This window comes from Conger conger, chromosome 5 (genome assembly GCF_963514075.1).
Source record: "Conger conger chromosome 5, fConCon1.1, whole genome shotgun sequence".
Taxonomy (NCBI): domain Eukaryota; kingdom Metazoa; phylum Chordata; class Actinopteri; order Anguilliformes; family Congridae; genus Conger; species Conger conger.
In genome coordinates, this window is record NC_083764.1 from 52,101,026 (window position 1) to 52,206,720 (window position 105,695).

Here is a 105,695-nt window from a genome sequence, read left to right on the forward strand (position 1 = left end):
GACCTTGTGATGTTCAAAAAGGTCATATATGAGGTTTTGTACATAGCACTCCAAAAGCACTGCATTTAGGCAGGATTATGTTATACTTCTCCAAATATGAAGAAAAGGGGCAGGATTATGACCAAACTGCAGAGGCCGAATATAATAAAAAAACTTTAGCAAAACTTTTTTTTTTTTGAAATACCTGTGAAAACAGGACCAATGTTAGTTACGAACACAAAGTGCAAATAATACGATCCAAAAGTACTCAATAGAACCAAAAAGCATTCAAAAGTAGGCTTATCTACTGTAGTCATTGATCTTTTGGCACTACAGGGTCTTGCTATGCCCATCAACAATTGTACTGTAAGTTTTTTTCAGTTGTCCACATATGCAAATTTGGTCATATTGTATATTAAGTGTAATGTCATTAATAGAGCATTAATAAACATGAAATGATGCATTAATAGTACACTCTTTGAGATTAAGTATGCTTAATAGCATGCATTATTAGATGACCTCCTTGCACTGCTGCTTCACAGCAAGGAGGTCCTCGTCGGCCGGGGCCTCTCTGTGCGGAGTTTGCATGTTCTCCCCGTGTTTGCGTGGGTTTCCTCCGGGTACTCCTGTTTCCTCCCACAGTCCAAAGACATGCAGGTTAGGCTGATTGGAGAGTCTAAATTGCCTGCAGGTATGATTGTGTGAGTGAATAGTGGGTGTGCCCTGCGATGGACTGGCAACCTGTCCAGGGTGTATTCCTGCCTTTCGCCCAATGTATGCTGTCCAGGATAAGCGGGTTAAGATAATGAATGAAGGAATGGATGAATGAATGATATGAGAGGTAGAAATGTTATAATTCATAACACATTTTTATTAAATATTAAGAATTGATTAACACATTACAAAAATATAGAGGTTGAACTGTACATTACAATAATTGATCTATAGGTGGCGCTACAGGCTCCCACAATGCCTTGCCAAATTTTTGCTGCATCAGGTTATGTTAAACACATGAAAATGTGTAACTATACCAATTTTCAAGATTGTACTCAAAATATATCTACTGTACTGTTTACGTACTGTATATCAGTGTAACTGTTATGGGTTACCTATGGGTGGCACTACAGTTTCCCAACATATGGTACTGTATAAGGTTGTCTTTAGCGCTAAGTAAGTGTTCTAACTTTCTGTTCCCTTCAAATGTGGGATTGCCTCTCATTTCTTCCTCCTGTACTCTTAGATTACTGGTTTATTATAGTATACACCAAACAATGGACCTTGTGCAAGAGCATTTTGAATTCTTATCATACATTTCTCTTTAGATTTTCTTTGCTGTATCTCTTTGCTTGGCTAGCGGACCCCCGCTGGGATTATCGTTTACCAACTGTCTAATCTCTAGTACACCTGTTTGCCTATTATCAACCTTCCCCTGTTTGACCTGCGCCAAAGTTAAAAAATAACTTCTGTGGTTCCGCTATTGGGTTCTTTGTTCTGAAGCCTGACAATTGAGGAGGCTGCGGTTCCTTTGTTTTTGACAAAGCATAATAAATTGTCTTTTTTTTCTCCTAAAAAAAAAAAAATCTACTATGGGGGTTGTAATTCTCATTGCAAAGATTATTTCAGTGCATCTTTGAAGCCTGGATCTGTGTTTCTGTCTTGCACCTTGCTTTACGCCTTTAGACGATTCGACCCTCGATAAATGAGTGAACTTTAGTAAATTCAATGCAGTACAGTATACTGTTGGTCTCTGTGTCAGCCACACCAAATCTCTGTCCTTTATTTGCGTTAAATGCATATACATTAAGGACATAAATCACATTGAATCACCTAGATCACTGCGGTTCTAGCCCCATACGACACATATGGGAAGAATGCGTCATTTGGCTTAGTAAATCAGGCCCTTAGTTTAGTATTCTATACTCTCACTAAATATTTAAGATTGTGATGCTTTTGCACCTTTTTATCAGCACTGAGCTTGCTAACCTTCACAAGTACCAGAAATAAAGTCATAAAACACCATTGACATCACACACAACTGAACTGCCAAGCCCTGTCAGTGTTATAGCGTCAGTGTAAACTCATCAAAGACTGTGGCAATTGTCATACTGGCATGACAATGACAGCACTAATATGTTGGATAAGGTGGTGAAACCATTTTTGAATTGCTGTGCAAAGACAACTATTTGGGCTGTTCCTAAGATAAGGAACAGCCCAAATGAGGTAGCAGAGAAGATTAAATGAGGCACGACCCTTGTTAGAAAAAAATACGATGCAGGCTAATCTGATGCCCACAAAATCATGTTTCCCAACTGAAAATGCAACACATTATTGTACTTGTGAGCTAGTGTAGTGCCCCTTCCTCCTCTAAAACTCATTTTTTGCAAGAGGCCCACTGAAAATGTGGGCTAAAAGCCAGCAGCAATTTAATTCTCTAAGGTGCTAAAGTAGATTTATGCGAAGTTCATTCCTGAGTTGAACTGAAGACCATTTTTTTAGTCTTCCTTTTAAGATAATTTTACCTTTTCTTTATCTACCCCATTATACAGGTGTACAGTACTGGTATTCTGTGATTGAGTCTGAGCATGTTAGCATTGACCCATGCCACAGAAATCTCCAGTTTCTTTACTCTTTACATACAGTAAGTATGTGTGGTTTCCTTTCATAGCAGCCAGTTACATCCCTGGGAACAAAGTGTGTGAACTATTTAGCCAATCAATGACTGGATTAATCCCTGGAAATGAAACACACCGAAAGCCAGCAAACACTGCAGCCCTCCAGGACTGGAGTTTGGCACCAGTATTCTAATGTAACTCAGTACAAGAACATGCATTCGGTTAATATAAAATCTAATGACCATAATATCAGTCTCTGTGGGGTATGACAAGGCACAGGCACATCTTCTGCTAAGTAATTTGCATGAATTACAGTGATATAGACCTATGTTTTATAACTAATCTATATGAATACTTCTTGTGTCCAGTCATTTTTTTTATTCTTGGTTTTTTATGAGTTTAATCTTCGGTGAAAAGACTGTAAAATTACAGGAAAAAAAGCAAAGCAGAAAGCACGAGACAACAGACTCAATATGATAGATGCCCTATTAAATCAGGTCGCGATTTGTTGGCTGTTCCATTGAAAATAACAAAATGTGAACCTCATCTCACTTGCCATTTCGCAGGTCTAATGGCAATGGGTTGCCAACTACTGATTTTGGTATAACTAGCTTCTGTGGATACCCCTAAAAAGTCAGCATAAAAAAGCATATTTAAATCCAATGGATCCTGACACAAGACAACTCATTTGGTCGGTAATTCAGAAATATAGTGCCCATGCTTTTTTCTAATTTCATGACTATACATTTTTGGACATTTTATCACCTGTGTCTGCCACAGCTGAGCTTTTGTATCCCAGCAGCAAGGGATTTTTTAAAAATCGGAACACTTGGTGAGCTTATCCAGCTAACCGAGTAAGTTACCCTGCTGCATGATATACTGTAACGTGACACCCCAATGCAAAGTTAACTAGACACATTGCTAACTAGCCAGCCAGACAATTTCTTAAAAACTGCTGCTATAGCTTCATTCAATTGAGTGCATTGCTTTATAAACAAGGCTCATCATTGTCGAGTTTAACCGATTTCCCCTGAAAATTTTTACATTTTCTTATTGATGTTTTTCCGCCTTTGAAATGTTTTTTGAATTAAAATCTATTATGGATTTGGTTCACTGGATCATTTCCATTGTTGGTAAATGAGGTTAATGTAAGTTAAGTTAATGTAATTTTCTTCTGTGCAATAAAGGAAGCAAATGCCTAAGAACTCTTCATTTTTGCAGCAGAAACCAGCTAAGTCGTTAAGTTGGGTGTTATATAGGCTAATTTGTACCTTCTGATAGAGGTATGTGTGACCCAAAGCCTTGGTTGGAGTAGGTTTGTTGTTTTCTTTTCTTGCTGGAAGTTGTGTGTTGACCTATTGCTTGTGAATCCACCTTATAGTTTACTATGGCTACGTACTATATAATGTCAGTCAGGACCAGCCTGTATTTGTGCCATGAGACCAGAGCGCCAACTAGGAGGACGGTGTGCTGCTGCCATATACGACAAGTGGAAGTAAATTGGACTTAACCCTTCAACTAACCCTCTCAGTAACTATGTGAAATCATCACCTTGCCCACTGATAAATTTGAATCTGTCACAGCTTGGCAGGTGCAGGCTCTGCAGTTTCTGTAAAAATACACAGATTATATTTTTGTTTTTTACATTTTGTTTTTTTTCCAGCTGGCTTCATCATCTGCTGGCTCCATTTTGCTGGCAGATTGAAACAAGTGATTCACCCCACCCACCACACCAATTACTGCATAGAAAATTCTCTCTGTGCTTTGTGAAACGGGCAGCGAGAGCAGAGGTACTGGGATGTGCTGCTGGTAAGGCAGACTGTAATGAGCTGGGGAAACAAGGACTCCGGTGCAGAACGGGCCCGCGGGATGGCAGGTTTGACAACAGGGGTACTGGTGGATATGCCTGCTCCCAGAATTCACCATTCTGAAGGGGGTGGAGGCTGGGGGAACAGTTAAAATTATTCTGACATAAGCTTTGAGCTCCTCTCCATCCATATTTGTCAGCATGTGCACTATCATATTTTTAAAGGAAGAGAAATTGTCATTTTTACATTTAAATGTGACATTTAGCTGAGAGAGTTATACAGCATAGTTGAAAACAGAATACTGTCGATTTATATAGTAATATATAAATCCCCCCACCCCCCACATACACGATGTGCCCTCTCAGGCATGTTATACTGTATGTGACGTTGATTGGCGGGAGGTGTCAGGACAGGAATAATTAGACGATCAGAAAGGCTATTGTTCTTTTAGTGGGAGGGATTATGGGGGATTTAGGGAGGGAGACATCCATTCTTACAGTTGCCATTGAATAATTAGTAGAGAGTCACGTTCAGTTGACAAGCTATTTGTCAGAAGTTGGTTGTTTGTATTGTTTTTTGTAAAAGTTAGCATCACCTCCCACTACAAACTTCTAGGCTGTAACATTCTTGGAAATAAATGACCAATCATTTCTACAATTAATCGCTGTCTCCAAGCCAGTCCTTTCTTTTAAAAAAGTCACGATGCAAAGTGCTTTCCTGGCAAGGCATTCAATAAGTATACATTGCCTTGTACAGTATATAGAGCGTAAACAGAGGCTCTGGTGCAGAATGGGCCTATGGGATGGCAGTAGGGGTGCTGGTAGATATGACTGCTCCCAGAATTCACCATTCTAAAGGGGGTGGGGGCTGGGGGAAGAGTTAAAATGATTCTGACATGAGCTTTCAGCTGCAGTCTCTCCATATTTGTCAGCATGTGGCACTATATAATATTTTTAAAGCAAGAGAACTTAAATTGTAATTTTTACATTTCAATTTGACATTTAGTAGATGCTCTTATCCAGAGAGACAGTTTCCGGAATACTGCTTTTTTCTGTTTAACAGAATACTGTTGGTTTCTGTGTCAGATCTGTTGGTAAGCTCTACATCCTTGGTAGTATGCACCAGGCATGGGCGTTCTTGAGGACCCCTGACACCTGAAAAGTGTAAAAGAGGCAGCATGCCCCCTGAGGTCCTAGGGACAAATGACAAGGTCAGCTGGGTGGTTGTGCAAAGTCAGTCCTGCCTGCATCCAGACCTGTTATCCACACTGCAGGTCAGAACCAGGCAGAGAACCTCTGGCCAACAGGGCCACCCTTCCAACACAGAACACCGCTTTGGGGTCAGGACCTGGACCATGAGGAACATGCTCCTTCTACACCTCCAAGTCATTCCTTCTGTGATTAAGCAAATGCTGGGGGCTCCGGACTGGCTCTCCCTGGGTCCACTGGAACTCAATGGGGCCTAATTATTACTGACATCACAAGTGCCATGCAATTGTAACAGAATGGATTGATTCATGTTTCGTTTTTATCTAAAATCGGAGACAAAAGGCTAGAATGAGTAAAATAATGTGATCTCACATAATGCTGACTCACAGGGAGGGAAAAGAAGGGGCAGAATAAGTATTTTCTGGATAGGTTAAAAGTTAGACTTTGCTCTCGGAATAATATGTTATTCTGTCTTATCAGAATTATTGCTTTGGTGAGACTTCCAAAGATTGTATTTCAGAAAACAGGTTTTTGGTGCTTGAAATGTTCAAAAGCACTCTGTTGCTCAAGGGATCAACCATGGAATTTAATGGAGCCTATTTTTCCCCACACAGTCATATAAACTCACTGAGCACTTTATTAGGTAGACCTATACGCCAGATTGTTAATGCAAATATTTAATCAGCCAATCATTTGCCAAATCATGAGCCAATCAAATACATAAAAGCATGCAGATATGGTGAAGAGGTTCAGCTGTTTTTCAGACCAAATGTCAGAATGGGGAAGAAATGTGATCTAAGTGACTTTGACCGTGGAACGATTGTTGGTGGCAGGCAGGGTGGCTTGAGTATCTCAGAAACTGCTGATCTCCCGGGATTTACACACAACAGTCTCGGGAGTTTGCAGAGAATGGTGCGAAAAACAAATAAACATCCAGTGAGCAGCAGTTCTGTGGGCACAAACGCATTGCTAATGGGAGAGGTAATGGTAAATGGTCTGTATTTATAGAGCGCCTACAATTGATGCTTCTCATTCATCCATTCACACACACACAGGCACACACACACACGCACACACACATCAACAGTGATTGACTGCCATGCAAAGCAGCAACCAGCTCATCAGGAACAATCAGGGGTTAGGTGTCTTGCTCAGGGACACTTCAACACATCCAGGGTGGGATCAAACCGGCAACCCTCCGACTGCCAGGCATCAGATTTAACCTCCTGAGGCAATGTCGCCCCCTTCCAAGGAAGGTGACAATAACTGACAGGAAGGTGACAATAACTCAAATAACCACAACAGTGGTATGCAGAAGAGCATCTCTGAACACACAACGCGTCAAACCACTAAGTGGATAGGCTACAGCAGCAGAAGACAAATAAGTCTAATAAATACCTAATGAAGTGCTCAGTGAGTATATATAAATAATGAGGAACTGGGCTTGCAAATCAAAAGGTATAGATATTTTTCCAGATTGGGGTGGGGCTGCTGATTACTCTTAATGGACCTCAATGTTGAACCTGAATTGTTGAACCTGAATAGCATGGTGCATTTTAATTTTTACTTTCAATTACTTGAAAGTTGATTTGGGTGTTTCATAGCTTTTTCATTGAATAAACAAAATTGCAATTCCAGGTTTCCTTTGTCTGATTACATTTTGTCTGAATATCTGAAACCATTCATTGTGACAAATATGTAATAACAGAGCACTGTATAGTGGGGACTGCAGTGTGTATAAAATAATAATATTTTATCATGCCTGTCTGTTAGCTGAAAAAGGTGTCAGTGATGACCATGAGTAACAGACGAGGCCATTGCTTGTGCATGGTTCTGAGATGCAGTGTTTTGTTAAGAATTGAGCTCATGCGTCATGCAGTTGGCAATATTTGGACAGAATCACTTTTTATGTCATTGGAATAAAACTCATCTGACTGCATCATATGCATTGTGAGAACAGGAATGCCATTCATTGTCAGGCAGTTCTTGCAACATTACTGGATAAATGTTTGCATTTACTGTACATTTCAGGCATTCCTCAGACGCTCATCCAGAGTGACTTTCACAGCTTCTTTACATAAAATTTGTTTAAATAGCCAGACACATTTACAGAAGCAATTCAGGTTAACACTTTGCGCAAGACACAATGCCAATGCACCTCTTGGGAATCACACCTGCAAACTCAGAGACGCATGTCAAGAGAACTAAACCGTTATACAGTACTTCACTGAAGTGGGTGAGAGCGACACAGTGAGCAGAGGAATGGAGTGAGAGTTGGAGAAAGACAAAGAGAGGAAGGGAAGTGGCAGAATGAAAGAGGGGTATGAAATGAATGACTGGAGCCAATACGGTAGGTTTATCGGGAAGAAAAATATTTGGTTTTACCTCTTAATCAGTTCATGGGAGCAGTGTGGAGAGGGTCTGGGGCATTGAGAGAAATACACAAAAGAAAGAAAGGCATAAAAACATCCAACAGCTTTACAAAGCATTATACTTTACATTCTCCCTGGTGATTAAAACCAGGTGGTATCTAGCAACAGCGCAAACGTGCTTCTTTGCCAAGATCACTCAGAACACGTACGGCTCTGAAAATCCTCACCTCAGCTGGGGATAATAGAGATGTCACCCATGTCACATGGCTAATTCAACACCTCTAACAGAGCATTTCCTTCAAACATACTGTACCAAGCCTCAGATGTTATGCAGATGTGAAGCAAACTATTTTCACATAGTGCATTTCCACGCTGATGCTAGTATCATCATGAGGTAGTTGTGACCTGCTGTAAGTGTGACTAGCATGTGGGGTGGTGGGTTTCAATTGGAACATGAAGCTGATTCCAGGCTGCTTCATGATGGCTTCATTTTGTGAATATTAACCATTTTTTTTCCAATATATCCCACATCAGCAAATATTGTTCAAAGTTTTTCTCCTGTGCCCAGGAAAGTGAGCACTGTGCATAGATACAGGAACAATCACAGTTTGTCATTCAAGAGTTCAGAAATGCTTTTAAAAAACATTTGCAAACTTTTTGAGCTCCTGGTTCAGTGATTATATAATTCCCAGGGCTTTGGAATATAATAACTCAGATATGTAGGGGGGGGGGGGGGGGGGGGGGGGGGTTGGAAGGAGTGGTGCGCCTCCGCACATACCATCAGTCAGGATTACCCTCACAAATTTACTCTGTCCTGTCTAAGCAGAACAAATTGACTTTCTTTTGAAAAAAAACTGCTGGGGGAGGTTGAGAATGCTGTTTTGCTGGAGAATAAATTCATACTTCTACTGGCAAATGTTTTGGTCAATGACAGGGATGGCTGGTCAGATGATTTCCCCTGCCGCTGTCAACATCACTTTTATGCACACAGGGGGACAGCCCTGTAAGGACTCAAAAGGATTCTTACATTAAAAAAGAAAGGTGTAACAGATCATAGTAATTATAATGATAATTATTTCATGTTCAATTCACTCAATCTAAATGGCTGGCATTCAATCTACGACTAGAAATATGAATTTGAATCCTGCTTTTTTACTGTAGCAGTTTTCAGCCTTTCCCTTACATCCTGTGATACTTTTAATGAGTTAGAGACTGCCTCCAGCAGCAGCTGTGCTCCATTCAGTATTGTGTACAGGTGCAGAAGTCTCTGAGCTCCCAGCGAAGGTCTGAATCACGGATGTGCAGACACCCTTCTGCTCATCGCTAATTACCCAGCGCATCCCACCCTTCCTTCCTACAAGATCTTTGCAAATAATAGTACATCTTACTGCAATTTTTGTTAAAGTCATTTTTGTCATTTTACCAATTTATGCTTGGGAAGAAAATAATTATTGATGGCATTAATTTGATGGTCAAAGTTAATTATTTAGTCTCAGTTTTTGTCACCTACTTGCTTTCTTTGCTCCCCACTTGGAAGGCCCAGCTGTTTTAAGAATAGTTTCCACAAGGTCCTCCGAGCTCAGACAAGCACAAGATGTCTTCCAAGGCATGCTCTGCCAGTCACTGCTTCTTTCAGCTCCACAGCTCACCAGCTGAGACTCACAGTCAATGTGCCAGAGAAGTGCACCTTCAGCAGTGTTGCCGCAGGCAGACTGCAGGCACCTGTTCAAACAGGTGTCGCTATGAGAAGGGATAATCCCTTCAAATTAATCCATCCCACCCTCCCAAACCTTATAAGGCTATCAACCACAGATGCCACTGGCTTGGTCAAAATTTTATATCATTAGTGCCACTCTGGCCATAGCTGCCACTGAAAACTAGTGGTTTGTAGCAGGAAATCCAGGGCATCCAAGCTAAAGTGTGTCAAATGCTTAGGAAGCATCAAAGCCAATCAGCATTGTTTCCCAGTCTGTCATACTCAGTAAAAATAAAACAAAATAAAATCACTTCAAGCTTAGCAAGAACTACTTGAAGACAAAAGAAGAGCAAGGAGTGCTGCACAATCCACAGCCACCTGACCTAAACCCCATTGAACATTTATGGGGGCACTTGAAGACTGACCAAAGCAAAGCATTCAGTAACATCACAAGATGCTCTTTGGAACATTATCAAATAATGCTGGGATAACATGAATCATCAGGTTTTGCACAAATTTGTCCATGACAGCTTGAGTGCACATTGCCATTAAAGCAAAAGATGGACATACCAAATACTATGAAATTCAGAAATGAATGTAATTAATGCACTAAGATTAAACTTTTCACTCAAATTGTAATGCAGATAATATAATTAGTAATGAAAATGTTTATATTAAATTAGAAAAGAATGCAAAATAGAAGCATTTTCATCACTAGTGGTCTCAGACTTTTGGACTCCACTGTATAGAACTCATATTTACCCAAAATGCCCTCTTGTTTCAAGCCCTCATTATCTACTGTACATTTATTTTCCAGTAACATGAATTTCTGCATGGGATCTTGGCCCCTGGTGTTTAGTCAGTGTGTATTCAATCCATATTTAAAAGGAGAAACCCATGGGGGTAAAATGTTAAAAAGAGCTCTACTATCAGATATTAGGTGAGGACAGTTGACAGGGAGGCAGCAGGAGTTGGGCTCTGATAAGGGTAGAGCATGGCGTGGTTCCAAGAATGTTCTAGTGCTTCACCCTCTGCGCTCACTGCTCACTTCCGAGCCCCTGTCATCATGGCTGTGACATGTCTTCCCAATCAACATGCCCATCTTGCTCTCTTTCTGTCACTTTTCCACAAAGCAACGTGACAACTGATTTCATTCACCTCTGCCATTTTTCACTCAGTGGCGCTCACATCGCTGGGCTTGAAGGAGAAGAATGCCTCGGCCGGTGGAATCCTGGCGCATGCCAGAGAAATGGTTCAGCACAATGGCGCTGTCAGGAGGTGCTTATCTACAAGCTGACACTCATGGCAGCTGGCTCTTTCCCCTTTACGATAAAGAAAGCCGTCTTAGCCACGATGGCAGCCGGAACATTGTGGAACAAGGACATCTGCGCCCTATCATGGCTCAGGCTTTTTTAAAAACATTTTGCAGTTCTGTATAACAGGATCATGCAAAGATGTTCTAAAGTCAGGTGCCTCAGGACTCCACCATGAGGGCATTTTCCTCCTTATTTTCTTTGGCAGGTTTGTCAGATTTGTAAACTTCTGTACTTTTTTCCCTCTCTTGTTTCACATTCAGCAGGGGAGCGAGCTCAGCTCCAGAGCACCTCCTGCCTCTAGGAAGACTACATCCCACACAATCCAAACAAAAGACCCTTTAAAAGTAAACTTCTTGAAATTGGCCGCCAAGCTAAGACAGATAAGAATGAACAAATAAAAAGCAGTCCGACTTCAGATTAAGATCTAAGTTACCTCCTGTTTTTAGGCAAGTCGAATACAATGCATTTTGGTTGACGAATTCCCAGACAGAAGTTAGATTTTTACCAAATAAATGCATCCTGAAATGAGAAAGTTGAATGTACATTATCTGACAAAGCGGTCAGTCTCCTATGTGGAGCAGGAAGCTCAAACCATTGTTTGATAGAAAATTTGATCTGGTTCAGACACAATTACTGACGTACAGCACACAATCCTGATGAATCTGTTTCTTGGGAGCCCTCAGGGTTCCGTTGAGATATGGTGAATCACGCACAATACCCCCAGGGATGAGAGTGATTCACAAAACCAGGATGTAGGGTAACAACTAGACTCAAGGGAGTGAGCTAGGGGAGGCCAATGTTCCACTGAAGACAAGGAAGCACAGGGGAAAAGTCTCAGTGAAGAGGAGTGGATGTTGCCTGTGAGTGTTCTACATGGGAGGTTAGGATCATTACGAGGGGCATGATTAACAATCACGGTGTAGCAGTGGATGTGTAAACAAGTTTCCTACGCAGCTGCGGAGGGTCAGATCAAGCAAGGAAACAGTAGCATTTATCCTCATTATCACCCCACCCCCTAGATGAGTGAGGATATAATTTTGTAGAACTACAATTTTCTACGCATTCCTGAAACACTAAATAAACAGCCAGAGACATAGGCCAAACAATACGCTGACCATTACATTACATTACATTATTGGCATGTGGCAGACTATTTGGTGGTGTGTCCATTTTAAAGTGTACTGCATTTTGGCTGTAAACATTTGCTCCCTGGGTTCCAGACTCCCGAATCTCTGCAATCCCAACCGACACAATATGAGTCACACAGTTTGAGAGGTTGTGTTCATGCAGTGAGAGAAAGGAAAAAAACTCCCCCACTTCTCCATATCGTAAATTTATGCCGACCACCAAATCTGTTATTGAGTAAGTTCAAGTTGTGAGGGGACACTTTGAAAACAAGTTATCGTACCTACCACACCACCCCCCACCTCCCTCCCCAACACACGCTGATTTGGTTGTAATTTTGCATATTTCTCATTATAGTGGCGTTTGCTGACTCCATTAACTGCACTTATTTTAAGTTGATTTGGCTACAAGCATTTTCAAAATGATTACATTTGAACTAAATTGTAAACTTAATAACACTCCTCTGTGGGTCACTTGAACTGCTGTACCTCTGGAAGCAGTCAGTACTCTCTTGAGTATCCACAGCTAGCAGAGCTAGCAGAGAAGACGGGCCCACAAATAACTCCTTAAAACTGATCAGCAGTGCAAATGGGAACACTGAAACCTTCTGGAACGCACAAATGTCTTGGGAACATGCCTAGCGATGACTTCCAAAATGTGGCCAACCAATAACTTTCCCAAGGTTTTTCATTTAGAGCAGAACACGCCTCAGTGGCTTTTACCGAGATACTCCCTAAAGAAAATGGCCCAGGCACCTGGCTTGCAGCCATTTCGCCAAGCACCACTTATGTTTATAAAAGACAGGAATTGCTCTAAATTGGATCCTGTCATTACACACTCAACTGGCCTCGAATTTGAAGGTGATGATAGACTCTGCATGCCTCCTTTATTACTCCTGACTCCTCTGCAGTTAAAATGGTCCTTTCACTCTCCCTGTCACAGGTCGCTCTTCATGTGGAAATTTAAGACGAACAATCATGGAAATCTGTCCCTTATGAAAAGACGCTTAACCGTTGGGGGGGAATCTTATGAGGATACACATACATGTACATCAGCACAAAGATCAGTTCAGATCAGATCTATCACACAGGCTGAAGATGCTGTCTTAAAGAGCAGGCATCTTGCCAGAGATTAAAAAAATGTTAGAAAGGTCGAGCAACCCTATCATGCAAGGTTTAATCCAATTGATTTTTCCGACCAATTCACAAGTGTTTCGATCTTGATTCGACATAGTGCTGTATTGTTGAAAGGTATTTGATAGATAAGGAATTAAACATTAGAGCATGAAAAGCAGTAATAATGAACTCAAATTCGTTAGTCAGCAGCAGAGGACAATGCAGGTCCTTGAGAGACGCAGGGTCTGCTTGTTGTCGTCTGCTGGCACTTAATTGATTCATGAAAGCAGTCAATTACAGTTATCTCACCTCACCTAATTTCTTTGGTCTTAGTGGGTGTTGCATTTAAGGTCATGCAATCATCCCAAGGAACAGGACCACCCCTGTCATACAGCTACAAAACCATTCCATCAATATCTTGGTTCAGGGATGGACAACTGCAGTACTGGGGTGCTAGAGTGTATTCAGGATTTTGCTGTCACCAGTTACCCTGGCTCAATCAGCGAATTAGCCATATGCACCATGACCGATTCACTCGTAAATTAGACCACAATAATACTACAAAACAAGGACATTTATCATCTGCTGTTTATATCTTGGAATGTGGTCAAAAATGACAGAAAATTAACAGATGAGGTCCGGCCCTCTTTGCCCATCCCTGTCTTGGTTGGAATTAGTTAACTAAAAAGAAATTGACCCGGATTCAATAAGTCAGTATTATCTAACTCTGTTGCTTTCAATTACCAATCGTGATTGTTACATCAGCACTATAATCTTCAGTTAAAAACATTCTAATCACCTGGGATCTTACACATTAATTTCCTTGGCAAATTAAAGTGTTTGTGGAATATTAGCAAGTTGAGCCATCACCTCCTTTATTTGTGCAATGGTATGCATATATTGGTGAAAGTGTACCATCACATGTTCAATTTGTTATATGAGAAAATATTTTTTAAATGAATAAAAACACATAGATGAAAGTAGCAGAATTTTCCAGTGTATATCCTGACATAACTTAAAGATGTATTCTGTAAAATTACAGCCTAGACTGATTTAAGCTGTGTTTTCAACACTTTTCCAGCCCATATAGTCAGCTAGTCCATCAATTGACCATAGCTTACCACAGCTTTGACCAGCCACAGTCCAGCTATGGCCAGCAAGAAGTGTTGACAACACCATCTTAAACCAGCTTAGAATCCCAACTGGTCTTAGCTGGAGGGTAGTTTTGTAATTACACATTTAATTGCATGTTGCTTAACCCCTTAAATTGCATCCCAAGCTTGAAAATTACATACCCAAAATAAAATGGTTACGATTGTTGAACCCTGTTGACTACAAACAGTGGCTTGCTTTCCAACAAAGTAACAAAGTTACAAAAGCTCAAACACAGTGGAAGTTTAAAATATTCTATTTTTCAGTGCATACAGATTGTGTACATAAAACTGTATAAATCCCCTCTCAAATTTGCTGAGAAAATCACCAAACATTAGCATTCTGCATTGTTTTTCTAAGCTATGTCTAGGCAGTTTTCCAAAAAGGCCTTGTGTGCTTTGCTGGACCCTAGCTGTGAAAGGTACACTGACATTACCTTATTTTGTGTATATGGATTTCCAAGATGCAGAGAAGGCGAGGTCCCCTACAATTGCTTTGCCACCCACATGTTACAAAATAAGAAACTGCTGTTGCTAAAGCAATGGCATCTTAAAATAGGTTATGCAGATAGAACCGATGAGTTTTAACACTTTCAGTAACAGTATATCATGTTACCATAGTGATTGAAAATTGTACCCTGAAAAAAGGAATGAATGCTAAAGGGGCCAGTGAGATTTAAGGGGTTAACCCTTTTGGAATTTGGTATCTTGCATGGGTTTTTTTAGTGATGGCCATTTCTTTTATGGCTCTTTGTTCAGGAGCAGTTGTGTTTTTTTTTGGGGGGGGGGGGGTTCAATACGCCAAAATTAGCGAGCTAGTTAGTTAGTTAACAACATTGCCTAGGTAGCATATCTTGTTTTAGGAAAGTTAATGTTTGATTAAACATCCCTAAATGTTAATCCCTTAATCCACCGAATTGTAATAATAGCAATAATAGCAAGCTATCTAACTAGCTAGCTAGAAAAGTTTCGTTTTAACTGGCAGATAGCTAAATAGCTATTCATAGTTGGTTTGAAAAAAAATCTACTAATAAAATTGATAATGGGTATGTTAGATTTACAGGAGGTGTGCGAATGATCAAGCATTGACAAGTCAATAGTATTGTCAGCGCCGAGGCGGTGGGGGGCCCCCAAATCGAATTCTGTTTAGGGCCCCATAAAGGCTTGGGCCGGCCCTGGATTGAACAACTCTATCAAAAGATATCACACTCATAAAAGTACTGTAAACATACTTACATTATTGTGAGAAAACATAATATTGCATCATAACAAATACAAGTAAATAACAAGGTGCAAACCTACAGGATCCAACTCAGTGCAACCTTTTTTCTGTATTCAATTATTCCTGCTATGTTACAGATTTTGCTTAATTACAGATGGAACATAAATAAAAACTAAATAAAAAATGAATAAAAATTCTAAAAGACCAGAAACACACAACAACAAAAAAATGTAATATCATATAATATAATATCATTAAACATTTTTATGAGAGATTTGCATTGAGAAGGCGAGCTGCCTCACTTTTGAGGGGCTGATCCGGTTTCTTCTCTCAAAAATACTTTATCCTGTTTGGGAAAAGATCCTCTCCAAGGGGACTGAAGTTGACACAATGCAGATCCTCCCTGTCATAACATTAGTAAGCCATGGGTAGGCTGAGGCCTTGCTTTCCCACCAGCTCAGAGGGTCTGCCAATCTTTGAAGGAGGGGCTCCTCCAAATATGATCGGACCTCCAATGAGGCAACTGCAGAGGGATTCCTTCTTGCTTCATCTCCAGTCGGCCTCTCATCAAACAGTGTCCAAACACTGCTTGTGCCGATGCTCCCTCTGCTCCCTGTTAGCCTGGTGCCAGAGCCGGCTGGCTGCAGGGGCTGCCTCTTCCTGCTGGCATTGCAATTCTTTGCAGAGCCTCATCAACATCACTAAAGGCAAGCTTCTTCAACTGAACCTCAGGTCAACTGCTGTGGTTTCTGTGAGAACATGATTATATTCCATTCTGCGGAACTTTCTTTCCAGAGAGGCACACAAGGTATCCACAAACTCTCTCACTTGTCCTGTGGCTGCTGTAGCTTCTCTCAGGTGGCTGGCTGTGATTCTCTGCAGTCCCTTGCACAGGAGTATCATTTTCACATAGGTGATAGAAGAGAGAAAATCATTCATTAAATTATTTATTTTATAATCCAATTTATCAATTATGTTCAGTTTAATTTTTGTCTTTTGATATTACCATTCACCTCTACTGTGCAATTATTTAATAATCAATTAAAATTGTATGTCTACTGTACCTCCCTGTTGGGATCTCCAGAGTGACCTGCTCAAAAGCTTCCAGGACATTGCATACCACCAACGGGTGAATTGATGATGGCCAAGCTAGAGATACGTAATTGCATTCTTGGACTCAAGAAACCGCTTAAACATTTTTGAGTTTGACCTTGTTGCACAGTTCTGTGTGGGCCTCAGCTCAAGCATCCCCATCTGCTGTTGAGTGGACTTTTTCTGCAGCTACTGTGCTCTTGTGGAAGAATTCTATTGCCCCCTTCACTTTGTCCACAATTGATTTAGTCACCTTCAGGTCATCTCTTCATTGTATGAGCTAGACAAGGGTGGGTCCATTTTAAGGTTAATTGCTTTGGTTATGTTAGTTGCATTGTCACTCATGCAAAAAAAAACCTTTGTATTACACTTGCCATTCTGTTGCAACTCTCAGCAGTCTGCCAAGTTCTCTGAAGTGTGTGTGTCACTGAACTCAAAACAGTCCAGAAGACAGGATGACATTTTATAGTTTTCAATGTAGTGGCAGGAATTGACATGAACAAAGTGGTCGCTCTGGATTTCCAGCAGCCTCTTGTCAGACAAACTGCTATAGCATTTTTAACCCTTTCTCACAGTGAATCCTGCACAGACATACGTTGTGTGTTGGAGAGAGTTTTCCTGTTGGAATAACATAAATTGGATTGAGAGCATGGCTGTAGTTTCTAAATTGCTTTTCCTCTACAACTGAGATGGGTTGGAAATCACTGGCATTCATTTTAGCCAATTTCTCATCATTTTTGTTCTGTCTGACTGGATTAATGGCCTTTAGCATAAACTGGTTGCTGTAGGTTGTGCAGTAGTTCATGTTCCAGAATTGGATACAGCGGCAGTTGACACTGCAGAAGCACTAGTAGGCTAGTAGCAGTGATTTCAGAGGTGCTGGCTCTATCACCATGCCCAGTTGCTGGCCCACTATCTTGTCTTACCTCTGCTAACAGCACTGTTGGATGTACACTTCTAATGTGCTTGGGAAAGTTGTGAGTCAACCCTGCTCGATATTACATTTGAAGCAAATTCTACATTCTGCACTGACATTGCTTAGGTTACCGAAATGCATCCAAATGCGATTCTCACATCTTTTTTCTGCTGTCGTAGTCCTACGTTTCTCAATGTTCACTGTTGATCTGGCGACTCGTGGAGGACATGCAGATTTCAAGGGCCCATATGAACTTACATCATGGTCACCACAATTCTAGGCTTGGCTACTTTATAATCAATTTGATTCATAAAAATAATTTGGGCTACATAACATTTGTAATAATACATGAAATAAGTCAATGCAGTACATGCAGTCACATCTCTCCATTTCAGAATGAAAATGTGTGCACTGATTGGCTTATAAATAAATAAATTAATCCGTTGTCTTTGTGTTACCTGTTCTAGAGCAATCCATTGCTTTCAATTGTCAGCAGTGATTATTACCTCAGCATTAGATGGTGGCAACATTAGCTAACTGGCCATGATGACCTTAAAATTTGCTGTGGGTCTAATATTTTACAAAGTAACAAATTATGGCTGGAATATACGATCCAAATCTACTTCTTATATGAGCTAGCTATTGTTAGCTAGCTAGGTAGGTCAGTAATAGTTACTATCGGTAGCTACTATCCTGTATAATGTATGATCTGTTCCTAAGCTAAGGCTAGCTACCCCATAACTTTGCTGCATATTACGGCAAAGTGAGAAATGCCAGTTGTGCATTTTGGTCTGCTTGCGAGTGACTGCTTGACTGGTATGAATAAGCTATTGCTGTATTTCTTGCATTCTGCTCATATTACATTATTGGCATTTGGCAGACGCTCTTATCCAGAGCGACGTACAGTTGATTAGACTAAGCAGGAGACAATCCTCCCCTGGAGCAATGCAGGGTTAAGGGCCTTGCTCAAGGGCCCAACGGCTGTGCAGATCTTATTGTGGTTACACCGGGATTAGAACCACCGACCTTGTGTATCCCAGTCCTGTACCTTAACCACTATGCTACAGGCCGCCATATGAGATAGCTATCATTAGCTAGCTAGGTAAAAGATCTGCAGTAACTACTACAACACAGAATCTGAAAGGTCACAGTGAAATGCTCTATTACTTTTTGGTTAGGGTTAGGGTTAGTCGATACTGTGGGTTTTAATATTATTTCTGATAACTCTTCCATTTTTCTTCTCTCCCAGTGCTGAATGCCCGATTGTGAGTGGAGTCTTGTCTCCTGTGATTCTGACTGTCTCATTGCCACAGAGGTTTCTGTTGAATCAGTAGGCTGCGCATTAACACAGGCATTCTGGGGAACATATGCAGCCAGCTGTTACCATCCACCAGCCGCGCTGCAGTTACTGCACTGGAGGACGAAGCTAACACAGCTGTTTCAGGCAGATTGCTGTCGTACAATCAGGCAGGGAGTTCATTTTGTGTGATGAGGCAGGGAACACCCAGCTCACTGAAGCCCTTCTTCCCCAGGCAACAATATGGGCAATTATGTAACCATCCTGGGGTTCCACCACCACCATCAGTATTCAATTCAAGACCGTGTGTTTAATCACTACCCCAAAGGGATCTTGCTTTAACTGGATACACTATCAAGGAACTCATGCTGTAGGGCATTATGAGTTTTGAAGTAATGTGAATGCTGAAGGGTAATGTAAGTCCCCCCAGGATAGAACAGATGCTTCTAAGCTAAATGGAACATTTGTTGTTGGTAAACTATGGGCATATCGCAGGTAATTGGAGAAGGAATTCAAAATAATTATAACTTGAACACTTCTGACGAAGCCATTGTGTTATATGAGGTCCATCAGTTTTCAGACAGTGACACAAATTTTAAAGGCCTGTAATTCCTACACAGTGCACTCACTATGATTGTGCATACTCAGTTTTTTGTATCAGTTTTATCAATTTATCAGTTATTATTCAATTATGTTCATTCACATGTACCATATGACATACACATGCACACAAATACAGACACGTATTCCCTATCGGGTCAGTCACAAAGTTTTCTCTTTCATGAATATTCATTCCTCATTCAAATAATTTTGTTTGGAGTTTGATAACCAAATGAAGCTGGTCTGAAGAACATTTACTTCACGCCATTTATTACTGATACACAGTCAGAGGTTGTAATTTGGTTGTAAAACAGAATCACTTTAATTATTGTGGCTTTAAGTGGTTGTCATTTCTGCTGTTGCAAAGTGTCTTAAGTGCTGAGGAGTAATGTAGTTGGTGTCCAGTTGTATAATTGGACTATAATAACAATAAAAACACTAACTGTCAATGTCATTAAAAGCATATCCGACTGATGATGTGTGAATTGGAGATTCTCTCTTCTTACATTTGTTATGCAACCCTATCACCAGTATCCATTACAGGCAGAGGACAAGATCAGCCCAAAGGGATCATGTCATGCCCTGTTACTTACTGTATGATTCTCACATACATGTTCTAAAAGAACGGCACAATAGAGCAAAGCAGTTCGGAGCAAAGTGATCCTTTGACAATATTTTGCGAAACAATACTAAAAAGCCCATTTATGTTACACCACTCCTTCATATTGATGGCAGTAAATAAGTAAAAACATGCAACAACAAAAAAACATGCCAGATACTGCACTGAACCTACATACTAAACATACAGTAAACTGAACATGGCCAGGTGTCTATTATCCATGTGCCTTCATCCATGTCCATGTGTGATGAATGTAGACATTTCAAAGTCTTTTGATCTGCTGGAAAAAAGCTTCATGTTTTAAATTGCTAAATGCTCTCTGTTTCTCATCTCTGTTTGATCTTCCTGTTTGACCTTGATGCTACCTCTTCACTTAAATAAAAAGAGCCTTTGTTCTGTTGTTCCTGCCCTAATGTCATTGAGGATATTATGGGCAGGTTTGGGAGGGAGAGGTGGGGATAGCAAAGTGGCCCATAACCTTTATATGGAAATCCAAATTGAAAGCGGGCCCAGAAAGAATGCTTGGCTGGGGGCTTTCATCAGTCCAGAAGCCCAGGTCTTAACATATAGAGCATGGCCCACCGGTGACCCACCTGTGACCCAGGCCCTTCTCAATCCTAAACAGTCATCAGATAACCTTTTGAATGTAAGGTATGGGGTTGTAACTTGTTTCAATTACCTGATCCTCTAGACAGTGTCGACAGTCTTTTGTAAAATTCTCACCCCTTGCTTTTGGACCAGCCGGTGTCGGGGAATGGGTCAGCGACAGATGCGAAGGACCTGACCTCAGTGCAGATGCATGCTTTGGCTCTCTCCCTATTTCACTGAAGTAGACAGGGATAGCCACACTCAATAAAACATGAGTGTGCATGTGCTGAAAAGGCAAACATTGGAAAAAAAGGAGCTAAAAAATAAAATAAAAATAAGATATAAAAAATTGAGCCATTGAAATGAGGAAAGAGAGTAACATGCCTCTGTGTTCTAGTAGTTTTGTCTTTATGTTTGTAGAGGCTGGGCTATCTGAAGACCATGCCTACTGGATGTTAGAAATCAGTCCAGGAGTTAAAAGTGTGCTTCTTTTCACAGTAGGTGGCTGAGATTGTAAATATGTAGGAGAGGACAGTGAGACCAGAAACAAGTATGCTGAAAAGTTAAACAAGTCGCAAGCCAGCTGAAAAGCAATGCGAGTCAGGTTCTTTTCTTTGCATTTGTTATTTTAGTTCATTTATGTTATTTAGCCCAGACCCTGTGATGGTGAAGGGTGAAGACTTTTGTTTATTTTTCATTTAGGGTGTGTGCTCCGCTTCCCTGCCGCTTCAGCTGCATTCAAATAAAATGCTGGTGCAATCCGGAATTTCCCTATCTCCCTGTCCTCTGTGCTCTTCTGTCCTCCCAGGGCTGTGTCATGGTGTGCGATGATGTTCTACAGACCCTTTTTGAAATATTCAAATTTGGGTTTGTGAATTAAAGAGACTACTATCCTACTTATTTAAGAATAGGAAGGGGTGTGACCGTGTGTGTGTGTGTGCATCAATGTCTATATTATTGTGTCTGCATGGATGCATGCATGTGTTAAGTCAGTGAATGAGTCAGTTAAGAGTGAGAGTATAGGGAGTCATTGTAGACAGATATGTAAATAAGAGGAAAAAACATTCTCTTCTTCAAAGTCTGAGTTACATGAACAATGTGTTGAGGGTGACCTAGTTTAGGATTCTAAAATGGCAAGATGATAGCAGTTCGAAAAAGTTTTAATCACAGTTTCTCTGAACAGCTTATTACTTTGGCTTTATTTGCATAAGGTAATTTCGCAGATACACAGACCCAGGCAGCTTACAGCCTATAGCCTCAATATAAGTACACTATACTGAAGAAATATGCACATCAGAGATGAAGCAGGTTGAAATATTCACCAGTTTCAAATTTCATTTTAAATTGCCCTCAACCATGATAAACCTATATCTAGTTGTATCATAAAAATACTGAATCCCAAGGCAAATGAGAAAGAACAGTTGAGTGATGATGCACATTGCACAGAATTACCTGAGGCTCAGCTCCATATTCTCAACATTCTACATTCTTACATTAAAGTTCTGTCTCTGAAGCTGAAAATATCTAATTTGATGTATTGTAGGAATGTGAAAGGATGCCCAAAGCAATGGATATTCTGTCCTTGAGAACACCGTCATGAATATCCATGAATGATAACATAAAAACAGACACTCCTATTACCAATTAGAGCCTCCTAGAATAAGGAAGTAGAGATGATTGTTTCCAACCACCTGGTTTCTATTTGGAACTGCTGTGAAAAAATACCAAATTTAACAGTTAATTAGCATCCGACAAACAACCAAGCCTCTGAATTGCCCTCCAGAAATACACACAGTGAGCACTTTATAAGGTATTTCTTAGACTTATTTGTCTTCTGCTGTAGCCTATCCACCTAGAGGTGTGTTCAGAGATCTTCTGCATACCATTGTTGTAATGCATGGTTATTTGTATATGGTATTTCTCCTTTGACCTCTCTCATCAACAACACATTTCTGCCCGCAGAACTGCTGCACACTGGATGTTTTATTTTTTTGTCACACCATTCTCTGCAAACTCTCGAGACTGTTGTGAGCGAAAATCCCAAGAAATCAGCAGTTACAGAAATACTGAAACCAGCTCGTCTGGCACCAACAATCATGCCACAGTCAAAATTGCTGATATCACATTTTGTCCCCCATTCTGATGGTTAATGTGAATATTAAGTTCCTGGGCCATATCTGCATGATTTTATGCATAGCACTGCTTCGGCACGATTGGCTCATTAGATAATCGCATTAATAAGTAGGTGTTCCTATTAAAGTGCTCAGTGAGTGTATGTTTTGACATACAATAAGATTACAATTAGCAAAAAATAAAAAATAAACAATTAGTCTTAATTGTGTGTACTGCATGTATGATTCGTTAAGTAGTGTATTGGCTGTAGGTCAGTTCTCACAAGCAGAGCTAATGGAGGTAAAGAACATTGGCTGTCTGAAACAGCTGGCTTGCCTAATATTGACTATAAATTTAATACACTGGATAAGAACGTTAAGCAGGCAACATTTTCTGTAAATGTAGCGTACTTGTAATTTACGTAATGTAAATTCCCCAGAAGATATACATATTTCCAGGGTTTCACTCAGTGTAGCCATGTCTGTAACAACCTACTAACTACAATGGCTGTCTACGAAACATACTGCTGACTGTCCAATATACCCTATATAACTATTAATCGCTAATTTGCTTGTTATAGCGAACTGGTATTGTTTTCTAACTAGATAAGCAATAGTATACAGAGTTTCAGTGATCGCTTGTCTGGAGTGCAATTTGGGCAGCTACACGTTCCTTTTGTCTCTTTACGTGTTCAATCATCCGTAAACCTTTATTTCTCTCAAACTGAAAGCTGCAGTTGCATTGTTTGTGGTAAACTATCATATCTTGGTTATACAGTCAGCTAGTTATGCAGCCAAATCACTTGCTTGCTCACAATATAGTTGGTTAGCTAAAGTGAAAACTATGAATCGTGTTTATAAAGTCAAGATCTCATAAAGTCACCTGTTTGGCGAACATTTTCTTACTAGAACAGTACAAAAAGATGGCAGACTCTGTTGCGTTTGTCACTGTCACCTCTCCAAAACAGTGAACGAGAACACTGAACTGTATAATAACGATTTATATTACGCGTTATATTCAGAGTTCAATTAAGAATTCAAAAGTACAGTCGAAAATAGCTTAGGGTAACTCGCCAGTGTCTCATTCAACTAACTCAAATCCATAGTTTTGAATGGGAAATACACTTTGTGCCATCAGTGGCTCAATAATCGGCATTACCTGTGGCTACCACTGGAGTTTGCAAGCTCATTCATTCATTCATTATCCTAACCCGCTTATCCTGAAAAGGGTCGCAGGGGGGCTGGAGCCTATCCCAGCATACATTGGGCAAAAGGCAGGAATACATCCTGGACAGGTCACCAGTCCATCACAGGGCACACACACTCATACCTATGGGCAATTTAGACTCTCCAATCAGCCTAACCTGCATGTCTTTGGACTGTGGGAGGAAACCGGAGTACCTGGAGGGTACCCACACAAACACAGGGAGAACATGCAAACTCCGCACAGAGAGGCCCCATCCGACAGGGATTCGAACCCAGGACCTCCTTGCTGTGTGGCGGCAGTGCTACCCACTGCACCATCCGTGCCGCCAGTTTGCAAGCTTCTGGGGGAATTTCAACCCCTGGATTTGACTGAAAGGCGACTTTCTGTGGGACCTCCTAAAAAGCATGATTCACTTCCTGAAAAGTGTGCTCCCAAATAGACCCCGGAAATACGGATTTCACCCTGGGATTTAATTACACTACAGTCCCCATTCTGAAGGATGACATGTAAATGACACATTTTTGTGCCCCAGAGAGACAGCAAGCCATGGAAGGCCACAGAACAGTTTCCAAAGATTGAGAAGATATGTTATTAAAAAGGTGTTTTGGATTTTTCTGGATTGTATTTAAAAGTATTATTAGGGCTGTGAATAATTGTGTACATATTTTTTTAGACAATAAAAAGCTTTTCCCTGAGCAATTGCATTGGTATACAATAATATAATTTTTCTCTCAAATAGGATGGTGTATCGTATGTTTTAAACAGCCAAGTTCTCATCATTATCATTGGTGTGAATAATTTTGATGGCATTGTATTCATAACTTTGCTGGTTATGCAACCCTGTAGCCACTATTACATTACATTACATTTATGGCATTTGGCAAACGCTCTTATCCAGAGCAACATACAGTTGATTAGATTAAGCAGGAGACAATCCTCCCCTGGAGCAATGCAGGGTTAAGGGCCTTGCTCAAGGGCCCAATGGCTGTGCGGATCTTATTGTGGCTACACTGGGGATTGAACCCACGACCTTGCGTGTCCAGTCATGTCCCAGTCATGTACTTTAACCACTAAGTTACAGGTCGCCCTATCAGAAGCTCATGCAAATACATACATTGTAATATGCACAAGGAAAAGGTTTTCCAGGAAATTAAAGAGGTGCAAGGATAGTATTACAAAGTGTGTTTGCAGGTGTATCGAGGAGTATAGGCTTTTTAGCATAACATTTGTGATGGTTTTTTTTTCTGTAGCTACCTCAACTTCTCCCAATATAATTTGTTTGGTTATTGTTGTGTAACCTGCCTTTTACAGCCTGGCTTTACGCAAATCACATAACTGTACAATTGACTTACTGAAATCAGATGGCACAACTGAAAAAACTTGAATGAAAGGTGGCTCAAAGGAAGGAGGAAGGGGATGTGTGTGCTCAGGAACGAGAGACTTAATACTGTTACTGAGGCTGCTGTATCTTTTTTATACAATTAGGTTATTATTCATCAGAAAAACATGATATAAATAGATTATAAACATATTTTTTTCAAACATATTATGTATTTGTCAAAGATTGGTTGTTAAGAGTATCATGACAGTCCAGAAACTAGGGCATTGTCCTATATTGCCATCCATCTATATCATGAAAGTGAAGTTACTATACTCAAATATACCATTGATAAAAGCTATGCCACTGATCTCTCAGTGAAGAAATTCAATGACGTGATGGAAGCACAGTGGATTTGTGTATAATAATGTAAATTCCAAGGAATAAGTAACACTTTACTAGAATCATTCATTCATTCATTATCCTAACCCACTTATCCTGAACAGGGTCGCAGGGGGGCTGGAGCCTATCCCAGCATACATTGGGTGAAAGGCAGGAATACACCCTGGACAGGTCGCCAGTTCATCGCAGGGCACACACACCATTCATTCACACACTCATGCCTATGGGCAATTTAGACTGTCCAATCAGCCTAACCTGCATGTCTTTGGACTGTGGGAGGAAACCGGAGTACCCGGAGGAAACCCATGCAGACACGGGGAGAACATGCAAACTCCGCACAGAGAGGCCCCGGCCGACGGGGATTCGAACCCAGGACCTCCTTGCTGTGCTACCCACTTTACTAGAATGGTACTCCTAAATGCTACATCACCTCCATAAATATTATTATAACACAATAGTACACACATTCAGTCCCACAATACAGAAAGCAGGATACATCTCTGATGGTTTAACTGGTTTTGCACTTAATTTGTATCATTTTGCCATTTTGAAATACAGCCACATCATGGATCAGTTTGAACCAGTGCATCGTTACACCTAATCTTTGTGAGTGTACACATTAAATATAAAACATATGGATGTATATTTTAATGGATACTATTGAAAAGCTGAAAGTTATTGCAGAAAGGCCTCATGTAATAAAAACATAATGTTTGTGGGGTTCATAATCCAATATGTTTCACTTGTAAAACTATCCAAAGTCAAGAAAACAATATGATTTATTGAGGTAGATACTGGAGCTAGACCAGCACAAAGCCCAACATTTCTGAAATGGCTTCTCAAGGGAGACACTGTTATCTTTTGGCACTTTTTCATAACGTGCGGGGGGCACAACTGTGCAAGCACAGCAAGTCATGTTAAGTGCCATGCAACCTCAATGATACTCCTGGGATTTGAGCCTGGAACCTACTGGTTAGTGATGTTTCCCTCCGACTCACTCGATAAACATACCCCCAGCCCAGCACCAGCAGTTCAGATTGATCTGACCACATTTATATTGCAGGGCATCTCACTCTGTGCTGTAACCATGGCAACTGCTGCAAGCATGGATACACGAAATATTATTTTGCTATTAATAGTGTACAGATGGTAAAGCAGTACGCAATGGAAAAGGAGCTTTGGCTGTGTGGGTAAGAGTGTGTAGGGGGAGGGTTTGGGATGGGGGGGTAACTATTGTTATTTTTCAAGGCTGTTCACTTTTAACCATTGCTTTCCTACACATGCTTATTTTCATGTGCCAGAGCCCATGGGGTCTTTGTCATGCCAATGATTTGGTCAATAAATTGTATGCAAGTTTATATTAAAATATTTTCTATTGTATAGGTCTCTTTTTTTTTTTTTACAATGAAATGGCCCCATAGTACTAAATAAAGTGTTTGGGTTTTTGTTTTGTTTTTCTCACAAGAGGATAAAACTGTAAAATGATTCCCTTACTCTGGAACATTCCTGGGAATAAATGGCAAATACAACAATTAAATAGGAATATAGGAATACATGAATGCTTTTGGTGTGTGTAGTTGTGCGTGGCTGCTCAATTTGTTTTTGCCAATTTGAGATAACCATAGAAGCAAGGAGTTATCATAGAAAGTGGCCTTACCAGAAGCTCAGACTGAAGGGTCTTAGTGTTGTAAAGCTTGAGAAGTTATCGGCTGCATCCTGGCTGGGTGGCTCAAGGTCATAGATCACTTTCTGGGGGTTTTAGATATTATTGTATATCCAAGTGGCAGGACCTTTTCTTTTGATATGACAACAGTTTTACAGCTTGGTGAGTTGTTTAGGGTGAACTTTCTGGTGTTTTCCAAATAGTTCAGTTATGGTGTTTTTGTTTGGTCCAGACAGTTAATGTGTGCAATGAAAAACATCTCACATATTTTCTGACATTTCTGATAAACTTTGAACATCAGGCATTTGGTGTTGGTGGCAGCTTGTATTGTACGTTATCCACCCTCCCCCAGAAGGTTAACTACACTTTAAGCCTGGTTTATAGTGTGTGCTCAATGATACACAATTCAGCAATATCACAACAATACTCATTTTTGGTTCCCAGTTCCCAAAGAGTATGCTGGCCAGGGCTCCTTGGGTTACCATTGCATCAGCTCCTCTTAGTGGTGTACCAGTTAGAGACCTTCCCTGATTAGTAACAGGATGACTGCAGAGTGTAAATTGGTCACTGGCTCACAGCTGACTGCATGAGAGGCTTGCACTCAGTTTGACTGCAGTGCCTCTTGTTCAGATGCGGATAGCAGAGCAGTTAATCCAGAGGCACAATTGGCTATTCTAAAAAGATGAAGTCTTTCAAATGTAAATTACTTTTACCCACTTGATATATGATTTTGTGATTGTGTCTTCTGCCCTAGTTTTAGAGCCTTTAATGATGGCATGTATTTAAACTATTACCAATATAGATAACAGTATACAGTCATTAACCTTTATGCAATCAAGGATCCACAATGTTTAATGGGTCCATAGATAAGCTGCATCACACTGTCAGAGATAATGGAGAATTGTTCCTGGTATTTGTGGGGTTAAAATCTTCAAGTCATACCAAGATATGTATTCTAATGTACAATATCAAAATATATAGGTTTAAAAAAATGAGGGTTGTGGCTAGGATAAGGGGTCAGCTTGTCCTGGGTTGGTGTACATGAGCAGGAGCAGTACATCAAATTGGCACTCTCTGAACAAAACATGGAATCATAACTATATAGCTTAGCCAATAAGACAGACGGAACACTATAAGGCAACAGACAGTATGTCTGGAAAATATGGAAATCAATTTATTACCTAATAAATTGCTCAACTCAGTGATCAATTTATTAGGTAGACTTGTACGTCAGCTTGTTAATGCAAATACTTAAATCAGCCAATAATGTGGCAGCAACTAAATGCATAAAAGCACCCAGATGTGGTCAAGAGGCTCAGCTGTTGTCCAGACCAAGACCATGATTGTTGGTGCCAGATCAGGTTGTTTATCTCAGATGAGTTTATGAGTATCTCAGAAACTGCTGATCTCCTGTGATTTTCACACACATCAGTCTCTAAAAGAAACATCCAGTGAGCAGCAGTTCTGCGGGCAAAAACACATTGTTAATGAGAGGTCAGAGGAGATGGGCCAGACTGGTCGAAGCTGACAGGAAGCGACAGCAATGCAAATAACCACACATTACAACAGTGGTATGCAGAGAAGCATCTCTGAACACACATGCGTCAAACCTCTAGGTGGATAGGCTACAACTGCAGAAGACCAATATGTCTAAAAAAGAAGTCTAAAAAATACCGAATAAAGTTCTCACTGAGTGTACATATAGAATAAAAAAATGGAATCTACAATGCACACATATAATTGCATATATTGTGGCAAGTGCAAGGGGGTCCTGCTAAGTACTGTGATAAAGATGATTTCACCTCTAGCACAGCAGTTAGCCAACCCCACTAGCAGATCTCTACATTACTCCCATACTTCCCCAGAGTGCACCCAAACACCTGCATGTCTCTCTCAGGCTGCTGTCCCTCATGAGGACCCATCATGAGAGGTGCCCGTGCTAGCCACTGTGGATGAATGAATTCACCTCTAGCAGCGCAGTCCTCACTAGCGGATCACTACAATATGAACATGACACCAACTGTGAAATATGCCTATTCTGTAAGTATTTAGAAAGCATTTTTCCCCAATCAGATCTTGTATTCTACACTGTATACTGAGAGATACGGTCTTTTAATTATTTCAGCCAGCATACCCACAACTACACGCCAGTCTGTAGTGTGCAGACTCCCAGGCCAACTGCTGCGTTTGCGGTTTATTATTTGGTTGTTAAGGGTACTGCATTCCCACAGTAATTTGAAGATTCTAGATGGTGGAGGAGGCTCGCTTCATTGCTCTGCACCACTAATGCACTCCAGCCTCATTGGTTATACACACAGCGGTGAAGCAGTCACAGAAAATGGTGTTATTCACTCATTTTCAAACCATTTTCGGAATCCCAGCAGCCTCTAACCGCCCACAATTCTCTTGTCCGTTAAAGTAAATCCTATTAGCGTTTGGCACGGCTCCAACCATTTCATCGCTGCCCTTGCAGTGATATCGGGATACCAGCGGTCGGGGGTGGGGGTGGAGGAGTACAACATCCATATAAGATCATCATCTCTGTCCATACATGAAATTGTCTTGACAGCATCAGCTACCCAGGAATACAGAGAGAGGGTATATTTCCACATCCCTCCAGAGATTGCATTATCTAGATTATACCACTACTTTATTGTTATTTTTTTCCAAAGCAGACAATGCAAAAATGCCACATTTAGTCACCATATGTCCCAGTGACAGGCCAGGGTTTTAAAAATAATTTTCCTTCTGATTAGCTTTTTCTCTGAAAAGGTCTGTGTTTCAAGTGGAGATGAATGCGATGGAGTCTGTGCAGGATCCCTCTCTTTCACACTTGATACACAGACAGAATAAATACATACATGACTTTAGATGTCACCTAGCCTTGCCATTCACGTCAACTAATTTTAGCCCATATATGTTGGATGTTATACCGTCCATACTGAAGACTAGAAGTGGTATATTGTCACTTGTTCTTTTGTTTCACTTAACAGGAAGTGGGTCAGCCACCAACTCTGCATTATTTGTGTGGTGCAGTGTAGGATGAAGGAACAAGGTGGCCAAATAATACCACCTTTGACAACAATAGTAGATTGAGCAATAGCCATGGATAGTATCATGTCCAGGTTTTACTTCGGTCTGTGAGGCCTGCCCTTGACTTCAAACACGGTCCATCACTCTGCAAACCTCTGGGCATGTCAGCACAATAATGCATGTGAGCTGCCACCATTTTAATTATCACCATTTACAGAGATCTATCATAAACTTGCCCAAAAAAGGTCCACATCTAGCTAAACCGGTTCCATTTCACTTTCCTCACCTTTCAAATATTGGAGCTTTTCAATCAACAAGATTTGCATTTTGTCAACTAATAAGCAAGTAAATAGTGTAGGGTGGGACCTGAAATGTATGCAAATTCATATATTTGCTATCATTATGTTAATATTGCAAGCAAACATCAAAATGTAGAGATGTTTTATCTCCACATTCAAACATGGCAACAAAGGATACAAGCATTTGCATTTTGTTGCTGCAACAGTCCATTTCATTTCATGAATAATTTAACGAAGTGTGATACATCCGGAAATGGAAGTCTGAAGGCCACAGAATATTTTGGTTATGTTACAGTAAAATACAGCGATGAAGCAATGTGTACACTGGTGTATGTCCAGAAGGACAATTGACAACCCAGTAGACAAACAGTAGCACACTGGGTTGTGGAAGATCACATGTACTTCCTCATATCAAGTTTGCAATAAAGAAAGCATTTCCACAGTTCCGCTTGTCACCTTATTCTTGCACATTTTTTTTATCAGTTAACACCTCGAAATGTTCATTTTCAAAAAAGTGCTTTAATCATGACAGCCAGGACAGTCCATAATGCTGCTAATTTATGCCGTTTCTATTGGTGCATGGTGTATAATTCAATGTGACATTTAAAACAGAATGTCAGAATTGTAGAAAACCAAGACTATTCTTCCTGTCTGTGAATTGTATACGACAATTAGATTCTGAACTTCAAATTCAATATTTTAAGAAGCCATTTGCCATCCCCTCTGCTAATTCTCATCCAGCAACATAAGTTTTATTGTTGGAAAACATTTTCTACATAATGAATTACATTTTAAGATGCTGTGCTTGCTCAATTTTCTATACCATGGCTTTATTAACTTGCAGTTATTGTTTTGAAGATTTTTTGCTGTTGTGCTGCTTGTTTATTTCTTTTCAGTGTTTGTCAAGGAACTTCTCATGTCTCATGAGTGAGGCATTCCACTTGTCCATGCAGTCAACTGAATATATAGAAAAGCACAATCAACATCAAGTGTTTGCCTATTACAAATGTTGCAGAGATCCCTGTGGTTTCGATTTCTTGGCTTGCAGAGCAAAAACATCATGATTGATTTTTTTTATTCCAAATATTCCTTCGAGTGTTTTCCATTCATGATTTAAAATATGGGACCGTCACACAAAACCACACAACAGAGCTGACCTTCAGTATTCAAACAAACATTTCCTGCAAGGGAGAAAGTTGAAAAAAGAGTCGGAAGGTGGTGACTGCTCCTACACCCCCGGCTAATGGGCTAATGGGTAAATGTCCAGAAGGACATCCGACAACCCAATAGACTTAGCACACTGGGTGGTTGTGGAAGACCTCCTTATATCACCAGCTTTTTCACAGTTCAGCTTGTCACCTCATTCTTGCACATTTTTTAAATCAGTTATCACTTTGGAATGATCATTTTCCAAAAAAGGGCTTTAGAGAGGACAGCCAGGACAGTCTACAATCCTGTGAATTTATGCTGTAAAAATCTGAAAACGGTTGTTCTGAACACAGTGTGCTTTCCTTTCAAAACCTTTTTTTCAAGTGGATTTCATTTCGATGTTTTTACATTTTAACTTGTGTATGTGTTGTTAGTTACAAAGCTTTTCGTTCAAGTGGGTTTTTCAGAATGCCCTACAGTACCCTACAGTGTACATTAGAGCCTATAAGTAACATAAGCATGATCAGAAAGTTTGTATGCATATTGACTAACATCATCTTCCTTATTCTAACAAAATCACAAATATCAGAACTACCAAACTACAATCCTACTCTAATTCACACTTGGGGGTAGTTGCAACACAGGCATTTTCATTAGAGGAGATGCTAGGAGATTTAGTCCTTGTTGATTTGTCTCTTGCATTGTACACTATTATGCAAGGAAAAAAGACATAATACTAATGCTTACATAAAACAAATATTTTGTGAAAAATCTATTTTAGGGGAGACCGTTTGATGTGGTCTTGGTCCAAGCCCAAGTCTCCCTGTGCAATCACAAGTTTGAATCCTGGCTGTGGAATTTTCTCTACGGAGGTCCCATCTCTAGTTGTGGCCCTCTCAGTTTTCTCCCTTGTGTGAATAAAGAGAAAGACTATATATGGTTGTAATTATGGCTGAAAGAAGTACATATTAAAATTATTAGCCTAAGAATCAAATTCGGTAACAGTTTGTCCGATAATTCTTTGAGAGAACTTTTCCAGTGAAACAACCGTGTGGTTACACTGCAAAAGCAATTCCTCCCTACTCAGTGAACATGAGAGAATAAACAACTGTTGGCTTCAACAGCCCAGTGTCAGCAGATACAGTAAGCATTGAAAATGTTCAAAATGTTTGCTATGTCAGATTTGAGCTTTGAGCAGCAGGGCTACAGTATAGTATAGTTTCTTCCTGTCTCAGTGATCCTCAGTTACAGTGAAATATCAACATGCTAACATGTAGCAGGCTAAGTGGCTCCTACTCTTCCCTGTACTTACCCTCTGTTTTACATATAATGGTAGAATCTTCAATCAGCAAAGAATATGATTTCTCAAATTTAGCTATTTTCAATGAAAACAAATACGGATGTTTTGGTAACACTATTTACTATCAAAATTTAGTATCAAAATAATACTAAATTAAAACTCTTAAAATATATTATACAATGAGCACTGATTAACTGGGCTAATATTACCATTAGCAGTTTTTCAGTGTCTGTCCTTAAAGACACAATCCACATCATAGAACAACTTTGCTCATAAAAGCTCATGAAACATCAATTAATACTATAAATCAATAATTTACTTTGAAGTAATTTCTAATGGGCGAGTTATCAACTTTATAGCAGGCACTGCAATAAATGATACTTTATACACAATAGTAAACATGACTTAATTATGTGTTAATGGCTCCATAGTACTAGTGAAGTATTACCTTTGTACATATAAAGTACATATCATACTATATCCTTTCTGCGAGCCAAAATTCACTTCTACATTTTGGATGTACGAGTGAATTTGACACTCCCATGTACAACTTCTTTTTCTGTGTCAAAGCTAACACGTTTTAATGCACAGGCAGGCATCAACTCTTGTTTTTATGTAACACAGACAACCTGAGAAAGGCTGAGCTTCCTAGACTTTCTAGGCTCATGAGAATACAGCCTGATGAGACGATATGCCACTATACACAAAGGGGATCAGAAGGTTGCAGCTCCACTCCGTGCCTGACAAATTGTTACCAAGGTGAGGGTATATGTCCTTTCACATTTTACCCTTTTTTTAACAAATAAGAATGTTAATATCCATGAGAAGTAGGCTATAATTAGAAAATATTGAGAAATTCAATATACAAGCACTCTCTCCATTAGTTTGCAGCAGCATCTCTTTGGTCCAAATTCTAAGGATAACGGCTGTAAAAGTCAGTGGCTAGCATACAGTTGGAAAAATGCAAAACTGGTCATTAGGAAATTGAAACGTGTGGTTAAAGCTACGTGCATGAGACAACATTTTGGCTATATAGCCTACCACAACAAAATTATTCAAAAACTTTTTAATGATTGTCTCTGGTAAAGCTGACCAAGTACCATTATTCATACACATAATGTAACATTACCAGGTGCTGATTCTTTGAAAAATCTATTTGAACATCTTTTCCCACACTTTTCACTTTGACAAAAGTAGTAAGCTAGCTCGTTATTGTGTAGCCTAAGCAAATTTTAGTTTTTTTTTTCCCTTTCTTTTTTTTTTAGAAATTACCAGAAACATTCACTTTGAAGAAGTGCAACTATAACAGGATGCATTGTACACATTGCGGTTTCAAATGGTCCCAAGATTCAAGTTGTTTTACAGTCCTTGCATTGTCAGATATCCAGAGGTCCAATTATAAATCCAGTGGTCCCATCAAAACCGCTGTGCTGTATTTAAAACGAACAAAATACATTCCAATGTGGCTTATGAAACTTCCAAAGAACACTTACGTCGACATAAAGCTTAAACATACCTGCAAATTGCACAATGAACAGAACAGTAACCTGTTCGATGCTAAATTAATGTACAAGTCTTTATGTCTTTGGTGAAAATTACTGTTACACTTTAGGGACTGACAGCAGCGACTTACTCAAGTCTTTTGCATCCCCGGCAGTTCGTACGCGTTCATATCCGAGTAAAGACATCGCCTGGTGACAATAGTCTTCAACTTGTTTTATTTGTTGAAAACTTAGTACAGTTCTCCAGGCGTTGGCTGCTTGGGTCGCATTCCGGGACGACACGAGGAACGGTTTGGAGGATGAAGTTGTTCCACTGGTCATGTTCAACGCAAACAATTCGATATCGTGGTTCGCAGACAAATTAACAAAGCGATAAATGTTCCGTACAGTCTTGATTGGGTTGTCCACTAAATCCTCGTAGCGCACAGTCATGTACTTTCCCTTCAGCCAGTTCGGTGGGTTTAAAGCGGTTCTCAAGGTTCTGGATGTCCGGTCGCATATCACTTCCATAGCTCCAATTGAGTGATAGTCTGAGCCGTCCTTTTTGTTAACCTTATGAGCGGGGTCGGCGAAAGGTATTCGACGAAGTTTGGGGTCCCTGCTCCGAACCACTTGTAAGTTCTCGCGTATGAGCCCATGTCTTGACTTGATCCTGGAATTCGCCACGGCCCTCGGGTCTCGGACGAGGTGAATCACCTTCAGATCTAAAGAAGGATCCTCCATCAGCGGGGCGAGAACGTTGAGGTCCAAAATGCGCACCCCTTTTATGACTACGGTGTTATACTTGAGGCATTCCTCCTCCAGGAGCCGCAGACTTTGGGGTGGGCACTTTTTACACATCTTATCGTCCACCAAGCCCACAATATCTTTTCTGTACGCCGAGCAGAGGGGATAAGAGCATATTACCTTGTTAAGGGTAGCACCAAATACCCCCAGAGAGCTCACATTCTTGCCCCCCGGTGCATTGTACAGCTGGAAAACGGAGAGATCACATCGATACAATGAGCTTAGCATGTCTCTGGCAGCCCCTTGCAGCGACAGAGCATCTCCGGGGTACAGTTTCTGCCAGATGTGCCACATCGGCTCGTACAAAAAGAACACGTCTGGATTTTGGTTAAAAAGCTCACCGAAAAAGGAGGATCCAGACCGCCAAGTTGTCAAAACATACACGAGCTGCCTTTTCTTAGCCAGCGAGGGTCTGTAAAGGAAGCGAATGTCTGATCTACCCTGATAGGTAGTGCTTCTCATCTGGAGATTGCACTGCTGTGGCTCTTTAGTCCATTTGTAATTAGCCAGGTTCAGCATGGTTAAAACCAGTAGCAAAAAATAGGCCATTAACAATACAATCCTCTTCCTGCGAAGCACTTTCATTACGATTCCTGGATGAGCGATTATTTTTGTGTGACTTCTGTAGGTTTTGAGCTTTCTCCCGAAGCCTGCATCCTTCTCCCAGGGCGGTGTTAACTTCAGTTGATACTGTTTGCTTTTCATTTATGACACGATGGGGGCTAATACCGCGCCGATAATTGGTGTTACATTAAATTGTAGTGGGTGTCCAATTGGGCGGTATGGGGAGGGTGGAGAGACTTGCGCTTTCACGTACCGAATTTAAAATGAAATGGTTATGAATTAGATCACCCAAAGGATTGATATTAAATTCAAATTCAAAAGCTAACGCAGACACGTTTTACTGCAGTGCGCAAGCGTACTCATTCGGCACAAAATGCAGTGAAAATATAACACTTATATTGCAGATTTCGTTCAGCCCTATGAGAGATGCAAGATGAATACGAGTTTTTCAGGAAACATCTAGGTTACACTCTTTGCTACTAACACGCGGTGAAAGCATCTCTGCGCAGAAATCTGAGGTAGCGAGCTATAAGTATAGGCTACACTCGATAAAGAAGGAATCTCAAATCAATAAAATGCTAATAATTACGTGTAATGGCTTCCATTTGATTCCATGTTTTGTTGAAAGGAGAATCGGCAGCTTACTTCCAGTCTTGAATTGTTTTGTTTTCATCCACATCCGTTGCATGGACGTTCTATTGTGTCATATCTTAGTAACTAATTGGAACTGGGCTGATTCAATCAGAAACTGAGGAAAACGGTTCCTCCCACCCTGTGTCCCGATTGATAGAAATAGCATGAATCTGGATCAGTCTGCCTCTCTATTGGCTGTCTGCTACGTCTGTCAATTTCTATGCGCCCCTTGTAGCCTACAAAGCTGAGTTCTTATTGAAAACTGCTTGGTGCGTTTTAAATGACGGAGAAGGATGCAGCAGAGACACTGCAACATAGGTATATCTATTTCATTTTTTTACAAACCTTGTTCCCATTTACCTATTTAAAACACTCATACATACATGCATACTACTGTACGCTCACATATACCGAGATAAAACGCACATACATGTGAAACACTCCATACATACACATCATCACTTGCACATATAGTACATGCATACTCTTGTGTACTCACATACATATGAAATACACATTATGATGCCCGGAAAGGACTATGAGGTGCTGTCCACCAGGGGGCAGCATTGGCCCTACATAGAATACAGGCTGCCGGTCCACTGCCCTGTCCAGGGGAGGCAATATACTGTACAAGACACATTCGTTGAGAGTTGAGTTGAGAGGCATTCGTTTGTGGATAGTGAAACACGTGCGCCTCTTATTTCTGGATCATGATACACACATTCGTCAATAATATTGAGACTAATCTCTCTCCATGAAAGGACCAGCAGTTACTCAGGCTGATAGTGTCACAGTCTTTTCAAAAAGAATAGTTAAGATATTTAAGAGCGTAAAATTCAGTTAATCCAGGTGGATTCGATACACATGGGATACAAAATTGTGCATGTTTCATGAATCCCACTTTGGTTCCTTGTGAGAACAAAGTTAGAAGAATTTAAGAAACATTTTGCAAATAAGGCCCATTGTTATTCTGATTCCACACATCTTAGTGGACAAATTAGATGGAATAAGAGTACGTTTTTCAATTGTCTGCCATATTCTTCTATTTTTTGAAAATGTAGAGCCAAAACCTAGGATTCATGGCATCTAGCCAAGCAGGTACCTGCAGTGTTCTGTGGTAGACTTCGTCACTTGTTTGTATTGATCCCATAGAGGCATCTATCTGACAGAAACCACTTAAATTATTTACAGTGCCTAGAAAAGTATTTGCTCTATTATTGCATGATTTTCATGCTCAGTGGTTACAAATCTTTAGATAAAATGTAATATTAGAAAAAGGGAAACAAGTAAACACAAAACACACTTTTAAAATGATTTCATTTATTTAATGAAATAACTTATCAAACACCCATATCACTCATGAGAAAAAGTCATTCTCCCCTTAATTACTCAACGTATTAACCAAATGTATTTGATAATTAGATCCAGCTGATTGATCACTGGCAGGCTTGATTGCATTCTCATCATATTGAACCATCCCATCAGAGTGGTAGTTCTGTAGTGTTGCTGTTCAACTGAAAAAATGGCTCAAAGCAAATTAGCCATGCAACTATTAGTATTTTATCTGTCTGCCTGGTTACAGTAATGACATCAAATTGATTGTTGTGATTCTAAAGTTATTTAATGTATTATTGTTGTGATGGGCAGTACCATGTACAGGGCCATGAAAAAGTATTTCCCCCTTCCTGATGTCCTGTATTATATACCATTGAGACTTTTGACTTTATTGTCCACACTAGGTGGAAATTTGTGTTTTGGCATCACATTACAATATAAATACATTATATACATAAACACTAACATTTGAATCCTATTCATATTAAAACATTCAGACATTCAAATAACAAGGTGCAATTGCATAAGACTGTCTCATAGGTCCAGTATTCATCACTATAAGTAACACCGGTCCATATTGCATATCTCCTATATATATATACATATATTGTAAAAATATACTGTACCGTATACAGTATATCAGTTGATTCTGTTTTTTTGTTTTTTGTTTTTTTCAATGCAATTCCAGTTGGCTTGGTTCTATTTTTCACATCCAAGGTATCATACTAAGAAATCATATTATCAGTAAAACTCAAGCTACTGTCACACTGAATGGTTTCAGATCAAAATGTAAGATTAGACAAAGGGAAACTGAGTAAGCACAAAACATTTTATTATTTAATTTCTTAAATGAAAAAAAGTTGTAATTTCATATTTTATTCATATGGTAGCATTATGATGGTTTTATAAATGTGAATATGATGTTAGCAAGCTTGGTTATGTCTGGTAGGAAGCCCACATCAAGCTTTGGACAGCTATTGCTAGCTATGAATAGCGATGTGACTACAATAAATCATTTGGGACCAGGGAACAACAATTGTATGCCAATTGTTTTAAAAATCCCTGCGCACTTTGGTATTTAATACATTTTTGCGCACTATATGCAATTTTATGTTCCACGTCACAATACTAGTACCCAAGCACACTTAGCCAAGTGTGGAAAAACAGGACAGCCCATCTCTTTCATGCCTATTCTCTCTGTCAGCGCCTGGCAGCCTGTTCTCCTGTCTGTCCCAGTGGAGCTGTTTCCTCTGCTCAGACATTGCCCCCTTGGGTCACCCTGACAGTAAGACCGACAGTTAATCCAGGTGAGAGTATATTACCTGCCTCTGAGGTGACACCAAACCACCCCTACTTCCCTCCTTCCTTTCTCCAGCCCTGTTGGAAGAAAATAAGAAGAATAAAATGCATTTAGAAGATAGAAGAAGTTAGAAGAGTCTGGAAGGGACCCAGGACACTGGACCTGCTTGTGGAGGACTCGTGGCATGGTGCTGAGGGCTGCTCGGAAATGGTACGCTCGTTTTCAATGCCGGTGACTTGTTTCAATCCAAACAAAAATGGTGCTTCAATTAGCTCATCTTTTTAATTTCAGCCGGAATTGCGGTTTGCATACTGTCATAAACAAACCAAAATAATGGCTATAGAATTTTAAGTTGACACAGTGCAGAATTTTACGTGTACAGTAATTTGAATGATGCAATAATGATGTAGTAGACACAGCTGTTCAGAAGCATACACACAGTAGTATGGATTATCAGAGATTGCTTCATTTGAATAAATTGTTTCATTTAATTTTTGTTCTTCTTGTTATTAAAATACCTTTGATATTCTTGTCAGAACGTATGTGTGAATGACATCCTTACACAACAATGTTATGTTGTTGGTCAGAGATTACAGAGTACTTCTGTTGAGCAGTCTGGTCTACATGATTAAATATTGTATTATACTCAATTCAAATATACTCAGTCTAAGCCACTCTGAATATGTCATAACAGTACAGTGTCGTACTGCTGTGTTCACAAAAATGTTGTCTAGTTGTCTAGTCATCCACATTTTCCTTTTGTTGTCATGGTAGTTGTTTTTTGTGGTTTTTCAACTACTAAGCAAAGGTTACCAAAAAGCACCTCAACCATTGCTGGCTATGCCAGAGTGTGCAAAGATCTGACATTATCTGACCCGACTTGGTCAGGCAACAGATGATGGAGTGGATTTGGTGTGAGCGGTGGGATCACGCGTTGGCAGAGGGGAGGGATCCAACGGGGTTGAGCTGCGTCATACTTTCTACTGGGAGAAGGAGGCAGTAACTGAAACCCACCTCGGGCCGCTTAAATAATGCAGGTAGCTTGCAAGAATAGCGGGGAAGCGAGAGGAAGCCAAAACCACTGTGTTTCTTTTCAACAGGGGAACACGCTCTATGCCCCCTGGCCCACTTTGGTGTTGAGTATCACTACTGAGCATCCGTCCGGTGTTTGCGGGGCAGGAGCTGTTATCTCGGCGGCTTTTGCCGGGTTTGGGAGCAGATATTGTGGAGCCGTTGGTGGGGGGAGGGGGGCGTTGGTGGCCACTGGGCCAGTGTGGATTTCCCCACGGCTTGCTCCACAGGTCGCCGTTGCTAAGACTGGGCTCTTTGCAGGCAGAGAGGCGGCATACGACTCCGAAGCACCTAGAAACCTTTCTGCTCTTCTGGTAAGCAACATTAGGCCCTCAATGGAAGACTGTTCCTGCTTTGTTCGGGCCACTTTGGCTTAGTATTTGCACAATATGTTGGCTGTACTGGGATTTCTTTGACAGATTTCATAACAGTAAGACCAGTATTAAGTGCTTTAAGTATATTGTAAATATTGCAAAGTTCGAAGAATATATTCTGTAATTGCAATTTTGCTCCTGCAAGGCCAAAGATTAATACTTTGCTTTCAAGTATAGTTTTTTTCTTTTGTTTGCCTCTGTCCCAGCTATCCTCATGGGTTCATATCAGGTTGCTGTGTGAGAAACAGCTTTAGACCTTAACTTAATATGCTTGAATATGAGGAACCATTGAGCTGAAGTGATGGTGGCTTCTTCACTGTCTAATGCTCACTCATATGTTTGTACCGTCAGTGAGATTAGTAGCAGAATTAATGCTTTACTTGTGCTTAGTCAAATATTTTTGTTCTTTTAAAAAGTTTGCCTCTGATTACAGCCTATTATCTTCTATAAATATATTATGCATCATGCAACAGCCTGCATGTATTACATATGCTGGTTCCCACATCAGACATCTGTGTTGTAGAGCATGAGCTTCCATCATGTTCAGAGTGACACTATCCACTGTGCGCCTGTAATTATGTTCCCCTGGTGATGTGATAGTTCTAATTAGCGTTGCCCATCCTCTTCCTCTGCCAGGTGTTCTCTCTTGGCTTCTTTCCATTTTTCTCTCAAGCGTTGTAAAGTCCAACATTTTAGCACTTTATTAGGTATTTATTTTTTTTACTTCTACTGCTGTAGCCTATCCACTTAGAGGTATGATGCATTGTGTGTTCAGAAAGGCTCTTCTGCATACCACTGTTGTAATGTGTAGTTATTTGCGTTATTGTCACCTTCCTGTCAGCTTTGACCAGTCTTGCCATTCTCCTCTGACCTCTCTCATTAACAAAGCAGTTTGTGAGATACTCAACCCACAATAATTTCACGGTCAAAGTCACTTAGATCATATTTTTCCCCATTCTTATGGTTGATATGAACATTATCTGAAGCTCCTGACCTGTATCTGCATGATTTTATGCTTTGCACTGCTGCCACACGACTGGCTGATTAGATAATTGCAAGTGGGTGTACAGGTGTTCCTAATAAAGTGCTCAGTGAGTGTATGTTATGATTTGGGTTCTACTGGCTGATTCCAGTTTTTCCCCCCCACTCTCTCCTATGGATTAATGATGTTCCAGAGGGTGAAATACTTAGACACATCCTATATCCTGTTGTACACATGTGGCTGAATCTATAGAAAGACTATAAGAGATTGCTCTCTGCAAAGTATTGTATATTGCCAATGCCAAGCAATTGTATGCTGATCACTGTGATTATGGGTGTGAGAGAGTGAGCTCTCCATATGGTGTCGACCTCTGAATATGATTCTCTCTCATATGACCCATGAGAAGAATATTATGATTGGACCAAATCTGTAAGTCACTGTAGTTTAAGAGTTTATGGATCTATGATGCCTCACACTGCCATTGTTAAGAAAGAGTATCCCAGGATCTATGTGTGGGTTGTTCCTCTGCCTGACAAAGATGATTTAAATTGATAGAATGTTGTGGCTGTATGTCTGTAGACATCTTCTCAAAAGCATTTCATAACATAACATGCGCAGTCATTTTATTTTCATTCTCTTATTTTCCAGCATTTTCCGGGCACCATTCCCCTTATCTTTAAGTGTTCTAAATCAAACAAGCTCAAAATCAGAATCAAGTGGAATCAAAATCCATGATTTAATTTGCTGTTGAGATTGCGTGACAGTGTATTGATAGCATGCATATACAGCATCAGAATACTACGTCAGAAACTCTGAAAATGTGTTTCCCATTTTTTATAAAGCATCAGTGTCCGAGGAGAGCTCAGGGTACAGATAGACTCAATAAATGTTTAAAAACATTTTTTTTATGTAAAAGTCAGAGTGTCTTGCAAAGTAGATTTGTAAAGGCTTAGCCCTGCATGTCCAGCTAAGGACTTTCGATGGGTTGTGGTCTCTCACAAGCTGGCCATAGCCTTTATAATAGGCTATAACGGCGTGGGCGTCTCTGCTGACTAAGAGTTAAAAGTGCGACTCCGTAAGCTAAACTTGGCTGAACTCTGACTTAGACACGGTGAAGCACAGCCACTCCCAAGGCAGGGTTTGGCCAGGGCAAAGTTCCCCCTGTTGGCTTCGGCGTTAGCTCCTGCAGTTCCACCGCTAGTCTGGAGACTCCGGGCACCACTCCCTGGAGCTCTAGTGGATCAATCCCCCTTCTCAGCCCAGCAATCTGGATATTCCTGTTGTAACGCGATAGGGAGGCACAATCTGTCCCCCAGACAATCTACAGAAAGGTATTGATATCTCAGGAAGGGTCCTGATCTTTCTTCTGTCTTGCTCTGTCTTGATCTCTCAGGCAAGGGGCATGTACAAGGCACCTCAAAAATATTTATTGATTACCTATTTGCCTCATATCTTCTGTTTTTATTGCAGCAGTCAGGCTTCTAAGTGTTGCGAGTGTGAAAAGAAAACAGTGATATTTATATACTGTGTGTGTGTTGTGTGTTTGTTTGTTTTCATGTGGTGTGGTCAGCCAGCCAGCCAGTGGTCTTATCTCAGGATCAGGTTAACATGAAAGGCAAGTGCTGAAGATCAGAGAGGGTTACAGCCAGTGCTTATGCAGATTGCTTTGGTCAAATTTCTATCGTACAGCACTGTCTTTTCATTTCATGTCAGAGAGTTTGTTTCAGGCGGCACGGATGGTGCAGTGGGTAGCACTGCCACTTCACAGCAAGGAGGTCCTGGGTTCTTATCCCCGTCGGCCGGGGCCTCTCTGTGCGGAGTTTGCATGTTCTCCCCGTGTTTGCATGGGTTTCCTCCGGGTACTCCGGTTTCCTCCCACAGTCCAAAGATATGCAGGTTAGGCTGATTGGAGAGTCTAAATTACCCATAGGTATGAGTGTGTGAGTGAATGGTGTGTGTGCCCTGCAATGGACTGGCGACCTGTCCAGGGTATATTCCTGCCTTTCGCCCAATGTATGCTGGGATAGGCTCCAGCCCCCCTGCGACCCTGTTCAGGATAAGCGGGTTGGGATAATGAATGAATGAATGAATGAATTAGTTTGTTTTAGTAGCCATTGCTTCTAGAAACACGTAGTTCTGTGAGGCTGAGGAATTATCGAGCGCTGCTAGAATAGAGTCTGACTATCTGAGCAGGATTTGTTTCACCCAGCGAGTACAGCTGCCCCTTCTCCCCTGCTGGTCCCCAGGTGTGCTAAGTGGTGTGTGACGCAGCTCAGAGTCCGGCATGGAGAACAACACAACGCAAATTTCCAGGGAGGACCTGGAGGACCTGCGTGAAGCCTTCAATAAGATAGGTCAGCTTCTGCCTGCTTGTCATCTATCAGGGCTGTTCCTTTGCCAGCTTTACCGTGAGCTTGTGTGGAGTTAGCACTCGCAGTGTAGAAAGAGTATTGCAAGGCTCCTTCCTTGCGAGGTGACAATCTTTGAAGTCATATGATTTTACAAGTGGCTGTAAACACGTCAAACATTACCAGTTTTTGTGGGAATTGTAGATATTATGCTACGGCCTGTATTTTTATGACACTTAAGTTAATCATCATGCATGTATGAAAGGTACATATTTATGTTACGACATTTGCATTAAAAAGTCAAATTCCAAGACATTACTATCAACGGAAAAGTGATAATTCATTCATTTGCAGTAAGTAGTATATTCAGTACTTTGGATGCTCGTCACCAATAACGACAGTGCATTTTCTTTTTCAGATATTGACAACAGTGGCTATGTGAGTGACTTTGAACTGCAGGAACTCTTCAGGGAAGCAAGCTTCTCGTTACCAGGGTTCAAGGTTCGAGAGATCGTGGAAAAGTTCATTGCCGGAGACACAAACAAAGATGAAAGGATTAGTTTCGAGGAGTTTGTCTCGGTAATTCCCTGACCTGCCTTGCATCACATTGCACTCTGGTCCTTTGTATGTCTCTTGTATTTATGGTCCTTTAACATTTGGATTATGCATGATAAATGGTTGGCATTTATATAGCGCCTTTATCTAAAGTGCTGTATAATTGATGCTTCCCATTCATACACACACTCACATGCAAGGTGCCAACCAGCTCATCAGGAGCATTTGGGGGTTAGATGTCTTGCTCAGGGACACTTCGACACACCCAGGGCAGGATTGAACCGAAAGCTCTCTGACTGCCAGACAACTGCTCTTACCACCTCAGCCAATGCCGCCCCTAAATGTGCCTCCTTATGCGGCACGGGCAGACATGGAAGTTGTAGGGGTGGAAGTTGCAGGTTTGAATCTCCGGTGGGCCCTGTGTCTGTACCCTCGAGCAAAGCACTTTAATCTGAGAGACTTGGATCAATATCCAGATTCACTAATGGGAAATGTACAATGTAAGCTATGTAGATCTGAATAAGTGAATAAGACTCTCTGCCAGATAAACAACTTATGAATAAATAATGGAATGGAAAGTAGTACTGGTGACCCACATTTTGACCCTCCAGAGTAATGCTGTTTGATTGGCTTTAAAGATCAGGTGACCTTCTCTCCAGAAAGAACTACAGCCAGGCTTGTTAACCAAGGCCCTTTGGCAACATCCAAAAAAGATTTATCTCTGCTTGTGCACTTTGTGCCCATGGCAGATCTATCAGGAGCTGAAGAGCAAAGAGGTGAGAGAGTCATTCCGGAAGTCCATCACCAGGAGAGACGGCATCCGCTCTTTTGGGGGAACATCTGGGATTTCCAGTGAGGGGACGCAGCACTCTTACTCTGGTAACTACTTTGTTTAATTTTTTTCCGGAAGGTTCATTGGACTTCATCACCATGGCCCTTTTAAGGCCACTAAAACACAGTCCCAGAGTCTCCACTGATGCCACACACAGGAGCGGCAAGGGAGATGGAGATAATTGGCTGTTAATTACCTGTTAGCTCGGCTGGGTAAATGAGAAGGACGGGGAATCATCCTGCCTTTTCTAAATTAGACTGCTTCTGTTCTGCTCAAGAAGCTCCTTCGGTCTGTAATTTATGCTTTTTACTGATTGACCAGATTTAGCAATTATGTTGTGCTACCAATGTCTATATTTGGTCAGCCGTGTGTAGCATTATGCTGTGCAAACTAACAAAGGTGCAAACCCGTGTTCTTTTAATTTTGTCATCTACTGAATATATGGACAAAGCAGGCCTGTATGACTCCATTTCAGATAAAGCATAGTGATCCAAGGAAAGCCATGATTATTTTGGAGAATTGTGCTTTACCTAGGCGGCATGGATGGTGCAGTGGGTAGCACTGCCGCCTCACAGCAAGGAGGTCCTGGGTTCGAATCCCCGTCGGCCGGGGCCTCTCTGTGCGGAGTTTGCATGTTCTCCCCGTGTCTGCGTGGGTTTCCTCCGGGTACTCCGGTTTCCTCCCACAGTCCAAAGACATGCACGTTAGGCTGATTGGAGAGTCTAAATTGCCCGTAGGTATGAGTGTATGAGTGTATGAGTGTGTGAGTGAATGGTGTGTGTGCCCTGCGATAGACTGGCGACCTGTCCAGGGTGTATTCCTGCCTTTCGCCCAATGTATGCTGGGATAGGCTCCAGCCCCCCTGCGACCCTGATCAGGATAAGCGGGTTCAGATAATGGATGGATGGATGGATGGATGGTGCTTTACCTATCATTGACTGAACCTTCATTATTAAGCATGCAGCAAGGAATGGAAATTGCATTTGCAGCACAGAAAGACACATAAGAATGAATCCTACTGCACTTGCCCTGTACACTGAATTTTCCTAAGAGCTTAGGGTTTTTGTTGATTGACACTGTCCCTCAGATGAAGAGAAAGTGGCCTTTGTGAACTGGATCAACAAAGCCCTGAAAGATGATCCCGACTGCAGTCACCTTGTTCCCATGGACCCGGAGAACGACAGTCTCTTCAAGTCCGTCAGGGATGGAATTCTGGTCTGGTAAGACTGACAGCTGCGTGTCGTCCCTTTTGTCTTTCCATCAACAAATCAATCAATTAGGACTGATTAGACATCATTTTTTGTAGAACTCCAAATAACGGAATTGTCTCAGGTTACTTCACGGATAAATTGAAGAAACAATGCAAGTTATTGTGGAAATTACATTGAAGGAAGAGCAAAGAAGTTTTGGTAACAGAATAGAAATTTCATGCAGCTATAGTATTTAAGAAGTACAGTAAATCATTAGCCACACAGAGATGTCCTAATGGAATGCTTTAAAGTTGTATAAATTAAGACATAGATAGTATAATATTTGCCTTTTACTCAATGAAAAACTATTTATGCATCTAGTGAATCTGTGCAACCTTTGTTCCTTCATGTACTTTATGGCAAAGCGGCTTGCTGTAGAAGTTTCACTTTCATGGTTTTGCGTGTGAAAAAACCATGATAAGAATTTATGATAGGCTAACTCAGTTTTTGCTTTTGATTTTCACCAGTTAGTTGCTCACAATTCAGTTAAAAACTGATAAGAATTAGTTTATCTTCGACTATGTTGTGTGTATTAGTATTTGTATACTTTTCATAAAGCATTCTCTTGGTATTTTGGTATAAATATTTGATGAACCCATGGTAAGTTTGAAATTACGTTGGGTTGCATGGAAACATCAGAACCTGAAACCCTCAAAGATACAGTTGTAGGGACTACAACTTCCACATTCCCACAGGAAAATTCTGCGACGTCCACCACGAATGACGTCTAACTTGGTTCAGCCAATCCCGTAATGGCGGGAGCAATAAACGGTCCCGTATAAGAGCAAGACACGTTCTTGGGATCTCTCTTCTGGCTCTTCTGCTTCTTCTGCCTCTTCTGCTTCTTCTGTTCTTCTGCTTCTTCTCTTCGACGCACCCCTTTTGGCCAGTCGCTTCAGCTCATCTGCTCCGAGACTCGGACAGAGGCTGAATGCTGCACAGCGCACTACCAGGCCTACGGACACACCCAGTTACCTCGCGGTAACTACGTGGCCTATAGTGAGTGGAAATTGTTGTACGCGGAACGCTACATCAGTTTACCCCAATAAAGCCCAACAACGAAACAGCAACGAACTTTTACACCTGGAAAAGGACCAGCGGATCAGACGACAACGCGCTCGGACACCATTCACAGCACCATCGCCGCTTCTACAAGGACAGCATGTCTTTTGGATCCAGCAATGCGTATGGACTCAGTAAGAAAACAAACATTCAGGCATAGCCAGTGTTTAGTTTAGTCTTAACTGTTTTTGTGAATCTGTGTTTCAATATTTACCATCCAACCATTGTAATGTGTTTGGTTAGCTACATATATATGTACGTGAATTGATTCGCCGTCTTTTGCGCATATATAGAGTAAAACTACGCAAGTAGTCCCTTCTCACAGCTAACTCTAACTCATTACCACACCCAGAACTCTAGCGACACGCGCGCTTGCGCGCGGCACACACACGCACACACACATACCAAACTAAATTTCCTTACTAACTTCCCGTTAGTTTATCTGTTATGTGTTTGTATGTTTGTTTAATAAATATATTTTATTAAACCCCGGTGTCCGTTTTGGAATCGCATAGACATGAGAGCCGAGTTAAAGCAGTCTTTCGAAGAACTTCCAACCTTCAGGTTATCGGTATGTTCAATCATTAATATTGGTTATTTTAATTAATTGAAATACTATATTTGTGGTTGGATATTTCTGATAACAGTAATTTTATGAGACTGATTACTTTTCGCAGTTATACTGCAACACAACGTTTAACTGGCGCCCCGGTTTCGTAGAGAGTAAAATCCCTGCGTTATTTGGCGGCCCGTGCAAGGACCCTACATAATTTGGAGTCCCGTGCGAGGACCCCTACATATTTTGGCGCCCCGTGTGAGGAAGACTAGCTTTGGCTCAAATTTCATGTCTTGTGACTTCATAACGAATTCCCCATCCTAATTTGGAGCTCTGCGTGAGAAAGACGAGCTTTGGCTCATGTCACGTGCCTCCAGAACGAATTCTCGGCATTCTTTCTCAGCTAAATTGCCACCAGTGCAATTTTTTGAAAATACCGCTAGATGTCACCCTTGTACCATTTTTGAAAGCCTGCATGAGCTGCTTTCTCAATATACTGCCCCCTCGTGTAACATTGTGGCATTACATTCGTAATCTTACACGGTAGTTTGTTGATTGGCATTTACCTTCCGGTATAATACGTATTATCAATAATAGTATTATTAGCCGCACTGTATTATTAATTATAATTACTTGGTCAAAGTAATTTTAATAATTAATTGAATTTTACATTTAAATCCAAATTTAATTGTAATTTCAACCAATCACATTCTGGTATTTAGGATTAATGTGATCAGCATCACAGTTCCTATTTTACGGTCTGAATATCCGCCATATGTTCGGTCATTTTGCTGTTGTTGCATTGCAGTACCGCTAGTGCAACTCGAGTCCCTGTGTGATGCTATAGCTACCTTGTACTATAGTTAGAGAATATTCAAAGAGCGTTTTAAATTCTTTATCCTTCATCACAACTTGTATGTTGGATTGTGATTTTGGTGAACAATTCATTGCCAACTGTTAGGAGCTCAGGGCCCTTGTCAAATTGTTAACTTCAAGAGTACCCTCTTAAGTTACTGATTTTAGCTTTTTGCTTTATTTGGCTTGAGATATGGAACCCATATCTATTGATGAGTACCTTTCCTTTTTAGCCCAAGGTTTAGCACCTGGCTACATAGCTTTCCTGAATCAGATGAACCTCACTGATTGTAGGAAAGAAATGTTCTCATTAATCAACGAGAAAGGTCACTCCCCCAACCATTCAAAAGACCCAATTCTAAGTTGTCTGGTCTTGAATTTTGCCAGACAGATTAGTCTTGCTCTTCAGAGCAACAAAAACTTAGACTCAGAGATGGCATACCTCAGAGGACAACACACCAGTGTTTTACTTGAGCTTCAAACTGTTGGCAAGAAAGCAGTACAATACTTGCGTGATCTGCATTCAGCCGAATCAGATCTTTGTTCCTACAGAGAGGAATTATTTCAGTTGAAGAGTGGATGCCACAAGCTACCACATCCACTCTCTTCTGTAAGCCTGCTTTCTCAGGCTTGCCCAACTCCAACTTCTCCTGCTTCCTCCTTACACCACAAGGCAGGGGAAGGGGGGTCACAAATTGATTCGGGTTTGTCAGATCCCGGTTCCACAGCTTGCTCTGATGGAGACTCGTCAGTCTCCTCAGATTGCAGTGCTGTTGACCACCCATGCAATGGTTTGCCCACCTCTTCCCTGGAGAGGGAAAGGGGGGACTCCATCCCAACGGTGGTCCATCTCCGCAAGGGAGAAACAGTCAGGCAAGTACAGGACTGCACCTTCCATGCCCACCCCTCTCATGAGGAGGTCAGGGAACCCTCCCGTGGACACGGTAGAGGAGATCTAACGTTATTAATTGGGCACACAAAAAGCAACGCTAATCCCGCTAGCTTTCCCTTTATAACTGAGAGGATAGGTGACAGCTCTGTACAGTACACTGACAGCGACAATTCATCTTCTGCCAACCATTGTGAGAATGACTGTTTTGTAGCTCCGCCCCCTAAACCAAACCGAGGACGTCGAGCTCCGCATGAAACGCATTCACATTCAAATGTGATTTCAGTCTCTCCTTCTCCAAACAGGCAAACTAGTGCAACTTCACATGGTCTTCGCTTTGAGGAGCTAGAGGCCATGGCGAAGTATGTCCACACATTTGACCCCAAGGACTCCGAATTTAACATTCAGAGTTACTTGAGAGAAGTTGACTACTGTCTCTCGGATCTGCCCAGGGCAACCGATCGAGAAAAGGTACGACTTGTATGGAAAACCTCTACCAGAGAGATCCATACATTTATGGAACAACTTCCACCACAGGTTCGTTCCAGCTATCCCAAGGTTTGTGAAGCGTTGGTAGCTGAGTACCTGCCACGGTTTGATCAGGCCACAGCCATGATCAAATCTGTGGAGGTTAAACATAGCCGTACAGAACGACCAAAAGACTTTTACCAACGACTTAAACATGCTTTTTTCCAGGGCAGAAACGGACCAGGCTTAGATGAAGATCAAGCCTTCAAATCCCTTTTTGTGCACAACCTGCACCCCTGTGTCCGAACTCATGTTTCACTGTTTTCAAGGGGCCAACACTCAGCCCTTGAATTAAGAAATGAAGCCCAAATGGTCTGGGACACTTTAAGGATTGTGCCCAGGAACGAGGTATTGGAAACAGCTAAGCACGTTGTTCCAACCAAGCCCGCCGGCACTTCCCAAGTTGCCCCATTAAAATCTAATGGCTCAAAACAACGGCATGTGAGTAAGTTCCCGGTTAAGAGCCACCGTGGTTGCTTCTCACACTCTGATTCCAGCCGGAATTGGAGAGAAGACCGACCCGGTAGGCCCAAGCCTCAGAGTCACCAGCATGACTCTGATAGGGAAGATACCTTGTCTGAAGAGAGCTTCTTCAGTTCCTCGGAGGACAACTAAAGCCTCTAACCTTTGTTCAGTAGTGTGTATGCCTTGAGTAACCACTCCAAAGAGCTATCTGGTCTTGTTCAACCTCCATCAAAAGACTGAATAAGACTGATCTATAGCCGTGGTCTCCTCACAGGCAGACTCCCAGCTGAAGCTTTGACCACTTTCTTTTGCACACCTTTCCTACCAAAGGGGGGTGGCAAAATAAACAGGTAGTTTATAGCAGCCACTTAGATTTGCATGTAGCAGCAGCAAACGCAGATCGTAAGTAGGTACTGTAGAGTTAAATCCGACACCTGTTATAACTCGTAAACGTTCATTGCTTCTTTCTACACCTACTGAACCATCATAAAGTATTGCATGTAGAAACTACAGTGTAATCTTTACAAGTATATTGCCACACCCCAGTGTGCCTTACTCCACCTCTTCCCCAAGCAAGACAAGACCACTTGTGAGCTTACCACATCATTTAGAAATGAGACCACCTCTCCATTTCCTTCCTGATGACACAGCCATAAGGTTAAGCTTGGATACAGAAAGCTGCCCTAATTTGAAAATGCCCCCACATATTTCAGATGACAACCCTCGTCAGCAACCTGACTGTAGGGACTAGAACAATTGGTCAGTCTGAACAAGACTTCCAAAAAGGCTACAGCCTCTCCATCCTAGACCCCTACATCATCTGAACATTTTCATGGCTGGGTCATTCCTGTTGGTGCTCCACCTTCTGGACACCATCCAATAACTAACAAAACACCTGAACTAACAAAACGACTAACCCTTTCACCAAGGTTGCTCATGTTTTGTGACAATGTATTCACTGTTCGACCTTAGTGTTTCACATTGTTTGTATCATGTGTTTTAGACCAGTTTAGTTAATTGTTGATAAATGCCTGGATGTTTGTCAGTCAATTGTGAACTGTGTTACCGACCCAATGTACTTGACCTGTGGACTGTGAACTGACTTTTGTGCTCTCGAGGAACACTGGCTTCAGCCGCATCCTGAGACCACAGGGGGGATGTAGGGACTACAACTTCCACATTCCCACAGGAAAATTCTGCGACGTCCACCACGAATGACGTCTAACTTGGTTCAGCCAATCCCGTAATGGCGGGAGCAATAAACGGTCCCGTATAAGAGCAAGACACGTTCTTGGGATCTCTCTTCTGGCTCTTCTGCTTCTTCTGCCTCTTCTGCTTCTTCTGTTCTTCTGCTTCTTCTCTTCGACGCACCCCTTTTGGCCAGTCGCTTCAGCTCATCTGCTCCGAGACTCGGACAGAGGCTGAATGCTGCACAGCGCACTACCAGGCCTACGGACACACCCAGTTACCTCGCGGTAACTACGTGGCCTATAGTGAGTGGAAATTGTTGTACGCGGAACGCTACATCAGTTTACCCCAATAAAGCCCAACAACGAAACAGCAACGAACTTTTACACCTGGAAAAGGACCAGCGGATCAGACGACAACGCGCTCGGACACCATTCACAGCACCATCGCCGCTTCTACAAGGACAGCATGTCTTTTGGATCCAGCAATGCGTATGGACTCAGTAAGAAAACAAACATTCAGGCATAGCCAGTGTTTAGTTTAGTCTTAACTGTTTTTGTGAATCTGTGTTTCAATATTTACCATCCAACCATTGTAATGTGTTTGGTTAGCTACATATATATGTACGTGAATTGATTCGCCGTCTTTTGCGCATATATAGAGTAAAACTACGCAAGTAGTCCCTTCTCACAGCTAACTCTAACTCATTACCACACCCAGAACTCTAGCGACACGCGCGCTTGCGCGCGGCACACACACGCACACACACATACCAAACTAAATTTCCTTACTAACTTCCCGTTAGTTTATCTGTTATGTGTTTGTATGTTTGTTTAATAAATATATTTTATTAAACCCCGGTGTCCGTTTTGGAATCGCATAGACATGAGAGCCGAGTTAAAGCAGTCTTTCGAAGAACTTCCAACCTTCAGGTTATCGGTATGTTCAATCATTAATATTGGTTATTTTAATTAATTGAAATACTATATTTGTGGTTGGATATTTCTGATAACAGTAATTTTATGAGACTGATTACTTTTCGCAGTTATACTGCAACACAACGTTTAACTGGCGCCCCGGTTTCGTAGAGAGTAAAATCCCTGCGTTATTTGGCGGCCCGTGCAAGGACCCTACATAATTTGGAGTCCCGTGCGAGGACCCCTACACAGTGGTGACCTCAAATCAGTTTGTAAATACAGAGAATGCATTTCATGTGCTGGATGTGTGTATGATGAACATAAGGCAAAGCCATATCCTTGTTTTCTGAACTTCACCATTTGTGCTATCAAGGAATCTGAGCAAAGGAGTACACTCAGTGAGAACTTTATTGGGTATTTATTAGAATAGATTTATTTGACTTATTAAGTATTCTGCTGCTGTAGCATATCCACTTAGAGGTTTAACACATTGTGTGTTCAGAGATGCTCTTCTGCATACCATTCCTGTAATGCATGGTTATTTGCGTTACTTTCGCCTTCTTGTCAGCTTCAACCCGTCTGGCCCTTCTCTGACCTTTCTCAAAATGTTTTTTGTCATTCGCACCATTCTCTACAAACTATAGAGACTATTGTGTGTGAAATTCCCAGGACATCAGCAGTTTCTGAGATTCTCAATCCACCCAGTCTAGCATCAACAATCATTCCACGGTCAAAGTCACACGTTTCTTCCCAATTCTGACATTTGGTCTGAAAAACAGCTGAACCTATTGACCATGTCTGTGTGCTTTTATGCATTTAGTTGCTGCTACATGATTGGCTGATTAAATATTTGCTTTAGCAAGCTGTTGTACAGGTCTACCTAATAAAGTGATCGCTGATCATATGTGTCAGGTCCTTCTTTTTAAAAGATTTTTCCCATGCCATTAGTTTTCTTATCGATGCATTCATACAATATCTTCTTTTTTTCCAGCAAAATGATAAATTTATCCCAGCCAGACACTATTGACGAGAGAGTGATAAACACAAAGAAACTAACAACTTTCACCATGACAGTGAGTACTTTGTTCTCCGGTCAATACTAATACACTGTCTTCACTAAAACGTATTGATATTTTATTTCTGTACAGCCCACTTAACATTTGTTCGAAGTCATTCTGAAAAAAAAAGATAGAAATCTCTGATATGTAAAAGTAGTTGTCATGACTGGAGAGTATTTATTAGTGTAAATTAAGACTTTCTGTTGTTCTAATGTGTTGACTAATTTTGCTCCTGAGACATATGTGATGTAGCCTTTTTGACACTTTGACTAAATGAACATAGAACCTGAAGTTAAACATTTAACTATACAGCTGCAATTACACATGCATCTGAAATAGTAACTCTCAGTAAGATCAGTGACTGTCAGTGCAATATATATAGTCTCTGGTGCGTTTTAATGAAGCGGCGCATTAAGTGCCATACCGAATACGGTGCAGCAGTTCTGGAAGTTTCCAATTGATGGGGGGGGGAGTGGTGGACAGGGACTGAGCATTTTGCTGCTTGTCACAGGAGAACCTGGTGCTGGCCTTGAACTCGGCCTCCGCCATCGGCTGCACGGTAGTCAACATCGACGCGCAGGACCTGAAGGCCGGGAAGCCCCACCTGGTGCTGGGCTTGCTGTGGCAGGTCATCAAGATCGGCCTTTTTGCCGATATCGAGATCTCCAGAAACGAGGGTGAGGAGGGCGTTTCGGTTCGGGAGGCGGGCTGAGGGGGTTTTCGAGGGGGTTTGTGGGATTGTCGGCTGGTGTTTGAAATATTTACGGAGGCGGCCTTGGTTATGAAAGGAAAAATGGCATTAGCAGAGAAAAATATGCATGACACGGGGAAAGCTAGAAGTGCATTCAGGCTCATAATCTTTTGATGGAAGTCTGTAATTGGAGCCCAGCTTGGCATTCATTCACTCACATGGGGTGAGCTGAATCAGACACAGGAGTTGAACAGGGGCTGGTGTGATAATTGTGGTAATGGGGGAATAAGCTTCAGTGTAGGAAACTGCATGGGTGGATTCATTTTAATTTGTGTATGTGTGTGTGTGTGTGCTTGCAGCACTCATTGCTCTGCTGGGAGAAGGAGAGGAGCTGGACCACCTGTTGTCCAGGTCTCCGGAAGAACTACTGCTGCGCTGGGTGAACTACCACCTGGACCAGGCGGGCTGGCAGCCAATCAGCAACTTCAGCGATGACATCAAGGTGCCACCCCCGCACTGGCTCGCCTTCTCCAGCACGTATCGCTTCGCTCGAATACACATCATTATTCGCTGAATGAACTGTTCTTTATCTGTTTCCAGGACTCCAAAGCCTATTTCCACTTGCTCGATCAAATTTCCCCCAAAGGAGAAAGTGCCGATGAGATGACAATCATAATCGATATGTCAGGAATTCATGTAAGTGGGAGTAACGAGCCGCAGACTGAATTTGCACACAAGAGCAGTGGCATTTTAGCTTCTGGAATGTGAATTAATCATGGGTGAACAGCACAGCAATACAGAGGGACCCAACACTATTGATAGACAGGTATAGTGGTAGAGGATATTGGTTGAGACATGGAGTTGAGATTATATGCAGCTGTATGAATATACAGATACAGACAGTTCAGTGGTAGGGCAATGTAATTATAAAAATATTGGTAAATAGAGTGTTCCAAGGTTATTCAATACATTAATATAAAGGCAGGTTAATAGGCACTTTAGATCGGTGTATGTATGCGTTTATACAATACTGACGTCAATACAATACTAACAGTTTAGCAAGCAATCGGTTGGGGAGTTAGGTGAGTGTGCATGTGAGAGGTTGCTAAATGAATTCACACTTTGAAAGATGGATGAGGAGAGAAGGAATAACAGAAATATGTATAGACAAACAGAGACAGCTATCACCCCTTGAGAATGGTCACACCAGCTGAAAGGTGCCAACTGAAATGCTTAATGTGATAACCAGGAGTATGGCGTTACCTGCTGAGGGATTAAAAAATGGACAGCCCCTTTAAATATTTGATAAAGATAGACAAGCACCAATCTATAAAAAGAACAGCATAACAGAATCCATGATCCTGAAAGAGACTAAGTTGAAGGCAGCAGGACTAGGAATTGACAGGTGACTATTGTAGAAGTGTGTTCATAGACGTCATATCAATACGGCCAAAGACATGGTGGGCATATGGGCTGGACGGACAGACAGACAGACTTTGCGCACATGCTCACTAGCTGTCCCTCTGTCCTCTAGGAGCAGGATGAGGAGCAGCGGGCAGAACTCATGCTGAGGCAGGCGGCCCGGCTGGACGGCAGACAGTTTGTCACGCCCCAGGATGTGGTGGCAGGGAACCACAAGCTGAACATGGCTTTTGTGGCCAACCTGTTCAACATGTACCCGTCGCTGAACAAACCCAAGGACAACGGCATCGACCTGGCTTTGCTGGAAGGTGCATTTTCCCCCGTCAGGCAGAACGTTTGTGTAATACTTATAATGGCCACTAGGGGTCACACAACTACAAACAAAGTTATACGTGGCAAAGTCACGGCAATTAGAGCTTTTACTATTTTAAGGAATTGTGTAGGAGTTTTAAAAAGGCTCCAGTCAGGTAAGAGGTTAGTATCCAGTCAAAGAGAACTGGCGCATTTGCAAGCGCCCATGCCCGGAATTCCACAGGGGGAGTTCTCTTAAAATCAGTACCGTAGGTTTATGTGTGCCTCATCTGAAGGAGAATATTTAATTATATACGTATTTATATTTGACAATATAAAATGGTACTTATTTTGTATAATATGAAATAATTTGTAGTAATTATTAGTAATAACTACTAGTAATAACTAAAGTACTCCTTCTATCAATTTTGTAGTGGTGGAACTGGTCTTCTCAGAGCTTTGTTTATGATAGGCTAACTCAGTTTTTGCTTTTGATTTTCACCAGTCAGTTGCTCACAATTCAGTTAAAACTATAACTTCTGTTCAGACCAGAAGGTACCATTAGTGGTAAGACATTTGAGATTCTTTGTTCTCATAAATGTTAACTTTATACTAAAAGCATACTGCTAACCGAGTGTTTCAGCTTTAGCAGTTTCCTATTGCCTTCCATTTGACCTATAGCACATGAGCCTCAAAGGGCTAATTGGGTCTTTATTTGTCTGTTCCATTATTTTTTCCCCACTCCAGACCTGACCCCTCCCATTGTAGGTACTGTGTAGTCACCATTCTTCCCATGTGAAAAATAGTGTACCATGCATACTTGATATACATTTATGATACTTAAGAGTATTCGTAAGTACAAAATAGTGTTCAGGTATACTTCAGCATACTATTTTTTCACATGGGTTTCCAGCTTTTACATTTCCTGTCTCTCCCTCCTGCAAGTGAGCAGGCAGGCTGGACTGATTCATTCCCCTTGGTGATGCTACAGTGTCAGATTGGTGACTTTTGGCCTGTGGCCAGTTTTCTGACTCATGTTCTGGAAAATAAAATAAATGTTTGGGTTTTTCACACTTGGATGCAGTGGATGCAGCGCTCTGTAGCATCACCAGAATTCCATTTCCTTTTCCAGATGGTCTTGATTTTCACTCGCTGACCTTCATTGTAACATTGTTGTTTTGTTTTTTCTGCTGTTGTTTCTGTCTGGTTTTATTTGATTCTGTTGGCAGTATTACATACCCTAGAGTTGTCTGATGGATGCGTCAGAATACTTGGCAGAAATACTATGTATGTGTAATATACACTCTGTGACCACTTTATTAGGTAGAGCTGTACACCAGCTATGCAAATATTTAATCAACTAATGTGGCATGTGGCAGCTACTAAATGCATAAAAGCATGCAGACGTGGTCAAGAAGGTTCAGTTGTTTTTCAGACCAAATGTCAGAATTGGGAAGAAATGTGATCTAAGTGACTTTGGAATGATCGTTGGTGCCAGACAGGGTGGTTTGATTATCTCAGAAATGGCTGATCTCCTGGGATTTTCACTACAGTCTGTAGAGTTTTGCAGAGAGAGTTTGCTGCAGTGAGCAGCAGTTCTCCAGGCAGAAATGTGTTGGTAATGAGAGAGGTCAGAGGAGAAGGGCCAGACTGGTCGAAGCCGACAGGAAAGTGACAGTAACACAAATAACCACACATTACAACAGTGGTATGCAGAGCATCTCTGAACACACAATGTGTCAAACCTGAAAGTGGATAGGCTACAGTAGCAGAAGGCTTATAAGTCTAAAAAATATTGCATTATTGGCATTTGGCAGACGCTCTTATCCAGAGCGACGTACAGTTGATTAGACTAAGCAGGAGACAATCCTCCCCTGGAGCAATGCAGCCTTTGGGCCTTGCTCAAGGGCCCAACGGCTGTGCAGATCTTATTGTGGCTACACTACCACCACCAACCTTGCCGGTCCCAGTCATTTACCTTAACCACTACGCTACAGGCCGCCCTGTATATTAAATAAGTCTAATAAATACCTAATAAAGTGCTCACTGGGTGTCAATACATATACTTTATATATATGTATACATACATGGAAGAAAAGGAGGAGAGGTTGCACAGTGTAATATCACAAGTTCCTGGTCCGAAAAAAGACAAATACAAATAATATAAAGGCCAGCAATAGCTGGTAATGAACCACACACTCAAAAAATAAAAAAACAAGACTTTAAGAGTTTGTGTTATATGTACATACATATTTGTTTGTATGCGCACATGCATATTTATATGTATATACTGTATCCTTTGACTTGATTTAATCAGGACTGATGAATTTTCTTCCACAGTAATGTGATTTCACACTCCCTGTTTTGCCGTTTTCTGTGTTGCAGCACGTTCTCTCTACCATTTGCTGTAACTGTCATCTGGTTTATAATGGAATTCTAAATTGAGAAAAGAATATGTATAGTTGGTGTAGGCAGATATACCATTTGTACATACAATGTACATCTAAATGTAATTATTGTGAATGTTATGTATGAGTATGTTAATGAGTATTGAAAACACACAGGCTGATCTCATGTGTAAACAGAACCAACACTTCATAAAGGCATGTTTATCTTGGTACTTGTGTCACTGTCATCCCCACAGGGGAGTCCAGAGAGGAGAGAACTTTCCGGAATTGGATGAACTCTTTGGGCGTCGCCCCATACGTCAATCACTTATATTGGTATTTTTTGCTACTTTCACATCAGTAATAAATGAATATTTATAGCCTTTCTTTCATTCATTCATTTGGCAGAGTGCCTCACAAAGTTTTCCTGGCAAGAGACTGCACAATAAATATCTATTAGGGCAGAAAATAAGCCTAGTACTGAAAAGGTAGCACTTTACAGCTCTGGCACCATTTCATTTTAGAGTAATTGTTACTTTGCTGTTTGTCTCTGTAACAATTCAGATACTCTTGAGGAAGTTAACAGGTTAACGGTACAATGTTTCTGCATTCAGACCCTGCCATTACTCCCTTTATCCAGGACAACTGAAGAAAAACAGCACTCGGATAGACACATGCACCAGCAATTGGCTTACAATGCATGTAGGGCACTGCCTAACAATTATCCATAAGAACAACACTTGTTCATGTAAATGTATGTGACACTTTGCTTTAATACTGCAACAAGAACCAGGCGTGTCTTGTTTTTGACTGATTTTTGGTTACCACTCTTTGCTTGTTTTTGTGGGGATTCATTTGCCATTTTTAACACAGTCTGGCTGTGTCTAACACTGGAATGACCCTGCTTTTGTTCCAGCGACCTGATGGATGCCCTGGTCATCTTTCAACTGTATGAGAGTATCCAGGTTGCTGTGGACTACAAGAAGGTCAACCGCCCCCCCTATTCAGCCCTGGGTGCCAACATGAAACAGGTCAGTCTTGTGAGCTGTGTACATAACCACTCACACCAGGGTGACATAATTCCAGGGCTGGAAAATCCAGGTTCAGAAAGTAAGTCCTCCCCAGTATTTTGTTCCAGTCACCTGGATTTGCTGATTAGCAGAATTCTTCCAATAGGAGGTATAAATAATTTGTGAAATCAGCTGGCTGTGTCCATGGGTGGAAGAAACACATGACAGGACTTTTACTTTCTGACCCCTGGTCTTTCCGCCTCTGCATAGTTAATACTACTTCTTTAGTTGCAAAAACATAAAAGATGGAGAAAAATGTAGTGATTGCAGGACAATTTTAATGTGTCTGGCGCATTAAAGTTCTTATTTCATTTATGTAGCACTTTGGGCCTCCTGTTTAAGGCATGGCAGCATTCTTCTGTGATTTGGCCGACCATATTTTTTTCACTGCTTAAAACCTAGCAAAATAAAAGTGCAAAATATTTAACTAAACAAACACCAGATATTGGTATTTTTCAAAACCCATGAGGCTAAGCCCCAAAGACATCAGAGAATTATATCTGTTGAATCTGTCAACAGATTTAACATCACAAAATTGTTATTTACAACCAAGAATGATAAAATAATTAACATTGTATTGAAAGATACTGCCAGCTGTTGGTATTATTACATTATTACATTAATGGCATTTGGCAGACGCTCTTACCCAGAGCAACTTACAGTTGATTTTAGACTAAGCAGGAGATAATCCTCCCCTGGAGGAATGCAGGGTTAAGGCCCTTGCTCAAGGGCCCAAAGGTTGTGCGGATCTTATTGTGGCAACACCAGGGATCGAACCAGCGACCTTGTCATGTCTTGTCTTGTCATGTTATCGTGACGAACACACTGAAGCAAACACTGCTGTAATCAATTAGCCAAACATGGTAAAATCTTTTACACAAAAAACTTAAAGTATCAAAATATAGCATGGCTCAGTGATAAAGAGGCTTCAGTAAAAAGCCAGAATGATAGGATCTTATTGAGCAGCGACCCCTACTGGTAAATCAGCCACCAACATGCCTGCCTGTTTTAAGCCATGCATGAAGTCTCTTCCTGTCACCTGGTGTACACTGAAATGTCATTGCTTCAGAGCAGAGCCTGTGGCTTGTTTGCGCTCAGCAATGAGTGCTAATACATATTTTCCGGTGTGTTTGTCTTAGCTTGAAAACTGTAATTATGCTGTGGCCTTGGGAAAAAAGGAGGCAAAGTTTTCCCTGGTGGGAATTGGTGGGGAGAATATTAACGAGGGCAGCCAGATGCACACCCTTGCTTTGGTATGGCAACTAATGAGGAGGTACAGCATTCCCATTTTAACAGCTTCTGTGAAAATACAATACAAATATACAAATAAATACAAATAAAAATTGTTTCAAATATTGTATATTATTTTGTATTATTCAATATTTGTATGAATTAGTTTCATTCCTGAGACAGTACTGCAATGCCCTTTCATGCCTTTTTATGCAATACTACATAATTCCTTGTATTTCCTACGTATTTCCTTGTCATATTGTGCCTTTTATTTATTTGCTTGTTTATAGAGATTTGAACACTCAGCAATATATAAATAAAGGCTTCGTTATTGTGTCACTATTACATATATACACTATTGACTCGGTTGATTACATTTATTCACTGATATTCTTCATTTTAACATTTAGATACACGCTGAATGTTCTGTCTGATCTTGGGGACGGCGAGAAAGTAAACGATCAAGTAATGATCAGTTGGATAAATGCCACTTTGAAACAAGGAAAAAAGGACACTTTCATCAACAGCTTCAAGGTAGCTTTTACTCTCATCACTGTCAATATCATGCCATCAGTTTATTCAGCAGACATTGCTGTCCAAGGCAGTTTATTACAGTAGGTGTACTGCTAAATATACATTCTATCATATGTGCTCTCTTGCCTACAGTTCAATGTTTATGAAATAACTAAAGTACTGTACCTTGTACAAGCTGAAAAATATCACATCATGTATTTCACATGAATGCCAAAATCCAGTGTATGTTGGTGTCCTGCTTGCTTCACAATACAGCACAACATTTAGTTTGTTTGCAGGCACCCCTATTGAAGGGGAGATGGCTTACATGTAATAAGGAATCTCCCTGTACTTTTAGGTAATTGAGGTAAAAGGTGTTTGAAGGTGCGGTTGAAGGTTGAAAGTGCTTCACCTGGGATGTTAGCCTGTACCCTTCTGGTAACGAGGCCAAAGCACAAGGGCCTAACCCTGGTGTGATGTAATTTGCATCACGTAACAGGGATTGGTTATTTTTTCAGGACAAACTGATCAGCACGAGCCTTCCGGTCATTGATCTGATTGACACCATAGCTCCCAACGCCATCCGAGAGGAGATGGTGAAAAGAGGGGATATGACGGAGAACGAGAAGCTGAACAACGCAAAGTAAGGCTTGAACCCCTCAATAACTTGTCTTCAATAATATTCTTTCAGAATACTTATGCAATGTATTTTTGCACTTATACAACAGTTTTACCAACAGGTTTATAAATGTATAACAATGAATCAACCGAACGTAAACATAGCCATTTTTGTTTTGCCAAGTTAGGAGTGACTCATTGGGTGATAACATAACTCCTTCAAACACATTACATTACATTACATTATTGGCATTTGGCAGACGCTCTTATCCAGAGCGACGTACAGTTGATTAGACTAAGCAGGAGACAATCCTCCCCTAAACACCTCTCAGCCAGTCACAATGCGAGATTGGAACTGACTGTTGTATAATTAGAATAAACTTAGACCGTAGGAGTAAACACACTAATCATGAATCCGTACAAGGGAATGTAAAGCCAGTTGTTCCATTCTGTAGAAAACAGAATGAAAATACACTCACTCATCTCAGGCCTTCAGTTTTGACATGATGTTTTACACGCAGGTACGCCATTTCCGTTTCTCGTAAAATCGGAGCGAAGGTGTACGCGCTGCCTGAAGACTTGGTAGAGGTGAAGCCAAAGATGGTCATGACGGTGTTTGCCTGCTTGATGGGCAGAGGATTGAATAAAGTTAATCGCTGAGCCTCCTCAAGTGCCCCCCTCCCCCCACATCCCTCTCTCTCCCCGCACAGTCCTGTCACCTGAAACATTACAGTAATGGATCCTTTCTATGTGCCCTAAATGTGACTTTTTTCTCTCACAACGAGTTATTCATTCCTAAAATTTCTCAAATAAATGTTAAAAATCATGTTCTTCTTTCAATTGTATTTTAATGTCTGTTCTGTGAAATGTGAATGCCTGTAAGCATCAGAGACTTCTCAGTACTCATTAAAATGAACTGAATGCTATCTGTTGAAGCCAATTTGAATGTAGCCTGTATTTTCCACTTAAGGCGTCTCGACAAATGTAATAACCAATTATTGTGTAATCAGAAGCTTCATTATCTTTCTAGATGAGGTTGATTTTTGGTTTGACCACTTACAGTAAGTGCCTTTGACAAGATTCAAACAGGGAGGAGAAAGATGGAATTGTGCTACATGTCATCAATAGAGAGAAGTCCTTATATAAATCCTTTGATTATCCTCGGGAAACACGAAGATTTAGCTCTGGCAGCTGACATGAAGGTCAGTGTTTTTCATGTGTCTGTCACATTCGATCTGTATTCACACTTTGGGTGAGATATCAATGCCTCGGGGTGATCTAAACGATTGTTACGATCGTGCATAAGCAATATGATAGTTCAGACTTTGGAGGACATTACTTGTTTTGAAGCTTCATTGTGTGGCGGCATGAATTAAAATAGCGTGCCCTCGAGTCAAAGAAGTAGCTCAATGCACATGCGCGCAACCCCATCAGTACCACAGTGCTGACAGACACTGGACTTATATGAGCGATCTTTAAAAGCATGGTGGTTTCACATTATGTATAATCGGAACGGGTGAACAAAGAAGGCTTGTAAGACAAAGTCCAAGAAAGGAAACTATTGAAAATAATAATAATAATATTTAAAATAAATAAATAAATAAACTGGGGATCAGCAAATCACTGCATCACATAATTGAATCGTAGACGGGCATCCAGAGCAAGAAGGCGGGCAACTTGAGAAACTGCCAGAAACCTAGACTGGCGAAAGTGTCACTGAAGGCTACCCAGGGAAGAGTATTGTCGTTTTTCAAATTGAAGACTTAAAAAGGTGCTTCTAGTAAGCGTGATGGGCGTGGATGTGTTCGTTTAAATCATCTGTTGAGTTTGCGTCTTTCCATCCGTGGACCCTTCCTTGAATTCAGCAATGAATTATATGACCCTCAAAGACGCGAGGGATATAAAGACGGAGACGACCCTTGACGAGAAATTCTTCTTACTGGCTTGTGAGAAAGGTGAGAAAATGCGCCTTGTGAAATAATAAATATCAATATAAATTTGTTTGGTTAATACCCAACGTTTGTTTAAAAGTAGTTTTTCACGGCATGCTCATTCATTAGCCTTTCGCGCCTTCCCGTGCACTGCCTGTCAATAAATTGTAATTTGCCGTTAGAAACTGTGAATCTTTGGGGAGCTTTGATAATGGGTTATCACTTTACTCAATTAAGTTGTGAAAATTCTCAAATAATGGTTGAATTAACAGATTGTTAGTGTTTCCATATAAAGTGCTCTGCTAACTCACTCTGCAGTGGGTCTTGCCCTTTGGGGGAAATTTTGTCGTTGGAAGTATCCCTGCTCCTTGTAAAAGAGCTGTTATAAGGATAGTGGGCTCTAGTGGCAGTAAGTTTTTCTGGCGAAAAGGCGACTGCCAGATGGTGAGCAGGTTGCTGGAGAAGAGGCGGGGTGGCGGGCTGAACATCGACTGCGTAGATATTCTTGGCCGCAACGCCGTTACTGTCGCCATTGAAAACAACAACCTGGACGTTCTGAAACTGCTGCTGGAGCATGGCTGTGAGGTAATACACAGGAACACAAATATAAGACAGACATACACACACAGACACACATATGCATATATGCAGTGCACATGTACATATGCCACTGGAGCCTAGGTGTCCACACATACTGTAACAGATAATGGACTAAATGGATTTCTCTTAAGGTCTCTATCCACCAGCGTAATTAAAGAAATATGTTAAGTACAATTTTGTCCCAATTGTTTTCTCTGGACCACCAAACAGTTAACATCTTGATGTTTGTCAACATAAGTTAGGGCTATTAAAACAGAAAATGGCATTTGGACTGATTGCTTAAGACAGAAACTGCAGAATCAGTGCATCAGTAACATTAAAATATCTATGCTAACCCCACTCTATATCTAGTACCTGGGTTGCATTGGCTCAACTGTTTCCACCCTGCATAATGTGTTTGCCCAGAGCACAGATGCAATCCTGGTGGCCATCGAGTTGGGAACGGTGGGTGCTGTGGACATGCTCCTCAACCACCGACCACGGAGGTTCTTCAAACTCTCCATTGCGGTTAGCGTCCTACCAGTCTCTTCACCAAGGAACCCAGAGTGGTTGCACAACCAAGTAAAACCGACTCACCTTCACAGCATAATAATCTTGTGCACAGGTTATTTTCATCCTGCATTGCACTAGCTGAGCTGCTTGCACTGGGAAGTGCAATGCATTAGCTGAACATGCAACTGATAGCCTCTGCTGGACTATTTTATGGTATTGTTTTCTCTAAAGCACATTACTTTGTTAAGGTCTGAAAGCAAAACTATACCAATGAAGGGCTGTTTAAATTGTGTGAGGATGGGGCCCTGTACCCCATTAGCTAAAATGTGCACACACTAGTCTGTTATAGAATGCATTTAAAAGGGGCCCTTGCTTCCTTTCATAACTCCCCAGTAGCAGCCAGTCAAGGCTCAGCACAAGACATCTGGTCTGAATTTAACATTAACATGGCTCTTATCAGATCTTCAGACATTTAGCTCCATGTGTGTTTATTTTTTTTCTGCCTTGGTAATTGGATCAAACAATGGAGTCTTTCAGACCAGAAGTGTAAACCATTAGACCAAAGTGTTTCAGGTCAAATCCAGACCAAGGTTCTCTACTTTGTAATAATAAATGCCAAAACAAAGTTGTAGCATGACGTATGAAATGGAAACTATGTTTTTTTTCTGGAAAGTGCTCGTGGGGGTTTCATGCGGTTTCTCTCGGTTGCCTTAGAAACTCATGCGCCGCATTCAGAACCCGGAGGACTCATCCGCAATGGACGTCACTCCGGTCATCCTGGCCGCCCAGCTGAACCGCTATGAGATCCTGGCCATGCTGCTGAAGAAAGACGTCTCCCTGCCACGACCACACGCAGCCGGCTGCGAATGCGCTCACTGCGGCACCAAGAGCAAGAACGACAGCCTCTGCCACTCCAGGCATGTGACCTGTGACATCACCCTGCACATCAATCCCACTTCCTGGTTTTAGTGGGGGGGCCCAAAGAGTCAAAAGAGTTTCTAGGAATAGGTAATTTAGTTTAGGTTCTGCAAGGGAAAAATGTACTGGGTATTCAATCCCATGGTACTGTTAATGACCACCACATGGCCTGTAAATCAGCTGCAGGAAAAGTGATTCAACCACACAGCTATGCTAACACTTTATAAAGATGCAAGTCATGTAGGCTTGTATTGAGCTCTCTTCAGATCTGTGGAATAGAACAGTAGAACGTATTGGGCTGGTCTCACAGAGACAGATTAATCTTAGTCCCGGACTACATTTGGTATTGAGAATCTCCATTCAAAATATAAATTAGTTCAGAACTAGGGTTAATCTGTGTCTGTGAAACTGTTCCATAGACTTTTTAGGTTTTGAATCCACAGCATGAATTTGTCTGCTTTTAAATGCCTTCTTTATGCTATTTATAAACAGACATGGGACAGTTCAGTGAACGAGCACAAAACACAGACGCTAATGGAGAATGCAGAGTCATCTCCTCAGGGTATGAGTTCAACAAAGCCCTGACCTCCATACTACATTCAACAGCCTCCCACAGGAGCCCAGCACGTTCCTCAGACAAACACTGGTGGTGTCCATTATGACAAGTGCCTTTCGATTTTCCACAAAATTCCCCTCAAATTCCCCTTTACTTTATTCTGCACACTAGAACATCTCTGTTTATTTCTCATCTTTCTTTCTCCCTGTCCCTCTATTTCTTACCTTCTGTCCTATTCTCACACTTTTTTCTGACTCTTGTTTCCTGTTGTTTGCTCTCTTTTTCTCGTCCCTCCCTCTTCCTCCCTTTGCCCTGTCACCCTCAGGTTTCGTCTAGATATCTACCGTTGCCTGTCAAGCCCTTCCTTGATTATGCTGACAGAAGAGGACCCCATTCTGAGAGCGTTTGAGCTGAGCAGTGACCTGACAGAGCTAAGTCTGGTAGAGGTGGAGTTTAGGTAAGGACAGCAGGGACAGCCAGGTAAATACATGTTTGAAGCAGAGTTCAGATGGTAAGACACAGGCTGAAGTATCAAGAACATAATAATCATAATCATCAACATGGGGGGGATAGCCCTTGCTAGTCTTGTCTGCAAGGATGTAAAAGGTAACAGGCAGTGTACGGACTCCAAAGCTCTGGCGAGACTTGATACTGTGTTATTAATTTAACACAGTATCAAGTCTCTCCATCATTCTCAATCATTCAATGTTTATTTGTTATAATGCTTTCAAAGTAAGGCTTTACACAGAGCACTTCACAGATCACATTCCATATAAATAATTATTGTGATTAATAATTATTTTGATTGCTTTGGTGTGCAGTTAGGGCATGCTAGTGACATGCTGTGTGACCAATACCTTTCATTATAACATGCAGATATAACAAACACAGACATATCTCTTCCAATCAGTGCTAGCTCTTCTGTAGCACTGTGTGGCATGTAGTGTAGTAAACAATCACTGGGTTATGGGCACATGCTTTAAAGAAGTACACACATATCAGCTTTTCATGTATATATGACAATGCCTTTAGCCCCAAAATGTATTCTAATCAGAGCAGCTGATTGACATGTTTCTGGAGCAGGAACTACTATGAGGAATTGGCCAATCAGTGCCAGACATTTGCCAAGGACCTCCTGGCCCAGGCGCAGAACTCCCGAGAGCTGGATGTCATCCTGAACCACCGGTCGGGCGAGGGCCAGAGGGACCCGGAGGGAGGAACGCCAGAGGAGCACAGCAACCTCAGCCACCTCAAACTGGCCATCAAGTACAACCAGAAAGAGGTGACTGACACTACCCCATGGGGGGGCGGACAGGCTGTTGCCATGACAACAAAGTGACCTTCTTTCTGAGAAGCCGATGAGCTGATGCACACAGGAATAGGAAATATAAATAATGAAAAGTGGGATCTCGCCACTGTAAGGAAATATAATATTCAAAAAATGAGAATAATCAATGTACATCATGGTCAGCATGTAGCCTAGTGGCTAAGATGCCTGACTGAGACCCGGAAGGTTGGTTGTTCAATCTCCGATGTTAGCCACAATGAGATCAGTGCAGCTGAGCAAGGCCCTGAACTTCACATTGCTCCAGGGGGGATTGTCCCCTGCTTAATCTAATCAACTGTACGTCGCTTTGAATAAAAGCGTCAGCTAACTAACTAATGTAATGGTCACAATATCTTGTATATGAGCAGTCTGTTTTGAATTTCAAAACTATATTTTAAAATATAATACCACAGTATCACTCACATTCCTGTATGTCTCCCTATCTCACCAGTTCGTGGCTCAGTCCAGCTGCCAGCAGTACCTGAACACGCTGTGGTTCGGGAAGAGGGCCGGGCACCGGCACCGGCCGGCGTTTCTGCGGCTCCTGACGGTGCTGGCTGTGGCCGCTCTGTGGCCGGTGCTCTCCGGCTGCTACCTGCTGGCGCCCCACTCCCAGCCGGGCCAGCTCGTCCGCACGCCCTTCATCAAGTTCGTCATCCACGCCGCCTCTTACTTCACCTTCCTCCTCCTGCTGAACGTCTACTCGCTGCTCTACAACAGCAGCAGAACCCAAAGCGTGAGCCCCAACCTGGGGGCCATCGACTACCTGCTCATCCTGTGGATCTGTGGTGAGGAAACCCGCCCTCCCTGACACACTGCTTACATTTATAATCATAATAATATGTTATTTTGCTGATATTTTTATCCAGAGTGACTTACAGTTGATGAGACTGAAGCAGGAGACAATCACCCCTGGAGCAATGTGGGGTTAAGGGCCTTGCTGAAGGGCCAACAGATGCATGGATCTTATCATGGCTACGCTAGGGCTTGGACCACCAAGCTTCCATGTTCCCGTCCTACCTTAGCCACTAGGCTACTGGCTGCAGGGCAGCATTTCTACACGGCTGTAGGCTCCACAAAGAAAGCCCAACCCCAGATTTCATCTTGTGAATATTCATCAAAGGTTTGACCAGGGACAGTACTGGCAGCAGTGGATATTCTGTCCATGAGCGAGCCTCTTTTTGAATATTCATAAACTATGAATTATTACATTACATTTTTTACATTATTGGCATTTGGCAGACGCTCTTATCCAGAGCGACGTACAGTTGGTTAGACTAAGCAGGAGACAATCCTCCCATGGAGCAGGGTTAAGGGCCTTGCTCAGGGGCCCAACGGCTGTGCGGATCTTATTGTGGCTACACCAGGATTAGAACCACTGACCTTGTGTGTCCCAGTCATTTACCTTAACCACTACGCTACAGGCTGCCCCCTGTAGCGTATAACTATAAACTATGGCCAATAGCACTGCAACCTTCTAGAATAAGGGAGAAGAGAGGGTGAAAGTAATGTTTTAGTTGACCATCTGCTTAGTATGTAGAAACTGTAGTCAGACTGCCAGGGGACTGGATCTCACAGGCAACAGCACTACTGCTGTTATGAAATAGTTATGGGTCTTTTGGGGTATAGATCTTCCAGGATTAAGCAATCTTTTGATATTTTTCCCCATATGCTTTATTGCTTTTACTGGATGGTGCCATGGAAGTAAATGTGTTTGGATTGTAGGCACCAAGCATTTATTACTCTGTCAGTGTCCAGATGTGTTCTTGAAAAGCTCAACATACATTACCTGCATACATTTTCAAATATGCAGCTGACATGCATGCTGACTTAATGTCAGAATATATTTATATTTTTAGGTAAGTTACAGCTACTTTTGGGATAGCGGCCCCAAGCGCACAATTCAAAGAAAAATTGATTGTGGTTGTTTGTTGTTTTTCACTGCTGTTACTGTTATGTGTTTAGGTCCGTGTCATGTAATATGTGCACGTCAATCAGGCTTGTCGCCACTCATCTAATCGAGATGAGATCCATTTCACTGACAAAAACTAGTTTACTAATGCTGTGCTTCAGCTGTTAAGAAACAGAAGGGGCTGAGAAGCAGAAAATACAATTCATCTTCACTCTGACAGGAGGCTTTCCCAGATACAAGGCCACACATTGAACAAGGAGCAGCCTCTGGAGTTTCAATTTCTCTGTTTCGACCATACATAGTCTACCCATGTAGCCAGATGCCTCTTTAGTGTAGAAATCTGATTCTGGTTTCAAATCACAATAAAAGTAACAGGAACAACAGATACAGCCAAACGAACAGGTTCCAGTCCAAAATGCAAGCATTTTGTGAGACATATTTTATGATCAATATTTAGATATTGAAATGTGCATGTATTTTAAATAGTCCTTAGATCTTAGATCTAACCTGCAGATTCCTGAGAATTTAACAAGCCATTTAAAAATATACAGTAAAATGACCAGCGTTAATTGAACTCTTAACAAAGTAGATATGAGTCCAATAGGGACTGTATGTATTCTGTAGAGTTGAGTTAACACTGAACATTTTACTGTGTGCACTCATATTTAAGCAGAATTTTGTTCCATTTTGAATAGACATTTTAAAAATTGTATGTGATCTGCTGGAATTGTACCTGCGTCTCAGGCAGTGACAGCTTGTTAAAATTCCTGGATTGCAGTTGTGGTTGGAATGAAAACACAGGGGTACTCCAGGATCGAGTTGGGGAACCACTGGTCTCAGGCAGTAAAGCATTTCAAAGAACTATTTGACCAAGTTCTGATTATAATGTACTTCATATTATGTGGACCAAATTATATCCATTAGGAAAGCCAATCATTTAAATGTTATATAATGACATGTTTTGAATATATTCTGAAATCCATATTTCTCCACACCGAGCTGTACAGTATTAGTACATCCGGGATGTCTTGTGTTAAATGCATTCTGAAAATGGACAGCAGGACATGTCTGTAAAGTGAGCCCAGAGCTCTCAAACAGCAGAGTGCTATTAAGCACTTCCCCCAGTCTGCATATGAGCACTCTGTACTGTAGGCTATAGCCAGAACGTCACAGTGCTGTTTTTAAAATGGAAGTAGATGGTCCAGCACTTTCGAAAAAGTAATTTATGTAGGTATGTTGCACGGAAGAACCAGGGGACGGCACCAAAGTACCAAGTGGTGTGCAATAAAAGTATACGCCCAAGGAAAGAAAAGCAGAAATGGAAGAAAAGAAATCTCAGAAGTAAAGGGGGAAGAAAAAGAAAGGAGTCCAACTTCACTTGTGGTCTTTGGCCCTCTCTAGCAGGCTTGGTCAGCTATTTCCCTGGTTTGCAGAGGAACAGCTGTGCCAAATCAACGCACCACACAATCCTTAGAACAATAGAGTCCAAAATTAGGTCTGGATAGTCCACTGAAAATGGATAAATACCAAGTGATATGTTGTGAGTTCTTCAATTGCACGCAATTCCCTCTGTGCCTTCCCCCACATTAGTATTTGAAACCACAGGTTAAGCTTTTATCCAGCCTTAATGCATGGTTGATTGTTTTCTGGTTTTACTGCCTTGCCTTGGACAATCTGACTTGGCCTTTCTAGTCTGGTTCCTTTTGTCTAATACTCTTTGTCTTTTCTTGCCAAGCTTGTCAAATGTGAAATGACACTGACAAAGGATTGTATCAAAAACGTATGTCAGTTACTCAATTAAAGGTTGTTTTGCAAGATACAGTGTGCGGGAGTCCAATTTCTTTTTGAATTTCTTTTTCTCCCAGCACCTGTTATCTAAGCAAGTGTGCAAACCTTTTTTCCCATTTACACTTGTAAAATATAAACTCTTTATCCTTTCTGAAAACATGGTGCTCCCTCTAACAAAAATATATGAAATACCCAAAATAAATGGGCCTACATTTAAATATATATATTTCCTTTTAGTGTTTGCATGGCCATTTCTTTACAAAGTTGTCCTTGTTGAAACTAGACAGGGTATCAGACAATACAAGTTTAATATACCATACCCAACTGTGCCATGGTTTTCATGATTAATGACTATGCCATATGAATTTAAGTCATACTGTAGTTTCAATTCTGCCACATTTGGATGCAGTGGGAAACTTGTGTGGATAGTCATGGAGCAAGATTAATGTACATTCCCCCCATGCTTAGTGCCTGAGCCAGATGAAGGAGCCTGGGTGATTATTAAGACTGAATATCCCAGCACGTCAAAGGGGGGTAATAATTCTGTTACATCTCGGCCTGTTTTAAAGATCAGGGGAAGGAAGCGTGGGATTTTTCCTGAGGGATTATGGGTTGAGCGGATCAGGCTGAGATTGTGTAAAAACTCTTGGCAGGGCAGGGAGAATATGGCCACAACTCAGCAACATAATTTCTGGTGGTGGTGGACTCTTGGAGATATTGCGTCAGATGATGTCAGATTCAAAGTTCCTGTGGCTGATGGAAGCAGAAACACAAGGTTCCTTGGATCTTTGTTTCAGATTAAAACCCAGCAGCGAACGTAAACCCAAAAGACCAGCTGAGGTGAGATGTGTGTGCTCAACTGAATTAATTGATCACACAAGATAGGGGGGGTCCCTGTTCCAGATAGCATCAGGGTTCTGTTTAATATTACTTTGCGGCAGTTATAAAAATTGTATTAATCATCACCACAGTGGATGCTCACAGCAGTCACTCAGCATCCAAATCCATTTGCAGGCCTGCCTGCCCATGGATATTGGCAGAGGCAGGAACTTTAGCAGGAAATTTAGCAGGAACAGGAAGTAATGCAGTGTGGCATCCTGCTGATGATAAATTATCTCTTGCTCCCCAGGGATGTTATGGGCAGATGTGAAACGGTTGTGGCACGAGGGCCTAGGCAACTTTTTTTCCGAGTCCAGAAACCAGCTCAGTTTCATCATGACCTCCCTCTACCTGTCCACCTTCACCCTCAAGCTCGTGGCCCACAGCAAGGTACAGAGGTGCGAGCAAGCTCATACCAATACGGCTGTTTCATTATGCTGCCATTACATTACAGACCAATAGAGCCCATTACGATTACTGAAGCTATACAGTAGTGAGAGAGAGAGAAAGTCTTTGGTACACAAGATATTTTTCATATAATTTTGTTCTGAGATATTTGTGTTTATTTTCTTTGTTTTTTGCATTAGTAAAAATAGCACATTTGAGATCTCCAAACATTCATTTTCCAAAAAGTTAAGAATTACAAAAATATTATTATTAACATATATTTTATTAAATATTATAAAAAAGTTAATATTACTTTTTAATAATAATATTACAGGGTTGTTGTGCATTTTGTTAAATAAAAGCATTATGCAGACACATTGTCACATTCACAATACTGTTAACAGTGAAAGCATTGAAGCAGTGTCATCTTCTGCCAGTTATGGAGAAGCAGCAGCAATGTAGTTTATGTTTAAGTGGGTTGACTTCAATTCAATTTTGCTCCATTTTAGTTTGAATACAAGGAGAACGTGGTGGACCGGAAGAACTGGGATGCTTACCACCCCCTTCTGGTGGCTGAGGGTCTGTTTGCGTTCGCCAATGTGCTCAGTTATCTGCGGCTCTTCTTCATGTACACCACCAGCTCCATCCTGGGCCCTTTACAGGTAGAGCTAGCAGGACATCCAACTCCGTGGAGGAGCATTGATGTTATGAACTCAACTGTGCATGAAGAACCCTACCTGCCTGGCAATGCCATTAGCTGAGCAGAAGCCACAGCCTTCTAGACTCCAGCCCTCTCATTGTCTACTTATTTCTCTTTTCTCTCTGTTTTGCTTGCTCTGCCAATAACCTGTTTTTAATAGTCTGTGTTTTGTATAATGAACCATCTGCAAGCAGCTCTCCATTCCTCCTCTTGTTCCAGATTCATTTTACTGTGTAGCGCCAAAGGCCCGAAGCAATCAACAAAATATTTAGATATCTGTCATTTCCATTTCCATATACTGGCTCGCTAATGGTATCTCTCATTTTCACAAATAACACCATCTCACCATTCTAACATCAACATGGTTTATTGGTGGTAATTGAAAATATAAAAATACCCAGAAATAACCATGAAATTTTACTTATCCCCTTGGTGGTGAGGTCTTTTTTCCATGGCCGATAATATGTTTACACACAATATAGTCTTCCATCACATGCTCTCTTGGGCGTTACCCAGACACCCTGTCTTTTTGCACAATTTTTGAATTAGAACGGTTTACTTTACCAGTGCTGCCTACCAACTCATAGAGACAGGGGGAACTCAGGGGAACACCCAGGTACATGCAGACACACTGTACTCACTTTGTGTGTACTCACACACAAATGCGCACAGAGAGGTGCACAAATCCACTCACACACACACACACACACACACAGAACATGCCCATTCTCTATCTCATTCCCTCATACACACACCCACAAATGGTCGCAAACTACTACAGACTTAGAGTCCTGGAGCCCAGTTGTGGAAAGAGAAAAGATAATTTCCTGGAATTATCCATGACCCCCCACATACACCCCCCTCCCCCACCCTCTGCCAGTGGTTCAGCTACCTCCCCCCACTTCTTCAGAAACAAGCTGCCCAGTTCTAGTCCTTCCTTACTCCTACCCCACTACCCTGCCCCCAGATGAGAATCACAGCTATGTAAAGAGGAAGTGAGTCTGGGGCTTTGGCCCACCCTGTAAGAAATGAGTCAGTTTTGGGGTGTGTGGTTTAAACTGAAACGGCAGCCCCGCTGGAAAAGTTTCCTATTCAATCAAAGACGTAACGCTCTTTTAGAAAAATCCAAGAAATGGGGAATGGTATGTCTGAGAATTGTTGTCCCTGGGCTGAGGGGGGAGATTTTAATACCTTTGCAAGGAATTGGTTTTCCCTTCTCATAATTTCCGAATCCTCACTGTTTTACTACAATTAATAAAAGGTTATCTAAAAAAAAAGTGTCTAAATAACTTCCCATTGTTGCCTTTAACAGTTTGGGAATATGGTATCATGTTGTTGTTTTTGTGAGCAGATATCGATGGGCCAGATGCTGCAGGAGTTTGGGAAGTTCCTGAGCCTGTTCCTGCTGGTGCTGGTGTCCTTCACCATGGGCCTGACCCAGCTGTACGGCGGGGATGAGGGAGGTTCGCCCGAGGACCTGCCAGCCGAGTGCAAGGACTCGCCAGAGTCCTGCGAGCAGAATAACGATGCCTTCAACTCGTAAGCCAGTCCACGCTAACCTCACAACACCGACCCTTGTGTCGTGGAAACCTTCTGCATGAAAGGAGAAATGACACCAAACTTTCCAGAATTTGAAAATTAAAATTGGTGGAAAGGTTGCAGTGCGAGTGAAAAGAAAACTTAATAGAAAGCGGTCTTTGTAATGAGGTAACGGATGGCACTTTTCATACTCGGCACTGGGACCACTGGTCATTTACTTTGGATTAATATTAAAATGCTTGTGATGCTTTCTCATCAATATTCATGTAAGAGCTCTGCATGAATCCAGAAGACTCATTGAATTGTTTTCCTGAGGGATGTGGCAGGATGTAGATCTGTTTTTGGTGAGTCACTGTTTACATGGAAAGAACTGGAGAATCACAAAGTGCCTCGAGGAGAAGAAATACTTGGTTATTCAAACATTACATCTTGAGGGCCGCTAAATATTGAAACATCAAATTTGTCAAGATAACCAATTACCACTGTCCCCAACCGAGCAGTCTCCCCTCCTCTGCCGTAGGTTTCTGGGCACCTGCTATGCCCTGTTCTGGTACATCTTCTCCCTGGCCCACGTGGCTCTGTTCGTGACTCGGGTGAGCTACACAGAAACATTGCGCTCCCTGGTGGGGGCGCTCATCGTAGGGACGTACAACGTGGTGGTCGTCCTCGTCCTCACCAAGCTCCTGGTGGCCATGTTGCACAAGAGCTTCCAGCAGATCGCCGTGAGTAATGGACTGAGCCACGTCATGGGCCGGTTAGAGGGGAAATGTTTATTGAGCTCGTTGGGAGGGGTGCCTTTTTTCCCTTCTCATAAAATATGAGTTCCCTTACACCCACTTGGGATGGCTTGTAGGAGATCTTAGTTAAATAACCGTTATTTTCTTACCCTAGCTATTTACCTTGGATTCAATCAACATTTGTCCTGAACTTTTAACTCACAGTACCAGTTGGAAGCATGGCTGTTGAGATCTGGGATGCTGTTAAAAGCTATTTCTTTCTAAATGGGGGACATCACATCTGATCTGATTGATTTTATCATATTTATCACTTATTTTTCTCTCTGAGCTTCACTGTTACCAATCAAAAATGTCTTCTCTTCCTGTTTCTGCCTCTATGGTAATGTGTAATGGTGTATAATGGAAGGAAAGATGAGATAGCACAAGGGCAAGATGTGAACAGGACTTTCAGAAGGATGATGTAGTATTACATTACATTACATTAATGGCATTTGGCAGATGCTCTTATCCAGAGCAACATACAGTTGATTAGACTAAGCAGGAGACAATCCTTCCCTGGAGCAATGCTGGGTTAAGGGCCTTGCTCAAGGGCCCAACAGCTGTACGGATCTTATTGTGGCTACACCGGGGATCGAGCCGCCAACCTTGCGGGTCCCAGTCACGTACCTTAACCACCACGCTACAGGCCGCCTAGTATAAATTGTGATGCAATCTGTTCCTGATTCCTGATGCAATCAGGGAAACTACCTGATTTTTTATTTCTTTAGTATTGGTTTAAAATGTAAATTGTTGTTTCATATTCCAAGGTCTATTGGTATGACTTTACTAAATGAAAAAAAATAATTTCTTTTCTTGCTCTGTTCTCTCTTAGAACCATGAGGACAAGGAGTGGAAGTTTGCCCGGGCAAAGTTGTGGCTGAGCTACTCCGATGACAAGTGCACCCTCCCTCCCCCCTTCAACCTGCTCCCCTCCCCCAAGACTGTGGCAACCTGTCTGGGGGAGTGGGCCTGCTCCTGCACCCCCTCTGGAAAGATACGGAGACAGAACACCCTGAGGGTGAGTGCTACAAGTCATGTTCTCCTTTTAAAGACAAGCTGACATGGAGCCGATATGATGTATACACTAGTGAAACGGGTCTTTCAGGGGGTGTTTTTGAACGGTGGGGAGTCAGTTGAGGATGTCATTGGTATATGAAACTGGAAATAAGGATGGGCGCCACTGTGCGAAAAGGATATTGCTTGGAGGGGAATGGAAAGTTGACAGACATTTGAACGGCAGACAATGACATTAAATCGTGTTTGTCCTTTTCCCCTTTACCTTCTCTTACAAGTTTCTTCAAGAAAGGCTTACTTACAGTCCCAGTTTGCCATTGTTGAGATTGAGCTCAGTAAAAAGTAATTCTGTTGGCATTATTTTAGTCTAAATATTATCCTATTGAAAAATCTACAGAGGGTTACATATTTACCACCACAACTATCTGAAGCCTAGTTTTTTACTTGTTGTCATGCAATATTTGTGTTACAAAATATAGAACTCATTTCAAAATCCCCTCTGCACATTACTAGCCTCCCCACAGGAATTACACTGTTCCTTGCAATAATGCATTCCTCTAAAAGGTGAACAGAAGCCTTTCTTCTGTTTATCCAGGAGAGCAGGTCCCAGAGGAAGAAGCTGGACGAGAGCTATCAGAAGACCATGTGCTGCCTGGTCCACCGCTACCTGACCTCCACCCGAAGGGAGATGCAGAGCGTAGGCAGAGCCACCATGGAGAGCCTGCAGGACCTGCGGCAGGAGCTCTCCAAGTTCCGCAAAGAGATGAGGGAACTGATGGGCACCAGTACCTCCAAGCAGGCCACAGGCTACCCCGAAAACTGAGACGTCCGTTAAAATTCAAACGTACTGGAATCCAAAATGCATACAAGTCATGGATTTCATAACACATCCCTCCTTACCTGTTATTTCATCTGGAAGAAAATCCCAAGGTACCCCTCGCACGCAGTGAGCAAATAAGTACCACATTGACCACTAGGGGCAGTATAAGGTAAAAAATGCCAAGGACCTTGTTTATCTTGAATATATTTCACACACACCCGAGTTTGGAATGGAGAATGGTATATCAATTTTCAATTGTAAGACATATTTAAATGCACTTTGAACATGAAAGTGGCACTATTAGGCAGAAACAATGGCATTTATCTTTGAGGAAATGTATCTACTTTGAGACTGTATAGTTTGTGGGAAAAAGGAGTCAGTCAAAAGGAAAAGAAACATGTAGGCCAAAATAAGAGATAATTTTATCTGAAGTACACAAGGAAAAGGGGGATTGTACAGGCAAGAATACTGTTTCAATCCAGGGAAAACAACAGCTGCCTTGCCAAACCTGACTAATGTGTTTCAGACACTTCTGAATTATAAACCCAAGATGATAACTGTATTTTTTGGTAAAATGCCCTCTTGATCTGATAATAATTTCACTCCAGTATCTACTGAGTCCTTATGCACCAAATTCACATTTAAGAATCATATTTTCTGTATGTGGGGGTGAGATGGTTCGTCTTCAAGCTATCTTAAAAAATGACAAATGCAGTATACTATCTGAAATCTGTGTGAAGGAGCAAAACCTTGTTTTCATTAAATCACACACTAGCTGGTTCAAGATGGAATTTTTGCATATGCACCAAAAAAGTACCCCTAGAGAGGAATTGCAGCCAGTAGGAATTTGTGCTGGTTCAGGTCTAGTTTCTGCAAAAGCAGTATTTGTTCTTTGTTCCATTTCTATTTTTCCACTACATGAAATGCATTCCTGAAAACATATTAATAATAATAACGCAAGTAATTGTTTCAAATTTAGCAGTTACACCTATTTAGCACTGGAATGTTTCCCTCCTATCCCAGCACCTGGTTTTAATGTAAATGTATTTGCGAATAAGATAAATATAAGGACTTTTCCTTTTCAAAATAGGTTCTCTTCATGTTATGTTAAAAGGAAAGCTACAATAAATAAATGTACAGTGTATGTATAAAGATGTGTTTTCATGTACAATAAAAAGTATGTACTGCAACTAAATGCTATACCAAGAAACAAAATAATCATTTGATTACAAAAATATATGAACTTTTTTTTATTATTGCAAATTGTATAATGAAAATACTGTACAACAATGCCCCATTTTGTATGCCTCTAACAGAGTATATAGCTCTCTTATAAGAATTTGATTTTTTGTTGCGCTTCAGTTCTTATTAAGGACTTATTCTACTATGCAGAACATACTTTATAAGATTACAAATATTTTGGGCAAAGAAATACAACAGAATTTCAAATGTTTTGCATACTAGAATAAATCCATAATATAATAAATCCTGACACGGCGTCTTCTCCCTAATCCTCATGCATATTTCAGTGCATTCTGTTTATTGGAATGCACTGTAGGTTCACAGTGATGGGAGAAAATTATATGTATAATTGTATTTCTGTACAAATACAATTACATATATAGACTATGCACAATTTCATGTATTTCTCACATTTTTGATTCTGGCATCATATTTCAGCTATGAATTTCAGCTTCATAAGAGCAGAGTCTTTGTGGCAAATTATGTGGTTTCATGAGGAAGGATACAGGTCCCTTTCCCCCAAAGCACCAGCCATGGGCCAGCTTCCACTTTTTAACACATTGTGCCTGGGGTTGCCTGGGCTGATCCAGGATCTGTTATTTGGCACTCATATGCTCAGCAGCGCTGATTCTTCAAGGCAGTGAGGATCCTCTGGTTCTTAGCCTTGAAGGCCAACATAAAGTTCTGAGGACCCACGATGCCCCGTCCGTCCTCGTCCGTTAGGCCCATGATAATGTAATTCAAACCTGGAGAGAACAGACAAAAAAGTCACAACTCTGCAGCTGAAAATATTTATGTGGGCTACAAGGCGGACATTAGTTAGGAGACTTGCAATCACAGATTCATGTTTGAATTCCTTAAAATTGACATTGCTGTTTGTTCATGCAAAACTCTTAACCTGAAAGCTCAGTAAACATTGATCTGTACAAAATGTATTACACTTTACACACGCACAGGCATATGCAGACATTTTAATACTTTTATCCATGTCCACATACCATAAGTGACAATAAAGGACATAAACAATATAGACACACAGTACAAAATAATGACATGGACACTTGCAGGATTTTTAGGGGTACAGGTAGCAGTGCCGCCTCCAAATATGGCGGCTACCTATTATTGCTGACAGGGAGCAATATCTTGCGATTTTGGCATTGATACCACTTGCACACCCCTTACCACTAGTCTCTGGACATTGCCAAGGCCGCCAAATACAAAACCTAAAAGGTTACACTTGTAGCCGAGTTGTTCAGCTGACACCAAGGACTGATACTTGAGTGAGGAAGGCCTCTTCTAGGCTGACACACACACACACGCACAAACGTAAGCAACTGCATTGCTTTGGTCAAAGCAGCTTTCCAAAAGTAACATTAATCAGAGGGAGCAAAGAGAAGCAGCTTGAAAAAAATATTAAAAATTCTGAATTTTAATTTGCATCACTACTGACTGTCCCCCGACCCATTTATTTATATAAGCAGTATTCAAGTATTCAAACTCACACAGCACGAATGTAAACCAACCCAGGTCTAGCCAAAACAGTTTTGACTACTAAGTGTGAGCCTTGCAATGTTGATTATATTCATTATCAATAACCTGTGGCTGACCTTTTACTTAACAGCTGGCTACATTTTTGCTTAGATATAGCAATAGACAGACAAAACATAGCACTGTCCATGGGGCCAAGCTAGCCAAGCATTACTATTGTTCCCCCGAACATATCATGCACACTCTGCATCCAGCTGTCCAAACAAATCCTTTAATTTGTGTTTTTCATTCAGTGTTGTTCTGGGTGGAAAGACTCATTTGCTTTGCTTCCTCTCATTTATAAGTTGCATAAGGTTTATTTTTAAAAAGGACACAGTTTATGCTCATCTGTACAAGTGAAATTGAGCAAGTTTTAGTGAAAACCTACAGATACATTTCTGGTCTTTTTTTTTTTTTTTTTAAGTTAAGTCCCTTTTTTTAGACCACTGACATCTTGAAAAAAATAAAAAAATCCTGATCTACAGGGATTGAACAGCATTCCAATTGACGAGAAAGTGACTGAACAGCTACAGACACCAAGCAATAATGTGATGGTCGGTGCACAAACCTACCTCTTCTGATGAAAGGACACTTTTTGCACAGGATAACAATCTTGGTGCTCATGTTCTTGCCTGCTTGCTGGACGGTAAGCTCTCCTTCCTTGTACATGTTGATGATGGAGACAGTGATATATGCGCTCCCTCCTTTGGCCACAGCTGTGATGACTGTACCCGTTATCACTGGGAAATGCAAGGAAGTGTAAGGGCAAAGGTGTCAGGTGTCAGAAACTAACATTACTATTCTACTTTACCTTTAACCCTTGTGTAGTCTTAAGGGTAAAACATTACTACTCCTTCACTAAACCCCTAAAATAGAGCAGCTTAATTGAATTTTAAACCCCAAGTCTATTTTGCATGAAGAAACAACCTCACTCATCACAAACTTTGTCAAATTGCAAGTTTAAAAAAGATCATTTAGGGGGTTTTCTCTGCTGTTAAACATAGTGGCAGGTCATTTTTGACCCTTAAGACAACACAAAGGTTAAATGAAATTGCTTTGCAGAAACAAAAACCCACCGAAAAAGTATTTATTGAAGGTATTTTGTGTATGTACAATATGAAATACAGTGTATCTTCTTTTCCATCTCCCAACAGAACACTTTCCCTTGCTTACAGAGATTTAAAAATAGAAAAAAAGGAATTTCAATAAAAGGTCTAATATTGAAAATGACAGTTGCTACGCCCATTTCAGGAGGTTGTGAAGGCCTAAGAGCAGTCTTCCGTGCTCAATGCACCCAAGCCTGTGAAAAGTACTTACCAAAGTTACTTATGCAGTAGTGGCTCTCAAGAGTGCCGCTCCGCTTGCATTTTTGCTGGCACAGAGCTGCTGAATAATTAAGTACTGGAGGGAGAAATGCAGACACATTCATTTTGATATGCTTTTTTTACTAATGCTTTCACATACACTTTGAGGCTGTGCTGCTGTTACATCCTTCTGGAAGGCAGTAATTACCTGAATTACTGAATATCCGGCTACTTACTGTATATAAACGGATAATCTGAATGTTACATGAGCAGTCATAAAAAAAGCAATTCATTTGCAATGACAAGATTGATGCTAGAATTAATTTTATACATGAAAATATTCTGTAATTGATTTGTACTGCCAGCACACGAGGAAGAATTTGTATCTTTACAAAGTTCCAGGGTTTAAATTCTCAAGTTCTTGAGCACATTCAGCCAACATCTGGTTTTTAAAGTTATATCTTTCATTTCAACACGTGTTGCAAAGCAGACAAGTAAAATAAATCCACTGCTCTCATGCTATTCTTCCTGAGGGAGAAAATGAAGTAAATATATAAGCCTAAATGAATGACAGTTCACACATTGTGACGTTGCTTCAGGGGTTACCAAAGGCATAATATTAATCTGACGGTTATTTTAATGTGGCTTCTTTTTGGCCGTGACTGCAGGAAGCAGAGCTTGAAATAGTCATCTCCTTATGGCTGTAGTGAACAACTTACCATCTGCCTTTCAAGACGGAATACACATGAATCCAGTATGCCCATAATTGCTAGCACTGCTAGCAATAGCAAATATGTCCACTTAACGATGGTACTGATATTACCAACAAATACAGTCAAGACAAATACAGCATTTGCTCTGATGCTCCACAAAGATGACATAAAGAAATGTTGATGTCACCTGCAGAAGTCCCTTGCAAGTGATTCAAATCATATTGTGCCTTTCGCAAGGCAAATAACAGGTTGCTACAGATGACCTTTTGCAACCATCATCACAGGAGCTTTGAGAGACTTTGATGGCCCATGTGCTAATTTGTTCTGATACCAACCCTGACTTTTCTCTTATAACTATTTAATTATATATCTGATAACTGATTCTCTCACTGGCTAGCCAACACTTTTATTGTTGTCAGTTCTCGTTTCGCTAAAGATAAGCAAAAGTGGATGACATGTTCCCTTGTTTGTCCTCATATTAGCACCTAGCAGACACATCAAGTGTGTGCTGGTCAGAAACTTTTCCCAGTCTTGGAACTGGAACCAGGGATAAGCTCCACACAGCAAATACTCTGACACTCCACACCAAGTTTGGGAACAGAACCAGTTGAACACCCTGTGGACAATCATGAAGGTGAGCAGCCATTTTCCATACTTCTATATTTTGTTCATATTTATATCTTCATTTTTTTCTTTACTTCGAGCCCATGATTTTTTCCACTCACTAACAAGGCGGAAGTGACAGGACAGTAAAGGTAACTAAATTCAGCTGAAATGTAAAGATGAAAATGAGGGGTTTGAAGCAGAGTGGTAGTAAGAACACCTGGTTTAGGAGCGTCACTAATGGAGACAATTGCTCAGTTGCAGGTGTGATGGCGGACGCCAGAAAAAAGGATCACCTACCTGTGGCTCTGGTTGTGACCACTGGAGCAGAAATAGTCAGGGGTGCGACCGTGGTTCTGAATCTCTTTGGCCTGAACTTGTAGTGACCAATGAATCCGTCTGCAGTCAGACTCAGGTCAGAGAGGAACTGAATCAGGAGCTGGTTCCCGTCAGAGAGGATTGGGCTGAGAGGAGAAATAATGGCTATTGGTCAGGACTCAATCTAGCAAAGAAAGTCAAAGACCATGACAGATTGTGCTTCCCATGATGACTTGCAGACAAAGTGCTGGCTACCTTATCTCTGAAGACAATTTATTTCAGAGAGCTGGGACTGAAATAAATGTGTCTGTCAGTCCCCATCCAAACTATATGCGGACCCATTCAATGTACCCATAAAGAAATGTGCTCATTACAAATAATGCACAATAAATGTTGTTTATATGCCAAATAAGGTTGACTCATATGTAATTCTCCACAGAAGTTGTGATTTTGACATTTAAATATGTGTATCTCTCCATAAAGCTTGAAGTTAAGTGTTATATGGAGGAATTTGTACTTGATTTCCCTAAGGAATACCTTCAGTTTGACCTACAAAGCATGGAATGGGTAAAATTGTCCTTGCATGATAGCTTAATAAAATCTTGTTTGACAACTTAAAAGTTTATGATGTTCCCTGACATCTTGTTATCTTAGATAGCCATGCACTACAGTACATGGCAGGAGTATGGGAGTGTTCACCTCCATCCAGCAGCACTTACGCTGGGGGGCTGTCTCCACAGAACCTTCCGATTCTTCTGGCGTCGTCAATCTCTCGCCCATTGAAAATCAGCACATGGTCATAGCGGCAGTAATTATCTCTCTCCAAGTCAAATTTCTCAAACTTTACCTCAATGATCTAAACAAACAGATGGTCATTGAAAAACAAAATTAGTTCATAAACAAAGCTGTACCCTGAGGTGGAAGATAAAATGTACTCTTCTGGTACATGAAACACACAACTGACCTGAGAAAAAAATTCACCTTTTGATGCCTCATTTGAATGGCTTATGTAAAGTCGCACACTGCTCAGTGAGACCTCTTGATGTCAGTGCATTTCTCATACATTGGTCTGGTTCACCACTGGCAGGTCATCACTCTGAATCCAAGCAAGACTTATGTATATCCGCTACCTTTCCTCACCTGGTTTCTAGGTGCCACAATGTGCCAGGAGCAGGTGACCCCCGCAGGATAGTCTTTCTCAGGCCAGTTAGGGGTCTTGAAGGAGCCTGAGGGTTTGTCCAGACGTCCCCCACAGTACCTTTCCCCTATAGGATGCAAGCATGATTACTCTAGAATTAGAATAATCTTTTAGAGAGCTGCTCATAAGAGCTTTTGCTCACGGAAGCCACTGCAGCTATTAATATTTCTCAAAATGTTCAGTGGCAGACTGAGAAAGATTGCAATGCATTGCAATGTTACTAAACGTGCACATGAAATGACAACCATTCACTGAAGTGGCCGAGAGAGAGGCTCAGTCACAGCTGGTGAGCCTCACCCTGACTCCTGTCCAGATGAGCGCCAAACCGTCTGCTAGCCACCTAAACACAAGGTTATACCCTGACATTAAAATTCCAGATTAAGTGCATGTCCCAGAGGAAACATGACTCCGCTGGTTTTGGGCAAATCAGAGGCGGCTTGGCTCTGCCGAGCCCCCCTAACACTTTGGAAATAGAGCTGTGCTGTGAAATGGTGTAGCCGTTCTCTCACCCACCTCTGTGCCGTAAGTCAACAGCTCAGGGCAGGCCCCAAAGAGCTGCCCTTTAAATAATCTGTTACACAGTCGATCCTCTGCTGAGAGCGTGCGTTCAAAGGGCATGTGTGGCAGAACCATATTGTGAAGCAGTAAATGCTTATATAAAAGTAGAATAAAGCATTCATTCATTCATGCAACCCGCAAACGCTTCTCCACTTATCCACTAGGGCAGGTTCTGGTTCTCAAACTTGGCCCTGGGGACCCCTGTTCATTTCAACCACAATTGCAATTCCAGAATTTGAACAAGCTTAATTATTATCTTAATATCTTTTCATGTTTTATGGGATTATTTACCCACTCAAACTATGCATGCCATGAAGAATATAAGTCCCATATTCACATTGTTCACATTGTGCCTCTAGTGCTATTTTACATATAAAACATTTTTAACAGATCAATTTAAAGACTGAATCAATAGGTGATCCTAACTGGTGAATGTGTGGACACAATTTGCTTTTACATTGAAGGAAAAAATGAAGAACAATGCATATGTTCAATAACCTTAATTGAGCAAGTGTGGCTGTAACACCAGCATACACATACATAGTTCCCAGGACCAAGTATGAGAACTACTCTAGAGATATATTACACAATGACCATAAAGTGCAGTTCAATACGTAGGCCTAATGGATTTAAAGTGAAGACGGAAGATCACTCTGTTTCCACTGTCTAGCCTGGTGTACTTCTGTGACTGAGCTGCATTTGCTGCCCTGCACTCTAAAACATGCACTCTTACCTGTCAGTCACACCCCCTTCTGCTGAGTGCCCCAAAGCTGGTCATAAAAAATCTTGGCGCTTCACGTGTTTCTCCTGAATACTTACTGACTTGCTTAAAAATACTGTCAACAGATGTTAATTTTCAATTGAATTACAGTAATAATGCTTAGCTCCATGGTCAGTTAAATCACTAATCTAGGGTCTGCAAGAATGGCAGGACGACAAAATGATATTCCGCGAAATGTGATGGAACGTTGATCCTTTTATATTTTGCCTGAACAAAGACTCCTGACACATTTTCAGGTTTCATCTGATTTGGGTAATTGTTCAAAAGAATGCATCAATAAAACAGCAGTCAGTGGAAAATCCAGTCACACTGAAAGCCACGAAACATAGAAGCACCCTGGAGTGAGGGTTGGACAACACTGCTTTACACTGCTTGTCACATTCCAGGACAGTATTTTCATACAACCCCATCACAAATAGGAGGCTGAACCCCGCTGTAAAATCCAGCTATGCCAGCTTGACCAGCTCGAAAATTAAGCTGGTCATAAGCTGGTCTAGCTGGGTAGGAACTGGTACTGCTGGTAGCTTGACTGAGCGGGAGCTGTTTCAAAACACAGCTTGAGCTGGTCAAACCATGTCAAGCTGGGAGCTGGCCTGAGCTGGTTAACCAACCACCAACTGTTAAACAAAACCTAGCTTGAGCTGCTGTTTTGATGATAACGATAACTGGGGCATGAATTAAAGGCCATTTTGAGTGTGTGACTGAGAGCCCGCCGCGTCATGCGTTCCCCACCTTGTTCGTTGGGCAGCACGGCGGAAAACGCGGCCAGGAAGCCGCTCCCTGCCGTGTTGGCGTCGGACACCATCTGCACCAGCATCTTGTTGCCACTGGAGACCAGGGCGCCAGGCCGGAAGGTTCCGCAGAAGCGGCCGAGCCGCTGCCCGCTGACCTGCCCGCTGTACACGTCCACATAGTCGTACCTGCACAGGTTGTCACTCTCCAGGTCGATAAACTGGAAGGACAGGGAGACGACCTTTCCCTCTGGGACCTGCGGGTGGTGTGACCAAAGACCAAAGCATACAGGCAAAGAGTTGCACTGAAATTACACATTTGTCTCCGATTAGCACCATGCTACAGTACGTTTGCCGTTTCTGTGTTTTTCCACACATGATAAATGTGTAATTTTTCTACCTATAAAGGACTTTCTTACACATATACCAGGGTTCTCACACTCCAGTCATATACTAGGACCATAGTAATTGCTAGGCTCTGTTGTTTTGGCACAATGCTTCATTCAAGCATTTCCTTATACATAAAAGCAATTCATGAAAATCTGCAGATGTCATGCTTGAGATGCCAGCCTTACACAAAAAGTAAGAATATACAGAATATCTAATAATTATAAAGGTGGTATTCCCTATACTATTGCTTTAAAGTAAATGGTAAATGTATGCATTTATATAATCTGTATTACTTCAAAACCATGTTTTCATTGCATATGATCTTTTCAAATTTCGTGGTCAATTCTGTTTATTGGAGCCTGTTAAACAAGGTTGACAGTCCAGGAGAGCCACATGGTCTGCTAGTTTTTCTTTTTATCTTAAAATCAGTAACACATTTTGATCCAATAACCATGAGGGTTAACTGACCAAATCAAGCAGCTGGTTGCAGTTGTAAAAATGAGTATCTAGTAACAATGAATACCAGCAGATCCTGTAGCTTTTCAGGACTATGGATGGGGACACCTGAGCTGGGGCTCTGAAATCGAAACAGCTGGATTTTACTGCAGTGGCCCCAGCCCTATCATTCAAAGACTATAACAAAAACTTTCATTCAAAGTTAGCTCCTGCTGCTATTACAGTACATGACAACTATGTCCCTGGACAGCGGTGGCAACCCTTGTCCTATGAGTGCCAGAGATGTTTGTTTTTTGTTCCATCCAAGCTTGATGATTGCACAATTTTATCAATAATTAAGAGTCTGAGCTTCTGATCTGGCAATATATAACTTGTATAACTTCTAGAATGCTCACACATTATAGATTTTTTAAAAGGACAGATTACAGTTACTGATGTTCTTGAAGTTGAAGAGTAAACCTATGTGAGAGTGGTTGAAAAGCTTTGGAAATTAAACACCCTTAAACTGAGTTTGAACATTGTATCTAAATAAATAGACACACGAGAGAAATGTCAGACAGACCAACAACAGTGAATAACTAGCAATGTTGCTTACCGTAATTTTCCACACACATTTCGTATTTGGGGGATACACTCCCGGGTATCCTTCGCTACCGATGAACCCAGATTCCGCAGAAAAGTTTCCTCCGCACGTAAAGATGGGCCTGAAATGTGGTAAGAAAAGTAAACGAAAAGTTCAATAATTAACGCGCAGCGGTGTTTTCTGAAATGTCTCGGTCACAACGAACACTCTCTAAATGAATAACTTGGGTGGAATGAGTCTGGAGAACGCGTCGTGAGTGCAAGTTTACTATAGACTTATTTTAACGTAAAAGAAAGCGGCAACTACGTTTTGTCACTGGCTGAACGTCAGCATGAGCACTCGTGTTCTGTCATGAAAAAGCCAAAGAGGCTCTTTGGACACGCCGCTGCGATTAAAACACAAGATTCAATTTATATGGAAAAACTGTACCTCCTCTGATACTGAGCATGGACCCACGTGGACAGCAGCAGTAGGCACAAAACACAACACATTATCCTCCTCATTGTGCGAAAGTGTATCCGTTTTTACGTGGTTACCCTGACACACAGTAGTCTGTTGCTTCTTGTGAAAAGAAAATAGTAGTAGTCAGATGTTCCTCGGGGATTTCGCAGGCTGCAAACTGCTGGTATGAATATAGCGTCTGTTCTGAGCAGTAGGAGGGAGCAGCTGTCTGCAGCTTCATCTCTCCAAAATCTGAGATCAAGGACGGACAGATTGAAAGTGAAGAAGGGGTAATTTTGCATATTTCGGATGGACACCTATTTTTATTTATGTATTTTTTGACTGTGTGGCTTGCTGTGTTTACGGTAATGATAGGTTTCACAATAACATCCTGATTAGAAAAAATTAATGCACTGCTCCAAGGTTACCTACAGCCTTAAATTGTAGATTATTTGTGTCCTAATACGTGGTATTATTATAAACTGTGCATAATTTTAAACTTTTAAGTGGGGGTAGAAAATTGTATACCTTACATCTATCAAAGCGTGAATAACGTTGTAACTGGTAAAAGCCAGATCTGCTTTTTCTCTTGGCAATTTGCAGTAATACATTGGCAGGCCTACAGATATCCAGATTACGCAGAAATACATCACACTTTAATTCCACAACCCAATAAAGCTTTAATGTGTCACAATATTTTAAGACTGGCCAGTGTTGGAAAATAAACGCATTCCTGAAATAATATTTTAAAAGCTATGAAATGTTTATGGGCCTGAAGAAGTATGAACTATTTTCATTTAAACAATGTCAAAGATTAAGAAGTAAAGGGCGCCATCTTGTGGCATAATACCAAAATTGCTCACAAAAGATATCTTCAATATACTAGCATGATAAAATGATCCTACATTTAATTGTGTCAGGTTGAAAATGTAATCTTTTAACGTCTCAAAGTATCTAACAGAAAATCTAACTTATGCAGTAACACTCTTTCCCCACCCAGACATACAGTATATTTTATTTGTATTGGGCTATAATAACATTGCTGGTATTTGATGTCATACTACACACTACCTTTCCATAGAGGCCACTGACCATAGGATATTTCAGCTTATATGACCTGCTTAATTGTTCGCTTTTTATTAAGAATGGTGTGGAGTGAGAATCATGATTACAATACAACCATACTGTACATTCCCGACACATAGACCTAGATATTTAATGTGTATGGGACATTGTGGTTAGATGCATTGTTAGGAGAAAGTGCAGTTCCAAAGTGCCACACAGCTAAAGCAGGGGCAGTAGAGACAGAACTAAACACAGTGATGCACTGCGGCTGAGCTGTAACAGACGCTGAACTGTGCCAGTTGGAAGGACATGTGAACACCAGTTGATGCCTGTAGACGATCTGGGGCAGTGAGGCACTGAATAGCACAATCCCACAACCATGGTGGCAGACACTGCCACAGCAAGGCAAGCAGAGCATAACATGGAACACTCATAACATCCAAAGGCAAGAAGCCAAGGGTGAAACTTGAGCAAATAATGCGGAGAACCAAATGGTATTCAGTACCAGAAACATGAACATTATGACACCCATGAGGGAAGGGGACTGTAAGAAGCGGCTGCCACAGAATTCCACGACTCCAAAGCTAACACAGTTACACTTCATTAGTTATTCAGCCGAAACTTTTATCCAAAGTGACTTACAGTTGATTAGACTAAGCACGGGACAATCCCCTCAGGATCAATGTGGGGTAAAGGGCCTTGCACAAGGGCCCGATAGCTGCCCAGATCTTATCGTGGCTACACCGGGGCTTAAACCACCAACCTCCCAGGTCCCAGTCATGCACTTTATCCACGAGGTTACATGCTGTTAAGCAAGATAAGCAAGTTATGGAGCAAACAATAAACTAAATAAACTGTTACCAGTGGCAGGAACTGATGGTAAACAAGGAGCACATGTGATCCCCTGCAAGGGGAGATTCTGAATTTCGTGATTCCACTGCCATAGCACAAGATGCTACCACAAAAAGAATCTGAGCAAAGCTTGGAATTTATAACTCTGTGTCTAAGAGTATATAAACATACTATTTCAGGCATGAATTCTATGCAAGCCTTTCATATGCATGAAGTAAAAAAAATATATACAGTTGTGATTGAGAAGGGTAGTTATAAGCTTGAACCAAGTTAAATATTCTGTGGTTCTCCGCTTTCAAGGAACTCAACAAGGCCTGGTTGAAATATTGTACCCTCAAGAATTGTTTGAGTCACTCAGGATAAGGGTATCTGTTAAATGCCAACTAGAGTACAGTGTGGTCCTGCCCTTGACCACATGGTTACACAGTTCATGAATCAACAAAGACTAAAAATAGGGACCTTTGTCAGAATGGAAGCCTGCATTGCACGAGCCAAAAAATTGTTTGCATGTGCCCATAGCACATTTAGTTGGCTGACCTATTGTGGAGACAGAATAACTAACAGCATGCAGACTAAGCAGGGTAAGTCATTAAAGGGTAGTAGATACGCCTTGGTGACACATTTTACCATTGCTGAATCTGATACACTAAATGATTGCTTTCTTAAGCCTTCACTCCCATTCAGGCTGAGACCGAAGACACGCCTCCACGTCGAACAGTGCAAAAAAACTCGAGAATTCGAGAACGAAAGGGGAAACGAGAGGCATCCTAGGAGTAACTTTATATCCGTCGTATATCCGCCAATATCAATTGATGCATTCAGATGTATATTTTTGGTTGTTTCTTCCTATATGCTGTGTTCATTTTAAATAAATAATTGACGATATAAAATCCTATTGACAACAGTAGTCACGAACCACCGAAATGGTAGCCTACATAAACAAGACGGGTCATGGTTAAATTTGACCGACGATATAGGCTAGCACTGCAGTCTTATGCTGTGGAGGGGCGCAACTGGTTTATTAGGCTAGCAAAGCTAATGTACAGCAGGCCTATTAAGATCATAACGAGCAGAATAGTAGCCGACTTTGGTTCGGTGGTGCAACACAGAACTAGACTAGTTTTTGGATCACTGGCGAAAACAGGGGAATTTTGTAGACGGTAAAAACGAGAGAGGCTGCAATGGGGCGGGCCAGGACGTTATTATGCGGACCGTAGCAAGTGCCTCTGCATGGTTACTACTGGCTCTGGGGGAACTCTATTTTGCTGTGGCTGTTTGATCCTGGATCAGCCATTAGAGGGACTGGGTTAATTAATCAATTTAACGGAACTGTCTGCAGCCTGTAGCTATAAAAGATCAGAGCAGTTCTGTCAAGTAACGTTGACGCTGTTATTTAGCTGGCAAGTAACGCCTGATTATTTAAGATAATATACGCTTAAATTACGACAGCCACAAAATGTCGGCACCTCCACTGAGAAGAGTAGCACTTTTTATTTTATTTTCACTGTGTTTAACATTAACTCTAGGTTTCGGTCTCCCTGTTTTATTAAATTATTTCGCCATGTTATGTGGACTTCCTGAAGCTAGCGTGGCGGAATGCATTGTGGGGGTGTATTTATTTTTTGTTGTTTATATCGCTATGCCACCAATTCCCAGGGGATCTGTGAAGGTAAGTTTAATCACAAGGTGGGTGTCGACAGGCTTGTGATCGCTAGCCGTTTCTGTTACTGACTGTTCCTGTAACAGTCTAACTTGTTAGCCAGGTCCCTTGCACAACTGTGACTTTGCTGGCTAATATGTGACGTGATGCAAAAGTGATACTTCTATCTTATTTTAATGCTGAAACACGTCATTTTTGTGCCTTTGTTATGTTCTGGTTTTCTAAATTCTTAACTCGGATACATTGTGTCAGCTATCGAGGTGCAGCAGCTTAGACTAAGTAATGTCACTTGATAGTACATTCACTGAATTGGAGGCGGAGAAAGCTAGCAAGTGATTCGGGAATTATTTTAGGTGCAAAAGCATGAACTACGTCTGAAACTGTGTATCAACTAGGCCATGGAGAAACTCCGATATTATTGTTTTACCAATATAGAAGCAACATAACTTTACCATTACTGTTGTTATCCCCCTCCAAAACAAAACCTGCAGCTTTAGTTTCCCAGCGTAGTGTCATGAAGACTAATTGTGTTTTGAGCAGAAAAGCCTAAAGTAGGTAGCCTAATGTGACGTGTATAATGTTATAGGCAGTTCTGGTTCAATATGATACATAATTGCGGTCATTTGCAGGATTATAAAGGCATTTTCTCAACTTGTCAGCCTTTTGGTTATAGTTGCACGGCGTGCATAGGCTACTCATCTCATTAAAGAAGGAAAGAAAAAACTTAGCTTACATTCCAGAAGGTGGAATCCAGGAAATGAAATCAGATTGGTAGTTGTTAGCTAGTTGTTTAATGAATGAAACATTTTCATTTTTTAAAACACTCTCCTTGTAGCAAAACCTTCATGTAGGCCTACATTGGAAAATGCAGTAGTTATTCATGCAGAAAACCCTGGAAACCACAGTCCTAGCCTACACCCAACCACAAAGCCATGATTTCTCAGTATTATTTCTCAGCCATTTCTCCATTCTTCTCAGCTGCCTCAGAAATTGTAAACTCTTTGAGATCTTGCTCTTCTACCCCTCCTAGTCAGTCAATCAATAAAACCAGTGTTGCTACCACAGTGTCATGCCTACTCACACTGTGATTAATTGGTCAGACAGTCAAAAGTCTGCATTGTTGTCAGATATGGGGAAAAAAGTTTCTTCACAAATGCCACTATATGAAAATATATTGAATTTGTAAAAATATTTGATTGGTTGTTGATCATTTACGCTCCTGTTGCAGCCCGAGGGAAAGGCAGTGTTCATTTCAGGCTGCGACACCGGATTTGGATTTGCGCTTGCAAAGTACCTCCATAAACTGGGCTTCACAGTCTTTGCGGGATGCTTTCTGAAGGTAATGAGTGCATTGATTTGCATTCACTCAACCCCCAAATGCTGGCTGTTGTTTGTTTGCACTCTCTGAAGTATAAACTCCAAAATGTTTTCACACTGTCCAATGTCTTGTCTGCAAACTGTGATCCTGTGTGCCAGTTGGTGTACATGGGGAGAAAAGTATGGCAAAGTGTTTCACAGTCTCTCGAAATCATGGCTGATGGGCATGCATGTGCATGTTTACTCTGGTTCATACAGTTTTGCGAATTCCTGCTTTCCTGGTTGAGCCCTGTGGTTCCACAGAAGAACCCTAATCCAGTGATATGGTTCTTTGCCTGGGAGCTGTCGCACTTCACACCTATGACAGAGGGTTCTGGAAATAACTAAAAAGGGCTCCTCCTTGGAGACGAGCCAAATACCTTTTTTCTGAGAGTGAAGTCTCTGAAAATGTATTTGTGGGATTGGATTTACCTGCATGGTTTGTTTGCAACGGATGCCAATGGAAATGCTAGGCTTTTGGATTTTATTTTAGATGCAGATGAATTAATAATGTGGAAATGGGTTGTTCCTATTTGAGTACAGGTGATGCCTATGTCTTGCGAGCACTACCAGTTCACCTTGCAGCGGCAGTATTTAGCCTGGGGGCGTATAAAGCATAATACAGGCCTGAGGACATAGTATATATTGGTTGGTATATGTAAATATTTTTATTATTATTTGTTTGGTCATTTAAAAAAAGTATTTTCAAGTCTGCTAGCACTAGGGCATTACCGTCTCTTCACAACAAGCAAAATAATGGGCACTGCATCGCTCTGATAGTAATTTTGAGTTTAGTGGATGTATTGCACACTAACCCACAAGAAACACATTTAGCCACTCACTGATTCCTTTCACTCTACAGTCCAACAGAGGATTCCTTTTGCAGGAGATTTTAACACCATTACTGCCTGCCGCAGGTGTAGCAGGGCTAGCTTGGCTAGTTCACACGTAATAGCATAGTGAAGTGCAGGAAAGCAGAAGCTCCAAGCAGGTTACTATGACAACGCTCCCTGATGTCATAACACTCAAATTCAAAATAACATTGTTGCCCTTGGCTAGGGGCGATTTGGCCTTTAACTGACTGGCAACACATTTGTCTAGGAAATCTTTGGATGAGTGAGAGGGTTCAAATCTCTAATTTGTTACACAGGAACCCAATTACCCACAGGGCTCAGCCTGCCCTGGGACTGTCAAGATATGTTTTTGGATGAAAATCTTTGCGTATTCTATGGATCATTTTCTGTCAGACAGCATTTAAATACTGGTTCAAGGAATCATTCGGTGAGCTTGTGGCTGACAATACACACAGATTTGTTGTCTCACCTTCACTTATAGTGTGGTGGTTAAGTGTGTGAGTAGATGTGTCTGCCCTGTACTCTCAGGAGAAAGGTGGAGACGGGGCCAAGGAGCTGGAGGAGCTGCACTCGGACAGGATGAAGGTGGTGCAGTTGGACGTGTGCAGTGACGATCAGGTCGCCCAGGCAGCCGAGTTTGTCAGGAGCAACCTGGAGTACCCTGAGAGAGGTAGACGCCCCCTCAATAAGTCACTGCCGCATAGCCACTAACTGCACAACCACAGGCATAACTGTCCACCAAAGCAAGGCCTTAATACTAGCAACAGCAGACCTTTTCACTGTTGCATTTGTGAAGCTTTGCTTAGCATTACCTTTATATTTATTTAGCAGATGGTCTTTCCCCATTCAAGCGGGGCAGTAAGAGCAGCGCTACTACAGGAAAGTGTTACTGGGCCTCTCTGCGCGTGTACTGACGCCTGTGTAATGACTTCTGTGCGCGTTCCCGTGTCACGAACAGGTCTGTGGGCCGTGGTGAACAATGCAGGAGTGTCGACTTTTGGAGACGTGGAGTTCACCAGCATGGAAACCTACAAGCAGGTTTCAGAGGTGAATCTCTGGGGCACCATCAGGGTGACTAAGGCCCTGCTGCCCCTTGTTCGTAAGGCCAAAGGTAAGTGCCTCCTCCCGTTGGTCTCCCCGATAATTTATTTTGTAATGGTGGGATGTCTGCATAATTTATTAAAAGCAAGCTTTTCTCCCAGTTGAAAAATAAATATTTAACTTGCAATTCAATGAAAATATAATGTGTATTGTGATTTTTTACATCAGTTTGTCTTGCCTAAGTAGTTGGCTCTTGTAAGAGGTAGGTCCTTTGTGGGTGTTTGTCCTCATAGTTTTTCCTTGCTGTGTGGGATTGACTTTTCTTTTTTTTAGCAGTGCAGCAGTAGCTGCAGAACTGCAACCACCACTTAGTGAAAAACACGATTATGACTAAGCACACAGAAAAATTGCAACTGCATTCGCAGTGCAAACAGAAGAAAACCGCAAGTCCGACGAAAGTGCAAACCTAATTGAATAGAAGTCCATCATGCTAGTTATGAACCGCAAGTTTTTTGGTTTCAAATTACTGGTTGCGTTTGTTTTTATGAGAGAAAAAAAACAAAAAAACGCCGGGTTGTGTCTCGCAGGTCGAGTGGTGAACGTGGCGAGCATGTACGGCCGGATGGGTAACGCCATGCGTTCATCATACTGCGTCTCCAAATACGGTGTGGAAGCCTTCTCCGACTGCCTCCGCTACGAAATGAAGCCATGGGAGGTAAAGGTGATCTTGATCGAGCCGGGGAACTTCGTCTCCGCCACGGGGATCATGAACCGGGACAGCGTGGCCGCCACGGCCGACAAGCTGTGGAGCGAGGCGACCCCCGGGGTCCAGGAGGACTACGGAAAGGTGAACTTCGAGCAGCGTGTGGCCGTGCTGCGGTCCTACTGCACCTGCGGCCCGAAGGACATGTCGCCCGTCATCAACGACATCGCGGACGCCGTCCAGTCCCGTCGCCCCTTCGCCCGCTACAACCCCGCGGATATGCACTGGTGGATAAGGGTGCAGGTTATGACCCACCTGCCAGCCGCCATTTCTGATTGGCTGTACTTCTAAATGTTCCATTTCAATTCTGCCAATTCAGGAAGTGCACCGAAATGAGATTTCAAATTGAAAAGTACGCGTACAAGCATTTGGCAGACGCTCTTATCCAGAGCGACGTACAACAAAGTGAATGAGTATAACTAGGGACAATGTGCTCGAACATTGTAGCCATTTTTCAAATTCATAAATTGAATTTGAGTTCACTTCCTGAATTTAAATTCCATTAACACCAACCATCTAAAAAAACTCGTTGTTTTATTTATACGTAATCCGGTATTTTGATTTGATAAAACATTGAAAACAAATCCTACATCATGCCACTAGTTGTCAACACATTCTGTTTAAAATATTGTATAATTGAAAATGGTTTAGTAATTTCCTTTGTTGTTTTCGGTGGTAAATGGACACTTGTTTTTTCAAAAACTCATCGACTGATTTTGCAATGCATAGAAGTTGTGGTCGGTTGGCACAGTTACTGTAAACCACAGCAACACTATGCTTTTCTCCTCTGTGCCTTTATCAGGGTCTTTTAAGGGACCAACATACTTGGCACATGATGGTTTTAAATCAGTTTGATGGCATTGAGATAAAAAGAGAAGTAAATGGTTTCACACTGTTTAATTCTGAAAATAGTCTATGCTGTCATTTTAACATGCTGTGAAGAGAATTTAGCTGGCGCTGCTTTAAAATTGGTATTGTGCATTTTCTTATCAAAGGCAACTGAAATGTGCACAGAAAAGGCTGAATATACTCAGGAGAATGTTGAGAGTTTATATTTTTGTAGAAATATACAAGTTGTTGATTTGAAAAACCTCCTTAAATTAGATTGTACTGACTCGGCTTTACTTGGATTGTAGCCAGGATTTGTCCATTGTGGACTGTGTTTTGTTGGCTATTTAGAAATTATTTGTGAAGAATGACTTGACCGTTCATATATATTTTAAGGGAGAGGAATAAATCCTCCTTTACAGTTTAGTATTATATTTCTAAACATTTAAAACCTACAGTCTTGATTAAATGTGTGCTTGACTACTGTACTATTCATTAGATTAAATGGAAAAAAAGAAGCTTTTTGTGTATCTAAAATCAGCCACCGGAGGGCAGTATTTAACAACCATGTGTTTTTCATGTACGTTGTAACCACTCATCAAATATTTTGTTCAAGGATTTGTCTGACCTTCACACTGCAAATTAATGAATTTCAACAGGGGTTGATTGTTGGTGCTATGGTACCTTTTAATTACCCCTATCATACTTATCTGGTCTATATATTTTTTGTGGAATGTTTTGTCGAATATTTGATGGTTTCCCCTAAGATTCTCATTTATAAGTACATGCTTAGTACTCATCTGTGGAAACATTTCAGAATCTATGAAAATCTTTGTTTGATTTTAAAATATTACACACCAGCATTAACCATACATGAACAACAACTAAAATTAAACTGTATGTCTAACAGCTATAGAATATGTATTATTTGTTCATGACAAGCATACTGAATTATGTTCTGTAGTGATTGCAGAAATAACGAGGGATAATGGCTCAAACACTACATACAGGAAAGAAATGGGTATTGATGGATGGTCTGTAGGCAATAATAGTAGACGTAGTATTATCAATAGTAGATGTCAATAATTCAAGGCCACACCCCAGCTCTTTAAATGGTGGTGTGCATCTATAATTTGCTTTCCAATCTACCACAAAACCCATTGGAAAAATCAACATACTACTGTATGGCTATACAACCGGGGTAAAATTATAAAATACCATAACATCACATGTACGCAGTGTGTGCAAGTGGAATGAGCTGACACTATATTTGATGGTACTTGTTTCTATGTATACCTAAGTCATGTCTAAAAGGCATGACTATGGGGTTTGCCCTCAATGAATTAATAATTTTATGTGATTGAAAGCACAGGCTCAGAACGGCAAAGGATTAAGATATACAGACTGCATATTCTTTTACTGGTTGTGAGGGTTTGGGGTGTGTTGAGTCACAAAAGCGTGTTCTCTTTTGGAGAGTTATATCTCTGCTGAGGAAATGCGGTAGTGCTCTCTGACTCATCTTTTCCTGACAAACAGGAACGTTCGCGCGTGGCACCTCAGCTCCAGGGAGGTCGTTGGGATGTGAGATGGCCCTGCTGTTTTTAGCATCATGGAGGCCTCTGTGCAGTCAGCACACAAGTGATCGAGCTCAGCTTTTTCTTTCTTAAAGCCTGACACAAAGAAGACTCGCACTTCCAAAGCACTGAAATCAGCCTTCATGACAGTTAGCATGCCGAATTAGCACGGAAATAGCTTGTGCCCAGTGTGTTTGGACTAACAATGTAAAGTCACTTCTATGACCAATTCTGGTGATTTTAGCTGGACTTTATTTGGAGTTGAATCCCCTTTGGTCATTTGAGTTTCTATGCAGAATGAAACTGGGGGTTCCTCCAAGCGCTGATCCTGGGTAAGGTTCCACCTTCTACATAAAATGCGTGGGGCCTGTATCGGAGGACAGTAAGTTCATCTCAGAGTTGGTCTGGCCAGCCGGGAGGACTACACATCTTTGTAAGACTATGTCGAATGATTCAGAATTAGATTTTTATCACTATAAGCAAAAACAACATCTGTCAGTGTAACATCGGCCACCATGTGATCTGTCCATCCATGATGTCTCACAGAGGGAAGCTTAGTCCTGGAGTACATTTATGAGGACCACTTTATTATTAGGCAGACCTGCACACCAGCACATTAATGCAAATGTCTAATCAGCCAATCGTGGCAGCAACACAATGCATAACAGCATGCAGATATGATCAAGACGTTCAGTTGTTGTTAAGACCAAACATCAGAATGAGGAAGAAGCGCAATCTAAGTGACTTTGATCGTGGAATGATTATCAGTACCAGACTGAGTCAGAAACTGCTGATCTCATGGGATTTTTACACACAACTTAAAAGTTTACAGATAATGGTGTGAAAAACAAAACAAAAAACACAGCGAGTAACAGTTCTGTGGGCGAAAATGCCTTGTTAATGAGAGAGGTCAGAGACATGTTCAAGCTGACAGGAAAGCGACAGCAATTCAAATAACCATGTTACAACAAGTCAAACCTTGAAGTGGATGGGCTACAGCAGCAGAAGACCAATAAGTGAAACAAAAAGCAAAAATCTAATAAATAACAGTCACTGAGTACATGCATGTAAAATCCCCAAATAAGACTGAATCTTGGGTAGCACTGACTCAACAGGGTTTAGCTCACTACAACTTCCTCATTCAACCACAAGGAGTCCCTGAAGTCAACTGTATTGCTTGTGCTTTGCTACAAGCTTTGAATAAGGCATTAGGCATCACACATGGGAAATTTGATTCAGAGTGGCCATACTGTGCTGGCATTTGTTCTGCCTCAGCTCTTTATTAAATTAAAGTCATTAGTTTTCGAGGAAGTGATTTCACCTGCTGTTCCAGGTTTAAGTCCATTGCTAATTCTGCAGAGCTCAACCCAGAGAGGACCCTGGCCCTCCCATGCACTGTTGGAAAGGGAATGGTTCTCCCCAAGGCATTTACTGACATTTTCCTCCCTTAGAAAATGTAGTCATGTGTAAAATTGCTAGATGGGATTCATGAACTGCTCCCCCTCCACCGTCACCATTGTGCTTCCAACTCTTCCTGCTGTTTTTCCGCACATCTTGTGAACCCCTCCCTTGTTTTCGGTTTAGTTGCACGGAATTTGGCAATTCACTGCTGACTATCTATTAAGCAAATACGGGTTTTTTTTTTTTTTGCTCCTGCTAACAGGAACATTTTCATCCACAAACCCACTGACAAATTAACTGCTCTATATTGCCCACGGTTTCCTTGTAGACTATTAAAATGAAATTGAGAAAAAGAAACAGAGCAAGAAGTGTACACACATCTGCCGCTTTGTTAGGTGCATCCATCTAGTAATGTGTAAGACCGCAGAATTTTTCACATTGGATTGAAGATGCTGGAAATATTCCTTAGGGATTTCTGTCCATGCTGACTCGAAAGATTTTTATATAGTTTTCATATAGTTCCTGCAGACATTCAGGCCTTTCAACCTCCCATTCCATTCTAATCCCAAAAGTGTTCTATTGGATTGAGATCTGGGGACTGTGTAGGCTACTGGAGTAAACAGAAGTCAAAGTCATGTTCATAGAACCAGCTTGAGATGGGGTGTGCTTTGTGACATGGCACTGGAAGCAGCCATTTGAAAAAGGGTAGACTGTGGTCATAAAGGAATACACGTGGTCAGCAACAATGCTTAGGTATGCTTTCACTATGGCATTCAAACAATGCTCACTTGGTATTAAGAGGCCTAATGCGTGCCAAGAAAAACAGTCCCCACACTATTACACTACCACCACCAAACTGCACTGTTGACAAGGCTGCATGGATCCATGGATTCATGCTGTTTATGTCAAACTTTGACCCTACCATCTGCATGTCGTAGCAGAAATTGAGAATAGTCAGCCAGACAACATTTTTCGAATCTTCAATCGTCCAGGTTTGGGGATCACATACTCACTGTAGCCTCATTTTCTTGTTTTTAGCTAATAGGAGTGGAACCCAGTGTGGCCTTCTGCTGTAGTAGCCTATCCATTTCAAGGGTTGACATATTGTGCGTTCAGAGACTCCTTCTGCAAAACCACTGTTGTAAAAAGCTTTTCTCAGCATTTGTGGCCTTTTTTGTTAGCTTGAATACCCATTGTTCTCTGACCCCTCTCATCAACAAGGCATTTTTACCCACAGAACTGCCAGTTACTGGGTGTTTTTTGCTTATCGCACCATTCTTTGCAAACTCCAGTGACTGTAGTGTGTGAAATCCCAGGAGGGTAGCGGTTTGCTGGAACCAACATGTCTGCCACCAACAATCATACCATGGTCAAAGAAGTTTAGATCACGCTTAGATGACCCATTTTAACATTTGGTTGAACAACAACATCTTCACTATGTTAATGCTTTGAATATAGAGTTGCAGCTGCATGATTCACTGTTTGGAATCTGCATTAAATAGCAGAGGTACCTAATGAAGTGGCCACTGAGTATATGTAGCCACATTAATACATTAAAACCATTTTGCTGCAGTGATGTTTGTGTCACATTTAGACCTGTGTCCCATAGCAAAAGCAACACTCATTTGAAAAAATATGATCCAGTCATGCGGATATAGGAAAAATGAAGTGCAGATATTAGGCATTTCTTTATTTTTTGACTTATTGGTCTTCTGCTGCTTTAGCCTATCTACTTAAGTTTCTACGATGTGTTGTGTGTTCAGAGATGCTCTTCTGCAGGCCTTCTGATGTAATGTGTGGTTATTTGCATTACTGTCACCTTCCTGTCAGCTTTGACAAGTCTGGCCCTTCTCCACTGACCGCTCATTAACAAGGCGTTTTTGCCCACAGAACTACTGCTCACTGGACGTTTTTGTTTCTTGCATCATTCTCTACAAACTCCAGAGACTGTTGTGTGTGAAAATCCCAGGAGATCAGTAGTTTCTGAGATATTCCAACCATCCAGTCACTTAGATCACATTTCTTCCCAATTCTGACATTTGGTCTGAAAAACAACTTCTTGACCACGTCTGCATGCTTCTATGCATTTACTTTAAATTTTAAAATATTTGCATTAATAAGCTACATAGTACAGCTCTACCCAGTAAAGTGCTCAGTGAGCGTACATTGTATATATTTTTTTAATGTTCACAGTACAGGCAATACTGAACTAACTTCATGAATAGGGGGGCCCCACAATCCCCTAAGGTCCATCTCCACACCATGGCCAACAAAAACAAGCAACAGAGGTTGAGTAGTTAACCATTTTATTACTTCCTTTTACCAGTCTAATAAACTCTTCTAGAAATATTACAAGTGAAGCTGATATCCCCTCCATGAAACAACAGCAAAGAGGACAACACATTAATTTTCACAGTATGGTCTACTCCTTTTCACGGCTTATAGAGTGCTCTGCATTCAAGTGACAACTTCTGAGAGGTCCAGCTGGTCTACAATATTTGATGGCTGTTTTACACTCAAGGATCTGGCCCTGGGGAGTGTCTTTAATTGTATTTTCTGAAGGGTAGTGGCAGTTTATGGCGCAAAAAAGTGTTCCTTCACAAGCAAAGCTTCGCTGAACAAGACACGTTTTGTTTCAAACCCAAATCCTCATTCTACTATACGTAAAATTACGAGTCACGAGATTCGCTTCTTGTGTAATATTTTAAATTATCCTTAGAAATATCTCAATTTCAATTTCAATTGTTAAACAAGAAGCTATAAATGTAACACTTGCCTAAAATGTTCCTATTCCTTGGAGCAAAAGCCGAAGAAATCTTGTAGATACGCAGACAAGAAGCCTCAGGATATTAGCTGAGACTGTTGTGGTGCTCTGTAAAGACATATTTCGAAATAGTACATTACATGCAACAGGGCTTTCACTGGACAAATAATTAGGCCTATTTGAAATCACATTGTATCATTATCCAAGCACACATCGATTAATGAAAATGAACTACAATAAGTTAAGGTCACTTGATCTTATACACATCTAAGACTTAAAAATACAAAATGGAGCCTTACTCCTCTAACACTAGGTTAAAATAAAAACAGAACCTGCCTTTAAAACAAGGGTGGTCTTCTGAGGGAACTGTTCAGATGCGTAAAAAATGAAGACACGCATGCACTCATTTCCGTTATCAATAAAGCAGTGACAAACATCAAATCAGAATTGGGAGGCGGGAGGGGGCGAAAGACAGACGGCTCCACCGCGCCCGTCTAACACACTTCAGCTAAGGCACGCGAGTGACAGACTTTCCGAATATCTGGTCGCCACTTCCCCTCATAATGGCGTCCCCCAACGGTTTCATTTCTCTATTCTGATTACATCCATAACAACTGATTAACATCAGATGTAGTCTATCTCTCGGCACAATCACCAACTACATTTCCGATCTCCATCGCTATTCTTTTCTCTTCGATCGAACAACATTTACCTTCCTTATCCTTATCATTAGTCCTGAAGCTGACAATGTATTTTATGACTCACTGGGGAATAAAATATATACTTTTGACCTCCGTTTACATTCAAACACCGCTAAGATGTGAGGAAATGTCGATATAATACTGCCCGTTTCATTTTTCATACGCAAGCATTCCAATCTACTTCCTTACACTGCATATATTTTTATTTTTATTCCATTGTTGGCTATCCACCACAGTATTGTAAATTAGTGATTCTGGGCTCTCAATTTTAATCCCACCAACAAAGCTCACATATGGCACGTATTAAGGTCTTTTCAAGCATTCGTCATAGTTTTTCAGTGGGAGTGGAAAAAAACGAATAAACCCGAGAACGAAAAACAAAATGTCGTCGGAAGAAGCGCATAGGACCGCATATGTCCCACGTAAAATAAACGAAAACTCACAAGTTTCTCCCTTCATAAAGCAAGCGAACAGTGAGACACGCAAGCGCAGCACAATTAAAAACAAAATCACAACCAACGAATGAAAGTACACACAGCACATATCGCAGCCAACAAGACAAAGCAAATCTGAGACGTCAGGCGAAACGTGAGCCATGGACTGTGGGGTGGCAGATCAGAATGGAAACTCTTCTAGCCAGGCGAGAAAGCAATCATCACACACTCACACTCACTCTCTCACACACAGCTTGGTGACAACTGCAGCACTCACATCTATCACAATAAGCTTATCATATACACTCAATTATGAGCCTGCCGGCTAAGGTCAGCAGTTGCCGACTTGTTTACAGGCAAATAATTTAATAGCACTGTCTGTCCCTAGGTACCCTCACAGTCAAAATGAAAGGACACCCTGTTCTCCAGTCCTTGAATTCTTCAGCAGAACAGGGAGGGGGCCCTCACTCACCAGAGCCATATTGAAATTAAGACCACAGACAGAACAGTCCATCACCCTGGCAAGCACCAGCATAAAGGTAAAGGGCTCCTAGGACTAGTAGAGTTCACGTTATGAAAACATGTAGGCAGTTTTCCCCTTAATCATTAATCTATATTGGACTGTATTTTGTAATGCGATATTTCCACAGAAAGTGTTTGAAAATGGACCCCAGAGTTCAATTTGATGGACCAAGGAAATGGCTTTTAAAAGGCTGGACGACATACAAATACTAGGTATGTCTGACCAAAAGCTTTACCAAGGTCCACCCCCCAAAATTGAAACCACCTTAAAATCTTATTCAGGCCCATATTACTTCAGCAAGTACAGAACAGGTAAAGATGACCAATGAGGTCCCTCAGGAAACTCGCAGCAAGTGCTTGTGATTTTTCAGTCAGCGTACCCTGTATGAGTTATACTGTATGTGGGTTGGGGGTATACATGACCTAACAAAGTCAAAAAACACCCTTGTTCCTCTCCACCGAGGCAGTCCCACTGCTCTGAGACCAGTCAGGCGAATAATGGCAGATTGTTTTAGATCAGGTACAGAATGTGGCACAGTTCTGCCGGAAACACAAATCGAGATGTCTGCTGTGCCCTGGAGCACAAGTTCATTCAGCAGCCTGGCTGAAGCTCTCGTTGCGACAGGATTGTTCACTCCCTGCCAGGACAACCGCTGGTCATGCTATTTTCCCCCCACCTTCATTGGTTCAGCTCATAGTGACATCATCCGGGACCCTAAAATACCATTCGCTAACTGAAAACAGACTTGGGAATACTAGGCTGCAAGTAAGCCACGCTTGATGTGTACATTTGGTCTTACGAGTGTAATGATACATTGTTTTAATTTCCTGCTCATTCTTAATTCAGAGCTGGCTCACTTATTTGTTACATACTGTGGAATGTGAACCCCAATGCAAGTCACTCAAACTTCTGAACATACGACAGG

At 41.3% G+C, this 105,695-nt stretch overlaps 5 protein-coding genes across 7 annotated transcripts; 3 read left to right on the plus strand and 2 right to left on the minus strand.

Annotated features, from left to right (window-relative positions):
• Window positions 1-34,249: 34,249 nt before the first annotated feature.
• LOC133129148 (carbohydrate sulfotransferase 2-like) lies at window positions 34,250-36,748 on the minus strand. Its single transcript, XM_061243013.1, has one exon. It carries the CDS (start codon window positions 36,189-36,191, stop codon window positions 34,800-34,802), a length of 1,392 nt encoding a protein of 463 aa, XP_061098997.1. The 5' UTR covers window positions 36,192-36,748; the 3' UTR covers window positions 34,250-34,799.
• Window positions 36,749-40,565: 3,817 nt separating this feature from the next.
• Window positions 40,566-63,260, plus strand: pls1 (plastin 1 (I isoform)). 2 transcript variants are annotated; one of them, XM_061242828.1, is made up of 16 exons: window positions 40,566-40,703; window positions 43,992-44,099; window positions 44,512-44,672; window positions 45,398-45,527; window positions 46,568-46,700; window positions 54,182-54,263; window positions 54,760-54,925; window positions 55,299-55,441; window positions 55,540-55,635; window positions 56,474-56,669; window positions 59,297-59,375; window positions 59,956-60,070; window positions 61,249-61,382; window positions 61,750-61,873; window positions 62,371-62,495; window positions 62,992-63,260. In XM_061242828.1, exons 2-16 carry the CDS (start codon window positions 44,030-44,032, stop codon window positions 63,128-63,130), a joined length of 1,893 nt encoding a protein of 630 aa, XP_061098812.1. In that variant the 5' UTR covers window positions 40,566-40,703; window positions 43,992-44,029; the 3' UTR covers window positions 63,131-63,260. The 2 variants fall into 2 exon arrangements, 1 of the variants encoding a protein (XP_061098812.1); XR_009708790.1 differs by lacking the exon at window positions 62,992-63,260 and having other exon boundaries at window positions 61,249-61,362.
• A 1,606-nt stretch (window positions 63,261-64,866) lies between these two features.
• Window positions 64,867-78,893, plus strand: LOC133128179 (short transient receptor potential channel 1-like). 2 transcript variants are annotated; one of them, XM_061241507.1, is made up of 10 exons: window positions 64,867-64,986; window positions 65,407-65,508; window positions 66,208-66,410; window positions 68,051-68,249; window positions 68,746-69,082; window positions 73,124-73,263; window positions 75,312-75,499; window positions 76,020-76,221; window positions 77,108-77,293; window positions 77,885-78,893. In XM_061241507.1, exons 2-10 carry the CDS (start codon window positions 65,461-65,463, stop codon window positions 78,110-78,112), a joined length of 1,731 nt encoding a protein of 576 aa, XP_061097491.1. In that variant the 5' UTR covers window positions 64,867-64,986; window positions 65,407-65,460; the 3' UTR covers window positions 78,113-78,893. The 2 variants fall into 2 exon arrangements, with proteins under 2 accessions (XP_061097491.1, XP_061097492.1); XM_061241508.1 differs by lacking the exons at window positions 64,867-64,986; window positions 65,407-65,508; window positions 66,208-66,410; window positions 68,051-68,249 and adding an exon at window positions 73,770-73,922 and having other exon boundaries at window positions 68,973-69,082; window positions 73,124-73,271.
• A 451-nt stretch (window positions 78,894-79,344) lies between these two features.
• On the minus strand, window positions 79,345-89,145 carry LOC133128180 (procollagen C-endopeptidase enhancer 2-like). The gene is made up of 9 exons (XM_061241510.1): window positions 88,943-89,145; window positions 88,526-88,634; window positions 87,086-87,341; window positions 84,957-85,081; window positions 84,536-84,672; window positions 83,799-83,962; window positions 82,196-82,279; window positions 81,451-81,618; window positions 79,345-80,097 (listed from the first exon to the last, which is right to left on the minus strand). Exons 1-9 carry the CDS (start codon window positions 89,014-89,016, stop codon window positions 79,967-79,969), a joined length of 1,248 nt encoding a protein of 415 aa, XP_061097494.1. The 5' UTR covers window positions 89,017-89,145; the 3' UTR covers window positions 79,345-79,966.
• A 2,449-nt stretch (window positions 89,146-91,594) lies between these two features.
• On the plus strand, window positions 91,595-98,282 carry bdh1 (3-hydroxybutyrate dehydrogenase, type 1). The gene is made up of 5 exons (XM_061241511.1): window positions 91,595-92,540; window positions 93,760-93,870; window positions 95,270-95,411; window positions 95,700-95,852; window positions 96,370-98,282. Exons 1-5 carry the CDS (start codon window positions 92,328-92,330, stop codon window positions 96,834-96,836), a joined length of 1,086 nt encoding a protein of 361 aa, XP_061097495.1. The 5' UTR covers window positions 91,595-92,327; the 3' UTR covers window positions 96,837-98,282.
• Window positions 98,283-105,695: the final 7,413 nt, after the last annotated feature.

Excerpts from the sequence above, each read along its gene's own strand:
- bdh1 (XM_061241511.1), top strand. The coding sequence starts at position 92,328 with ATGTCGGCACCTCCACTGAGAAGAGTAGCACTTTTTATTTTATTTTCA. Across the intron at positions 93,871-95,269 it reads TTGCGGGATGCTTTCTGAAG|GAGAAAGGTGGAGACGGGGC; the intron begins GTAATGAGTGCA and ends CTGTACTCTCAG. Across the intron at positions 95,853-96,369 it reads CCTTGTTCGTAAGGCCAAAG|GTCGAGTGGTGAACGTGGCG; the intron begins GTAAGTGCCTCC and ends TGTGTCTCGCAG.
- LOC133128179 (XM_061241507.1), top strand. The coding sequence starts at position 65,461 with ATGCTCCTCAACCACCGACCACGGAGGTTCTTCAAACTCTCCATTGCG. Across the intron at positions 69,083-73,123 it reads GCTCATCCTGTGGATCTGTG|GGATGTTATGGGCAGATGTG; the intron begins GTGAGGAAACCC and ends CTTGCTCCCCAG. Across the intron at positions 76,222-77,107 it reads AGAGCTTCCAGCAGATCGCC|AACCATGAGGACAAGGAGTG; the intron begins GTGAGTAATGGA and ends GTTCTCTCTTAG.
- LOC133129148 (XM_061243013.1), bottom strand. The coding sequence starts at position 36,191 with ATGAAAAGCAAACAGTATCAACTGAAGTTAACACCGCCCTGGGAGAAG.
- LOC133128180 (XM_061241510.1), bottom strand. The coding sequence starts at position 89,016 with ATGAGGAGGATAATGTGTTGTGTTTTGTGCCTACTGCTGCTGTCCACG. Across the intron at positions 87,342-88,525 it reads AATGTGTGTGGAAAATTACG|GTCCCAGAGGGAAAGGTCGT; the intron begins GTAAGCAACATT and ends CACCACCCGCAG. Across the intron at positions 83,963-84,535 it reads TGTGGAGACAGCCCCCCAGC|CCCAATCCTCTCTGACGGGA; the intron begins GTAAGTGCTGCT and ends TTCTCCTCTCAG.
- pls1 (XM_061242828.1), top strand. The coding sequence starts at position 44,030 with ATGGAGAACAACACAACGCAAATTTCCAGGGAGGACCTGGAGGACCTG. Across the intron at positions 46,701-54,181 it reads AGGGATGGAATTCTGGTCTG|CAAAATGATAAATTTATCCC; the intron begins GTAAGACTGACA and ends CTTTTTTTCCAG. Across the intron at positions 62,496-62,991 it reads GAGAAGCTGAACAACGCAAA|GTACGCCATTTCCGTTTCTC; the intron begins GTAAGGCTTGAA and ends TTTTACACGCAG.